Source organism: Rhipicephalus sanguineus, chromosome 8, assembly GCF_013339695.2.
Source record: "Rhipicephalus sanguineus isolate Rsan-2018 chromosome 8, BIME_Rsan_1.4, whole genome shotgun sequence".
Classification (NCBI taxonomy): domain Eukaryota; kingdom Metazoa; phylum Arthropoda; class Arachnida; order Ixodida; family Ixodidae; genus Rhipicephalus; species Rhipicephalus sanguineus.
This window is the reverse complement of record NC_051183.1, coordinates 15668199-15785199: the sequence shown is the minus strand read 5'-3', so window position 1 is coordinate 15785199 and position 117001 is coordinate 15668199. Positions and strand designations below refer to the sequence as shown.

Genomic DNA, 117001 nt, shown 5'->3' with positions numbered 1-117001 from the left:
CGAACAGAAGACCGAACGCCCGGTTTATTATGTACAGTGGAATATATACAATCGAAGTGTGCCCCCTGGGGGCAGCAGAACCGGTTCCGAAACGAAACCGAAACCACTACACCACATCATCCCCTCCCTTGAGAGAGGATGTCCGCATCGTCGCTGTCACATTTAAGTCCACGGCGCCGACGCCTGTACCGGTGCCATTTCCAAAAAAGTCGTCTGAACTGCAGCCGCCCACAGCAGTCCGGTGGAGCGAAAGAATCGGCCCGTGAACTCTCCCCCCCTTCAGGAGGAAGCTTCTTCCAGTGCACTGTAGGGGCCGGAACATGCACACGATGGCGAGGCTCAGATGGGGCATGGCTTGGCGCCACCAACGCAGAAACCGTGCACAAAACGGCAACGGGCACAGTCGGCGTCGACACGACCGGCGGATGCATCCCCGAAGCATGCAGAACAGGAACTGGCACAGGGAACACAGCTGGCACAATCAACGGATGCACCTCCGGTGCATGTAGAACAGTACCAGTCTCCCGGAAAGCACCAACAGTCGGCGGAAGCACAGCCGGAGCCTGTGCAGCAGCAGGTGGAATGGTAGTAGCAGGCACAACCGGAGCATGGGCTGCTGGGACGCAAGCAGGTGAAGTATGTGAAGTAAGCACATACTCTGACTGAGCAGGGATCGTCGTAGTACGGGAAGTCGAAGTATGGCCCTGAAGAACTGGCATGTTTTCCGCATAAGAACAGGTAATCCTTGTCCCATTGAAAACTGTGTGCACGGCAGCACTCACTTCATCTGCATCACTGTCCGGAACCGCCACCGAGGTTCCCGCTGTGCGGCACATCTCGCTGAAGTGTCCTTGCTTGCCACAGCTGTTGCAGGTACGACATCGCGCAGGACAGCTCGGAAAATTCGCCCAATGCTGAGGCGAACCGCAGCGGTAGCAGACACTCGGTGGGGCCGACGGTGCAGGAGGGGTGGATACACGTTGTTGCAGTCTAGGTCCAGAAGGACGAGCGCCGCGGCGTCCATGCTCGCGTCGCGTAGCAGCGTCCACTTGCAAAGCAGTCAGCTGCTGCAACGCGCGGTCGACGCGCTCCTCTTCCCTGGCGTGTTCCAACGCTAGCTGTATAGTAAAAGCGTCCCCCATCTGGATGAAAGTCCGAAGAATCTTAGGGTCGCGCACGCCTTGTAGAATCTGGTCGTGGAGCATCGTAGCTGCTGCGGTGCCGAAACTGCAGTTGTCGGCCAAACAACGCAGCGCTTGTATTAACTGGACGACACTTTCGTCCGGTTGTTGAACCCTCTGTCGGAATTGGGCGCGCACGCAAACAGCCTCTTCAGGCGGCACGAAGTATGCGTCCAGAACGGCTAAGGCCTGCTGGTACGCGTCGCGTGCTGCGCTGTTTCCGGTAGCCTGGTCGCCGTCAAGCTGCGTCTGTTCGTCAGCAGCCTTGTAGTAGGTATGCAATCCCTCCACGCCGAGCGCGTTGAGAAGCAGCACCTTCTTCCTTTCCGGCGTAGCGTCCGGGGCCGCCGCGTCGATGTACACTTGCAAGACGCGGCGCCACTTCTTCCACGGAATCGGAGGTACGCCAGGGCATTGCAGGAATGGAGGTGGTGGAATTGCGGGGTACATGTCGCCGAAGAGACCAAGCGCGACGGCAGAACAGCAGTAGAAGTGGAAGCGGAGGCAATGAACGTAGTGGCCGCAAACACGTGTAATGGCCCGCAGTCTTCTCAATGAGCCGAAATATCCGTGGGCAAGGGTATCTTGAAGGTGAGCCGTACAGCAGAAGCAAGCAGAAGGCAGGATGGCTCGCATTTCGGCAGGATTGATCCGGATTTTCCTCGTCGCCAATGTAGTATTGACGTGGGCGCCTAAGACGCCACGTCGAAGGAACGCCGGGTGCACGCCGGGACGGCGGCCCCGAAGCAGACGAAAGGCACGCAGCAGGGTGCCGAACAGAAGACCGAACGCCCGGTTTATTATGTACAGTGGAATATATACAATCGAAGTGTGCCCCCTGGGGGCAGCAGAACCGGTTCCGAAACGAAACCGAAACCACTACACCACAACTGGCATCTGGTGTCCTGCTTACCTCCGGACGTAGCCGACGACTTAGCTGATATTTTAGCGTCGCCGCACACGAGCCATCCCTACGACACGTTGAAGGCAGCTATCATTTCCCGCAAGTCTGAGTCCGAACACAGCAGACTCGGTGACCGTCGCCCATCACAGCTCCTGCGACGCATGCGCCAGCTCCTTGGCGGCCCGTCTGCCCCTCAAGAGGAGAAGCTGTTGCGTGAGTTGTTCCTCCATCGCTTACCGCAGAGCATGGTCCCGGTCCTCGTGGCTGCAGGAGATGTCCCAGTAGACACACTCGCTGAAATGGCTGACGGAGTGGCGGACTACTCGCGGGCACATAGCCTCAACACCGTTACCGCACCGCCACCGGCCACCGCTGCAGACCCGGCGCTCGCGAGCACCGAGAACCGTTTGGACGCCCTTGTCAGGCGCCTCGATGGCTTTGTACCTGCGCATCGTCGACCGTCATCCAGGTTCCAGATACACAGTCACTCGTCGACGCCCCCACGTTCTCCGGAACTTCGGTCAACCGATGCGCCGCGGGACGTCTCATCCTCAACCGTGTGCTGGTACCACCGCCGATTCGGTGCCTCTGCTCGCAAGTGCACTCGCCCGTGCTCCTGGTCGGGAAATGCGACGACCGGCCACTGACGGCGGCAAGTGGTACTGGTCAAAATTCATGCCGCCTTTTCTATGTTTCTGATAAGGTCACTGGCGCTTGCTTCCTAGTCGACACAGGAGCCCAGGTTAGCGTCATACCGGCCTCGTGTGCAGATCGCCGTCGCAACGAACAGACCTGCCCACTCCAAGCGATCAACAATTCCGCCATTCGCACATACGGTCAACGCTCTCTTACACTTGACCTTGGACTACGCCGTACGTTCCGCTGGATTTTCATCCTCGCTGATGTCTCGCAACGTGTTATTGGAGCTGACTTCCTCAGTTTTTTCAACCTTGCTGTGGACATGCATGCTCATCGCCTCATTGATCTCAACACCCGCCTCTCCATCAACGGTGTACTCTGTACTTCCTCGTCAACGGGACTGCGAGCTCTCACACCTGCTTCGCCGTATGCAAAAATACTCGCCGACTTTCCCAGCATCACGAAGCCGCACACCAGAGAGTCACCGGTGAAGCATTCCATCACTCACCACATTGTGACCACTGGACCTCCCGTTTTTACACGACCCCGTCGACTATCTGGAGAACGCCTCGCCATCGCCCGCCGTGAGTTTGAGCACATGCTTGAACTCGGCATTGTGCGGCCTTCCTCAAGCAACTGGGCGTCGCCACTCCACATGGTGCCGAAGAAAGATCCTGGCGACTGGAGACCATGTGGGGATTACCGCGCTCTCAATGCCCACACCTTACCAGACCGCTATCCACTTCCTCACATACAGGATTTCACATCAAATTTGGCTGGGTGCACAATCTTCTCTAAGACTGACTTAGTGAAGGCTTACCATCAGATTCCTGTAGAACCCGCCGACATTCCGAAGACGGCCATCACCACCCCATTCGGTCTGTTTGAATATGTGAGGATGCCTTTTGGATTGCGCAACTCGGCACAGACCTTTCAGCGCACTATCAACGAGGTCACGCGAGGTCTCGATTTCGTATTTGCCTACCTTGATGACCTCCTTGTAGCAAGCTCATCCGGCCCTGAGCATGAAGCCCACCTGCGCACCCTGTTCCACCGCCTGGATGATTACGGCCTCGTAATTAATCCCAATAAGTGCCTCTTCGGCGTCGCTACAATAGAGTTCCTAGGCCACCTTGTCACTCCACAGGGTATCCAACCACTCGCCAGCAAAGTGAAAGCTATTCAAGACTTTCCACCCCCGACTTCACTGAAGCGACTCCGAGAATTTCTGGGCCTACTAAACTTCCATCGCCGCTTTCTTCCAAAGTGTGCCACATTCCTAAAGCCCTTGACCGACCTATTGGCTAAAAAGAAAGACCCGGCTGCGCCACTGGAGTGGACCGAGGACGCTGCATCTGCCTTCGGCACTGCCAAGAAGGCTCTGGCAGACGCCACCATGCTCATACACCCGTCCCTGATGCCCCAATTCGTCTCATCACCGATGCATCAAGCGTGGCAGTTGGCGCCGTTCTCGAGCAGCACGTATCCGGTTGGCAGCCCCTTGGTTTTTTCTCGCAAAAACTAAAGCCACCGGAAGCAAAATACAGTACATTTGCCCGAGAACTCCTCGCGGTATACCTCGCCATCAAACATTTTCGTCATTTATTGGAGGGCCGGGACTTTTACGTCGTTACAGACCACAAGCCCCTGACGTTTGCCTTCCATCGCAATCACAGCAATTACACTGCACGGGAGATCCGTCAACTATGCTTCATTTCCGAGTTCACTGTGGATCTCAGACACGTCCATGGGCCGGAAAATGCTACTGCTGATGCACTATCCCGCATCGATGCCTTGTCGACCCAGCCACCACTAGACATGGAAGAGCTAGCAGCTGCCCAAAGCAACGATCCTGAGCTGCATCGTCTTCGTTCTTCATCCACGTCTCTATCGTTCACGGAGTGCCCGCTTCCATTTTCTACCTCATTAATAACGTGCGAAACGTCTACTGGTGTCCCTCGGCCCTTCGTGCCTTCAGCTTTTCGTCGTGCAATTTTTGATCAATTGCACAACATGAGCCATCCTGGTATTCGTGCGACCCAGAAGCTAGTCACATCTCGTTTCCTTTGGCCAAGCATCAATGCTGATGTCCGACGCTGGGCGCGAACCTGCCTTGAGTGCCAGCGGGTTAAAGTTCACCGTCACACTGTCACGGCAACATCCCCCTTTCGGCCTCCAGACGCAAGGTTTTCTCACGTCCATCTCGACATCGTCGGCCCTCTTCCGTCATCGCAAGGAGCCTGTTACCTGCTGACATGTGTGGATCGCTTCACCAGATGGCCGGAAGCGTTTCCCATTTCCGACATTACAGCACCAACAGTTGCTAAGGCTTTCACAAACGGCTGGGTGTCGCGCTTTGGATGCCCTTCTGTCGTCACCACTGACCGCGGTCGTCAATTTCAATCGGCCCTTTTCACCGCACTTGCCAATATCTTGGGCATTCGACACATCCACACAACTGCCTACCATCCTTCCGCCAATGGCATGGTCGAACGGCTTCATCGGCAATTGAAAGCTGCCCTCACTACTCACCAGCCAAGGGAACGTTGGCTCGACCACCTCCCCTTCGTACTTCTGGGTATCCGATCAGCATTGAAAGCGGATCTCGGCTGCTCATCAGCCGAACTAGTCTATGGCGTTTCCCTGCGTCTTCCAGGAGAATTCTTCGAGCCATCATCGCCACCTTCCACTCACGATGCCTCCACGTACATTCGAGAGCTGCGCACCACGTTTCGGGGCCTTGCTCCTGTGATTCCTGCCGACCGACACCCCCAGTCTGTCTTCGTCAGCCAGGATCTGCATGACTGCAGTCACGTCTTCGTTCGACGTGACCAAATACGGCCACCACTCACACCAACCTATGATGGCCCATTCCGCGTACTCCATCGTACACCTAAGACGTTCACGCTGGACATCAATGGCCGTGAAGACGTCGTGGCTGCCGATCGACTAAAACCTGCGTATATCGCCGCTCTCGCGTCCGCGGGGCTTCAATCTTCAGCCTGGATGCCCTCATCCAAGCATGTCCACTGGGCGACTCCTATGGCTCTCGTTCTACGGGGGGGAGCCCTGTAGCGCCTCAGAATGCGGCGCTCGGCAAAGAAGAAGAAGTTGGCATTCGGCCGCGCGTCGGGTGCAGCGCAATAATAAAAAATCAGTTCGAAAACTGAACGCTGTCAGGGCTGGATCTTTCTCGCGTTAGCTCCGACATATATATATATATACCGGGTGTCCCAGCTATCTTTAGCCAAGGGTTAAAAAATACAATATTGGAGGCAGGCGAGTAAAGTCAGTTGCAAATTGCTGAGAGCCACCTTGCACGCTACAGACAATTTTTTGTTTTGTAATTAACTAATTTGTTAATTAGGACGACTGAACTAATTTGCTAAATATTGACTTTAGGCAAGAAATCCTGCTTGCAAAGTTCGAGAGCGTCCTCAAAAACCCCAACTGCATTATTTGCGATAAAGAAAGTCTCACGTATACCTTTTTTCCAAGCTGCAAAGAAAGCCCGCGAAATACAAAAAGAACCACGTGACTAGCGCGCTCGCGCGCCGCGAGAATGCTGCCCTCAGCCGAGGTTTGAGCGAACGAAATCACCTGCGGCCGAGACTCGCCGGCTCCGTTGCAGCGGTAGGCCTATAAGTGGGCGGTGGTTTCTTGGCCCGTTGCCAGCCAGCTGCGCGCGTGACGGTGCAAGTTGTAGCGAGCGCGGGCCGAAACCACCTTTAACTTATCGGCCTACCGCTGCAACGGAGACGCCGAGTCGCGGCCGCAGCTGCTTTCGTTCGCTCAAACCACGGCTGAGGGCAGCATCCTCGCGGCGCGCGAGCGCGCTAGTCACGTGGTTCTTTTTGTATTTCGCGGGCTTTCTTTACAGCTTGGAAAAAATGGTATACGTGAGACTTCCTTTATCGCAAATAATGGAATTGTGGTTTTCGAGGAAGCTCTCGAACTTTGCAAGCAGGATTTCTTGCCTAAAGTCAATATTTAGCAAATTAGTTAAATCGTCCTAATTAACAAATTAGTTAATTACAAAACAAAAAATTGTCTGTAGCGCGCAAGGTGGCTCTCAGCAATTTGCAACTGATTTTACTCGCCTGCCTCTAATATTGTATTTTTTAACCCTTGGCTAAAGATAGCTGGGACACCCGGTATATATATATATATATATATATATATATATATATATATATATATATATATATATATATATATATATATATATATATATATATATATATATCTTAGACGGAGAGAGAAAGATGAAGCTCTGACTGCTGTATTTAGCTTACGGTTTATCTGAGATTCTTGCGCTGTTTGTGTCCGTTCATTTCTCGTGTCATACTTACAATAAATAACAGCTACAGTTCGAAGATTCATGATTATATATATATATATATATATATATATATATATATATATATATATATATATATATATATATATATATATATATATATATATATATATATATACATATATATATATATATATATATATATGTTATGAAGATCGATGGGTCCGTTACGATAGATGCATGACTGAAGAGGATGCACGTACGAAATGTAATGTAATAAACTTTAATAAAACTGTAATAAACTACATTTCGTACGTGAACCCTCCTCTATCTCAAACAGTGCAGCGCCTGTAGAATTGTGGCATTCTGCGTTTCCTTTTGGTTTTTTTTTTCATTTAGTGATTTCCTCTAATTTTCCTAAAGAAGAACATCTGAACGGTAGCAATACACAAAAGAAAATTCTGGATGTAGCATATATTCCGTAGCACTTGGCTTTTCTAGCACATACGCAACACGCTTCATTGGTTTTATAGCTGCCCAACAATAACAGCTAGCTCTCAGCGCTTCGTATGACTATACAGTCTAGCTGGTCTAGCCCTTGGGAACACGAACACACTGAGACATACAGGCACCGACTTTTCAGCGTTCGTTTGTGTTCGTCCGTTGTTCTTGCACTGTTTTCTTGCGATGATGAACAACCAACTAGCCCGAGTTACCGCCCTTGTGAAGACTATATCGCGTAAGAAAATATAGTAGGGGGGGGGGGCGCTGCGATGAACTTTTGCCCCCCCCCCCCTCCCCCCTGATGGGGAACCCTGCGCACGCCTATGCTGAGGCGTATAGACATCAGACTCTGGAGTTTCCAAGATGTGTGGCGCCACCTGTCGGAGAAGTATTGAGTAGTGCATAGACCGACTCTCTCGCATAGTTTGCTATGGGACCAGGTGCAACTAGCGAGTGCGAAACGACGATTGAGCTTAATATCACGTGTGTTTGCGCATTTAGCACTCAGAACGAGAGCTGTGAATTGCTCTCCGCTAGTCGGACGCGCCACCAAACCGTCGTGAAGTGCTTGCTGGATCACTCGCCTGAACGACGGCGAAAACAGCAGCAGACGAGAGCCCTCCGCACGCTACGAAGAAACTCCGCAAAAGACGCACTGTTGCGTTGTGAATTGCCACGGACGTAAAAGACTGAATAACAACATTAGTTTTACCGATTTCCATAGTTGTCGTACGAAGAAGAAAGGCGAGAGCGCTGGATACGAGCCGTTGCGAGCGTGTTCGGTAAGCGAAGTACCCGCGTTCTCCACAGCCGGTGGCATGAATGTGTGGCTCTGCTGTTGTTTTGCGTAGCCCTGATGCAAAACCGTGGTAACCTTGACTATGAAGCTCAGCAGAGGCTCTGACCGCGGTGCTTGTCGTGTAACACGAAGTGAGCAGCTAGAGGCAGACTGGAGACGCGTGATACGCACACCGCGACGAGTTGGTCGTCACAACACAGCATCGCAGACATATGTACGTTTTGAAGGCTCAGAGTTCTGGTTCTAACTAGCTGACACCACGTGCGTCATACAAGTAACTCGCAGAATGTTGGTCGTTCAGGTTTGTTTCGCCCGTGTCCTCCGCGGTTGCCGTAGCTATCTCGGAGGCCACGGTTTTGCCTTTGGTTGTACTCCGCGAAAGTGGACACGCACGTATCCCCATTTGCAGTATATACAAACGGAAGACGACCATCAAGAGACCATTTGAGGATGCGTAATAAAACACTCCAATGCACAGGAAGCGAGAGATGAATTAAGGGAGAATGCAACTGAAAAGGCGAAAATCGCCGGGGCCATTCGCCCCTGATGAACCGAGTTTTGTACCACTGATCGTAAGATGCATAGCTAAGTAAATTGATCGTGTATGTAGGTACTTTATCGCTGTGGCATACGTATATACCCGATTTTAACGCATTTAGGCTCTAGAGAACGGATGTCGGAGGGCTTGCCTCGAACTCGGTGTCGTGTGATGCTCGCTTGTACTTGCGAGTTGCAGCGCGCGGGAATAACTAAAACTTATTTTGTTGTACTCGCAGTTCGCTTTGATCAGCTTCCTTTGTTTCTGAAGCGTGGATTGGCGGAAGAAGCTTTCCAGGTCCTTGATTTTCAGGAAACCGCGCCTCAACACCAACGAAAGAGGAGGGTTATATTGCGGCCTATGCACATGCGCTTGCGGGCGGCTCTCTTTGCACTACCCAGTTAGGGCCAGGGCTACGATGAGGGCGCTGGTGGCGGTGTTTTTCGCAGCGCCGCCTGGGCAGAGTCTGACGTCTATAAGCAAACACATTTGAAATGCACATTTGCTCTTATAATAAAACAGCTTCATCGATCCGAATTATGCTTTGATGTCGGGCGAGTTGGTTTCCGTCGACTGAATGCATTTCAGCACAACAATGGAAACAAAAGAAATGAGAGGAAGGAACCGGTGCAGGAGGTGCGAGTGAATCGAATGGGATCTGTTGCTTCCTACGTTCGACCTACTCTCTCTTCGATTCTCCTGTTGCCTTTCCTCTTGCACTGATCGAGCAGTGCTCCCTTGTCGGCTGCAGGATCGAGATAACGCCACGCTTTATTTTTCCCAGCGATAATAACGTCCATCTCCTCGAGAACGCACGGCAATCCTTCTCAAACAGTTCTTTTTTTTTTTTTTAATCAGCTGGCGGTAGACAATGCGAAGTTACCACCGCCATCTTGCCAACAGTTCGTAACCGAAACAAACTTCAAACTTTGAATCTATGGAGTAACTGTGCCAAATGTTACAATAAACGATCAGGAGAATGAGAGTTCAACCAACCGTCGCGTGCAACATAGAATGGTATCCAATTATTTTTGTTCTTTTTTTTCTCGCCGACACACACACATTGCAGATGAGTAACGTGTGTGTTTAGGGGGGCGGCAACCAATCACACTATCAGCGTCGTGCCATTTTCTCAGAAAGGCTGTCTGGCAGAAGACAGTTCATCGCAGTGGCACTAGAACCTGACATCACACAACTTTGGTAAAACGCATAAGTTCTAGAGCTTTTACAGTGCCGAAAACTGGGCGGAAAGCTGGACTTCATAGCGTTTTATGCCGCGACCAGCCGCAAACGCTGCATCTCGTTTGAGATGCGTTTTGCGAACGCCTCACAGGTCACGGTGTTCAAACGCTAAAACGATCCCCAAACGAACGACAAAAACTCACGGTATGACGCTGTTTCAAATGCCCAGCTTGAGAATCGCGCGATCAGCTGGCACCGCGACCAATCGAAACGTTTAAGGGACCGACAACTGGCCAGAACGTGGTATTGGATCCTGGTAGAAATGAAAAGAACGTGAAATTTAGTGACAGATTTCAGCATCATTTTCGCATTGTGAGTGGGAGTTATATTTTTAAATCGTGTTTAAAAGTATCAAAAAACTGTTATGTCGCGAAGCCTAGCGGAAGAGCCTTGAAGTTGGATTATGAAGTCGATCACTTTGCTGTACGCATCAACGCTTTTGTAGTCATGTCTGATGCTGACATGCGCGCCATAATCAGCCCTCAAAGTGTGTATTTTATTATATATCCCCGCTTTATCATTTTCTGCTTACGATGTAAAAGAGAGCGCTGCCTTCGCGGCAGCCTGTGGACAATGTCGAGCCGCGGCGCATGCGCGGGGAGTGCACGCATACGCAGTAAACCTCCGCGCTCGAACACGAACCGCTCTCGCGCTAATTTCTTGCAGCATGTTTTTGCCACGTGTCTATACGTCTTCATATACGCCGCAGACCGAAAAATTTTGATTACAAATGTTTCACGGCTTTTTCCACGCTACCAATCTGTGAGTAGACACTCTGACCGGTAAGTTTTCCGTTCCTCTAAATAGGTACCATTAAAAATGGTTTTCGGTCCCTTTAAGACAAATGCAAGGAAAAGTGATTTTTGAAATAGAATATAGTAATTCTCGTGATACGAAGAAATTAAACTAAATAAATAAATGAGTAGAATTTTTTTATGAATGAAAAACTATTATTCCTAATACATGATTAATTTTCTTCAGGTTAGGGATCCCTTGGATCCAGACGCACCATTTTAAGCCAATTTAAGACAATCAGAGCTCACAAAATGGCGAACCCTACAATGTCTAAACATGGCCACATTTGAGAACATTGCATTTTTTTTCTGCGATTTGTAGTTTGTTTGGATGTCCAGCTGACAGTTTGAAAACATCTAGGTAAAAGACAACTTATGAAATAGTATCCACGCATTGAAGTAACAACATCCAGCCTTCAAGCCGTGTGGTGCTGCGGTTGTAGTTGAAAAAGTGGAAAAAGCAGCGCCACAACACAGGAGTCCGCCATGTAGGTAACATGGCAGCTATGATGTATCTTTCACTACTGCAGACACCAAAGGCCTTTGAGATTCGTGGCTTGTACTTGGAGAAAACTGTCGCCTGGGGTAGTTTGGACACCACCATCTCCAAGTAAACAGCTATATCTCTGTTTATGGCTGCTATTCGGTGAAGGGTTCGTTGATGAGCCTTGACGATGACATACAAACATGGAGGTATTTCCTTCTTGAACTGTTGCATTTGATTCATTCAGTCATTCTTTGGCTATCCAGCAAGAAGTAATCAGAAAAAGCTTGATGTGCAGAGATGTGATTTGAAAAGATGTGAGAGAAACAACACAAGTGACTGCAGATGTGCAAAAGACTTGCCCTGAAACCATGAGCCAAAGTGCATAATTAACAACAAAGCTTTTGTGACTGCAACAGCCTTTTTAGCGAAGCAGGCATGAAATTGCGAAATTGTTAATTACATGGAGACACAAAAGTCAGTCCCTGAAGGATTGAAGTCATCGAACATTCTTGAAAGTAAAAAGTGCTGGCTGATACATGCACAAATCACAGTGAAGTTCAAAAGAACATCACACATAATAATAGTCTCCAGAAGGCATCTCCAGACTTTTTAAGTTTTATCCGCCTGTAAATAGCATTACAGTGACATGGGGTGGTTCTACGCCTGACTTAGCAGAGTCAAAAAAGAAGGGTTCATGGATTTGCAAAAGTGACTTTATGTGACTGCTGGTGCAAGGCAGAGCTCCACAAATGCCTTGCTTAACACACTCAGCCACAACTTCCATTGCTTCCAGGTGGCAAAGTCATGGTGCAAGCTTCAAGGCAATGTGCATCCCATCCCTAAATAAGGTCTACCTTCAGATGTCCATCATACACTTTGCGTGACTGCAAACACACATGCAACAACAAAAAACCCTGAGATACAGTTTTACAAAAATGAAAAGTGCTTTATACAGAAAAGCTGCATAGCAAAACAAGACGTCCCCTCAATTGTCCAATAGTAATTTTAAAGTGTACAACACTCATCACTGAAAAGTAAATTAAAAAAAAAACGAAAACAAGGCATGTCCAGAAGTTACACTGTGAGAATATAATACATACATTTCTAAACACAGCTTAGCAGTAGTTACTTTCATACAGTTCAGTTTGAATTCCATTATTGATAAATGCCATTAGCACGTATAGTAATTATCAAGAACATATATAAGATGTACATAACTACAAGTAATTAATAATAAATATATACAAACCAACTCAAGCACTCCTACTTGGTAGGTGTGCTCTAGAACGCAGTATGTCACTAGAAGCAAATGCAATCGTCTAGGGTACATCATTGTGTGCAAACTTCTCTGGCTTATGTTAAAGGGGTACTGACAAAAAAATTTTGGCCTCGCGTTTTTTTGATGCAATGTGTTACTAGGGGCCTGCTAGTCATAACACGGCACATCGTTTGCTGCAGCACGTGACAGATAATTAATTACAGGCTCTTCATTACTGACCAGTGTCAGTTTCGGTTTCAAAAACGACAAGCATCCGGGTGCAACTATCACCACCTAGCGGGTGCAGCGCTCGACACGTCAGTACACAGAACTGTGACGCACTTTCGCGCGGTTTGCGAGCAGCCGCCCAGAGGTAGGCTGCTGGAGCGAACGCGGCAAAAACATGGCGGCTATGACGTCATCATAACTTGTTGCAGCGCGGTCACGTCAGGGAAGTAGGGGGTCACCTGGGGTCACCTTTGAGGGTGTCAATAGCCCGAGGGGCTCGATCACTCACGCAAACTTCAAAATTCATTTAAAATACCTTCCAAGCTATTCACTGTTGATATTTTGCAGATGATATAAGCATGTTCACGGGAATCGATCCCGCACACTATCTCGGCCGTGAAATTTTGTGTCAGTACCCCTTTAATCTAAACTGCGATGATCACCGCAAATAGCTCACAGCAAGAAATGTCTAAACATGGAGATTCAATTACTCAGTTTTAACATACAACTGCTGAAGCCCTTCAGTCACAACAGCAAATGTTTCAATAAGAGCCAAGTGACAGCATTTACAATAAACAAGTAGTAAGGGTAGGTGGTATCAACTATATGTCATTTTCCTAAAGATGTTAGTCCACGCAAAACAACTTGTCACAATCACCAAGTGCTTCCTATTTCTTTTACCACTGTAATAGAAACACCAAAATATCAAGAACTCCTCAGCAAAATCCACCAATTTACCACTGAAAGGCCTGGCACCTAGCACAAAAGCATTCAGACAAGTACACTAATGCCAAAAGCAGGTGTTCAGCCCAGTTAAGCAAGAGCTATTGTGGCTGACATCTTACAGCAGATGGGACTGGCATGCACAGGTCAGGACATCAGCAGAAAACAAGGACACTGACACATTTTCATGTCAACAAATACTTGCCAAAGATACAACATACTGCTGAAAGAACGGATGAATTTCAAGTTTAAAAGACTGTTTTGCCTGGCCCAACATATTTAAGTAAATGTGAACCTGCCAGAAAAGACATGACCACAGGACAGGTGCAGGAATTCGGTATGCTCTTGTCACCTGAGCACACTGAGAGCGCTTTCCAAAAATGTTTGAAAAAAATCTGTCTGTCACGTCTCTGCACTCCTTAAACTGAAGATGCTATCTTTCTTGTACACATGTGGCAACAAAATCCTCTCTACTGCTTCAGCTTGCCAAAAGCTTTAGAAGTATCACAACCTTCTTCTAAAAACGCGTCACGTGATCTTGTGGTGTGCCACTCAGCCCTGAATTCAACGCTGCATGCTGGTACCCATAAGGTGTTTGCCATGGCAGGCTCCTCAGAACCACCGTAAAATGCTGCCGATGGCCATGCAACACGAACACTCATCCCTGCTTGTCAGAAGCAGCACCACCTGCCTGGTACTAGGTACCAATTTCCCCACAAGGCGCAGCCATGACCAAGGTCAGCCCTAGTTCACAAAAGGAACAGTAGCTCTGCATTCTGTAGAGACTTAGACACTTGAGCCAGTTCGGAACTCGCACGTGATCAGACGCGCTGACTAATCGCACATATCACTAGCAAAATACGGTGGGGCTGGAGCACATGATGACTGAGAAAGAGCGGCATCTCACCAGGACACCCTCGATTGTCGTTACACGTCACTTCCGGTCAAGGATGCCAAGTGGATGCTGTCATTCATCTTCCCCTTTTGATTGGCGTCACCGCCTTCTGCCAGAACTCCCTCTGCGTCTCGTCGATGCGTGGGAACTCCGCGGCGCACGTTGTGCACTGGCCCCAGTCGAGCGTCACCCATGACATGTAGTTCTGAAAGAACAGCCGAAGGTCGTAGCTGTCGGTGGCTACGTACCGAAGGGCAGGCAGGGCCTTAATGAGGAAGCGCAGGTCATTTCCCGTCAGGATGAGCACCGGCAGGGGGTGCTTGGTGCCGAGCACGAGGCGCTCGAGCCGCGGCAGCGAGCCGAGCGAACTTCGGATCACGAACGACGTTACGAGGAGATCCCCATCGAGGCGGAGCGAAATTAGCCGCCTCGTCGCACCTAGCAGCGCCTCGAGCGTGCGGATTGCAATGTCCGATCCCAGTCGCAGATTGACCAGTCCCACAAACGATCCGGGGACGAGGTCATCGGCGTCATCTTCGATGACAGAGCATTCGGGGAGCGACAGGGTCTGCAGACGCGGCCAGTGCTTGGCGACGGCGGGAAGACTGACGTCCTTGATGAACTTGAGTGACAGGTGCTTGAGCGGGAGATCCTTGAGCGTGTCCTCGACGAGCCCTTGGAAGGAGCACAGCGTGCCTTGCGCAATGAACATCAATGAGACGTCAGTGAGCTGATCAAAGACGCCGATGGCGGCGATAGTCTGGCTGTGAGTTGTGGTCACCTGCATAAAAGCAATGTACTACGTTGAGCCTTCTTTCAGTAAAAATATAAAAAGGCTTAACTACTCAACTGTAGCCATTTTCATGGAAGTGAAGCAGAAATTGCGCAGCATTATATGGACCTGTCTTAATCTGCAGTCTACAGTGGTATTTATGAGGGGTCAAATTAAGACAAACAAAAAACGAAGGAGAAAGGACAAGCACCCGTCTTTATCACTTTTTGTGCTTGCCTTTTATAGTGGTACTGACACCTTTTTTCGAAGGCGAGTTTACTCTGCCATACAAATCTCTTCTTATGCAGAAACGGCTCTGAGCAACTGCGAAGCTCAGCAAATGCTGATAACATATTTTAATTTGATATTAAAGTCAATTTTTCCATGGCACACCTACTGACATTGACACTAGGTTGATGTCAAGCTACAGTACAAATTCTGGTGACTTCACGCAGCAGTCTGGCTAGTTGTGATGACGTTAGGTACCAAAACTTCCAAGATGGCCGCTTGTGCGTCATCAAAACTTCCAAAATGGCTGCTTGTGTGTCACCCACAGAGCCACGGTGCGGAGCGGCCGTGGAAACGTCACTATATATTGTGCGAGCACATGGCGAGAAGCTCATACCGTGTTGTGACGTCAGGGTACAGTTTGAACCAAATTTAGGTTTTAAAAACATACTGTAATTACTTTTTCAGGGCGCACTCGCGCTTAGCACTACCTTTTCTAGGCTCTTGAGGGCTTCACCTTTCATTTGATGCAAAAAAACTAGTACAACTGAAAATATTCGTGTCAGTATCCCTTTAATTCGCAACCCGCATTTTAGAGTCATGTTTCAACAACTCTCCCCAGAAGAAGCACTCTTGAGAATACAGTGGTACTGGCCTTGTGCACAGCTATAATGGCGGCATTGCGAACAGCTTTTTGGTGACATCAGCTGGAGGACTTAAAGGCCCCTAAATTACCCTAAGGCCAATATTTAGTTGCGGTATTGCAGTTGTGCACGAGTCTTCAAGAAACATGTAGCCATGAAAATTTTTGAAACGGCGCCATAATTGCGGAGTTATATGCATTTGATGATCCAAAAGCAGTCCCTGCTCACTTTGCTCTTTCTTTGCTACACTCCGTTCATCGGCTCTTCTCTCGTCCTAGCTATGTGCTCCTCCTCATCATGCAAGGAGGAAGAGCGGTGAGCGTGTGTACACAGGTTCTTTTCGTTGCTCACATGACCAGACGTGAGTGGTGACATCACGGGCAACACTGAAGATGCCAAAGGCCCGGAGAGGGTGAGGGATCGTTCTTTTTAGTTTACGGTGTGCCCACGGCTTGTAGCGCTGCCACGTTTGGCATTGTTGATCGTGACAGCATTTTAAACTCAATGCGTGCATTTACTTGAGATGTTAAAGAATTTTTACAGTTTAGGGGCCCTTTAACCTTCGGCAGAGAGCACAACAAAGACAGGGCAGACAGATAAGTGAGCAGAGCACTGCATACTGATGTCACACAGCGCTTTCTAATTAATGTCTATATACAGAAGGTGAACAAACAAGAAGCCGCACTGGAAACAGTGCTAGAAAGTTGTGAGGTTGGTACAAAACAGGGTTCTCCCCAGAAATTTTTTCATGGTGGACAACTTTAGAGAGGAGGGGAGAGGGCGAGATATTAAGTTTACGAAATTGAGGCTTTCAAACTTCTCATTTTCGACACAAATCCACATTTCATGCCTGGCTGCCCATTTCTGGCATTATATGATGCACATAGTAAAACGGAAGCAAGAGCGTTTGTGTTCTAGCATTGACACTGCAGTTGGCAGTCTGTGAAACCTCAAGAACCTGTTCAGACTCCTTTTTATATAACCAGGAGGCACAGATCACTGGCATTGCATGTGCACAGTAGCTATTTATTGTTTCCTCAGGCGCACATTTCAACTGGGTCAATCGTAGTGGTGGTCAGTGAACGAGAGTGGTGGGCAGTCAAGCGGAACATTGGGGAGAACACTCGCACCGAGTTGTTATCGAAGTATATTAGAGTTGTTATACAAAGTATGTTATCTAAACAACATAAAGAAACCTAAACAAAGATCAGAAATCATGGCAAGTCCCACCTCGATGCGTCGCAAGCTGCGGAAGAACATGTTCGCCTGGACCATGTGCCCTGGCGTGATGTCCCAGACAACACCCGTCGTGCCATCCAGCCGCTCCACGTCTGCCCCGAGTATAAGGCCCCAAGACGTGAGAAGGGCGGGTCGTGCTGCCAATAGCATGCTCACCAGTGGATTGGCTGGGCTAAGGATCTCGTGCATCGATGTCTGCAGCTCACACAGCTGCATGAACAAAAAGGAAGGAGGGCAAGCTTTGCCAACAGCTCACTTTATTTTCTTACACTGAAAATCGCAGAAGTCCATTCTTTCCTGCAGACTTCAAGATGGCTCAGAGCCGCAGGAGCAGCGTCGGCTGATCCAGCGGGCACGTTGCGTGGCGCGAGCCAATGGGGCCCTGAACTAAGGGCTCCACCCAACGAGGATAATCCTTGAGGCCTTCACAAATAAAGGTTTTCTCTCTCTTTCTCTCAAGATGGCATGTTTTGGAGTATGAAAGGCACAAAGGTTGCATAGATTGGCCAGCTCCTCTTTGTGCAGCTTCCTCCTCGGTGTCCCACAACACTGTTGCAAGTACAATTAAACTTGATATCCATCTCGATACTTCAAGGGGAGTGCATGATATGATTAAGATCATTATGACCAAAGAGATATGTTTCTTGCGTGGCGGAGAGCAGAACTCTTTTATCCTTGTAAATACAATACACGTGCCTTCGCATGATCCTGCCGGACATGTGGTATGGATGTACTTTAAATATGTGTAATGCTTTGCTTTTGTCCTTCATGCTACAGCAATTTTTTGTGTACCTTGCTTCTATTTATCTCATGCCTTCAACTGCCACACTGTGAGGCCCCTTTCAGTATATAATATCGAACTTTATCAGCTAGCCTGTTAAAAAAACTAAATTTCTAGCTTATAGACACTTCAGAGTAGTCCACAATTGCCAGCTACGTAACCTGAACCCTCGTAATGGTTACAAGTACCACTTCCCATGGTGGTAAACAGTAGTCTACTTCTTATTGTTGACAGTGGCACTCATAAATGCTTACTTCTGCGACAACCCAACTACTATCACTTCATGGCAAATACGAGGCATACAGGAAAAACCAGGACTGTCGATGAGAAGAGCTGTTGCAGTACTAGTACCTTCTTCTTCCTCTCCTCAATATTACAAGTTAAGTGAGACTCAATTTGACCATGGCGCTGTCCCTCTCACACCATGTTATAGAAGGCAGACAGCCCGACATGTGACATCTGTATGTGCAAGGAAGCCACTGCACCCCTCTTGTGCGCCTGTGCTCAGTTTGGCATCCAATGCCTCTCACTGTTGAAGGCAAGTTGGCAGTTGTTTCAGAGACTAATTACAACCCGCTGACAAGCAACGATTTTCCAAGGCAGTAGTACTGAGTCTGTGGGCACATCGTTCACTGCTGCACAATGTTGCCCGTGCAAAGGAAAGACTTATTATAGGAACTGTTAATAGCAGTCTTGAGAGCAACATAGTCTTGAGATAGTTAACGTGGGACCTAAGTGTCAGGGGCAGATCACGTGGGAAGTCGGAAACTGGCAATCGAGCATTGATTATGTCTCATGACAGAAGGAATATATCACAAACTTAGAGAGATGAGAATAGACGAGGAAGGCATTAACAGCTTGGGTAGTGATCATAAACGCATAATATTACAAATGGGATATAAAACTGATAATAAGAACATAGAATCAAAGTTTGGCAGCTTGTATTCTAAATGACAAACAAATAACAAATATAGCCGCAAGAGTCGAGGAAAAAGTAGACGAACTACCAGGTAAAGACTGGAAGTATAGTGAGCTGCTACATATAATCACAAAAGAAACGGAAAAAGAGAAGAAAACTATTTGTTGGAAAGGAAAGAGAAAGCCAAAAAGTTGGTGGAACAAAGAAATCCGGGAGGCGATCGAGAAGCGACGTGAGGCATCACGGGAGCACAGACAAGCAAAAAAGGAGAAGCGGCCACAGGACGAAGTCAACCAAATATGGGAAATATATTTAGAGCAAAAATCCATTGTGCAGAAATTAGTCGAGGCAAAAATTAAAGGTGAAAGTGAACGCTGGATGACAGAGATTCGCGAAAAGAAGAAGGCCGCGCCTAGGATATTTTGGAGCCACCTAAAAGCGCTGGGTAGGAAGTCTGTCACAATGCAACAACATATGGTAGATGAAGGAGGAAATCAATTGGAAGGGTATGAAGCGCTAGGTTACATCCGAAAGATAACAGCTGATTCGTTTAAAAAGGTCGCCCAGGGGATTCCCCCGGTGAGTAAAAGTGCGCAAAGGAGTGCAACCGACGAAGATGTAGTACTATAGAGAATTTCAATTGGAAGAAAGGCGAAGGAAAAATTCCTAAGCGCACTACACCGGGCTTAGATGGGGTTCCCGTCAGCCTCATTAACGAACTCGGACATAACACTAAAGAAGCACTGCTGAAAGCCGTAGAAAAGTGCTTACAGGAGAGGGAAATACCAGACAGTTGGCGAAAAAGTAGCATGAACTTAATCTATAAAGGCAGGGGAGAAAAGGATAACATTCGCTCGTATAGACCGCTAACCATTACATCGGTGCTATACAGGTCGGCGATGCAGGCAGTAAAATTAAAAATAGAAGCGTGGGTAGAACAAAATGATATTTTGGGAGAACTTCAGAATGGATTTCGAATCGACAGGCGGTTAGACGATAATCTGTTTGTTCTTACCCAGGGTATAGAAATATCGAAAATAGAAAACAGGCCCTTATACGTAGCTTATCTAGATATTACCGGGGCGTATGACAACGTTAATCAGGAAATTTTGTGGGATATACTGAAAGAAGTGGGCATAGGTGACGACTGTATACAGCTTTTGAGGGAAATATACCGAGAAAATACAGTTTGTATAGAATGGGAAGGAATAAGTAGCAAGGACAGCGTTGAAATTAGCAAGGGGCTGAGACAGGGATGTCCTTTGTCCCCGCTGTTATTCATGCTGTACATGGCGAGGATGGAAAAAGCGCTAGAAGGTAGCAACATTGGATTTAATTTGTCACACAAACGGGTCGGAGCGATGGTTGAGCAGAAGCTTCCAGGTCTATTTTATACTGATGATATTGTCTTATTTGCGGACAGTCAAGATGGTATACAGCGACTGCCAGATATACACGGAAGGGAATGTGAGGCTCTAGGACTAGGATTTAGTGCAACAAAATGTGGATTGATGGTATTCAATGATCACGAAGACCATGCGGTCTGTATACAGGGCCAAAAAATACCGAGGGTAAGGGAGTACAAGTACCTCGGAGTATGGGTAAATGAGGGGGATAGATATATGAAGGTACAAGAGAAAGCATCGGTAGCAAAGGGGAAGAGGAATGCTGCAATTATGAAGCACAGAGCTTTATGGGGATACAATAGGTACGAGGTGCTTCGAGGGCTGTGGAAGGGTGTGATGGTCCCGGGGCTTACATCTGAGAACTCAGTGGTGCGCATGAAGTCAGAGGTACAATCAGGAATGGATGTAAATCAAAGGACGGTGGGCCGCCTCGCGTTGGGCGCTCACGGGAAGACGACAAATGAGGCTGTAAAGGGTGATATGGGATGGACAGGCTTTGAAGTGCGGGAAGCTCAGAGCAAAATGAGATTCGAAGAGAGGCTGAGGAAAATGAAGAAGAGTAGATGGGCAGAGAAGGTTTTCAGGTATTTGTATAGAAAAAGCGTTGACACGCAGTGGAGAAAAAGAACTAGGAGGCTCACCAGTAAATATGCGGCTAGCAGTGCGGGCGATATGGCAACAAGGAGCATTAAGCGGAAGGTCAGAGAGACGGAGAGGACTTATTGGATGGCAGCGATGGAAAAGAAGCCGGCTCTGGGTAACTACCGAAAGGGAAAAAACGAAATAAGGAGGGAAAGGTTTTATGATAATTCAAGGGGAAGCGCTTTACTGTTTGAAGCAAGGTCGGGCTGCCTTAGAACGCGTAGTTATAAAGCGAGATTCAGTAACGAAGAAGAACAATGTACATGCTGCGGGGGAACTAAGGAAACGATGGAACATGTACAGATTGAATGTGGCGATATTCACCCAGGTATACGTGTGGGCACGAGTCTACATGAAGCCTTGGGTTTTAGGGACAACAATGGAAAGCTGAACAGGTCCGCGATAGAAATAAGTAAGAGACGGTTAGAGTATTGGTGGCAGAAAAGTAGAGATAAAGAGCAAAAATAAATAATGGGGGAAAAATAAGGTCATTCTGCCTTAAGAGGCAGAGAGATAGACCGTGAATTTATATTTTTTTGGTATAATAACATAGATTTAATCAATGTAGATAAGGTATTAGGCCAACATGAAACAAGGAATGTTTTTCTTTTTTCTTCGAGCCTGGTGGCAGACATGTCACCGCCCCGTTACAAAGGGGACGCTCATAGCATCCATCCATCCAGCATAGAGTGTTAGACATAGTACTTGCAGCTGTAGATAGCACAGATAACTACTACACACATTCACAACAGAGGGTATGAAAGACAAGAGCACACTCACACTGTTTATTCACTGGCAAGGGCTGCTAACTAAGTAGGAAAACATGGCACAAAAAGCACATGTGTGGACTGTGTCTCAAGGGAGTGTCTACAGAGCATCAAAAAAAAAAGCCTTCTCTCTATTGTAGAGGTTGATAGATGGATCACTATTGCACTTGCTTTTTATTGTATACCCTCATACACTCTCTTGCAAATGTGTCTACTTATTTGTGCCACCTAAGTTCCTACGTAGAGTAGCGTTTGTTCAAAAATTACACCATCTCCCGCTAAAGGGGACCATGAGCCGATGCGAAGCCGGAGCACTTGCACGATCGCGTTTCGTTGGCGTTCGTTGGGCATGCTACCGACCTCGCGTCGTGGAACGCAAAGAGGGACGCTACGCGCGTCGTATCTTCCATCTAGCCCGGCCGTTAATTCTCACAGGGCGAGCGGGGAACGCGTTCGACAGGCGGGCGAGAGGGGGGCAGCGTAGGAGAGGAGGGAGAAGGGGAGGGGACGCGCATGCGCTCGAGCTCATCGCGGCGTTGCGCAGGAGAGAATTTCGGCATGTCTAGCCCGCGTTTCAGTGGAAGAGTGGAAAGGGGGAGGGGAGAGGAGTATGGGAGAGGGAAAGTGGAGAGAGGAAGGGGAGAGGGAAAGTGGAGAGGGGAGGGAGGGGTGAGGGGGGAAGAGGGGGAGGGGAGAGGGAAAGTGAGGAGGTGAAGGGGAGAGGGTGAGTGGAGAGGAGGTGTGTGGAGAGGGTGTGCGCATGCGCAGTAAGGGTGGTCACGCCGCACACCACCACCACCACCACCACCACCGGATTGAGCTCCGCCTTAAGATACTTCGCATCTAATATGCCCTTTTGGGTGTAATACCCATGCCACATGGGCTGAAGAAATGACGTTAAGTAACTAAGGCCTTAAGTTCGTGAATGTCACTTTTCCTGGCGGAGCTGCCACATGCCTAAATTTGGTGGCATTTGACCTGATGATGTCGATAATGGTGACTTCAGAAAATAGCAATTTTAGGGCAATGAAAAATCAAGGTTAGTGAAGTAAGCATGTTATAGTGCCATTAGCTTGAGTTTGTTGCTGTCTTTTACAACATTCCAACCAACCACAGCATCTTCAACCACTACATATTGCATCTGAAGCCCAGAAGCAACATGTCACTTGTCATGTCAAAGCCGTTGCAATGCTGAATTGAATTTCGCCAAGTGCAAATAGGGAATAATACGAGATTTGTTAAAAGCCACATATAAAATATTTTTCACATGAGAGATACTAGTTCCATTAGGTTTGCCCACGTTGCACCATGCAAATGGCATTAAATTTTGACACATTAGAAAATTAATGCCATTTTCTATGCCTGTGTGGCACGAGTATAATTCCATGGCTACAGCAGCAACACAATAAAGTTAGGCAACAATAAAACTGCTTTTCATAACTGACAGTTGAACCACAATAGTGCAACTCACGTAGGGGCAGTCACCAAGCAGGCCACAGATAGTCGCCGCGCTAAGAAACAAGTTGTGCGCTCCCAACGCCGGTGTGCTGCCAATAAGCCGCTTGAGCTGCGGAAGAGCACCGCGAATGTCACCCCAGTCATCCTCGGGCATCTGCAGTCGCATGTCATGATGCAGGACGATCGTTTCCACAGAACGAAACAGATCGATCAGCGTGCGCACAAAGTCGCGGTTGTGGACGATCACGAGCGTCTGGACGTTGCACAGTACGCTGCGCGCAGCTGCGCCCAACGATCGGCACTCGTCGAATGAAGCACAGCCGGAAAACAGTGCGGCGACCACGCGGTGCTCGCTGAGGAAGCTGCGGTTCTCAACGAAAGCATCCGCGGTGGTGGTGATGAGGCGCCCTTCGTTGTTGAGAGACAGACCCTGTGGCAGTTTTGGCGTTGAAGATGAAGATGAAGAGGATGTCGAAGACGGCCAAGGCTTTTCAAGCTTGAGCACAACGTGGTCCTCGTGGCCACAAACCTTGTCGGGGTCTTCGCCCAGATCGCGAATGATGTCTGTAGCGATCATGTTGAAGAAACTGCAGCAGAATAGAGGGGCATAGAGGTGACGTCAAATGAAGCACCAGCTAAAGTTAGTCTCATAGCAGAAACTGTGGTGAGATAGAAAAGCGTGCATAATTTTGAATTCGCACTGGAAATGACTGAAGACACTCGCGTAGAAAGAACACAGGAGTCGTCTTGTGCCCTTCCTACAAGTGTTTCTTTTACCATATCCCACACTGATTCAAATGTACACATCCACTACAATTTGTCCACCTTTATATTTTAATTGGAAAGTATCTTTGTCATACTGAGCAAAGCTAAGTTGGTGGAGTACACACATAAAATATCAGACATGTTGCTTTCACTGAAATTACAAGCTCTATGTGCCAGAAAACAGTGCATCCATGAAAGGCCAGTAGTGATGCAGTCTTCAAATCTCCCATACACCTTTCTGCGGCAGTGAAAGTTACGGCAATGACTTAATGGGACGTGCCCAATGTTATCAAGATTTATTCATATAATAATTTGGAGTTTCACATGCCAAACATGACATGATTATGAGGCATGCTGTAGTGGTGGACTCTGGATTAACTTTGTCTGCCTGGGGTTCTTTAACGTGCATCTTAATTTAAGGACACGGGTCTTCTGGTCCTTATCAAGAACCACGCTGCAAGCGATAGTTTAGGACCGAATTTGTGGAATTTTGCAGTGAGCCCAAAGTGATTAGTGGGCAATATATTTTTCATTGCCTACCATCAGTGGCAAGTTGACTTCAAGCACACAAGCGGAGAAATTGCAGGCACTTTCAAAACTATACGCATATATGGCTTATATAAGGACGCAAATAAGAAGAGCAACAAATAACGTCAGTGAGGAAGAATTTATTGCTTTCCTACTATTTTCCATTTCTACATCTACAACCACTAGTTGTAATTTATGCGCTTTCATATATTTTAATGACTAAGTTACTACTAATGGCACATGCATTCTGGTGCAGCAGCTAACGAGCAAAATTAAGCAGGTGTAGAAGAAAACGATGACGAAAGAATGAACTTATAAGAACACGCTACACTGATTCGTAACATTCGTAGCGACACAAATCCAGGTACAGTAACATGCGAATCTTAACATTGTCCGGATTTGCAATAGTCGTGCTTCTTAAAGCGCTGTATTTCATCTTCTTCGTCTTCTGCGTTACTTCAGCAAGTTTTCTTGGGCAACAACAGCAACAATTTGCGGTGCTCTCTGCAACAAACACGACATGATAAGCAGGCCTAAGGCCGAACTTTAAAAATAAAATTGTAATAATAATCAAGCGGCTAAGCCAACTACGAAAACGCGACACTTCAGAACCCTTAAACTTGTCATTAAATGTTGTGAAAGCTCACACGTGTATCCGTAGGGCCAAGGGAGCACAGCGAAAGCAGCGAAAGGGCCTGGGCTACAACACCTCAACACTTTGAAGAGGGGAGCTCTTTTTCATTGGCACTGAGTGCACTAAGGAGACTTCCTTTATCAGATACAATAGCGTAACTTTGTGGCATCCCTTTTTGTTTTCCAATTATTTATACTTCATATGCAACTGTTCAACATAGGAATCGTCTTCCAAGAAGCACGGATCGCAACGCGCACAGCACCGACGGACACACGCCCGACAGACGATCGTCGCCATCGTCGCCGTCAGTTGCAGCTGCGGATTGGCTTGGATTCGACAGAGTGAAAAAGAAAAATCACATGATGATGATGAGAGCTTGCCTGCGGGCAGCGCGAAATTCGAAGTGTACTCGTGGTTGCCAAGTCAACCAAGTGGTAGGGAATCTACGTAAGACCACATGGCATTAGAACGGCATGGGGGAAGACCATCATGGAACTAAGTGCCACACGATTTCCTAGGCAATGCAACATTAGTTATCTGTGAAAAAATATCGAATATGTCCGTGCGTGTGTTTTTGCAAACTGCGCCTATCTGTCGTGTACTCCGGTGAACAATTTAGGCATTAAGTGAACAATGCGCATTTAATTAGGTTCTGGTGCGCAAGTATAAAAAAGAAACAATGTTATCCAGCAACAAACGAGGTTGCGAGCGTCCTTCTGAAGCGCGTCTGAGTAGGACATAGCTTGTCATCGGCCACGTATTTGTTACCTCGTCAGCAATCCTGGACATGGGTACACGGACCATATCAGCTTGAACATTTCAAAAGCGAAGCCAAAGTGTCCTCAAGCTCTACATATCGTCACAGCGAAGTGGCGTTAGTTCACCACAGAAATAGCGACGCAGTCATGCAAGTAAGTCGCTTGCCAAAACACTATGAACGGATTCATGCACCACAACTGGACAGTCTGAACACTGGCAGTCTCGTTGCATCAGCGCTGGCATTTAAAGACTGTTCATCAATCGCATCGCCTCGCAGCTGGTGGCCATCATGCGACGCGCGGTGCTATTCAAACTTTAAGACACTTGCGGCACTCGATGGCTTGATCGTCGACTAATTAGAAACGGTCTCTTGTCCAACGCGTCCCACATTGATGCGACGATGTCGTAGCACTAACAACCAAACACACGCATCTCATCTGTGGCTGCATCGCTCCGACGAGAGACTTTGTTTACACTCGCAGAGTCCTGCGCTGGATGACTTGACTGCAAACGTCGTTGATTCAGATGCGAGCCGCAACACAGTTTCCACTGCACGGCACTTGAAACAAAACGCTTCGGGACGCTGGATGGAGAGCTTGGGGCTGGCGAAACGCGTTTTAGGTACCTGGCCATTAACCAGGCCGCGTCCTGCCTCGGAGCCGCTGTATCAGGACGTTGGAGGTGTCGAAGAACAAGATGAACGCGGTAACAGTCATGGCCCACAGTATGACACCGATCACGACGCCGTAGAGGATGAGACGCGTCTTCATTGCGAGTCGATCAACAGCCGAGCTTGCTCGCGCTCTTCTTCTTCCTCGTTCGCATGCGTGAGCTGGTTGTGCATAGCACGCGGCGCATGCAAGACAAGATCGCAAATTAAAAGCAAGCATGACATGACATGACAAGAACTTTATTGGAGACCTGAGGAACTCGAATCTGGGGAGCCGGAGGCCCCCAGATCAAGTTGGTGGCTCCGCCCACGATGGGACTGGAAGTCCAAGTTCCGTCGCGATGTCGTGGGCCCTCTGGACGGCCTGGAGTTGGGTGTGGAGATCACTACTCTTCAGGGATTCCTCCCATTGATCCTTCGAGAATGGTGGAGAGGCAGTAAGGGTTGGGCACAGCCAGCGCATGTGGTCGAAAGAGCATGAGTCATGGCCGCATTTGGGGCACGACTGTAAGTGGTCGGGGTCTATCCTATTGTTTCACGGGAACAATACATCGACGTTTTCTAGCGTTAGTGGTGACACATTGTGCCCGGTTGATGTTTGCACTGCTGATGTGTGTTTGTGTGGCAAAATATTCAGTACTGAATTCGCCGTTATTCCTCGATCTACGCACGATATTATTTTAGGCATAGATTTCTTGCGGGAGTGTGGTGCAACTGTTGACTGTCGAAGTGGGGAGTTGTCGGTACACGACGAAGTTATGACCGGACTCATGGAGAGCTCGCCACACCGCCAAGGGAGTGCTTTTTGTGTAGCTGAGGATGTCGTCGTGCCCGCACAATGTACTGTCCGCGTCCCGGTCATTTGCTCTGGCACCGCTCCTGCAACATTTGACGCCGCAACGGAACCCCTTCACTCAGCCTGTATAAAGAAGAATGTTTTGGTGCCGCATTGCATAGTATCAGTAGTTGAAGGACGTTCCGGATTATGGACGATGAACTACACGGCCCAGCCCATACTCTACCTTCTGGCATGAAGCTCGCGCTCTTCAAGGAAGAAACACCGACTTTCCTGGCTGTACTCGAAGCTGCTGCAGACGAGCCCCTCCATTCCTGCCCTTCGGACTCGAAGCTACTTCAGATGGTGGACAAGTCACTCAGCACGAGCGAGCGCCACACGTTACTGGATGTTTTAACCAAGCACGCAGAAGTGTTCGACTTCTCGCAAGACGGTAAGACGTCCCCAATTCCGACCTCTCGAGTCCGCCATCGTATAAATACAGGGTCAGCGCACCCTATACGACAGAAGCCGTATCGCGTGGCACACGATGAACGTAAGATAATTGGTGAGCAAGTTGAAGAAATGCTGCAGAAGGGAGTAATTCAGGAGTCCGCGAGCCCTTGGGCTGCACCGGTTATTCTCGTCAAAAAGAAAGATGGCAGTTGGCGATTTTGTGTAGATTATCGGCGGCTGAACAGCATTACGAAGAAAGATGTCTACCCGCTTCCGCGTATAGACGATGCGTTGGACTGTCTTCATTCGGCTTCTTACTTTTCTTCTGTCGACCTGAGATCCGGTTATTGGCAAATACCGATGCATAACGAAGACAAAGAAAAAACAGCGTTCGTGACACCCGACGGACTTTTTGAATTCAACGTTATGCCATTCGGCTTGTGTAACGCCCCTGCCACCTTCGAACGCTTCATCGACACCAGGGGCGGCGCCAGGATTTTTTTACTGGAGGGGCACCCACGACAAGTGGGTTCCTTCAGGGGAGCAGAGAGGCTGGGAACATATGCATTGTATTTTGACTATGCTTGCTATTGGGGGGGCAAAAGGGGGGCAGGCGGAAATTTTGGGGGGGCTGGGGCCCCCCCAAACCCCCCACTGGCGCCGCCCCTGATCGACACCATTCTGCGAGGTTTAAAATGGGAGATATGCATGTGCTATCTCGACGATGTTATCATTTTTGGTCGTACCTTTGACGAGCACAACGCGCGTCTCGACACTGTCCTCAGCTGCATAAAGAAGGCTTGTCTTGTGCTTAACTCTAAAAAGTGCCATTTCGGTGAACGCCAAGCTTTGGTGTTGGGACATCTCGTAGATAAAGACGGCGTCAGGCCCGACCCTGCAAAAACGGGGACAGTTGAAGCATTTGAGCCACCTCAGTCTGTGAAAGAACTTCGCAGCTTCTTGGGGTTATGCTCCTACTTCAGGCGATTCATTCCTCGCTTTGCTGACGTCGCTTATCCCTTGACAAGCCTCCTGCACAAGAACGCCCCATTCGAGTGGACGCCCGAGTGCTCTGCTTCCTTTCGACAACTGAAGTGCTGACGTCGCAGCCGATACTCCGACACTTCAATCCCTCAGCGCCAACGGAGCTCCACACAGATGCGAGTGGTGTAGGTCTTGGTGCTGTTCTTGTTCAGCGCTTAGACAACAAAGAACATGTCATCGCCTACGCAAGTCGGTCTTTAAGCAAACCCGAGCGTAACTACACGGTTACTGAACAGGAATGCCTCGCTGTTATTTTTGCTGTGCAGCGGTTTCGGTCGTACCTTTACGGGAGAGAGTTTACGATCATCACCGACCATCACTCTCTTTGCTGGCTCGTCAGTCTTCGTGATCCGTCGGGACGCCTTGCACGATGGGCCCTGCGATTGCAAGAGCACAGCTTCACTGTCTCCTACAAGAGCGGGCGACGGCACGCTGATGCCGATTGCCTTTCCAGGATGCCTCTTCGTGCAACGGAATGTGACGCTGACAGTTTTGACCATTTAATTGCAACCGTACATCGAGATTTCCCAGATGTCGCAACCTTCGCAAAAGAACAGCGCGAAGATTCAAGTTTAGAGCCACTTTTCTCTGCCGCTAAACAGTCAACAGCGTGCCATTTTTGTGTTCGAGATGGGTTGCTGTATAAGAAGAATTTCTCCGCGACAGGTGCACAGTTTCTTCTCGTGGTGCCAGAAGCCCTCCGCTCTTCTGTTTTGCGCGTCGTGCACGATGACCCAACTTCAGGTCACCTAGGATCCACGCGAACACTCCATCGTGCCAAAGAAAGATTTTACTGGCCTCAAATGCGCAAGACAACGGAGACATACGTAGCCAGCTGTGCCGAGTGCCAAAGTCACAAGAGACCTACTGCTGCCCCAGCCGGTTACCTAAAGCCCGTGGAGCCACCCAGATCACCTTTTGAACAAGTAGGCATCGACCTGATAGGACCATTCCCACGTTCATCCAAAGGCAACCGTTGGATCATAGTATGCGCCGACTACCTGACTCGATTCTGCGAGACGGCGGCGCTACCCTCTGCAACTGCAAACGCAGTGTCACATTTTGTACTGCATTCGATAATACTTCGCCATGGCCCCCCTCGCGTGATCATTAGTGATCGTGGCCGTCAATTCACAGCTGATATTGTTGAAGAACTTCTACGTCTGTGTGCCTCAAACCTGCGACACTCAACGCCCTATCACCCTCAGACCAATGGCTTGACTGAGCGCACGAATAGAACTCTTGTGAACATGATGTCCATGTACGTGAGCTCGGACCACAAGAACTGGGACGAAGTGCTGCCGTTCGTCACGTACGCATATAATACCGCGCAGCATGAGACCACTGGATACAGCCCGTTTTTCCTCCTTTACGCTCGTTCACCGAGGTACACTTTGGACACTATCTTTGCTTTCTGCAGTCACAACGACGCTTGTATCGCGGAAACCCTCTGCCGCGCGGAGGAGGCTCGGCGCCTCGCCCGATTGCGTACTCTAGCTTCACAAGAGCACTATAAATCCTGGTATGATAGTCCTGGTGACCTAGTGTGGTTATGGACTCCGGTGCGGAAACGTGGACTGAGTCAAAAACTCCTCGCTGACTATGTTGGACCGTTTGTTGTGACAGAGCGCCTTGGTGAGTTGAATTATAGGATTGCACGCCTAACTGCCAGTGGAAGACGGTCATCCAAGACCGAAGTCACGCATATAGCACGCCTGAAGCCCTTTACTCAGCGACCCTCCAACTGACTTCTCGCCCGGAGGGCTTCGTCTGCAAGAGGAGCAATGTTAGTGGGTCTAATCTACAGCGAAGCAGCAGCAGCGACAACAACAACGGAGTAGAAAGGAAGAGAAGAACGACGTGCAGTACTGGCTGACACTCGCCTTCCAGTGCCTTACTGCCTTACGAATAAAGCTCTCTTACAAACTTCGTAACACTATTAAGGGACCGAGGAGTGGGATACGTACGGGTTTGCAGAAGTCTGAATGTGGTAGCCTTAGGCTTGTTCAGTTTTGGGTGGGGTAGTGGAAATTTTTTCCTGGCCAGGCGGTAGTTATATCCTTCTCGAGCGCCCTCGTGTCTGAACAGGCGAACAATATTGTGAGCAAAGCACTGCAACGAACGCGGGAGAACAGCGAAGGGGGGTACCACATCACGTGGTTCCCAGCTCATCTCGATGGCTTAGTTAACCCGCTCGGATGTAATCCTAACGAGCAGGCTCATCGGTTAGCGCGCGATTTCACGTACCGCGCTGCCACGGATAGCCAGGCTCGTAACGAGGTCGACGTCCATAAAGATTCACTATGTACTTTTCATAAAAGCAAGCAAGAATTATTTTAGTTGTTCAGCGAAAATATAACTTCACGTGCGAAAGCCCTTGGTATAGACGGCAGGCTCAAGGATCTCAAGCGCACCAACGTCGGTGAGAGCTAAGGTGAGGAAATTATGCCTCAAGAGTGAAGCCGTGCGTACCCACTGGCGGCCTCCATCTTGGTAGGGGCTGGAGAAAACGTTAGCGTTCAGCCAAGAAAAGGGAGTGTTTTCCTTCCACGCCTTACAAGTTTAATGCGGCAAAATGTTCCGGACAGATACTGCTCAATGTGTGTCTTTGTGACACTGGTTTCCTCCAGAAACCTCAAAGTCCTCCCAAATTTTACTGGAGATCAAGTCGCCAATGCTCATCTCGATATGTTACTTTCGTCGGGAACAACGATCTCTTATTTTAAAATTAAATTAACCTAGCGCTTACATTCACAGAGCGAAACAGCGTACGTTATCTCTAAGCGGGCACCACGTCCCTGTGTTTCCGAGATAAAGGTTGCGCGAGCGCTGACTTCCATGAGGCGACGCAAGAGCTTCCGCTCCAGCACTGCTTTTTAAGACCTTCTTTGGTTGGGAGCCCGCGGGCAGATCCAGAGGCGGGGGAGCATTCGAATGTCCTGATCAGTGGCGTAGCCATGCAGGGGTTGGCACACCGGGCCTGTGACCCACCTCCGAAAAAAGTTTTTCGCCATGGCCGGCATACAAGCACAAAATGACACTCGACCACATCAGCCTGGCCCCTCCCCTCCGCCCCACCAGTGGCGTAGCCAGGGGGTGGCACACCGGGCCCGTGCCCCCCTCAAAATTTTAACGCGATAGCGTTAAAGGGCCCTTCACCAGCCTCTGAAAATACAAGAAAAAAAAAACCAGCGCAATGTTCTCTCCTGGCGTTTCTCGTCTTTCTGGCGCACTTCCTCTCGGTTGGCCCATATACGCGAAATATCAGATGTGAATTGTCTGCCGCACTGCATTGCCATGCAGCCGCCCATCCGTTCTCCCTTGCCTCGCATGACTATCGTGCGCGATCAACTGATTTCACTTAATTTTCTATGTTTGCGACCGCGCAAACGGAGATAACAGCGCGTAGCCGACAAGCGCGATATCCTCATAGGCTCAACGCTTAGTGATGACATGGTACACGTTCTTTCAATAAATAAGAGGCGAGGGGGAGATATGGCCTGTAGGAAGGGTAGCGAAGGTGAGGAGGAAACCCCCTCGTCTTTGAACGCGTCCTCCCAAGGATTACATGCACAGAAATATAAAAACAGAAGTGGACGCCGAAGTGCATTCTGCCGTAGCTCAACTGGCAGAGCACAGGACGCATAAATCGAAGGTTGTGGGTTCGGAGATCCTACCGACAAAAAGGGCGATTTTTCGTACACTTTAATTCAATTGAGTGTGCGTCACAATTACTACACCGCTCAGCGAACTGGGAGCGCGGAAAAAACACAAACGACGAAGCGAGGAACCACACAAGACGAGCGTTGTGGTTCCTCGCTTCGTCGTTTGTGTTTTTTCCGCGCTCCCAGTTCGCTGAACGAAGAAAATGAATTACCAACTGGCCCACCTTTCGATCCTCCTGCAATGTATTACTACACCGCAGTTAAAGACAACCCCTGTGCTTTCCCTGGCCTAAATATTTGTTATATTCATTTGATATGACGTCATACCGACATTGAGGTGTGAAGTTTCGGCACAAAACTGAAAATGACTCTTTGACCACAATTCTCTTCTTTAACAATAAATTTGCAATGGCGAAATTGACGGACATAGTGTTCTTAAAAAGTAGTTCGCATTATCTGGGGTGTATTTTGTCACAGAACACTAAATGTTCTAGTTCACCTAGTCACTGTCTCTCACACTCACGGTGGGAAATTGGCCAAGAACTGGGTGGTTTTATCAATTTACATGAAAGAACAAAGTCATTTATAGAATAGAAACTTAGGTGCATGTTCCAAAGCAGAAACAAAAAATTTAGGAAACATTCATTACAAAAAAGAAAATTAATAGAAATAGCAACAAAATATTTTTTACATAGATATATGTGTACATAACAAAAAAGATGTTGGGTATCTTGTAATTCAGCATAACTGAGTTCACTTCCTCAAAAAACTGTGCACTTACTGAATTTCCTGTCAAGAATGCTATGCCACAAATAGTGCGCACGGCTTTCCTAACCTGGAAGTGCCAGGGATGCTGTGATAAAGCAAAGAAATGAAAGCAAGACACAAAACTCATCAAAAAATCTTTAATGTTATAATCAAAGCGAGCCTCTAACAAAAAATACCATTCAGTGAGACCAGCGCAAACAGTATGGCTTGCCAGCAGTTAGCCAGTGATAATGAGGCAACGATGGTGGCAAAGAAAAATATTTTTAAACGCCACATCGGACCGCAAGCGAAGAAATTGGTCAGCTCGCACATGTGGGCTGTCTTTTGGCAACGCCACATAGCATGAGCTTTGGTGGTAATCAAGAAGGTTAAAAAAAAATTCTGGAGTGGAAGCTCTCGCAACGCCTTTCCAGCCAAAGTGAAGCCAGCTTTTGCCCACCAAAGATCTTGAAAACATGGTCTTTTCTGGTGGTGCCTACTTAGAGATCAAATGGCTTTGATCTGTTAGTGTAAATACGTTAATTATAAAATAAAAGATCGTTGTTGCCGACGAAAGTAACCCATCAAGAGGAGTATTGGCTATTCTCCAATAAAATTTGCCATGACTTCGAGGCTTACTAATGAAAACTAGTAACACAAAGGCAACTTGGAGCAGTATATGACCCGTAAAATTTGACACACTAAACTCGTCTGACGTAAGAGGAAATTGCGCCCTTTCTTTCGCCAAACGGCGATTATCGTGCCCCTACTAAGATGGCAGCCGCAGCCGCCATCTTTTGGTGGGTACGGCTTCACCCTTGAGCAATAATTGCCACTCCAGCAATTTTTTTAACCTCCTTGGTGGTAATGTTGACGGTAATGCAGGAATGTTGTGCCAGAATTAGTACAGCAGAAACATCAGTCGAACATATCGCGATGGGATTTCACACGATAGTACATCCAAGATCAGGCATCACAGCATAAGCTGTCAAGCAGAAGCCTAGGCAAGATTTTGCCTTGGGAGGGCTCAGATTTTTCTATATGTACCGTCACATATGTATACATGTGTACAAATTCCAAACCTCCTTCCCTGGCTGTGTTTATGCTGTCAAGCAATGCAGCAATATTTCAGTCAGATGGGCAAAACAATAAGTGCGATAAGCCATAGAAAGTGCTGATTTGAACTGCAGTTTGACTCGACAGTACTGTTTGGAATATCCGCAAATTCATAACATATGCATTATATTAGTAAAATAGCAATAACGTGATCATTTGCACAGAGCAGTAACAAAATGCACCCTTGTAACCATCATTTGAGAAACTTGCCGAGAGCTTAGGATTGCTGAGAATCGTGATATGTTGGCAACTGAAACGTAATATCACTTCTACTGGCACGCCACACGAAATTCTGAACAAGAAAACTCCTGCAATGTCAAAGTACAGGCATGTTTAGAACAGCATCATGAACATATGGTCTGTTTCGCGACCCGTGGTCTGAGCTTTGAACATACATCTTACAGTGTGCACCTCCAGCAGTTTATGGCAAGGTTCCAATGTAAATGAACAGAGAGGCATTCATTATAGTTTACCGTAAGCGAACCGTGACATCATTTTTGTACTGCACCAAGAACCTGTGCACAATCGTGCAGGTGTTCCCACAATGGTCAGCAACGTTCCCATGATACTGTTGACTATCCACCTTTAAAGGTATTCTGAAATGGTTTTGAGAATCTTTACAGATCCACTGAGCTTGTACCATAACATGTTCTTCAGATCATTAACAGATCAATATAAATGCTTTGTGTAAGGCCTGTAATTTACAACAGGGTTTTAAACACGTGGATCACTACATGTCGCAGTGCTGCCGCCACACCGAGGTCCCAGCTGCCCATGAATTTGGGATCAGGCATGGTTTTGTGACATCGTTTATGCAACTGATCTAATTGGCTTCTTAGGTTCACTCTTAGGGACACTAAATAAAAACAATGAATCGGCTTAGATCGATAAATTGTGCTGTGTCGTTAATTTCGCCATCATAGGTTATTAATAGAGGAGAAAATAAAGTTCAGAGTTTCATTTTTAAATTTTGTGCCAAAATCTCCCCACGTGACGCCACGGATTTCAAAGTGTATTTATCGTATTTTGGCACCATTGGCTCAACAAAATTACCCCAAACTTGGTATGTTAAGTCTATGGCCCCCTCAGAGGACAATGTACTTCATTTTTACCGATTAGGAACTACGTAGTCCCTAGTAGGGGCCGTCAAAACATGTGACGTCACGGCGAATGGTGTGGAAACTCCACATTTTGTTTTTGCGCGTTTTCTTGCTTGCTAAGCGTCTTCTCGCAGCAAGCGTGGTGTTTTCGGCATCGTGAAAGAGTACTTTACTAATACAAGAAAAATCATTTTGCTCTTTAGTGTCCCTTTAAGTATCGATAGCTACCAGATTTTTAGTGGCACCTGCTGGAGTATAGATCAACTTGACAAACGTTAAGCGTGGCCTGTGCAACCTTCTGCGTGCAGGCAGACAATCTCAGAATATGAAGCTTTGGCCTCACCCCTCAGAAAAGTTGAAGAGGAAAAGCAGAGATGGAAAGATGGTAGCCTTCCATCACCAGCAGCTTACGTGATACAAGGTGCTAGGCTTGGATTACGGTATGAATCATTCGCTCTAGTTGTCGCCTAACAACCTGCACAATTTCAGAATATCAGATCAGGGACCATTTAGACACACACAGGCTGTTCACATGTCAGAAAGCTTCAGAGGGGCATTGCATGATATCCTCCTTGTTTGCTGTATGCTATCCGTAACATGGTTCTGCTCCAGAAGCTTACAGGGTTTGTCGGTAAAGTAATGGGACTGGGTCTGGTAAAAAAAAGTATTGATCTAATCAGCGCATATTGTTGAAATACTTCAAAGTAGTTCCATTGGATGTCAATACACCACTTCTAATGTGATTCCCTTGCTGCAAAGCCTCCCTGAAAGTCAGCTGTCATAACCTCTTTCAGGAAGATGTCTGCTGGGCTCATATCAAGGCTGATGCAGCACTGATAGAGCCTTTATGTGAGCACAGCAGACGTCTTCCTGTTCCCAAAGCTCAAGAGAAGCCTAAAAAGTTAACGTTTCAACGGTGTTCCCGCCATCTAATGGGCTGTTACAAGGTCTCTGAGAGAGGTTACGGCAACCAGCTTTTAGGAAGCCTTTGCAGCGTGAGAATCGTGTTGGAAGAGGTGTCGACCCCCAAGGAAACTATTTTGAAGAGCTTAAACGATAAGTACAGATTAGATCAACGCATCCTTTTTTACCAGGCCAAGTCTCATTACTTTATGGTCAAATCCTGTATGGACAAACCCTGAAGCTGTTTCTAGAATGATCAGCAGTGCTTCCGCGACGCTGTTGCTCGTCGACAGAAAGTATGTTTCGCTTGTCCTTGACGAAGAAGGTGCAAAGATGTTGTTGCAGCTATGTTTATTCACCCTATGCATCCTCGACATGCAGAACACGCCAGATCTCGTGCTGTGCAAAGTTCATCTTCGGGAACTCTGCTGTGCAGGTTGTGCACGAAGTCCACGTGAGCGTCACGTGCGGGTAGTAGTTCTCCACGCACAATCTGATGTCGTAGCTGTCCGTGCTCAGGCGCCTGAGCCTCGGCATCGATTCGATCAGCCTGCGAACTTCCTCGGGCACTATGGACAGTGCTGGGACCGAACAGTCTGTAACGATGGTGAGCTGCTCCATCGCTGGGTGGAATGGCCGTTGGTGCGCTGGGCTCGGCGGCCCACCGATGTACGCCGAGATGATCCACTCGCCGTCGAGGTAGAGATCAGTGAGGCCCTTGGCAGCGTTAAGGAGTGTGAAGAACGCTTCATCCATGATGGAGTCGCTCAGGGCGAGAGATCTCAGTTTCGCAAACGAGCCGGGTTGGATTGTCTCGTCATCGATGTTGCAGCCCAACAGAGAGAGGCATTCAATGTTTGGGCAGGTGCGTGCAATGGTAGACAGAAGCACGCCTTCGAAGAATTTTATCGTCAGGTGTGTCAGTGGCAGCATTCGCAGCAGATTGGAGAGGTAAGGGTTGAAGGGACACAATCCATTTTGGGCACCATACATTATGGAAAGACGCTTGAGCTGGGAGAACCCCGATATGCAGTTGAGGACCTTCCGGTTTGTCGTCGTCAACTGCGCCAGGGATTAAATAAAAATTGCATACTTTATTGTCTCCAAAGTGCATGGCGTGTTTAATGTCTCCAAAGTGCAGGGCTCTGAATTTATCTCGACCCCCTGATCTTCTTTAACTGACAACTGCTTCGTGGGATCGAATCTGGGCCGCAGTGGCCGCATTTCAAGGGAGGAAAAATGTGCACCGTGCACCTAGATTTAGGTGCACGTTCAAGGATCCCAGGCGGTCGAAACTTCCGGAGCCCTCCACTACGGCATCTCTCGTAATCATATCGTGGTTTTGGAACGTAAAACCCCAACAATTATCCTTATATTAACTGACAACTGCCAAGAATGCGTCCCAAACACTGGTGGAAATGGAAAGATCATCTCAGAATCGAACATTATTTTCTAAAATTTTCAGTTCTTTTTTTTTTTTGCATCAAATGAAAGGCCAAGCCCTTAAGAACCTAGAAAATGTAGCGGTAAACATGAGTGCACCCTGAAAATGTAATACAGTATGCTTTCAACAGCTATAGTCACATACAACTTTAGAAGTCCACAGCATTTCCTCCTCAAAGGCACACAAGCCTGCACCAAAGGGCGCGCACTCCAGACTAACATCATCATCTGGACGGCCGGTGACCCCGCCTTCAGAGAATGTTGCCGAGTACATGAGCGGAACTAGTATTTCTTTAGTCACAGAGGCAATCGGCTGCTGCACATCGGTCGTTTGGGCGGAGCCACTGCGGACTTCTTAAGTTGTATCAGACTATAGTTTCGGTTCCTACTATATACCCTGATGTCACAACACAGTGTGAGCTTCTCTTCATGTGCTCACGCAAGATATGATGACGTTTCCATGGCCGCTTTGTTCCTGGCTCCATTGGTGACGCATAAGCGGCCATTTTGAATGTTTTCATGCCTGATGTGATCACAACTAGCCATACTGGTGCGCATAGGTCGGCAAAAAAAAAAAATGGAGCTCACTCAGACTCACTCAAGAAATATATTTTGCTCTTAGGTCTTACTCGGACTCAGACTCATGAAAATATTCCTCAACTGGACTCCATCGGACTCAGACTAGCTAAACTTTTCTCAGCCGGACACACACAGACTCAAACTCATGAACATATTACTCAGCCAGACTCACTCAGACTCATGGCTGCACCTGAGCCTGAGTGAGCCGGCTCATGAGTCCATTGGCATAAAATGAGCTTTTTCAATCATGGTGTCAATCCTCTGTAACGCCAATATTTCCCATAATCAGTGCTCTATGATATGCCTTTTGATCTTGAACTTCAAATACAAGTTATCATCATATATCATACATCATCATCATATATAGGCCCAATAAGGACATTTTTATGAAAGACGCGACTCACAGGAGGTACTTTTATCAAGAACTTCCAATGAAAGAGTTTGCGGGGGGAGGTCAATGCACCGCTTCCCCTAAATCATGCCTCTGATCATTAAATATTGAGGTGGCGTTGAATGCGAGTGTGCTGAGATACGTGTGAATGGACGACTATATACGCAAGTCGATATAAGGCTGACAGTAATGCTGAAGATGAGTAGATAGGGCCATAAGTCGGCAACGAAAGGTGGACCTCACTCAGACTCACTCAAGAAATGTATTTTGCACCATGACATGCATGTCATGAACAGCATGATTTCCATTCCACGGCCTTGGGGCTCTTGTGGCCATTTCATTAATTTCATATAATACCAAAATTGGTATGGCGTGACAAGAGTTCATGACGAAGATAATGACATGCCCTAATGTACAAATCGTGCAGCATGATTTACATGACATGGTCTCAGGGCGCTCGCGGCCGTTGAAACGAATGGATATATATGAAAACTAGTATGACGAGACATTTCTGTATGACAAACACAATTGACACGTCAAATAACATGAAAATCACGTCATGAATATCATGTACGACATGATTTACATGCCACGTTCATGGTGCACTCTCGGCTGTTTTGCTAGATTGTGCGGGGGTGCTATCACCCCCTGTAAAGTCGTTTGCGCCTCATGGCGCATGTGCGTCTCTGCGTATTGGCCGCAGAGCGAGAGTCGCGCTGTGCTCGCGCGGGTTAGAGTTAGTGTGGTGGCGACAGCAGCGCCGCCTGCGGAAGAAGCTAGGCCGGCGGACAGGAAACAGGAGGGAGTCTCTTTGGGTTTGGCGGCGTGCGTGGATGGACGTCTCCCGTGGTGGGTCCGTGGGGGACGATACCGCGGCTCGTTTCCTGCGGGCCCCTCGTGGTGAGTCGAACGTCAATGACGTCGCATTTGCGGTGCATTGTATGTCTTATGTTGTCTTGAGTGTGTCTCATGTTTTCCGGGTATTAGCATTGTATAAGGTTATTTAGCAAGTTACTAGTTGTGTATCAGAGTGGCAGGCGAGCTCGCCGTATGTAAAGCAGAAGTTAATAAATATGAACACGTGCTGGTTTGCCCGATGGCGTCTACTGTGTCCCTGTTCCGAGAGCGGCGATGTCAGACCCCGATAAGTGATATACACCAAAACTGGTATTGTGCGATGTGACTGAAGAACATGAATAACAGGTGGTAACATGAAAACCATGACATGCATTTCATGTATGTCATGATTTACATGCCGCGCTCATGGTGCACTCGTGGCCGTTTCGCTCACTTCATATACACCAAAGTTGGTATTGCGCCATGTGACTGTGTGACCAACATAAATGACAGGTCCTAACATGTGAATCATGTTATGCATGTCATGGACAGTATGATTTAAATGACACTGTCATGGTGTGCTTCCGGCCATTTTGTTAACTAGATATACTATACCAAAATTGATATGGCATAACACGAATGCGTTATGAACATAGTAAATGACAGGTCATACATTTTATATACTAGAATATACATTTCGTTGGCATGGTATATACCAGATTGTGCATGCATGCGTGCATGGCAGACATGTGATGTATGCAGCTCTTTGCTGGCTGCTTCGCATTACATCGATTCCCACAGTGCGTGAGATCTGCTGGATTTTTTATGCAGATAAACGGAAGTTTCGCTAATGCACTTCCAAATACAGTCGAACTCGACTATATCGAACCCAATTACATAGAATTACCTTGTATATCGAACAACTTCTGAACACGGTATAGTTACAGTGAGAATATATAGCGAAAATTACGGTTACATTGAACAAGAATAGCAGCGACTCCCGATACATCGAATGTCAAGCGGGGCAAGGGTGCCCCCGGAAGTTGGCTTTCCCTTGTAGCGGCGAGGAAACTGGCATTTTTCCGCACCGCTCACTCCAAAAGTGGTTTAAGCTGGTGGCGCATGACCCACTCTCCCGGCCGTGACCACGCCCCGTCAGTCGAGCCGCCGTCACCCCCCTGCAAGAAATGATCCTGACCCGCCCGCAGCGCTTGCTGAGACAGCCAATCAGGGCCTCTTGTACTCTCGTCGTGAGAGCGCGCGGGTCGTGCGAGTTATCTCCCTGCATTTCTCGTTAGCTGTGCTTCGCACCAGGCGCCTGTGCCGTGATGGCTAGCAGGAAGCAGCAGAATTTGCCTTTCACCGTGAAGCTCGAAATTATAAATCGAGTCAAACGTGGTGAGAAGTCGGACGTTGCGGCAGCATGCAAGATTCTGAGGAGCACTCTCAGCACAATCTTGAAGAATAATGCGGAGATTAGGCATAAAGCGGACAAAAGATCCGGTGCCCGTGGCGCCCGACGCGTACGCACGGCCGTGTATGAAGACGTTGAGGCAGCCATGTACAAGTGGTTCGTCGACGTTCGGTCACGCAACCTCCCCGTGCCTGGCCCCATGATCGAACAAAAAGCAAAGAACATGGCTTTTCTCCTTGGCAGGGAGTATTTTCAAGGTGGCTCCGGTTGGCTACAGCTGTTCAAAGAAAGCCACGAGATTGTCGGCAAAGCGCTTACTGGCGAAAGCCGAGCTGTGGACTTCGACAGTGTGAACAATTGGATGCAAGAAAACTGGCTCGACATTACAGCACGACGTGAAGCCCGGGATATCTTCCATGCCGACGAGACCGCTCTGTTTTGGCAAATGCTTCCAAATAGGACACTTGTGTGTCGGGGTGACAAATCTCACGGCAGCAAAGTGAACAAGGCTCGTGTATCCGTGCTGTTGGCAACCAATTAAAAACTTCGGCCCCTAGGCAAAAGCAAGTCGCCGCGGTGCCTTTGGAATGCACTGTCACTTCCAGTGACCTACCAGTCAAACACAAAGGCGTGGATGACTGGGGAGCTTTTCAGCAAGTGGCTGTCATCATGGAACGATGATTTGATAAGCGAAGGTCGCAAAGTGTGCTTGCTTGTGGACAATTGTTTGTCGCACCGCTGCAGTGCGAGTTCCAGCAACATTGAGCTGCGCTTTTTGCCTCCAAATACCACATCAGTTCTGCAACCCCTAGACCAAGGCGTAATACGCTCGCTGAAAGCCGGCTGTCGGAAGCGCCTGGTAGAGAGACTGCTGCTAAACCTTCGTGTCAGCAGAGAGCTCAAGATTGACTTGCTCGGTGCCCTTTCTATGCTGAGTGGATCCTGGGCAGACGTTACGAATGAAACCATTCGAAAGTGCTTCAGTGCTTGGTGATGACTGAAAATTGTGATGAGTGCAACGAAGCCATTGCCGGTGTTGCCGAAGTACGGAGCGAGCTGTCCAAATTTCCGGAAGCTGTTGACGGATCAACGGTCGACGAGTTTCCGAGTGCAGATGATGATGTCGCAACCACGGGTGAGCTTGAAAACGAAGACTACATTGCCGACATCATGCCGAGCACAAGTGAAAGCGGGCACAATGACCAAAGCAACGACGATCCTTTGCCCAAATCCTCAGAGGTGATTGGTGCTCTCGCACTAGCCCGGCGCTTCTGCGCGAATGTGGAAGGTTGCGGCCTCGCCTGCTCCGACTCTTTAGACCATGTTGAGAAATGCGTGCTGTCGCGGGCAGCGAAGTTGCTCAAACAGAAAAAAATGGAAGGCTATTTCAAGCGCAACTAAGCTAGCTTCGTCAATAAAGTGCTTGTATGAATGGTATGTGAATTTATGATGTCCAATTCTTTAGCAGGCTTATATCGAATTATGCCCTATATCGAACTGACAGGCGTTCTTTTGTGAGTTCGATATATCCGGGTTTGACTGTACTGGAAGCATCTGTGATTTTGACGCTTGGTCCTGATAAAAAAAAAAAGGAGCTTGAATTTTTGGGCTAGATAAAGGACCTTTAAGATGGTGTGTGTGATACTGTCGCGAGTGCTTGCGTGCATGTGTGCTGCCAGATGTGCAAGTTTGATGTTTTCAATAAATCCAGTTGTTAGTCTGCAACCGTCCTGTCTGCTTCTTCTACTTGTGTCCCGTCTCCTGCGCAGTTTTATTTCAGTTTCAATGTCATACCAACTAGCCCCCAAATGAACATTACTTCGTAATAGTTTACCAGACAATTTGGTGTTTTCGTCAGCGGTTATATCAACATTGGCACCTGAAAGGGATGCTCTGAGTACAGGCTGCTCCAATTAGGTACGATTTACCTGCAGCTGCTCCAGGTTCGGATACCGTTCGAGCGCCTTCTTGATGCAAGGCAGGGTTGTGCTGCGCATCATGGTGGCATTGCGGCATCGCCGTCGAAGGTACGAGCCCAGTGTCAGCTCCCGACGGTCGCGGAACAGGGGTGGGAAATGTGGCGACCGCATACGAAACTCCTCCGCAACCCTCAACATCTCATCCAGCGGCGCTTGGACTTCAGAGAGCTGTGAAAATGAAGAGTATGGTGCAGGTAAACAATTATGAAAAAGCTTTAGCATACACACAGAAATAAAGGTAATGTACCGAATCTACATGATTGTAAGTCCCCAACTCGAATGTAGGTAGATCCCCTCTCCAAATCACACACTGAAAAAAAAAAGAAAAAGAAACTTTAGCCCATTTTATAACGGAAATTTATTTAAGCAGCTGATGAACTGACTACACATGCTCACTCGCTATCAACCCAGCCCTATTCATGAACTCTGATGCCCAGGCCCTACAGGCCTTGACCTGCGCCCTGAATATGGCTGTTCAGCCACTGTTCTTTGTCAAGAGCACTGCTGCTGATTGTTGGAACAGCAACCCTTCCATCATCGATGGACACTACCATAAGAGCCGTGCAGGCCATTTTCTTTAAGTATCAATCGTCGATGGAAGAGCCGCCCTTGCAATCAGCAGCGGCACTTCTGACGGCGAACGGAGGCTTTGTTAAAGTTGAAAAAGAAAATTTCTTCAATACAAGTGTGTGGAATAATTATATGCTATTGGTTGAGCTGGCAAGCAAGCATAACATTGTAACCATGCCATAGCACTCCTGATTTCTCATCCTTCTTGCCATAAATGGCGGTACTACTTTTGGTTTTGATAGGAAGTTGAACATCTAACTTCGGATTTTAAATTTAGACAAAACGGGTCGACCTAAAATCAGGTAAATATGGTATTTTCACTCTTTGCAGGCAATTCTACAGAAGCAAGTCATACATCTTGGAGTGCGGTCTTCTTATCTACGACATTCTGCAATAGCAAATTTTGGCTACACCATGTTAGCTGTCAGGTGTGGTTTGATAAGTGGATTGCCGAAATAATATTTCAACTTGTTTAACTATTGGACAAGTTGGGAAAAAATTGAACTGCCCTGTTACCATGCCATCAGGAGGCTAACTTCACTGCCAATGTGAATTCTCTTCCTGCTTTGGCTAGCTGTGTGCAAGCAAAGTACGTTCCCTGCCTTCTCTCGACTGCTGGAGAGGGGCAGCTGGTCACATTGATGTGACGAGCCTTGCCTCTTTGTCTCCCTTCTGCTTCTATAGTCAGTTAAAACCTAAGAAAAAGTGTAAGCTCCGCCCACAAAACTGTGGCGCACCTGCCCTTCACCTGTGAAAGGCAGTCGCACTAGCTAAAGCCCCTCTACCTTCAGAAAAGTACAGCTTCCTCTTGATCTACGCCGCTTCCTCCTCTCCACGCCTCCGATTTGGCGGCTGCGGTCACGTGGTAGCGCGCACCCTTTTTCTTGGTATTCTGTTTTTGTATCCGCCTCTCAGCGCCATGTTGGAAGCTTTTAACGTGCCATGTGCAGTGTGTTCGCCGCATGAAAAGTGCACAAAGTGTGAAGTGCACGAGTGCGTCTCGCTCGTTTTGTCGCGATGCCGGGTTGTAGTGTGTTTGGCTGCCATAACCGCGACACCAGAGGAAAAAAGCTTTTTGCCATTCCGCGCGGAAAAGAGAACGAAGGTCGTCGAAAGTCTGGCTCCACAAAATAGGTCGAGTCAACTTCGAGCCGAGAATGGCACGGCTTTGTCAGGGAAGTGCTCGTGCGTCTTTACTCTTGACCGGTGTCTTGCTTTGCCGTGCGACATATGTGGTGTACTACTTCCTCAAATAGTCAAGCGATATTTTGTGTAATTTGTCATGCACCAAGACAGCCACTTGCTCGGTAAGAAACTTTTGTGGTAGGAAGGGCCTCTCGCATTTCGCCTCCATCAAAATGGGACCGCTGTGGCCGGGACCGAACACGTGACCTTCAGGTCATCAGCCGGGCGCCGAAACCGCTACATCACCGAGGCCGAGGAGAAGCAACATATGTGAAATGTCGTGAAGTTTTGACTGAGTACCTTCATGGGCATTGCAGGCATTGTTGCAGTTATATACGACAGAGATAGTTCATATGCACAGCAACTATTCCTTCCCAAATAGTGTGGCTTGACACCACAGCTGCCATGTAAATATTTCTTATTGATGCAATAAATAGCATGCCGTGTTTACAGAACTTCATTCCAACCCTTTTTCAGTAAACCCAGTTACCGATATCTGCGCCAGGTACACAGGGATACACGACACTCCGAAAAGAAGCGTAAACGATGTGCAATTTGTTACGAACTGTACATGGCTTGCAGCAGCTCTTCTGGCGCGCTACATCATTAAAGGGCCCCTCACCAGGCCACATAGCAAATTTTAGATAGACGCTGGAAGTTGTTGTGTGCCGAATGAAGAGCAGTGTGTCGCAAGAATTTCTCAAATCGCTTCATTACAAGCTGAGAAAAACGATAATTTGTAGCGGCGCGAAACCGTGATGCGAGGAGGCGAGTTTCAAACCCTTGCCACTCGCCCCGTGTAGCCTTCGCATGCCAAATCCCTTCCCTGCCCTCTTCACTTGGCACATACGCACGAACACGTCATGCGCATGCATGGTCACATGCGCATGACGTGATCGAGCCAACCCGAGCACGCGAGCGGCGTTGCACGGCCGCTACCTTTTTTTTTTATGTAGCGGCCATGGGCGTTTTGTCGGCGTTCTCTGTGGTGTACTGCCTGTTTCTGCGGGACGGGCATGAAAGTTGAGACATTTGTACGGGCACGAGAGTGGCGGTATCATGAGCTAGTGCCGCATTAACGTTTACTTGGACGCGGTCGAATAAATGAGCATAATGAGTGCTTGAACGCGCCAGAACATTACTTTCGTTTCCAGGGCTGGCGTCTGCTCGATGCGCTAACCGCGGGGACACGAACGCATGGGAAAGGGAGGCACATTAGCCCCGCATCTCGCTGCAATTCATGAAAAAAAATGAAAAAGACGCACACATCCCCTTTGTGTGTCTCATTATTTCTTTTAAGTTTCATTAATCTACTCAAACAACAAATTACACAAACTACACATGTCGTGTCAAATAATTATCGCAGTGTCACGTGCTACTGTTGGCGACGTCAGAGCACAGTCGTCTACGTAGAGGAGCGACGTCACAGCACTACCATCTACGTAGGGCCATTTTCTCATGTACGTCATTCCCTCATTCTCTAAGGCGCGCGCCCGCGAGAGGAAGGGCAAGCAGCGTTCACCTTGAAATTTGACCCATTTCCGCGGCGCGTAGCGTTGCAAATTTTGGCAGACGTGATCGTGAACGCTCAGTGTATGCATTGCGCTCGTTAGCTCAAAATTGTCAAACCTGGTGAGGGGCCCTTTAAGGGAATCAGATGGTGCGCACACCGGCACCAACTGAGAGAATGAACGCAGAAACGAAGAGTGAATCATTACACGTAGCCGTATGTTAGACACGGCGTGCAACCAGCCTGAAAGCTTCACGCGTTCACGTGGTGCGTTCGAGGGGGCGCCGCTGTCACAAGCGAAAGATGCGCAGTAGAGGCGGCGGCGGAGGGAAGAGCAGATGGCAGTACTTTTACGAAGTGGAGGGGCTTTAGCGCTAGCTGGTTTCCACCCAAACTGTAAGTACATTTTCTCGGCTAATGTAAATGCTACGCCTACGCATGTTAAAGGACCCCTGACACCAAAACTGAAACCTCGAGATATTTGTGTTGTTTGACTGTCTCGTATACGTCGACATTTCTGGCCGATTACTAGTGGCAAATGTCACCCTTAAGGTATTTTAATTTGGTTTTAAAGTAGGCGTGAGTGCTTATCTGAGTTGGCAGCACCTCGCGACATCGCCACTAGTACGCAGGGGTGCAACAGCCGAAACAGGATTTGGAGCAATTTCTGGAGCAGCAAAATGTTGCTCTTGGAGCACAAAAATCCAAATTTGGAGCAGGTTACGAAAACAAAAACCTGAATTTTTTAGAACGAAATCCCAAATTTGGTGCAGTGTAACAAAGAAGGCTTACTTTTAGAAAATAAAACAAGAATACGGTAGAATTTTTCAAGACGTCAGCGATCATAGTAGTACACGTAATTACACGGCATGTGCATGTATGAGTAATTAAGGAACAAAATGAGCTGTGTCCCTGACAGCTAGTACTAAAAGTCCCTTCTAAATCTTGCTACGCTTTTCCGCAGGACAAAAGTGGCTTAAAAAGCGTTTCGCACTTAATAAAACAAGCATCAGGAAATTTGAGAACCACTGTCCTTTTTTATTGCGATAGTAATTATATGGACACTCTTGATGGGTTCCTGCCGTCATGTCCCGTATATAGTCCAAATTGATAACATCACCCCGCGCATCGTATGTTCTACCGCGGCTAAAAGCACGCGAGAGCGGAGGCAACGAACGCGGCTGAAGCAGAGATCAAACGAGCCAGCCCGTCTCCATTGCTCAGAGGGCGCACGCAATAACACCACTCCGCTCGAGAGGCCTGCCACCGAGGCAGAGAGGAAACACCCCACCCGTCTTGAACGAGCATGAAAAGATGCGAGAGGGGGGGTGCTGCTCAAGTAGCAACTTTGAAATTTGATTCTAAAGGTGCGGTCGCGATCGCTAGCGCGGCAGCAATCAGCGGGCAGCTCGTATATCCTGCTACGTGCTGCGCTCTCAATGCGAAGACAATGTGCAGAAAGTGCATCTTTCCCTGGAGCGGCCGTATTCTCTTACACCAACGTTTTGTAGAGTTACGCAAGATCAGATACAAAAGAGTTTGCTGCCAGCCTCACTTCGTATAACATTACAATTTGTTGTTATCGCATTCAATGCTTCACCCTTGCGGTGAAACTGTGACTTTTTCTTTTCTTTCGCGGGGGGGAGGGGGTTAGGGTCTGAGCGCCTGCATTGGATGATGATGTCCACACTGGAGATGACCAATGCGGCCTCCATTTCTCGCTAAAATTTGCGCAACTGAGAAAATTTTGAAGCTTTTTGGTGCAGCCTGGAGCAATTTCAACAAATTTCACGGTTTTGGCTCAGCTTGTCGCAAAAATAAGGAATTGTATCAAATTGGCGCAATTGGCGCAGCTGTTGCACCACTGAGTATGATGTAGACAAAGGCCCCGTGCGACGCTCCATAAGGAAAGCTAGTATTGTCGACGTCGTAGAAGATTCACGGGGCGCACACAATACCACGACTGGCACCCGATGAGGGCTATTGTTCCTCGCGCTTCTCGCTCTTTTGTCGGGCTGCTCTCGAGGTGGTTTAGGCTGCTTATGCCAGGAATGCTTTTCTTTTTCCTAAGGGGACACACTCTTAACAAGCTTAACCCATACCGGAGCATCCGCATCGTCTCATTGTTTACCGCGCACCCGGGGCCCTGATTTGAAAACTTCGCTGTCAACGTCACCAAAGCTTGAGTGCACGTGGTCTTGCGCGCTCCCCTGCTTGGGGCGCTAGTTTCTTACAATTTTGGGTGAGCGTTGCAAAGTGAGACTAAACTTGGTCACAATTAGCGATGCTAGCATTAATGATACGATTTCTTAAGAGCATTTACGATTCAATTTCGGCGTTACCAGATACAAGGCTAGAAATCACAGTAAGAAGTCACAAACAAAAATTTTGCTGTCGGAGGTCCTTTAATAATTAAATGTCAATTATTACTACCTAAAGCATTATGTTAAGCCGAGCAGCGATGTCAAAATCTCTAACGAAATTATCCAGGACATTCAAGTTTCCGACCTAAAAACCAGCAACACAAACGCGTGTCCGTATGGGAGAGTCAACTATCTCTGAAACCCTCGGAAAGCGCTTGACGTCACGAAAATGAGTAAGCGCTACTGGATGGAGCAGTTGTGCAAATTCTCTGTGGAAGGGGCAGTGATGGCTGTGGGCTGAGCTGACATTTTTTTTCTTAGGTTGTAACCGACTATAGTTTGATTCGTGGTGCACTTGTAGTGGTGGCAGAGCACGTTCCGCATTGGATGAAGATCTGAAGACTCGTGTCATAGTCAGTGGTGCTTCAAGCAAAGCCTTTCACGTAGGCATGCACGTATGCTACTCACTCACTCGAAGCGCGGCTTCTGAAAAGAGCTTTAAATTTTGACCGTTCTCACACCACACAGCTGTGTCATACTTTGAAGGCACAAATGCCATCAAGCGATCAACACGCCTCACTTATTTGCTAGCAATGCCTAAGCCTGGTGACGGGGCGTTTTAGTATATTACGTTAAGCTTGTGAATAAAATTTGTCAAGCCATGCACTTTAACAGCCGAACCTCGATATAACGAATTATCAGTTATAATGAAGTAAATGAAGAATTGTGCTGCCATTCGGACCGTCCTACAAATATATACCGTTATAAGGAATTTCCAGATATCACAAAGCCATTTTCATGTCAAATGCGACTTCGTTACAACGATGTTTTACTGTACACGAATCTTTATACGAACAACGTTATGTACCATGCAGGCACGTAGCCAGGATCTTTTTTCGGGGGGGGCCCAAGGCCTAATTATTCGAAAGAAAGTCTTTTCATGGCAAAAAGAAAGAAAAGTTGCCCGAGAACATAAAAGGCTGGACGAATTTCGGGGGGGGCCCGGGCCCCCCGGGCCCCCCCCTTGCCTACGTGCCTGGTACCATGCTTACATCACAAAAAGTGGGGCACTGCGACCGCTGAACACAGAAACATCACTTCGCTTGTTCAGCAGTTGACAGGTAGTCCTGCAACGTCTTCAAATTGACAATTACGCCATAATTTGCAGCTGCCTAAATGTATGCGGCTTTGTGCAACATTAAATTGGGTGAGATATACCTTTGCCGTAGACTATTTTTTGGGGGGTTTGTAAATGAAAGCAGTGATGGAAGTTTGTGCAGCATTCGCACAACTGCCTGTTGTAAAAAGAGGTACATAAACACAGCCTCTATATGCCTGACTATATATTCAATATGGTGTTATTCAACTTACAGTAGCTGCAATTTGTTTACGGATTTATTAGTTTTCTTTCTCAAGTGTTTTTTTTTTCTTTCATGTTCGGTTGTATAAGGTTGTATATGTATACGGGCGCATGCACAGTTCGAGTTTAGTCCTAATCTTGTATTTTTTGCATTGTTGTACTGTCTCAAGGCTTTGTTTCGTATGTACTAAGGGAGTCATTAAGATCATTTGTTTCTCTCAGTTTGAACTGTTCATTTTATTCTCTTTCACTCTTTATGTCTTATTAATACCTGCCAACCCAGGGACTTCCAAAATCGGGAGACTCACAGCGGTGTGGGGTGGGGAGGGAGGGAAGGAGTCAGTAAATGGTTTCGGGCGACACCTGTGATCGGTGCACAAAACTGAAAATTGTCCTTATCTCAAATGGTCACTTCAAGGGTTCCCACATCACTTTTTGATCATACAACAAAATTTGTGTTTATCTCAAATGGTCGCTTCCAAAGGGGCCCTGCAACACCTTTTGAACATACTCAAAATTCACTGCAGATCAGTAGTCAAGGCTCTTGTGAACATGTGAGACAAACAGAAGCACTGCACGGCGCATGAAATTAGCCCTTTCATTTCACGGACAGCCGAAAATAGCTTGCTCACCTCTCGGCAAACTGTGAAACGGACATGGCCAATGGCCAATTTCATGATCGCCTCCGTGAAGTTTATATTGGTAGTTTATAATTCAATAAACAACAGATATAAATTTTTCTCACTACGGAAACACCGAAGCAAGCCCTCCTAATACTTCCTGTTTCGATCAATGGTCTGATTGTTTTGTTTCTTTCCACGTTCATATGAGGTGCTACGCGGCTTAGGAAAGCCTGTGCTATTTTGAACTCTACGGACCCAAGTGGGTCGCTTGCCTCGCACTGAACACACTCTCACAGTAATTACCAATTCACATCGTCAGTTCCAAATCTACCAGCACTCTGGCCAGTGCACTCTTTCTCTTTTACGTGCCTCGCAAGCTAGACGACTGCAGACATCGTCGGTGCATAGCTAATTGAAACTGCCTCAAAATGTGCTACCTGGGTTTCGCTACTATCCGTCACTCAACCTGATGCAGTACAACATCGGTGAGCACCAGAAGTGCTTGTGTGCTGCATAGATACCGCGGGCACGACGGGATGCCACGGCAGTGGTCTCGCGATTCTACTGAAACTGTAGTGCTTTTTTTTTTTTTTTCAAAATTGAGTTGGGGCAGTTTATCGCGAGATTTATGGCCGCGATCATACAATCGGGAAGACAGGTCAGAAATCGGGAGTCTCCTGGGCAAATCTGGGGAGTTGGTAGGAATGTTTATTAGATTTGTCTATGTCACTAAGATGGTTTTGCTCAATTTGTGCATTTTTATTGTAATAAATATGTTGCCTATGCCGCCCATTAGTAAGGGGTCGTGGTCCTAGTCAAGCCCATTAGAAGCTTTTTGACCATGGCCCTCAGCATCGTGAACATTGGAAACTAAAAACTCACAGGGTCCCTTAAGTATTTGCCTAAGACGACTCGAAAGAGAAAGCCATCTTCTTCATTTTCTTGTCGAGTGATGTGGTAATCCTCCCCCCCGCCCCCCTCTGAAAGCTTTCTGCACCTAATGTGATTTTGCACTGCCTCCAGGATCAGAGGCATTGCAAGCTTTCTGCATCTCACCAGCTTTCGCACTGCCTCCGTGATCGCCACACGTTTGACGAAGCGACGATGTCATGTGATCACGTCATCATGTGACATAACGGTAACGTCACCACATGACGATGACTTTTTGAATCACTCGTGTAGACGCCGCCGACACGGGATGCAGGTGCCGGTGGCGGTCAATTTCCATGTTTGATGAGTCATCTAAGGCTTTTGCTTTAAAGGGACACTAAAGAGCAAAACGATTTTTCTCATATTAGTAAAGTACTCTTTCACGATACCAAAAACACCATACTTGCTGCGAGAAGACGTTTTGTAAGCGAGAAAACGCACAAAACCAAAATGTGAGTGGTGACGCCACCTTGAAGTTTCCGCACCATTCGCCATGACGTCACATGTTTTGACGGTGCCTACTAGGGTCTACGTAGTTCCTAATCGGTAAAAATGAAATACATTGTCCTCTGAGGGGGCCATAGACTTAACGTACCAAGTTTGGGGTAATTTTGTTGAGCCAATGGCGCCAAAATATGATAAATACACTTTGAAACCCATGACGTCACGCGGGGAGATTTCGGCACGAAATTTAAAAATGAAACTTTGGACTTGATTTTCTCTTCTATTAACAAACTTATGATGGCGAAATTAATGACATTAGAGTTCTCAGAGCACACTTTATCGATATAGGCCAATTCATTGTTTCTCTTTAATGTCCCTTTGAAGTGTTTCAAAGTTTCAAAGCTTCGATGCACCCAGATGGTTCATTGACAACACTGGGCTTGGGTGAACCAGCCTGTGTTTCGTAGAAAGCATCAATGCGAAAGGTTGCTCTTACCGCAGGACAATTTGTAAGCAGCGCGAGGAGCGTCAGGGGACAGAGGAAGAGCTCCTCGGTGCCGATGGCTGGCGTGGTGCCCCAGACTTGGCGGAGGTGCGACATATACGGCATCTCCTGCACAACTTCTGAGCTCTCCGTCTGCAGCATCAGGTCGTGGTACAGGATCAGTCTGGTTACCTTGGAGAACCAGAACACGAGGTCTGCCATCCGGTCCCTGCATGGCCACAGCCATTTTAAACACCGAGCAACAACACTAGGCTCGAGTCAGAGCTTGACTGGGGGCCAAATCCAGTCTTCCTCTCTTGGCGCATTCAAAATACTCACATGCTCTTGTTACACAGCCACTCAAAGTTACCTACTTAAATGACATTTGTAGCACTTAAACAGACACTAAAGTGAAACAATAAATTAGACTGAAAAATTATACTCTGGGAACTCTAGTGTTGCTAATTTCACCATCATAGGTTTAGTGATAGAGGAGAAAATCAGTACCAAACATTTCACTCTTAAATTTCCTGACAAAATCTCCGATGGTGACGTCAGAGATTTCGAAGTGTTTTTAACACGAAAGTGTTTCATGCCGGGGTCTGCCAAGACTTCACTGACGTATTTCCATCACGGATATCACGTTGTAAAATGTACACTAACAGATGACGAAGGAAAGCACTAAAAGAAGTTCCATCACTGGGAACCGAACCCAAGAACCCTCGCTCCACAGCACACTAACGGCGAGCTATTTATATACACCATTTACAGCTGGCGGTACTCAGAGCTCAGTGGCACTTCGACGTGTTCTCGTTATCACCACCGAGATGGTGCGAAGGGCATGCTTTAAAGGTCGTCGCTCTGCTCGTTGCGATGCGTGCATGCCTGTACTTTGCCCTACAGGGCGTGGTCGCCAGTGCACGCGTGCTTATCTCGTGATGGGGGCGGTCTGTACGTCTTGTGTGTTCACCGCAAAGGTTGCGTTGAAGTTACAGAGCGCACGAAGGTCACTTCGCTCACTGCAGCGGCCGCATTTGCGCAAGAAGCGCGCTGCTATAACCCAACAAAGCAACAACTGTGACCGCTGTTAGTGCGCGCTCGTCCTGAGTATACTTGTGCGGGCGTTTCTTGAGTCCTTTTTTGTGTTTGACGGCGCTATAGCTGACCAACACCAATAGACATTGCACAAGCTCTCATATATCAATGTGCAATAAATGTTCAACTACCTCTGTGAAGACACGTTTCACTTTCGTGTTATATTGATTCCTATGACGAAGGGATCAGCCATGTTTTTTTTTTCATATTTTGGCCACACTGACTCAACAAAATTTCCTGAAACTTGGTATACAAAGCCTCTGGCTCCCCCAAATGACAATGCACTTCACCTTTACTGATTAGGAACTACATAGGCCCAAGTAGATGCCACCAAAATCTATGACGTGACGGCGACGAGTGGGATAACTTCAAAGTGGCGTCACCACCTGCATATTATTTTTGTGTGTTTTCTCGCTTACCAAGCGTCTTCTCATGGCAAGCATGGTGTTATTGGTATCATGAAGAAGTAATTTACTAATATGAGAAAAATTGTTTTGCTCTATAGTGTCCTCTACAGAGACAAAGTTGAACTCTACACACAACAGACAGTTTTAAAGGGGCCATGACACCCAATTTTCGGTCATAATCTGTGTTAAGTGGGTTAATCCTCGTGCGTTCACAAACAAGCTGGCGAAACATGCCCATTTTGTCGAGCACTTAATTTATAATTGAATATTTTTATAAACACACAAGCGGCCTGAGAATCGGGCAACACTGACACACCAGCAAGCCGCGACGTAACAAGCTACTTGCTTTGAGAGCGCCTGCATTCCGGTGAACGATTTCATTCCGTGATCAGCTGCTCGTGCAGTTTACGCTCTCTTCAGCTTGGCATTGAAATTAAATGACTTGCGGCGGCTGAAACTTTGGTAGAAAATGAAGGCTCCGTTCCATGCAGAACATGACGTCACACACACCATGGCAATATGGCGGTCACCGGCAGTGGGCGGGGTTTATAGCCGGCAGCTTCTAGGGCTCATTTTGCACTTAAATATTCTTTTACGGCTCACTTTTCATATATTTACAGGCACAATAGACCCTCTACTTCTATTTTTTCACTGAAAACTGCAAATTGTTGGGTGACCACGTCATGGCCCCTTTAACGTGTCCAGGATATGCAATGGCATTAGTGTTACAGTTACTGAGTGCTGCTAGTGACATCTTTCCACACTTCATATAACTGCAATGTCTTATAGACATGTTCTTTAGCTCCGTGAGTGCTTCTAATAACAGGAGCTTTACAAAGGCAAGATGTTCATAGCTGCACCACAGCCCATAATCTCGACATCTACATGTTGCTGCTGAAAACAGCCACAGCCGGGGGGGGGGGGGGGGGGGGGGTTCACCCCCCCCCCTAAATTTTTCGATTTCGCATGTGTATATATACACGCACACATACAAACGCACGCACGAACATAAAAAGGATGGTTGAAGCCCCCCCCCCCCAAAAAAAAAGAAATTTCTGGCTACACTTCTGGTCACAGCACAAGGAACTGAAAAATTGCCAGTTGTCCACTGGCAGCTAGCCACAAGGTCAAAATGATGCCTGTTCATGGACACATGCAAACCCAGATGTTTCACCTGGTCTATCTGTTGGTTTGCCTGCATTTGCTGCTCTTTCTCCTTTGTCACGTGGTACTTGTACCCCTTCCAGTATGACTACTAAACCAAGATCGTAGCTAAAGTGTGAGTCCTGTCTTATCATCTTCTTTTCCTTGCGGTTTTGCACAATAAAAAGTAATTTCCCTGCCTGAAAGGACTTGACATCGAATGTTCAGTTTTCCCAGCACATGCAATCCTTTACTATGGCCACCTAAGAGATGGTCTCGTTCTGGCAGACTTGATGCCTTCAAGTAGTATGTGAGGGATTATTGGTCAGCTGCCAGCTCGTAAAAAGATCACATGCTACGTGACACCAACAGGCAGAAAAAGAGTGTTTCACACTCGCTGCCATGGTTGCGATTAGCGCTGACTAACACTGCTAAGTTGAAATGCACATATATACCCAATCAAAATGGACAGGAGGATGACTGCCGCCGTAGCTCAGTGGTAGAGCATTGAACGCGTTATTCAAGGTCACAGGTTCGGTCCCTGCCAGCGGCAAGTTATCTTTTCGTCCACTTTGCTTTCTTCACATTTATATCCTAATTACTACAAATGACATTCCCTAAACTCTCCTTGGCATTACTGTCAGTTAGTTCTCATTAATGTTGTAATAGGAGTGTCACATGGTGTACTGGTAATCCCGATCAAGTGCGATCGGGGTCAAATTTCTCAACAATGATTGGCTCCCTTCTGCAGTTTGCATAAAGGAGTCAATCACGATAAAGAAATTCGGTCAGGATCAGGCCTGATCGTGATGAAAAGTTCCTGTGTGACACCGATGTAAGAAGGCAGCCACAGTTGAGTGCAAGCTTACCTATTGTGCACGATAATCAGCTCCTGTGCCTTGAATACAACATCCCTTGCGGCAGCAAGGAATCCCTTCGTCGACTTCAACTCAGGTAAACCGGAGAAGAGTACCGTGGAATAGCACAGTTTGGCGAGAAAGCCTCGGCAGCTCGTAAAACCTTCCTGAGATGTCGTGAGCATTGATCGGCTAGCGTCGGCCGTCAGTGGCTGGGGAATAGAGCGGCCACTTGGCAGTGGCTCGTCCAGCTTCAAGATGATGAGGTCTTCGCCATTGGCAAGCTCGTCGAGGTCGCCGACCTTCCCGACAGCCTCAATCATGTCTTCCCAATAGCTCATGGCTGATAAGTCGGCTTCAATCCTTCGTTGAGGTGCAACTCCAGTTTTCTATCAGAAAAAAGAAAACATGTGTAACATTAAAGGGGTACTGGCACGTGACCCTTAAATGAGTAAGAATTATGCACACACTTCTTGTGAGACACAGTATATCACTTAGCAACGAACATGTATTCATATGGTGCTAAAGCTGGTCTATAGATGCTGTAGTCGACATTTCTCAGAACAGCAAGAAAGTTGCGGAAAATTAAGTCTCAAATTTAGAATTACGTGTTCATCATCTTACTGAAATGCCACGACTCCGTGCACCATTGGTGAAGCTGTAGTTTAATGTTGCTAGATCTATCTGTGTGGAATCACTTCAACAGCACAGATACTTCGTGGTTCAGTAGCCTAGTAATAGCATAAAAGTTCTATGTGTGCCAATCAACAGTAATAGACACGGTGGACATGGCGCTGCGCATGATTCTGTGTGGCTCGACACAGCGCGCAGCAATGCGTCGTGCATACGCATGCTGTGCATTCATTTTGGCCAAAATACACTACTGTGATGCTCTAAGCAATAGTCATTGGTGGCCAACGCTTGCAAAAGAGTAACTTGTGACTACGACCTCAGCCGTTAGAAGGTCTTTCCAACAACAGACAAAGAGACAAGCTGCACAATTAAAAAATTAGGAGCCTTTCCCCTATCGGGAAAATGGGGCGTAGGCGAAGCTTGGTGCATCCGTGCCTGACCTACTGTTCCTTTCTCTCTATCCTATTGCGCAATCATCATCATCATCAGCCTGTCTACGCCCACTGCAGGGCAAAGGCCTCTCCCATGTTCCGCCAATCAACCCGGTCCTGTGCTTTCTGCTGCCACGTTACACCTACAAACTTCTTAATCTCATCTACCCACCTAATTTTCTGTCTCCCCCTCAATTGCGCAATGTTCCCTCCTAACTCTTCCCTTCCTCCATGGCCGGACTTTGACCTTTACCCACGTGCTTAGCAGCTCAACACTTCTGCTGCTACAGGCAACAACGACGGTCATGCGTGAAACAATTAGATACAACAATGAAAGGCAACAATGAAATGACAAGTGATCTCGATAAAACGTCAGATTGTCATATCAGAAACGGCTGATCGGCGAGGAGCCCACTATCGAGAGAGCATCGGTTATTTGAAAACAGCGCGTGCAAATGCGCATGTGACTGGCGCACCTTCGAGGGCCTCGCTTGTGTACACCCACGTGTCTGTACTCTACGCCGCTGGGTTTTTCGCAAACTATGCCGCCGCCGCTGCCACCGAAATATGTAATTCATAAAAGCTTCGCTTAAAAAAGAACTCACTCAGTGCTGACACAAAGTATCAGCCTTGCAGTAGAACAGTGACAAGCGATGCTGGCTCCTCAAAGCCGCGTTGACGCTTTCCGTCGTACAGTGCAAAACTGCGGGTCACTTTCGTAGGCTTTCATTCTGTCTATGCCACACGAACAACGTTGTTCCTTAACGGACAAATTGCAATGGTTCTCCGTGCACCTACGCTCACACAGCGAAATCACACTTCTAACGCGCCATGCCAGGCCATGCTGTAGAGCGCGCGCGCGGAGATGCGGGCCACTAGAGGAGGTCGTGATGCGGGCGATTACAGTGCTCGTTCCGCGCGCGCTTTGGATTGATGATCGGCGTGGATCGCGGCCTCTGAGATCGGCCTCGACAGCTTTGCCCATGCCGGCAGCTACTATCGCGGAGGCCACGCTTGAATGCGCGAGATTCGTGGAATGGAGCCATCCACGTATGAAAGTCTACGGAGCCACCACAGCCGTAGAAATCTGAAAAATATTCGTTCAAAGAAACGACAAAACAAAAGTTCTATGTCAAATCAAGAAGTGTTCTAACAAAAACTATTAAATACCAGAATATTTCTAAGATAATTTCCAAACATATACCCATTCAAAGACGCTTCTGTAATGACAATTTTTCTTCGCAAATGCATCGTTTTGGGTTGCGGCTAGTTGTGGATGCAACTAACAGCGCAACTCGCGCAACTCACATGGTCATTATCGTCGCGCCCGATCCGGACCATAGAGTTAGTGTAGACTCGTCTGTACTAACTATGATCCCGACCAAAGTTCTTGATCGCGATTGGCTTCGCACAAGTTGCGGAAGAAAGCCAATCGCCGCCGAGAAAATTCGATCCAAACCGTGCATCGGAACACGCCAGTAGACGTTGCTATGGTAACCGCCGTGCCAGCAGCAGACGACGCGAGCACCTGGTGGCAAGTCGCGTCAACAGCCTCTCGTTGTCATAGGTGACGCATTTCATTGTTCCGCTGCATTAGTGCAGTTGGCTGAGGCTTGGCGAGTTTCAGAACATTTAAGGGATATGTGCCCAACTTGTTCGGTGATCGGCTGCAGTAATGTGCCTCCGATGCCCGGAATAAGCTTCCACTCGTTTCCTAAGGACCCCAGAAGGCGTCGGTTGTGGGTGATCGCCTTGAAGCGCGATCGCTGGGAGCCCAGAGGGAGCAACCAAGTCTGCTCGGCGCACTTCACGGTCGAGGACTACGTGCACGACCCCAGCATCGCCCTGCGAATGGGCATGAAGCCGTTTTCGCGACTGCTGAAGCGCGATGCTGTCCCGTCCGTGTTCGAGCACGATCGGAAAGCGAACAAGCTTCGAGGGCCTTTCGTAAAGCGCCGCCGAAAGGAGGTGGGTAAGATCGGTGGAGAGAAAGAGGCTGCTTAAACACCCTGTGTTGTAATCAAACGAACCTCACACAGACTCGCGAACATTACACACACACACGCATATATATATATATATATATATATATATATATATATATATATATATATATATATATATATATATATATATATATATCTTCTCATATGTACATACTCATCATCACTGCTTGGGTTTGGGTTGTGGGGCTCATACTCGACACAATAAAGAAGTGTCTTGAGCGTCCTAAACGTTGCCTCACAAGTGGTGGAGAGTGCTGTCCGGTCCCTGGATCCTCTCACGCTAACCGGCCATCTCCAGCTTCACCTAGAACACATCCCTGGAGCTCCGTTCGGGACGCCGCTTACACAACCTGCATTCGGCAATGTCGCAAGACGAGCAGCCCAGCACGGCAGCTACCCCAATGCTCACCCCAGCAGCAACCCCTTCTTGGATGGTCATGAGCTCTCAAAAGGACCCACCAATGTTCGCTGGGCTTCATGGTGAAGACGTTGAAGACTGGCTGGAGGAGTATGACCGCGTGAGTGCCATCAACCACTGGGATGAGCCTGCGAAACTCACCCACGTTGCGTTTTACCTAACAGGCGTTGCAAAGACATGGTTCTTCAACCATGCGACAGATTTCCCGAATTGGACCTCTTTTACGCTTCAGCTAGGCCAGATATTTGCCAACCCGTCGGTGCGCTCGGATATCGTGAAGAAGAGGCTTGCTGGGCGTGTTCAACACAAGGGAGAGTCATACACTTCTTACATAGAAGATGTACTCGCCCTCTGCCGTTGCGTCTACAGCTCAATGGTGGAGAACGACCGTGTCCGCCACTTGCTCAAAGGTATAGGGACTGTGGCTTTCAATGCGCTCGTAGTAAAGAACCCCACAACCGTAGCCGATATTGTCGCTACCTGTCAGCGCCTCGATGAGCTTCAGACCACACGCTTGCAACCTGACATGTCTGACCTGAGGCCAAGCAATGACATAGAGCTGCGTGCATTGATCCGCTCGATCATCCGAGAGGAACTTCACGCACAAGCTTCACCGTGCCATCTTGCGGTTCGTGCGACGCCACCTGGTGCCAATCTAAGTGACGTCGTGAGGGAGGAACTGGCTTCCATGACCGGCACGCAAGTTCCGAACCCGCATCCCGTGCCAACGCCAACTTATGCTCAGATTGCTGCTATGACACCACCGCCCCAGCAGACACCACTACAGGCACCTGGATTGCACGGTTCGCTCAACTCCCTCACACCACGGGCGCCGGTCCAGCCTTACAACGCCTGGCGCACTCGGCCGATTTGCTTCTATTGCGGCATCCACGGCCATATTTCAAGATTTTGCCGACGCCGTCAGCAAGACGAAAGACGAGGGTACGAAGACTTTGAAGGGGAAGAGTTTTACACCACTGGACCGCAATATCGTCGCCCATACCAGAACAGCCCACGTCGATCACAGTCTCCGCAGAACGTCGCCGCAGTTGGTAGTTCCCGATTCCCGCGTCGTCGCTCGCCTTCACCGATGCGACGCTCCTCTTCCCCACTTCGACCTGCTACTTCGACTCCTGATCATCGAATGGAAAACTAAATAGTGCAGCTTCGGGAGGGAAAGCTGCATCTTTCGCACTATATGAAACTCCTCCGGACCGCCCGTCAAATATAGTGTTGGTGTATGCTGAAGGTGTACGGACTGAGGCATTGGTGGACACAGGCACATCGCTTTCCGTCATTAGTGCAGACTTGTGTTCCCGCTTGAGAAAAGTGAAGACACCATACAATGGCTCTCCCCTTCGCTGCGCTGACGGCGTTCTTATTCGGCCTTCCAGTGTTTGTACAGTGTGAGTTTCCATTTATGGCATCCTTCATCATATTCAGTTTCTTCTGCTGCCCTCGTTCACTCACGCGCTCATCTTGGGATCGGACTTCCTTTCTTCAGCATCAGCTTTCATATCTTGTCGTCAGCGACTCATTCATATGACAGACACAGAGTATTCCTCCGATGTCGTTCCTCACAGCTTGCGTTTCGTCACCACCGCTGATTGTTGTATTTCGCCGGGAGACGAGAATATTATTACGCTGGCTTCTGATACCTTTGTTAATGGTGACGTATTCATTGCACCATCTGGTCGCTGCAAACCTACGGGGCTTACCATCGCACCTGGTCTTGTGCGGTTTAACGACAGTAAAGCGTTGGTCGCCGCACTTAACCCAACTTCGTCGCCAGTGATGCTGCCCCAGGGCACTGCTGTGAGTTGCTTTGCTGACACCGAGCCTTTTTCGCTGGTTTCCCTTCGCGCAGAACCACACCTTTGTCTGCCTCAAATGATCCTAAAGCTGCGAGCACTGCTTTAAATGCTACCATCAATCCCCACTTCACTGCTGAGCAAAAGAGAGACCTTTTAGACATTCTTCAGAAGCACAGCGTTTCGTTTGACGAAACGCTGTGCTTTGAGAAACGCTTTGAGATGGCATGACGCCTGGGACAATTCAACACTTCTGCCACGCAATTTTACATGTGTGTTAATGCGACTTCTTGCACTACATGAAACCTGCATAGCTTTTTTTTTTCTGAAATAGCACAAGCTCTTTAACGCTATTGCGTTAAAAGTGCACCTCGGGTGGAGCGTGCTTTGTGATCACTTTTAGTTTCCTTGATGCTAGGCAAAGGCTTTGCTTTAATTGCGGTGCGAATGGTTCACTCTGGCTGCAGCTCAAGTGCCTACATGTTTTCAGAAAATTGTTGCAGGAACCTTTTAAAATCAAAGCCTGAGCGAATTCAAATTGCAAAGCTGTTGTTTTAAATGTGGGTCAAACACAGAGAGAGGCTTTGGCCCAACAACAATTAGATCGATTTGAATTTGATGCATCTGAAACAGAAAGTAAAGTTTGAGAAACTGTAGCAAACAAAACTGATTTACGGCATAAACTTCTTTACATCGACGCTGTATCTCTCAATCTATCGGTATTGTATATTTCAGTTCTCTAAACTACATCCTTTTAAAGTAGACAAACTTATGCATTTATGGCTTACGTGAATTTATTGCATTAAACTTAATCGTTTCATGTCTAGCAAAGCCTTGGGAGAATCCATACAGCTATATGGAATGTGGACTGCATGTGAAATAAGTGTTCAAAACACGAAATACTTGAACATGTCTGCATGATGACATAATGGTAGAGAGAGTAAACACACAGATGTGTACCATTCAACTCGTTTCAGTAAAACAGCTTGCAGCACGTACCAAACCAGGACTGTCATCTTGTAGCGACGTAGCAACCAAATGCAGGGACAGCTGAAAATTAGGATCTGGCATTGCCATTGTCGTCAAAACTGTCTCAGAGTCCCATTAATATGGGCCTCCTTTTTCTTGCTGCGAAGATAAAAAAAAACTGCTCTAGCTACGACATCAGAGCGTGTGCATATCAGAATGTTTTCTATTTCAGGAATACTTATTATTTCTGTCTTAGGTGAATTGGTTGATAATTAACAGAGCAAATGTTTTTACTGTTCCTCCTTAGGTCATCGAAGAGGCCTTGGCGGCTTATGCGTCTCTGTCACCTGCAGCACGTCGACACAAATCACGGTTATGCGAGAAGCACAAGAAATGTATGTGTCACTCACTCTCATGTTTATTGGTCTAGTATTTACAAGGCCACTGAAGGCCCCAGCAAGGGGTATTTATAACAAAGCGAGCAAAGAATACAAACATTCATATGCACCTGAGAAAGAGGACAGATTTATGAAGAAGTACACTACAGTGCTCACAGATTGGAACACGACACCACACTTTTTTTAGTATAATGACTGGTATGCGCAGTTGCTCGAGATAACAGCATCACGTCGTGATGTATCTGGCCTCTAAAGGTACCGTTGGCTCCGATGCAAGTGTTTGATTTGAAACTGCACCAATGTGACACAAAATGAAGATGGCGGCAATAAAAGTATGTGCGTTACTTAGCTCTAAAGTGTCGTGCTTCATTCCACGAGAGCTTTACAAATGAAATACAATGGAAATTATTCATGAGTGAGTGAGTTGTTAGTTTTATGGCACCAGGGCAATGAAGGCCAAAAGGTACCAGGTGAAATTATTCATGTAAGCAATATTTCACAAGGAAGCTTATGTCACACGATAATTTACACAAGAAGTAGTCAGTCTGTGTTCATATCGCTTCTGGTAATGTGCAGCGATTAATTTACTTCGTGGGCTATAGAGGAGAGGTAGGATGCAGAATATATGTTGTTGTTAAGTGCCATAGAATTTCTCTCAGCTATGATTCAGTTCAAGTTATTTATGGTTACTAAGACGTTTCCGTGTGGACTGAAGATTACCACCTAATGATGTCATGTTCGGGTGACATCGTATTCTTTTAGTTTTTGTGTTGAATGGCATTAGCCTAATCTCTTGCAAATCAGTTCTGCGGAATCCCGCCAGGTGGCAGAATGGTTAAGAAAGGAAAATTGACCTTTCTTAAACCTTCTGCCACTTTGCGGGATTCGGCAGAACTGAATTGCAATGATATGTGTTCATGTGCTGCGTGTTGTCGACGAATTCGCTCTCACGCTGCCAGTTGCTAGCTTCCTGGTTAGCTCAATTGGTAGAGTGACCACCCCAGAAAGGCGTTGGTCTCGGGTTCGATCCCCGGACCGGGACGAATTTTTCGGCAACTAAGAAGTTTTCTTTCTGAGAAATCCGTACGGATTTCTTTGTGGCTTCATGCTACAAATGGGTGGTTGTCAATTTTCCTTTCTTAGCCCATGCTCTATTGAGCTGGCAGCTGCACATTACAACCAAAACAAGCAAGTTCGAGTTTCCCCACCTTCGTTTTGAAGGAACATTTGGGTCTCCTTTATGACGGAAAGGTTGACTTGCTTGGCAGTCCATGACAACTTGCATGACTCATGGTTGCTGTCAAATGTCAGTGTGCCCCATTAAAGGCAAATATAATATAAACAATAAATATTTCTTTGCATGAACCAGTGGCAACTACCTCATGTTCATGTCACGATTGTGGTGATGGTGCCAAATCGGGTCTGTTGAAGTAAGCTTAAATATATTAAATTTAAGTACTGTTCTGCTTTGCAACTTTTATGCTTTCTAAGTATCATTTTTTAGTGTGCAAAAATTGTGTACTAGTTTGTACAACCTTGAATATGTATCAGTACTCCTTGAAGTCATGAGATAGGAAGAGCTCTTGAATGTGGACATCCACAGTAGCTGTACTCACAGCATTGCTCTCCATAGCAAAGGTCTCCATCGGATCAAACACGTGCCACCTGACGCGCAACCAAGGACTGATGACGGAGAGGCCCCTGCTTCGCAACACAGGTAACCGTGGTCACCATTTCATGCCTTTGATTGCATCTAGCCTGAAGTGCCTCTCTCCACATTTCTTGCAGGCGTACAGACTCTGAAATAAGTCCTTCCATCATCAACGTTGTGGGACACGCCACAAACTGCATTCCCTCGCGGAGACCAGTCTTGGTGCGAAACCTTTATTACAGTATGCCACAGTGCAGATTGGGGGTTGGCGGATTACAGCTGCATGCATCGGTGTGGCCTCCTGGAATGTTAGCATAGCAAGACGTGACAACGGCTGACATGGCTGTGCCATCATTGCTATGTTAGTCTCAAAGCTGTTTAAAAGCTGCGATCGCTACTGTTGTGCTGTCTACAGCTCTTGCTGTAAGTATTGTACAAACCATCTGCATTTCCTCTTTGTCTATACTCCAAGTCCATATTCTTGTCAGCTCCTATCACCTAAAACCCAGGAGCAGAAGAAGCAGTTCCAACGGCACTACCATGATGACAGTGTTGTACACAACCTACAGTATTTAAACCATTGTCTCTGTAAATAAAGAGTATTGCCAGCAATGTGCTGTTCTTCTTTCACATGCTGTCCACCAGTCCGACTGCATGCAAAGTGGCTAGCAATGAAATTTTGCGAAAATTGATATCAACATCTGCCACGACTTGCGTAGTCTCATGTTAATGCAGCGCACATCATAGATGGATTAAATCTGTTGCAAGTTAAAATTATTGTCTGGCTATGGTAATGTCAGTCTGGTCTAACACTGCTGTGACCATGTCACGTGCAACAAGATGAGACTGTTACATCAACACACAGGTACCTGACTAGAAGTGTCTGTCACACTCTCTATGGAGGCATATATACAAGCATATTGTATTTAAAAGCATACATTCATTGCATCTCAATGTTGGAGAGAATATTTCTAGATCAAGTTCAGTACATATCATAATGCATTATGTCCATGTTCATTATATTAAGGTTTGACTGTATTATATAAACACTGGATAAAGCTGTCCATATTTTCAACACTTGTAGATACTGAGAAGATTATTGTTCTAGTAAAGCAATAACTTGCTGCTATGTCCGCTATGGAGGCACTTATCGGTGAAACCTGCAAGGCTTGTAGCTGCTGCCAGGCATGTGCGTGCTGGAATGAGCTCGACATGTATTCAATTTCACCGTGCGACGAGAGACCGCCATGTTGTACACTCTTCCTGCTGCTGTGGTTATACAATAAGGTACACCATGACCAGCGCATCTCAAGGCATTATGCTTGCCACGAAGTGCTTCCCTTTCGGATGTTGTTTCATGTGCCAGTACACAGCGTATGATGTTTGACGTGAGAACGGTGTGTGTATATGATGTGTAGAGAGTGCGTCAAAAAAAAAATGGCAGGAGTCGGCGGAAGATGGAAGCTAGCAGTGCAAAATGCGTAAACGGGGTTTGTGCGCTGGAGCCTTTCTTTTTTCTGTGATTTTTTCATGCTGGTCCATATTTTGTTGCAGTTGGACTTTAACAGAAAGGAAGTAGGTCAATATAGATTGGAAATGAGCACTTCCTTTCGTGCAATATTTGAATACCTTGTGTAAACCAGGCATGCATGCTCTCATATGGACACAAAACAAATGTGGTCTCATCTAGGTCAGTCAGGTATTGCCAAGGTGGTATTGTGAAATGCTGAACAAGTCAGCATGCCAATAAAACAAGGAACAAAAGGAAAGTAGCCTTAATATTTCCCGGACAATTCTGACTCGGGCCTTAAACCATTTTCTGTTCAAATACAGTGTATCTTTTTCGGATACAGTTTATTTTTCATTATTACAGAATGAAATGTATCTGTGACTAGCATTCCCTGCCGATGCTGGGAGAGGAATGATGAGAAAATGTGATCATTTTTATGGTGACAAAAAGTCATCCATTGTTAGTATTGCAGCGTTGGTCTGTCTGAGAAAAAGATTGCTCTCAACAAACTCTGCTGAGCCTTCACTTGAAGGAATATTGCTCATAAATACATATAAGCAATCTCCGACTGAATGAATTGAGACTTGCCCGTAACAACTTATGTGTAATTAATTACTCGCAATCAAATTTCTTGGCAGCTTTTAAATTGTCAATTAATTTTTGGTCATTATCACTCACTTAATTCGATTACTTTTTAGTAATCAGTTACTTGTAATTACGTTGTCAATGAGGAGGTATGTATAATGCAGCCTTGTCCCCTTAAATTTGGCAGGAACTACAGTAGAACAGCTGTGTCACTGTGCTTCATTGAACAGGCAAACCTATAGTCGGATACAGCTTTAGAAGTCTGCGGCATTTTCTCCTCAAAGGCAAATGCACACAAGCCTGCACCAATGAGTGTACTCCGCCTTCGGAGAATACTGCCGAGTGCATGAGCAGGACTATTTCTTTAATAGTCCTGCTCATGCACTCAAACCAGCACACAAACACCAGCACTGAACCCTGTTAACGAATTTTTTATTGTAGAGAGTGCATAGCCTGTGTGATCAGCTCCGGCAGAAATGCCCGAGCTGATCACACAGATACAGTAGCGCAGCTCATCGCAGAGGCCATGCAGAGAGCCATTTCTTTTTTACACTACCCGAAGTGGGGCACAGGTGACCCACTTCGGGTGGCGTTTGAAAAATTCGTGGTTTCTCTGTAGCTCGTAGCACTGCTACGTCCAGCAAAGACAATTGTAGCAGTATTCCATGCACAATGCAAATGTTTATTTAAATTGAACTGAACCGATTTTATTTTCAACTGGATTGCAAGGATGACCAGGCAATAAAAGCTGGAATTAACAGCTTGAGGTGAGCCTGGCCACCTCATACACAGGGCAAACGTGCTGAAAATCTCGAGAGGTGGTTCACGTGTCACTGAAGGATGTCTCTACATGCGAATTCAGGAATATCACTGAAATTGCACAAACAAAACAAAATACCTTGGCACGATAGACTTCGCTTGATGAAAGTTATTTTCATTTCACATTGACAAAGAATACTATGGACTGGTTGGTTAATGAAGGCATGTTGCGATATGACCATAGACTCGTGAGTTGGTTTGATCGCATGTTTGGATGGGGTGAGCACCTTTAATACTCTTAGCAATTTGTGCCTTCCTTATGCTCCAAGAACACTGGCGTAATCATGAGGTCACCAGTACTAACAGAAAAGACTGGACTAAGACAACGTCAGTGTTTCACTTGAATGCAAAGTCTTGTTGCTGATCTTAAGGGCAGATTCGAAAGACGCAAGCTTCTTCTTTTTTCGAAATTCCATATTTTTTTTACTTGGTTTGCCAAGTTTAGGTTCTCTACTTTCGTGACAAAAAAAAATCAAGGTTGTATTTAAACAGGAAATAGGTTGAAATCACTTTTAAAGGGCACAAGCTGGCTATTAAAACTGAAAAATGCTCATCGTCTAGAGTCGCCTAGAAAATGTCACCTGGCTGCTTGCTATTGCATTTTGCATGAGGAGTTCACCAAAGCCACATGCTCAAAATAACCATGATTCCCAAGCTCTCATGATGGAACAAATTTTAAAAACCAAACGAGCTTTCATTTGTACCTTTAAAATGCGTTTTTCTCAAGATGCAATTTTCAGCAACTCCTTGAGTTTGGACATCATGTTTTTGGTACTTCTGATGACCAGATCGGGACAAAATTTTTCACACGTATTCCTTAAAGGGACCCTTAAACGGTTTTTTGAAGTTTTGTCAACGTTTAGGCTACAGGATCATCAAATCATTCGCACTACAAATTAAGCGACGCACCATGTACCAAGGCCGCTACGAACAATACATCTATACCCTTCTCACCACTGCCTTGCCTCCTCAACTCACGAGACACACTGGCGATCACACTCATGAGCGCACAGGACGGTTTGAGCTTCGCCTAGTCATGACCTCCGAGATTGTGCACAACCTGTCGGCGCACAGTCTCGGAGACCATGGCCCAGTGCGCCTAGCAGCATGCCGTCTGGCAACAGAGACAAAGCTCGCGGAGTGGTTGATATCTGCTCCGACAAGTGCCACCACACTACCAGCTGATCTTAATTTATTCTCCTGTATGACGACTGCCTGCAAAGGTATGCAAACAAACAAAAAGAATTTGAGAATGATCACCGATAAGCGTAAACTCGGGCTTTTTGCCCGAGTTTACGTGTCTTCAGGGGTGAAGTTACAGCCGCAGACAAGTGGACCGTGGCGTTGACCAGAATAGCGAGAGGGCAACACTCACTGCAGCGATTCCGCTCGCCAGATGCCTCACAAACATTGCACGATGTCACAGCTTTACAAGTCACCAATTACTAGATATGTGGTACACAACACAACTAGGACAATTCATTGTGTCTAAGAAAAGAAACCTCAAGGTAAACACTGTCGCTCAGCTCACATCAACGCGGAGAACGTTGTAACACGTGCAGATGACACTCGCTGCCCACAGGAGGTTCCGTGACGTAGACGGGACATATCCAATCAGATCGGTCGCTAGGTGCTACGTGTATTGAAACAATTCTACGTGTAAAAGGCGCGAGAAGTTGAAAGCTCATTCGGCTGAGCCGCTGCGATCTGCGGCGATTCACATGTTTAAAGTCTTGTAATAAATTACACAGCTGACGCAGAGAGCTTAAACTAGTCTTCAAACGATTCTTAGGACTTGCTTTACCGGCTCAATGCGTTTAACAAAATCGTCAAAATTGTTTCAGGGTCCTTTTAACATATGAAGAGTGCAATTAGCTCCTTTAAAACTTGATGTGACATAATTATTACGAGCTTGAAGTAAGCAATTAGTGTGGGCTGAACGTTTTCAGACCTCTCATAATTTTTCTTGTTCAATAAAATGTCTTAAACACACTTTCTTGTAAGTTTTCTGCATTCTACAATTAATGTGAAGCAATATGAGCCTATAGAAGTTTAGTGACGGAAAAAGTGTGTTCCAAAAAGAGCTACCGTTTACACATTGTCGTGGTACGAAACTAAAACTATGCAACTTACTATAAAACTGATTACATATTTGAAATCAGCATAAAAAGCTATGTCAACAGCAAAAATTTCATTGCCCTAGGCTACAGGTTAAACAAACTTTTTTCGAGTAGCATCTCCCCTGTAAAATGCAGGCAACACCACTGAATGCTGGCAACACCACCGCCTTTCCAATGAGAAAAATCCTAGCATCGCTTTGCTACTGTTCTTCTGCTAAGAGTGTGGTCAGAAACACACCCTCAACCTGTGACTATTATTTCAATTTCAATGATTGCTTTAAATATTTTTCTTGTGCCATGATGGTAAGAATTGTTCAATGAAAAACAAAGGAATGCGTAACCAAAAAGAAAGTCACACAGTTTAATGAAACGAATGAAACATAAAAGGGATCACAATAAAACTTGGCTTCTGGAATTAAAAACTACAAAAAACAATAAATACAATAAACAATACAACAATATGTAACAAAAACATACCAATACGCTGGTACACCTTTCTTAAAGCTTGTATACATGACTATGGAGGAAACAGCAGACTGTCAGTCGTGCTGCGCAAAAGGCATAGTCACATATAAAAAAAAAAACATCACAATAACTCAGAGCAGGTCTGTGCATCACAAACATATTGATTATGTGATTGTCACATGACTAGTGTGCTTCCAGCACACACTCATACTTTTTTGTTCGCGTTAATGCTTGTTCCAAGTGTATGGCTGCCATATGTAAGCTTCGTGTCTTGCCATTAGTAGTCGGCTACTCATTAAAGTCAAATGAAATTCTTTACTATATATCAATCATGACTGTCCGCTAGACTAATACCCCTGTCCACACGGCCACCACCGAACTCCGTTTAGCTCCGTTCCGCATTGAACTCCTTAATGGAGCTTAACCAGAATGGAGTTGTGGCTGTGCTACACGGCTCGGTGCAAGCTTTTGACGGTTGCCGCATGGGGCACAAGCAGCGCTGCTGCGCTCGTTGAAACGTCCAACTTTTTGCCTGTGCAGTCGTCTTTAAAGCAACAAAAACGTGTTTTTGTGTGTTGATGAAGTGCTCGGAATCACCATTGCTGTCACAGTGCTTATGCGTGCGCCTCACACTTGCAGGAACAAATATGGCGCGACGCTTCACAGCGGCGGCTTGGCGAGGCTTGGTGTGGAGAGTACAAGCGCTGATGTCCGAAAAAATACAACTAAAACTTACACTACGGGGCGTGAAATGCGACGCAAAAAAAGAGCATAGTTCTTAAAATTATAATTGAGCTCATTAGGACGATTTTGCTAGTGTGGTTTTCAGCATAGCAGTAGCTGGCTGGGAACGAGAGTAGTACTCCTTCGAGCCGAAATGGTCATTACCGAACTCCCTCCACCAAAAGCTCCATTTAACTTCCTCAGCGAAATGGTGACCGTGTGACACGAACCCCATCTCCCTCGAGGAAAAGACGAGGGAGTTAAACGGAGTTCACGGGTTCCCGTGTGACAGGGGTATAAACATACAAGCAGAAATGGAAAATACTTGGCAATCTTTGCTATGCATGTAGTTAGCTGCAGTGTTGCATTTACATTTTCACTGCAGTTGGCAGCTTGAGAAATTTGTTCGCAATGGCAAATAAACACTGCATCTAATCGTCTTATAAGAACTTGCCTTAAATAAACATTAGTAAGGTGTCTCAGTTATTACATATTACTGTTATGCTTACTTCAAATAGGCAGTTACACATCTGACTTTCTTCTAGAGACCTGGTGTACCCTGTCCTGCTACAACACACAAAAGGATATGCTGCAACAGATAAAAAAGTTACAGGCGCCACTTGTGCTGCCCCTGTCCGACCAATCCACCCGCGCAAGACAAAGTTACGAACCACTGTCAGAGAACACAAAATACTTGACACATTGTACAAGTTCTTAAAAAAGAAAAGAAAACTTCTGCCACGTCTTGGGCATGTAAAATCTAATTCAACAGAATACCGCATTAGCTGCATGTACAGCCTGTCCTTATTACAAACACAAACATTTTTGTAACACGACATGCTCGTTACGAGCGTACTCTTGCAACACTCATGTGGCCGTTAAACCTGTTATATTTACGTCATTATATCCAATAATTAATTACATTAATGTTCGTGACACTGAGGTTTGATAACACTTAGGAGCGTGAAAATCTGACTAGCAGGCTATGTGCCTGTGCATCGCAGTAATTTTACTTTATCACAGATTGTTCACTCAAGTTACTGATGCTGATGGCGCTTTGTAAGCGTATTTTTTTCCATCTGCACCTTTGCCAGCCTTGGAATGAATTGGCTGGCAACCACAATGCTACCCCAGTGCACTCTTGTTTCTGTGCTTTTATCTAACTAGTGCTGCAACTGAAGAGCATTTTTGGACAGGTTTTAGCCAAAACCACTTTTGACTCTGTATACACACGTAGTGCAACAAATTCTTGTTCAAACCGAACAAGAAACCCCTGAAATGGTAAAAACATGGAATGTTCCCATGTGCACATTAAATAACGCCTCTATATACAGGCACAATCACAAAACCTGGAATACTGTCAGAGTTCGTGAGTCCAAAAATAAAATCTGCACATGTACAAAAGAAACAATAAATTAACATTGCACCGTCACACACAGGCAGTTCCTGCCACCTTTAGCATTGTCCAAAAACTTGTAATGTCCGTACACTTCCGACTTTGGCTTTTTGGGTCATGAGAGAAGTTCGCGCTATCGCATGTCGCAGAGCTGCTCCTACTTGGCCATTTTCTAACTTGCACTTGAACCAAAGCACGAGTTTAAGGCACTTCTCCAATGGCACACGTACAATGATGCTATGGTTTGGCGGTGCCACCTGTGGGGACCCAGACAACCGTGCAAAAAGTGGCACCCATGCCAGGCTCGTCTCCGTCTTGCAAGACTTCTTTTTTAAGAATGTACCTCCCTTGGGATGGATGAAAAAGATGGCCTGCAGCATAAGCCTTTGTCGATTCAGTATTCTCCGCTCCGACAGAGCTGCTCCTTCCAGGCATGTCCAAACGGCACCTACATGCGGGTTCTGAACCAGATGCACCGGGTTCTGTTGAAACCGTCGGCCGGCTGTACTTATTGATTGCGGCTTTTGCAATAGGTGTACTGACAGCGTGGCTCGAGATATGTCTGTCACCTTTTCGAGCACTGCTGCAGCTCTGTGGAGGAAAACTTGGCAGCCCTCTTTTGCAACTGCTGTCATGTTGGTTTTTCTTCATTGCACGGCTTTTGGAATTGGCAAGGCTACTGGGACTGTGCCTGAGAACAGTTGCACTGGACACTGTGACATCTCTTGGAAGCGGTGCCTCTGCTCGTACGTCTGATGCGGGTGGACTCTCTACAGCCGTACGGAACGTGCAGGTGGAAGCAGTTCTTATACGACTGCTAACACAATGAGGAGCTGGAGCATCTCTTTCAATGGCAACATTCGTTCCCTGTTTTACTCTTCTCTCAGTGGTGGTATCTGTTGGCTTATTTGTAGAATACACTTGTGCAGCTGGAGATGATATTGCAACATCCACTGTTGCTTGTGTCAGTGTCTGTAGGTCAAGTTCTGGTGATTTGTTAGGCATGGCATCTAACGTCCCCTTGCTGACCACTGAAACATCCATAGGATCCAGTGCTTCGTCAGGAATAGACATGACCTGTTTGCACAGGTCCCAATCAACATCAAAGTCACAGCTGCCTGCCAGTCCAGCACAAGTGCTAGCAGTGACCTCATCCGCATAATCAACAGTGCCGTGCATGGCAAAGTCACTAACCATCTCTTCCGCCTGTTCCTTCTGCTTGTCAAACACATCGGTGGCTGGCACAGGAGTAGATTTAGGAATGCACTTCTCTGAAGGGTTCTCTGCAGACAGATCTTCGCAAGTTGCAGTTTTGCTGCAATCTGTTTGACGAATGGGCTCTGCGATGACTGCAGAACAACATTCGGTTGCTTCTTCGAGACTCTCATTTTTAACTGGTGCCGGACTGGCGGGAACATCAGCTACATTCTGCTCTTCCACCTGCACATCTCCCTCCGAATTGGGAAAATGGACCCAAATTTTAGCTGTAGAGCTTGAGGTGCTGTCTACTGCCAACCCCGTTACAGAGCTGGTAGAATTTGTGCACTGCAATTCTGACGCCACACCAAAAGCAGCTTCAGTCTGCGATTCCTGCAATGTGTCAATAACAGACACAAGATCACATTTCTCTCTCTTTCCTATGCTTGTCATAGATCGAAACTCATGTTCACTGGCAACTACAACCGTTGACTCTAGTTCATGTTTCATGCCGACGGCTGCCATGAACTGCGATTCCTCTCCAGTCAAATGGTTAATTTGCTCTATCGTGGCAACGATCGTCTCGGATAGCCATTCATATCCCACAACTATGGCAGCTGCAACTTCAGGCTCTGGAGGAGGAGTGGCAACCAATACATCATACTGAGGCTCCTGCCCAATAGAATTGCTCATTAAATGTGGTTTTATAGCAGTGACTGTTGCAGGTTGCGGTTCTTGTGCTGCTTTGGGAGCAGTCTTGGACTGAGAGTCTCCACTGAGATCAGCAAAAGTCACAGGCTGCAACGCTTGCTCGATAGCCACAGCAGCTGTGGGCTTCAATTCCATACGAGCAACAGTTGTGGTGGGCGATTCCTGTGCCACTCGAGCGGCTGTTACAATCATAGACTCCGTAATGGCATCACTGACAGCCATAGAATCTGCCTGCTGCCCCATAGCTGTAGTAGCTGCGGGCTTCAATTCTACGCCAGCAACAGTTGTGGAGTGCGATTCTTGTGCCGGCCCAGCAGCTGACATGAACGTAGACTCGATAATGACATTACTGACAGTCATGCAATCTGGCTCCTGCACCATGGCAACAGAATTTGTGAAATCCAATTCACGTGCTTCTGGAGCAAGAGTTATGAACCGAGTTTCCGCTGCTACATCAGGCAATGCTAGAAAATGTGGCTGTTCCGTCATGGCAGACTGCGATGCTTGTGCTGCTCCAGTGGCTGTCACAGAGTCACACACCACACCACCATCAGCTACAATGATAGATTGTGACTCCTGCCCCATGGAAGTAGTAGTTGTGGACTGTAATGCTATGGCAGTTACAGCTGTGGGCTCCGATTCACATGCTTCTGGAGCAACAGTCATGCACTGAGTTTCTGCACCAACATCAGGTAGTGTTGACTGTGGTGCCTCCATCACGGCAGCATTAGTTGTAGAACGTAATCCGGTGACAGTGGAAGCAAAAGACGGCGCTTCTTGTGCTGCTGCAAGAGCTGTTACAGACTCGATTTCAGCTGCAATATTCACTAACGTAATAGACTGTGGCTCCTGAGCCATGGCAGCACTAGTTGCGGACTGCAATTCCTGTGCTGCTCCAGCTGCTGTCGCAGACTGACCCTCCACAGCGACATCAGCAAGGGTTGTGGACTCTGGCTTCTGTGCCATGGAAGAAGTAGTAGCAGGCTGCAATTCCATGGAAGTTATAGCTGTGGACTCTGATTCATGTGCTTCTGGAGCAGTGGTCAAGGACTGTGCTTCTGCTGCAAGATCAGGTAATGTCTTAGGCTGTGTCTCTTCTGTCACGGCAGTAGTTGTAGACTGAAACACTGAGACATTTGGACCCGTGGAATGCGATTGCTGTGCTGCTCCAGCCGACAATGCAGGGTGAGAATCCCCACTGACATCAGCATGAGTCATGGACTGTGGCTCCTGCTCCATGGAAGTCGTCGTGGACTGTGATCCCACAGTCGTGACAGCTGTGGAACCTGATTCACGTGCTTCTGGAGCAATGGTCAAGGACTGTGCTTCAGCTGCAAGATCAGGTAATGTCTTAGGCTGTGCCTCTTCTGTCACGGCAGTAGTTGTAGACTGAAACTCTGAGACATTTGGACCCGTGGACTGCAATTGCTGTGCTGCTCCAGCAGACAATACAGAGTGGGAATCCCCACTGACATCAGCATGAGTCATGGACTGTGGCTCCTGCTCCATTGAAGTCGTTGTGGACTGTGATCCCACAGTCGTGACAGCTGTGGAACCTGATTCACGTGCTTCTGGAGCAGTGGTCAAGGACTGTGCTTCTGCTGCAAGATCAGGTAATGTCTTAGGCTGTGTCTCTTCTGTCACGGCAGTAGTTTTAGACTGGAACTCTGAGACATTTGGACCCGTGGAATGCGATTGCTGTGCTGCTCCAGCCGACAATGCAGGGTGAGAATCCCCACTGACATCAGCATGAGTCATGGACTGTGGCTCCTGCTCCATGGAAGTCGTTGTGGACTGTGATCCCACAGTCGTGACAGCTGTGGAACCTGATTCATCTGCTTCTGGAGCAGTGGTCAAGGACTGTGCTTCAGCTGCAAGATCAGGTAATGTCTTAGGCTGTGCCTCTTCTGTCACGGCAGTAGTTGTAGACTGAAACTCTGAGACATTTGGACCCATGGACTGCAATTGCTGTGCTGCTCCAGCAGACAATGCAGAGTGGGAATCCCCACTGACATCAGCATGAGTCATGGACTGTGGCTCCTGCTCCATTGAAGTCGTTGTGGACTGTGATCCCACAGTCGTGACAGCTGTGGAACCTGATTCACGTGCTTCTGGAGCAGTGGTCAAGGACTGTGCTTCTGCTGCAAGATCAGGTAATGTCTTAGGCTGTGTCTCTTCTGTCACGGCAGTAGTTTTAGACTGAAACTCTGAGACATTTGGACCCGTGGACTGCAATTGCTGTGCTGCTCCAGCAGACAATACAGACTGAGAATCCCCACTGACATCAGCATGAGTCATGAACTGTGGCTCCTGCTCCATTGAAGTCGTTGTGGACTGTGATCCCACAGTCGAGACAGCTGTGGAACCTGATTCACGTGCTTCTGGAGCAGTGGTCAAGGACTGTGCTTCTGCTGCAAGGTCAGGTAATGTCTTCGACTGTGTCTCCTCTGTCATGGCAGCAGTTGTAGACTGAAACTCCATGACACTCGAAGCCATGTACTGCAATTGTTGTACTGCTCCAGCAGACAATACAGACCGAGACTCCTCACCGACATCAGCATGAATCATGGACTGTGGCTCCTGCTCCATGGAAGTTGTTGTGGAGTGCAATCCTACAGCATTGACAGCTGTTGAATCTGATTCATCTGCTTCTGGAGCAGTGGTTATCAACTGCGCTTCTGCCACAAAATCAGCCTTTGACTGTGGCTCCTCCGTTACAGCTGCAGTAGTTGTAGACTGTAACTCAGTGGCAGTGGAAGCTGTTAAATGCATAGCCTGTGCTGCTCCAGTAGCCGTTGTGCACTCTGTTTCCCCTGCAACATTTGCTAAAGCCATGGACTGTGACTCCAGTGCTGTTCCAGCAGCTGTCACAATGTGAGACTCCATACCACCATCAGTAAAAGTCAAAGACTCTGGTGCAGGTATCTTGGCAGCATTTGTGGACTGTGATTCCTGCACCACTCCAGCAGGTGTCACGAACTGAAACTCTGCACTGACATCTGCAGAAGTCATGGATGGCGACTTCTGGGCCATGGCAGTACGGTTGGACTGAAACTCCGTGGTAGTTGACTGCAAGTCTTGTGCCACTCCAGCCGCTATCACCGACTGAGACTGTGAACCAGTGTTGTCAGACATCAGTGACTGTGATTCCTGAACCCTGGCAGTAACTGTGGACTGCAACTCCATGACACCGGCAGCTCTTGACTCCGAATGCTGTGCCTCTCCAGTGGCTGTTGTGGACAGAAGATCTGCACCACCACTGGCAAAAGTCATGGAGTGTGACTCCTGCACCACATTAGCAGTAGCTGTGGACTGCCATTCCTGTGCTACTCCAGTAGCTGCCGTAGACCGAGTTTCTGCTGCGATAGTAGCTAATGTCATAGACTGTGTTTCCTGCACCATGGTGGTGGTTATAGTACACTGCAATTTCTGTGCTTTTCCATCAGCTGCCACAGGGTGAGACTCTGAACTGATATTGGCAAAAGTCGTGGACTGTGGCTCCTGCATCACGGCACTAGGTGTGGACTGCAACTCCATGGCCGCCACTGGCTCTAATTCATGCGCTGCTCCAGCAGCTGTTCCAGCATGACACTCCGTGTCAACATCGGCTGAAGTCATAGATTTTGTCTCCTGCACCATGACTGCAGCATGCGTGAGCTGCTGTTCCTGTTCTACTCCAGCTGTCGTGTACTGTGCTTCTGCTGCATCAGCCAAAGCCATAGATTGCGTCTCCTGCACCATGACTGCAGCATGCGTGAGCTGCTGTTCCGGTTCTACTCCAGCTGTCGTGTACTGAGCTTCTGCTGCATCAGCCAAAGCCATAGATTGCGGCTCCTGCACCATTGTAGCAGAAATAGTGGACTGCATTTTCTGCACTTCCTCAGCGGCCATCATGGATTGTGGCTTCTGTCCCACACTAGTTGTGGATGTGCAGACCCGCCCGAGGCCAGTGTCTGAAGCGTCCTGTGTAAGTTCAGTCGAACGACGGAATGCATCGGTGATCTTGTCCTTTTTCGGGGCTTCCAATGGCTGCAGCAACTGAGAGGGGACGGCGTCTGGCTTGAGTCCGAAAATGCGACTGCTCACTGACACAAAGTGCTTTCTTTTGTCAAAGTGCTTAAAGCACACACGTGGGCTTAGTGGCCTGTTGATATCTTCGTCGATGGGCAGGTGTTGCAGCCATTCAGAACGAAGTGACTCTTCAGCTTGTTCGCTGGGAAGTGGAAAGAGCCAGAAGCCGGCGGGGACCTCTTCCTTAGCATGCGGGCATCCCGTCACAGAGCACTTGTATGCAGTGTTCTTTGTTTTGGAGCTGCAGTGAAAGAAAAATGAGAAATGTGAGCGAGTTAAGTTTAGAATAACATAGAGCTGAGCTAGTTGGTAGGGAGTCATGTTAAAGGACGAGGTGTGCAAACACAGACACAAGAGACACAAGTCAGGACAAAAGAAATGCCGACTAACGACTGAATAGGAGCACAGCGACGGAGAGGACAGTAGTCAAAAACTTATCTGCGCATGCCCAGGCAAGAGACGATACCTATCAATCCAGCACGCGTAGCGGTCTACGTGAGAGATAACTGTCCAGGCATTTGATTTCTTCTTTATGCAAGGTGATGCAACTTGGATAAAGAAGAACTTGTCTGGGCATGTGCAGATAACTTCTTGTGCATACTTTCTTTTCAGCTGCTGTGTGCCTTTTCAATTGTTAGTTGGCATTTGTTTCGTCCTGACCTTTCTCTTGTGTCTATGTTTGCACGGCCTGTCCTTTAACACGAGACTTAGGCCTAAGTTTATGCATACATACACTACAAGTCCACTGTAAATGCAACCCTAAAGAGAAAAATGATTTTGCTTGTGTAAGTAAATTACCCTTTCACGACGCCAAAAGCACTACTCTTGCAATAAGATGACACAGGGTAAATTCGAAAACACACAATATGAACATAAAGATGGCGCTGCTAGCTTAGATTTTCTGCACCAACTCGCCATAATGTCTTAAATTTCGGCCAGGTATGCTAAAGCCCAGATAATTCTTTATTGATTAAAATGAATTGTTATTTTTTAAGGAAGCCAGAGACTTAACAAAGAAAATTTAAGAAAGTTGTATTAAGCTAATGTGACCAGAACACACACAAAAAGAACTTTTAAATCAGTGGCATCACATTGACATTCAGATGCTAGGTTTTCTGAGTTAAATTCAGAAAGTGAAACTGATTTTCATTTTCTTTTCAAGGAAAGAACCTCTCATCACGATATTAACAATAAAGAACCCAAAAAAGAATTCATCAGTCTAAAATTATAATTCAAAGTTTCACTTAAAGGGGTCATGAAGCACCTCTTGGGCTTGTTGAAAAAACACATCCTGCGGAAAGCTGACACGGCTATGAACTGCTCTGCCAAATATTACAGTCGTGCGCGCCGCGTAAAGGCCACAAGCAGAGCACGAAGTTGCCGTTTCCTCAGGCGCCCTCTTTTCAAACAGAGGCCGGTTCTCACTCTCGTCGGTGGGCGGGGCGCGTCTGCACGTTGACGTCTCGGATCTGCCAGTTTACGTCGCAAGAGACATAGCATGCTTATTGGCCGATAGCCGATGTAAATCGAGAGCGGCGTTCGGATCAGATGCGCTTGTTGCTGCGGTGTGCTGCCCACTTGCCGGTGCCGCACTCCTCAGTACACGGTAGCCGCACTCGCGCAAGCGAATCACAGCGGGAGAGCGATCGCGTTTCATGACGCGCGCTGACGTAACTTCTTTCCCCAGTGCCATCCCTCCCTATGTAGCTTCCAGTGTGCTCGTCGGCGCGAGAAAAGAGAGAAAGCGCTGGAAGCGTGCGCCAAACCCCCGTAACTCCGCTGATTCTTGACAGATTCGAGAAATTTTTGCGGCAATCGATTCGGGGGGCAGTAAACTGTGATACTGAGGTCATTAGATCATTACTTGGGAAAGTGGTTCATGACCCCTTTAAGGGTCCATGTAAAGGCAACATGAGTGTGGTGCACATCTTCTTGTGGGCTTCTCACTTGGGAAAGCAATAAACTTGTCTTGACACCTGCCAGCAGCTGTTCAATTCTTTAATCTTGAAAGAGAGATATTTGTGGGGCTCATTTCTTTGTTAGACACAATGAAATGAATCCAAGTCTCGTTCTGGCAGACATAGTGCCTTAGGTTAGCAACAGCGATTTCTGCGATTCTGGCTGCATGCAAGACGCAGAATTCGTGAACTCAGTGGAACTGTGTTGACACGTCGGAATAATGTCCATTGCGGTGGGGAAAATTTTAAAATCAAAGTAAGATATTTTATACGTGTTGTCCGACTCTAGTGTGTGGAAAGCGTTAACACTGCATACCAAGGAAACGTAAATCGTCACTTTTGCGATGTCTCAAAATCGTGTCAGTACTGCTTTATTCATTTCAAATTACGTCATAAATATTACACACAGTTAAAGACAACAATTAGAGTCTATGTTTTTCTTTGCCTAATTGTATGTTGGATTCATTTGATTGTACTTCAAGTTTGAAACTTTGGTCTCATGGCCACCTTCATTCAAAGGCCTGTGAGATGCCTCCAAGGTGCAAGTGGCAGCAGTATTATCTATTTGTTTCCACGCTTATGTGCGCTGTTGGACAGTTCCCCCGAACATGCCGTTATAGTGAAAGTCCAAACCATGTGTACACTTACATGGGTTTTCTGAACGGTGGTGCCAGGGAGTAGCAAGCACCTCCCGCTTGTCTCTTCGCTCGCTGGGCAAAGTCCGAGCCGCTGGTTTTTTTTGCCTTCGTCCTGCTGCTGTGGGCCACGTCGTGAACGTTGTCACTGGTGTCTTTAGAATGACCGTCCCCCGTTGCCTCGGGTATCTTCTGAGCGCAAGAACCATGAGAAGCTGGATGCTGCGGTCTTGGTACCTTCAGCTGACACCGTGGGCTTGAAGGCTGGGACGTGCCTCTCTGGCTGGAAAGATCTTCACGGCTCGGTGAATGGCTCTGAGTGCTGTTTGGCCGCTCCATCATGTCAGTCACACGCTGTGCTGTTTGTCTGGGCACCTTAACTGGAGGGAAGGAAGCATTCGAAATATGAGACGTGGGTTTGGTGATAAACAGAATGAAATATTAGAAGATTGCTTTAAAAGAAAAAGAGTAACAGTGCAAACACATGACAAAGGAAGGACACCTACTGGTTACACTCCACTAACTAACACACTGTTTAGTCTTGGTGTGCCTGTCATTTGCTCTATTGTTACCAAGAATAACCATTGTCACCCAGCCATTCGTAGTGTGAAGCTACAAGCAAAACCGCTACGATTTCTCAGGAAACCTCCCAGTTGGAGATGCCGCTGCCTTTTGAAGTTGCACCCAACTACAGCTTAAACTTTGATTTAACGAAGTGATGACCATGGTCGAATTATTTCATTTAATGAGAAAATTCGTAAAATTGAGAAAGGGATTCTTGGGTCCTTCGAAATCTAAAATTGCAACATAGCTAAACTCAAAAGCTACCATGGCTTTCTTTTTTGCATCAACCCACAGCTGCACATGTGAAAAGTCCCAAGGACGGCCAGGACATGGAGCCTCCCATATTGCCCGGACATAGAGGGCACCATGTCCAGATGATGCAGACCAGATTAATGGACTGTTACATGAAGCTGTGATAGGCTACCTATATGTGAAGAAGCAAAGAAACAATGTCGCGATTGTGTGAGCAAGCCAATCGAAAAAGTTGTGAGGAGCCATGCATTCAGTGCTATTTATCATAAAATAAAGAAAGCAATCACCGCCTTCCCTGGCATCATTCATCATTCAGTACGTAAGAGCACTACCGAATGCTGAGTGCATTGTTCCTTGCATGAGTGCGGCGTGCAGCCTCGTCAAAATGAAGCTAGGGTGGTTACTAGGGCACCTAGATGTTTTAACAAGATAGCATTAGAGGACACACTCAAAGAAAAACCCATCTCTGTCAAAATTACAACGAAGCCACCGAATTTTTAGTCAGTTATTTCAGGAAGTTTCATTAAATTGGATTTCGAACCAAGTGAGTTCGTTAATTCGGGTCGATGACAACAATGAACTCTGTGGGTATTCGCTAGGGAATGAAAATTTCTTTGTTAGATCGGGAACTTCGTAAAATCGGATGCCGTTAGATCAAGCTTTATCTGCATAGCTTATCCTTTTCTTCTTGACATTACTCATTATATTCCATTGGATGGTGCTTAGTGTCGTTCATTCTTATTGCTCTCATAGTTTCACCCCAAATGCGATAATACCAGCAGACTCCACCAATTGCACATTTAAGCTGCCATTAACCGCTTAGCAGCATTGTAAAAACCCCATACACCCATTTAGTTGAGGTTGTGCTTGTGTTTGTACTTGTACCCGTACATGCGCAAATACAAAATGTAAGAACATTTGGGGGGGGGGGGGCAATACCTGTTCTCCTATCAGCCGATTCGGGTAACATATTTTCGACTAGCGCTGCTTGGTACTAATTGGACGCAACAGCGCCGTCAATGCATCGGCTGTGTACGGCATACAACTTCATATCAGCACACACACACACACACACACATGAATAAAGGTCCAGCGAATAGAACACTGATGTTGCCTGCGAGAGAGACAGACCACTGCGTGCGAACAGTCATTGCTTCAGTGAGGAGAAACAGCGAACGATTCTTTTTTTAGTGTTTTTGTCGCAACTTTACATCGTAAAGATCAGGCATTTTCGTTTCACATTTAACAAAGTGAGAAAAACACTAAAGAAGATTGAAACTTCTGACATGGTCTGTCCCATTTTTAGTATCACGAAACCACCGACAGTAGGGATAACAGCGCGGTGAAAACATGCTGCACAGAATAGACCTAGTGCTTCTACCAACTGCGACTTTACAATCCAACTCTGCCCTCATTTTGTTGCACTAAACGAAGGTACTGTTGTTTTTACCTGAGCTGTCACGGGTCCATGGCGTACCGCTACTACTTTTGGCTGTCGAAAAACGCGCGAAACCCGCATCAATAGCGTTAATAGTCGTACTGGAGGGAGCAGAACACAGCAGAACAGGGCAGTCAAGCTATGGAGCGACATTGTCACCGCAAGGCTGAAGCGCTGAAGCAAGGGTAACGCCATCTTGCTAAAGGGCGGATAAAAAAAAATCACAGCATATCCACGTGGTGAATGATGATGAGGGGGCGAAGCTCCGGAGAGAATCATCGTGAATGTTCTGTGTAACGCCCCATCAATCATCATATGAAGAGTGAGAAACACTGTGTGTATATTACAAACCCTTCATTATCACGGTAATCATGGCTTTATGGTCCATGAAGTGAAGGGACAGCGGCGTCCCTCGGATGGTCTTCTTGCCGCCATAAAGTATTGTAGGAAACTCTATGCTTGCCGCAGCCTGCCGCAGCCGTGCAGCTTGTTGTCGAGCAGCTTCGGCCTCGCGGGCTCGAACGGCGGGGTCTTCTCGGCGCAGCCGTGCAGCTTGTCGAACAGCTTCGGCTTCGCGGGCTCGAACGGCGGAATCTGCTTCGCGGCGTCGACGTGCAGCTTCGGCCTCGCGGGCTCTCACCTCAGGATTCTGTCTGCGAGCGCGCGCTGCCGCCGCCTTCCGTGCCCTCCGTTCCGCAGCCTTGTCTTCCATCTGGCGACTCCGAGCTAAAGAGAAAGCGTGCCAAGAGGGAGCCTCATGGCGCGTTACTTCTGAAATGTTGTCTTCGGGTGTTGTTGAAAACACGAGACGTAGTAAAGATGAAAGAACGCCACACAGGCCAATACGCACGAGAGTCTCACTCGTCAACGTCGTCTTCTTCTACTGCATACCAGAACGCGCGCTTCTCACGAACTAGAGGTGGCTACTAAAACCTACAAACGGAGGATGAGCATTCGGCGGGCCACACCAAAGGGGGTAGATCGCGCGGCCGTGGCCATACTCACGATTTTAACGTGGGTACTCATTCTTTCCTGTCCAATCCCAAACACAGAACGTTCAAGGTTGCGTTTCAAAGGTTAAAAAAATGTTAAGATTGAACAAAGAATTAACACACCAGGTTAACATCTCATTATCGTTCATGTAACATTTTAACATCAATATTTAACAAAAATGTCGATATACCGAAGAATGTAACTAAATAAAAGTTTAATAACATTTTGCTGCACACATACACTTCAGGAAGCAAACAATCAGTCATCTACACAACACACAGAAAGCAAGTAATCACTTCATTTAGGAAATGCGATTGGTTTCTGCTGTTTAACAGACACCAAATTATGGTTAATTACAGGACAACGCATTGCGTTCCATGCTGCTACACAAATTAAAGTAAAACGCGGTTCTCACATGTCAAATGACAGGCGTGCGCAGGGTGCCCCATTTCGAGGGCGAACACTCAACACTTACGAAAACAAGCTTGCAAACTTCGCAGTGGATGCAAAAATAAAAAGGAAGTGATGAAGTGCTTCCCAAAATGAACTGCCTTTAGTACCCGGCTTTCCGGGGGTGAAAATGGGAAGTAAACAGCTCTTAGAATGCTAACGATAACGTTTAAAAGACTGAAAATCTGACTAGCAGGCTACATGCCCTTGCATCACAGTAACTTGACTTTATCACATACTCTTCACTTAAGCTACTGACACCGATGGCGCATTTGTAAGCGTAGCTTTTTTTGATCTGTGTCTTCGTCGGCCATCGATGAATTGGTTGACAACCAAAATGCTACCCCAGTGCACTCTTGTTTCTGTGCTTTTATCTAACTAGTGCTGCAACTGCAGTGCATTTTAGGCCAGTTTTTAGCCAAGGCCACCACATTGACCCTGCATACACGCATAAGGCAACAAATTCTTGTTCAAACCGAACAGGAAACCATTAAAATGGCAAAAACATGGAACGTTCCCAGGTGCAGTTCACAAAACGGCTCTATATACAGGCACAATCACAAAACCTGAACACTAAAGATGTTCATATGTCGAAAAATAAACGTGCATTTCAGTAAAGAAACAATAAATTAACATTGAAACGTCACACACAGGCACTCCGTGCCATCTTTAACAATGAACATGCAATGTCCGGATGCTGATGCTGATGGCGCATAGCTTTTTTCATCTGCAGTTTTGCCAGCCAGAGATGAATTGGTGGTAACCACAATGCTACCTCAGCGCACCCTTGGTCAGCTTTTAACCAAGACCACCATGTTGACTCGTATACACACATAAGGCAACAAATTCTTGCACAAACAGAACAAGAAACCTCTAAAATAGTAAAAACACAGAACATTCAAATGAGCAATTTATAAAATGCCTCTATATACAGGCACAATCACAAAACTGGGAATAGTGACAGCGTTCGTGTGTCCAAAAATTAAATAAGCACATGTATTAGGAAAACAATAAATTAACAATGAAACGTCACACACAGGCACTCCCTGCCGTCTTAAGAGCATCGTCTATGAACATGCAATGTCCGGATACTTCCGGATTTGGCTTTTTGGGCCACGAGAGAAGTTTACGTGCTATCGCATGTTACACTGCTGCTTGTACTTCGCCAACCAAGGCATGGGTTTAAGGCACTTGTCCAATGGCACACGTACAACGGTGCTATGGTTTGGCGGTGCCACCTGTGGGGACCCAGACAACTGTGCAAAAAGTGGCACCCGTGCCAAGCTCGTCTCCGTCTTGCAAGACTTCTTTCTTAAGAACGTACCTCCCTTGGGATGGATGAAAAAGATGGCCTGCAGCATAAGCCTTTGTCGATTCAGTATTCTCTGCTCCGACGGCGCTGCTCCTGCCAGGCAAGTCCGAATGGCGCATACGTGTGGGCTCTGAACCAGATGCACTGGGTTCTGTTGAAACCGCCGCCCAGCTGTTCTTACCGAATGCGGCTTTCGCAACAGGTGTACTGACAGCACAGCTTGAGACACGTAGGCCATGCTTTTGACCACTGCTACAGCTCTGTGGAGGAAAACTTGGCAGCCCTCTTTTGCAACTGCTGTCGTGTTGGTTTCTCTCCATTGCGCGGCTCTTAGAATTGGCAAGGTTACTGGGACTGTGACTGAGCACAGTTGCACTGGACACCGTGACCTTTCTTGGAAGCGGTGCCTGTGCTCGTACATCTGATGCGTGTGGACTCTCTACAGCTGTGCGGATTGCAAAGGTGGAAGCATTGCTCCTGGGATGAGGAGCTGGATCATCTCTTTCAATGGCAACATTCGTTCCCTGCTTTACTATTCTCTCAGTGTTGATATCCATAGGCTTATTTGTAGAATACACCTGTGTAGCTGGATATGACGTTACAGCATCCTCTGATGCTTGTGGCAGTGTCTGTAGGTCATGTTCTAGACATTTGTTATCTATGGCACCTGACACCTCTTTGTTAGCCATTGAAAGCTTTTGAGTCAAAGGAACCAATGGTTCATCAGGAACAGAGATGACCTGATTGCACAGGTCCCAGTCGACATTAGAGTCACAGCTGCCGGCACAGCTGCCTACACAAGTGATAACAGTGATCTCGTCCACATAATCAACACCACCATGAGTGGCCAAGCAACTAACAATCTCTTCCGCCTGTTCCGCCTGCTTGTCAGACATATTGGTGACCGGCACGGGAGCAGATTTAGGAATGCACTTCTCTGAGGGGCTGTCTGACGACAGATCTTCGCAAGTTTCAGTGTTTCTGTCATCTGTTTGACGAATGGGCTCTGTGATGACTACGGGACAGTATTCGGTTGCTTCCTCGGGACTCTCAGTTCTCATTGGTGCTGGACTAGCGGGAACATCAGCGACATTCTTCTCTTCCACCTGCAAATCTCCCTCCAAATCGGGAAGATGGAGCCAAAATTTAGCTATAGACTTTGAGGTGTTGTCTACTGCCAACCTCGTTACAGAGCTGATAGAATTTGCAGTCTGTGGTTCCTGCACTGTGTCAACAACAGATACAATCTCATATTTCTCTCCCTTTCCTATACTCGTCACAGATTGCAATTCGTGTTCGTGGTCAACTGCAGTCGTCGACTGTAGTTCTTGTCTCATGTCAATGGTTGTCGTGAACGGCAACTCTTGTCCAGTCAAATTATTAATTTCCTCTATCGTGGCAAGGATGGTTTTGGCCTGCAATTCGCATCCCACAACTATGCCAGTTGAAGGTTCAGACTCTGGAGGAATGATGACCAATAGCTCGCAGTGAGGCTCCTGCCTAAGGGAATCAGTGGTTACATGCTTCATAGCAGTGACTGCTGGACACTGTAGTTCTTGTGCTGCTTCAGCCGCAGTCTTGGACAGGGGGTCTGCATTGAGATTGACAAAACTCACGGGCTGCAACTCCTGCTCCATGGTCACAGTAGCTGTAAGCTTCAATTCTGCTTCAGCAGCTGTCACGATCTTGGACTCTGTAATGACATTACTGACAGTCATGGGATCTGGCTCTTGCACCATGACAGCAGCATTTGTGGAATCTGATTCATGTGCTTCTGGAGCAGAAGTTATGAACTGAGTTTCAGCTGCGACATCGGGTAATGCTTGGAACTGTGGCTCCTCCATCATAGTAGACTGCAACTCTTGTGCTTCCCCAGCTGCTATTGCCGACTGAGACTCCACACTGACATCAGCATGAGTCAAGGACTGTGGCTCCTGCTCCATGGAAATCGTTGTTGTGGACTGCAATTCATTGCAATTCAGTGCAAATCGTTGTTGTGGACTGCAATGTACTGCCATGGCAGTACATTCAGACTGACACTCCGTGGTAGTTGACTTCATTTTCTGAGAAGTAGGTGACTGTGTAGTTGACTGTGTTTTCTGAGAAATAGCACACTGCGTTTTCTGCACTTCCCCAACAGCTGTCATGGATTGTGGCTTCTGTGCCACAGCAGTTGTGGATGTGCAGACTTGCCTAAGGCCAGTGTCTGAAGTGTGCTGTGCAAGTTCGGTTGAACGGAATGCATTGGTGAGCTTGCCTTTTTCTGGTGTCTTCGATGGCTGTGGCAATTTGAAGGGGACAGCGTCTAGCTTCACTCCGGTAATGCGACGGCTCGCTATCACAAAGTGCTTTCCTGCGTCAAAGTGTTTAAAGCACACGCGTGGACTTAATGGCCTGTTGACATTGTTGTCGATGGGCACGCGTTGCAGCCACTCGGAGCGAAGTGACGCTTCAGCTTGTTCGTCGGGTAGTGGAAAGAGCCAGAGGCCGGCAGGCCTCCTTCCCTGAGCATGCGGGCATCCCGTCACAGAGCACTTGTACGCGATGTTCATATGGGAACTGCAGAGAAAGAAAAAATGAAAAATGGGGGAGAGTCAAGTCGTAAGTTCTTGCATACATACAATGCAGAGCACTGTTATTGCGGCCCTAAACAGAAAAAAACGCCAGACCTGCGCGGAAAGTGCAGCACAGTAACAGCGAAAAATGGAAGAGTGGCTCTTCTAGAGCCTGTCGTAAACTTTCCTGGGGCTGCTAATACTAATAGTACACTAGTACTAATACTAATAATAGTACTAATACTAATAATAGTACACTTGCAAGGAGCCCACTACACCATAAATAAAATTTTGTCAAGTTGGGAAGCACCCACTACACCCTTATTCATCATTCTGCAGAGAATCGAGGTAGCTGCTCCATATCTGCAAGGCATTATGTGCACTTTGTTGATGCAGTGGCTGATGACAATGAAGAATTATGGCTGAGCCCTTTGTAATGGGTTGGCAGATTTAAACGACCCATTACTTACGTAATTCGCATTGTGTGATGCGCGGTTGTTATTTTACTCTTACCACGCTATATTACATGTGTTAACATTAGAGAGAGAGAACTTCGTTGAAGTCCTGAGGAAACGGAGCATGGGGGAATTATGGGCTTCCATTGCAACTAATACGAGTGCACTTGCGAGGTCCCCACTACTCTATAAATCATCATGATTTTTGTGAAGTAGGGAATCATCCAATATGCCATTATTCGTCATTCTGGATGAAGTGTGGCACCTGCGACGCACCTGTAAGGCATTGTGTGCACTTTGTTGATGCTATGGGTGATGACGATGCAGAATCATGGCCGAGCCTTTTGTATTGGGTTGGAAGCATTCAACGGCCCACTAGTTATGCAATTCGCATTGTTTGACGCCTGGTTGTTATTTTACTCGTCTATCATGCTATATTACTTGTGTTAACATCGTTCCTTCTTGGCACGAAGCCTGTACAGGGTCCTTTTTGCGAAGGAGTTTCAAGCACTGGCATGGCTCTGTGGCAGAATAATGGGCTGCCACGGAGGGGGCGGAGGTTCGAACCCCGTTCCATCCCGGTTATTTTTTTTCTTATTTCGCACGACAGTCGTTACGGACAGCGGCGGACAGCTATGTCGCCATAAACGGCTATTGTTGTGATCTCATAACAGCTTTCGCTGTAAAATGATTTTCCTTGTGCTGGTAAATTGCTCTTTCACAACACCAAAACCACAGCTGTAGCAATGAGATAAAACATAGTAAATTAGAAAACGCACAAGAAGAACAAATTACACCATCTCCCGCTAAAGGGGACCATGAGGCGATGCGAAGCCGGAGCACTTGCACGATCGCATTCCGTTGGCGATCGTTGGGCATGCTACCGACCTCGCGTCGTGGAACGCGAAGAGGGACGCTACGCGCGTCGTATCTTCCATCTTGCCTGGCCGTTAATTCTCACAGGGCGAGCGGGGAACGCGGTCGACAGGCGGGCGAGAGGGGGGCAGCTTAGGAGAGAAGAGAGAAGGGGAGGGGACGCGCATGCGCTCGAGCTCACTGCGGCATTGCGCAGGAGAGAATTTCGGCATGTCTAGCCCGCGTTTCAGAGGAAGAGTGGAAAGGGTGAGGGGAGAGGGGTATGGGGGAGGGGAAGTGGAGAGGGAAAGTGGAGAGGGGAAGTGGTAAGTGCAGAGGAGGTGTGTGGAGAGGGTATGCGCATGCGCAGTAAGGCTGGTCACGCCGCACACCACCACCACCGGATTGAGCTCCGCCTTAAGATACTTCGCATCTAATATGCAGATGGCGTTCAAACCTTGAATTTTCTGCACCAACTCGCCACGATGCCATAAATATTGTCCAGGTCTGCTAAAGCCTGCATAATTCGTTATCGCATTGTGTTCTCATGAAGCCAGAGGTTCAAAGAAAAGAGATTTTGGGAATATTTATTGAGCCAAAGTGGCCAAAACACAAAAAAAGTGATATCAGTGACGTCACATTGACATTTGGATGCTGCGTTTTTGGCGTAAAATTCTGATAATGAAGCTGAATTTCGTTTTCTCTTCAGAAGAAGAGCCTACAATCAGAATATTAACACAAAGCTTTGAAAAACGAGTTTATAAGTCTAAATTTAATATTTTAATTCAGGGTGCCTGTAAAGGCAACGCGAGTGTGGTGCACAGCTTGAATTCTCGCTCTGGCAAGCAATAAACTTGTCATGCCATTTGCCAGCAGCTGTTCACATACGGTTCTTGCATGTTCTATTAAAAAAAATACCCGAGTCCAAGCCGGCATGGAACCTAGGCATTTTGCGTGGCAGTCAAATATTCTAATGCAGAGCCACACCAGTGCTTTAAACTTCCTCAGGAAATGTCATATATAGGCATTATGCCGAAGGACAGATTGCTCTACAATGTGTCCTTCGGTTATCAGCTGATGGTCACCATAAGAGTCTGTTCGTGTGTATGCCAGTCATACTTCTGTCAATGCTCCGTGCTGCTGCACGCTGCTGCACTCTTCAAGTGGGATCGCAAAAAAAAACGTCACAGTTTCGCCGCAACGGCGAAGCAATGAATGTGATAGCAACAAATTAGAATGTCACACGAAGAACAGCAAGCAGCTCAGTACTTGCAATGCGCCGCTCAAGCGCAAAGGACTGGCGAAAAGAACACACACAGGACGACCGCGAACTAACAACGTTCACAGCTCGACACTTGCAGCGCACTGCTCAAACACAAGGAAGGACACTCGAAAAGAACGCACAGTTACACACAGGACGAGCGCGAACTAACTGTTGCGGTTGTTACTTCTTCGTGTTTGAGCAGCGCGCTACAACCCAACACTCTTAGACTTCTTTTTCTTTAGAAATGCGGCGCGTGGAGTGACCCCTCCGCGTCTCCTGCCGCGTGGTGGCTTTAGACGCACTGTTTACTCGGCATTCCACATCGTCAGTGGCTACAGAAAGGGGCCACCTTTTAGTGCGCATCTGAAGAAAAATGTAGGAGCGTTGCTTTAAGCACGCCCTTCGGATCTCGCGGGTAATACTACACATACTGAAGCACCTCCGAGCTCTGCGTGCCGTTAGCGTTAAATGGTGTATATGAATAGCTCGCCGTTGTTATGCTAAACAGCTGGAGGCACGTGGCCGAGTTGTTTAAGGCAGCGCGCTGCGAGCGAGCGGTCGAAGGTTCGAATCCCGGTGGTGGGCTTCGGAATTGTTTTTTCTATTTATTTTTCTTTGTGGCTTTTATTTATATACACATACATATACATATCCGGGACATGACGGCGTCGACAGACGGCGACGGCAAAAACCAGCCGAGAGTGTCCATATAATTGCTATTGCAAGAAAATTAAAATACAAACTTGCTACCATATTTAACATACTCAGGTTTTACCAGTTTGCTCTGGGACGTGGATGCGTTAACATGCAATGCATACGTCAGTCTTAAACGAGAGAAGGGAATTTATTCAAGGGGCCAATTTCTTTGGTAGAACTAGCCAAATGAATCCAACTCTCGTTAATTCATAGCGAGGGCCTCGCCCCAGTAGACTTAATGCCTTAGGTTAGCATGCGAGGGTTTATTGATCAGTCGCCACTTTGTGCAAAGACCATGTGCCATGTGACACCCTTTGGCGAAAAAAGTTTTCCACACTCGCCGCCTTAGCTACAAGTGGCACTGGCTAACACTACCACTACATGTTCAGAAACACCCAACAACGTGGACAAGGAGGCGCCTTTCATCGTAGTTCAATTTGTAGAGCATCGGACATATAATTTGAAGGTTGTGGATTCGGATCCCACTGACAGAAAAAGGGTGTTTCTAATGCTGACTTTAATTCATTTTAATTTCTGTCATGCCTACTAAACTACAGTTTAAGACAACAATTAGTGTCTCCTATGCTTTTGTTAGCTCAAATGTCTGTGGGATTCATTTGGTTGTACTTCAAGCTTGAAACTTTGGTATCATGGCCGCCTTCATTCAAAGGCCTGCGAGATGACTGCGAGGTGCACGTAGCAGCAGTATGTGATATTTGTTTCCACGCTTATTTGTGCTGTTAGACAGCTGCCCCCAATATGCTGCAATAATGAAAGTCAAAACTGGGAGTAAACTTACTCAGGTTTTCTAAACGACGGTGCCAGGAAATAGCAGGTACTTTCCGCTTGCCTCTCTGCTTGCTGGGCGGTGTCCGATCCGTTGGTGACCGGATTGAAGGCTTCGCGATCTTTTACAGCCTGTGTCTTCCCTCCTCCGCTACCTTCACATTTCGCAAGGGTGCTGCGTGGCTTCTTCATGACATTTCCCTTAAGTCTGTTGGATCCTTTATGGTTCTTTTTCAGAGGCCGTCTTGACTGCATGTTGCGACCGGGCTTGCCATTCGACACGAGCTTGGCTTTTCGTGGCACCTTGTCGGGCGATTTCTGTAATTTCGCTTTCTTGCCCCACGTTGGGTCATCGTCAGAGTCGTCAGTGTCCGACTCGAGAATATGTTTACGCAGAATCTTGTCGCGTGATTTATGCCACTTCGCCTTCTTTTTGTGAACTGGGTCGTCGACATCGCTGGAGTCTTCGCTATCCGACTCGGGCACGAGTTTCTGTGGCACCCGATCAGCCCTTTTCCGCAATCTTGCCTTTTTGCTGCGGGATGCCGAATTCATATCGTCGGAGTCTTTGGCCTCCAACTGCAGCACAGGTTTCCTTCCGTAGTACCTTCTGAGTGCAAGAACCTCGAGAGGTTGGATGCAGTTGTCTTGGTACCTTCCACACACACTGCAGGCTTGAAGGCTCGGATGCACCTCCCAGGCTGGAAGGATCTCTGAAAATTAGAATTTCCTCGTTCGATTGGGAGCTTCGTAAAATTGGGTGTCATTAGATTGAGTTTCCATATATCCTTTACTTCTTGACGTTACTCATTATATTCCATTGCATGGTGCTTAGTGTCGTTCATTCTCATTGCTCTCATAGTTTCAACACAAACGCGATAATACCAGTGGACTCCAACCAATGCACAGTGAAGCTGCCATTAACTGCTTAGAAACGTAAAAACCCCTTGCACGCATTAATTCGTGGTCGTACGTGTGTTTGTACGTGTGCCCGTATATGCGCACATACAAAACGTAAAAACTTCGTAATTGGACGTAGGTGATACCTATACCACCCCCTTGGCTAAGCCACTTCAAAGTCCCCATTACCATGTTCTCTTATCAGCTAATATTATTCGACAAGCCCAGAACTGTTTGGTACTAATCTTCGATTTATATTGATTGGCATATACGTTAAAGTTTGTAGCTGAGCGCCGAAGTGCGACAAGTTGGACGCCACAGCTCTGTCAATGCTTCGGCTGAGTACTGTATAAAATTTCATATCAGCCCACACCAGGGGCGTAGCCAGAAATTATTTTCGGGGGGGGGGGGGTTCAACCATACTTTATATATGTTCGTGCGTGCGTTTGTATGTGTGCGTGTATATATACGCAAGCAAAATTGAAAAATTAAGAGGGGGGGCTTTGAACCCCCCTCCCTCCTTGGCTACACCCCTGGCCCACACACATTAATACATGTCTAGCGAATACAACACTGATATTGCCAGTGAGACAGATGCACCATTTCATGCGAAAAGTCATTGCTTCAGTGCGGAGAAACAGCGAACAATTCTTTTCTGCACTTTTCGTTCCTGTTAAACGAACACGTAACACAGAGAAAACGATGGTAGAAACGTTGTTAAAGACATGGTCGCAACTATACACCGTAAAGATCAGGCATTTACGTTGCACATTTATCAAAATGAGAAAAGCACTAAAGAAGATTGAAACGTCTGACTGTCTGTACGTCTCATTTTTAGTACCACGAAACCACCGACATAGCGAGGTGATCATAGCGAGGTGAAAACATGCTGCGCAGAACAGACGTAGCGCTTCTACCAACTGCGACTTTACCAGCCAACTCTGCGGTCATTTTGTTGCACTAAACGAAGGCACGGTTGTCTTTTTACCTGAGCTGTTACGGGTCCATGGCGTACCGAGGACACTGTAGCGTACCGTTACCACTTTTGGCGGTCGAAAAACGCGCGAAAGGCGAAACCGCGAAACCCGCGTTATTCTCGTACTGGAGAGAGGAGAACACACAGAACAGTGGCGCTATGGAGAGACATTGTCACCGCAAGGCTGAAGCAAGGGTAACGCCATCTTGCTAGAGGGCGGCGTAAAAAAAGAAAGGAAAAGATTGGAGACTAGACTTTAGGTACAAGCAGGTAGCGCTGGTATAATAGGACATGTTTACTAGCGAAAAATTGGCCGCGTATCTGCGTGCTTCGCTGCAAATGTCGTCTAAAGACGATAGAAGAGGCGCTGCGTGAGATATGGACGCCATCTGGCAATACGTCGGGAAACACGAGTGCTGTTTTGCGGGCTGGTAGTCCCGGCGCAGCGGCAGGCGAAGACCGGCGGTGACCAACGCGACCGGTGGGGACGCCGGCCAGCCCGAACACGCTGTTTGGCGCGATGCGCCGAAGGAGAAGAAACGTCCGCACTCAAGGAGTACTCTCCACAAACTCTCTTACTTACACGTCGCCTGGGTAAAACAGGAATTCAGGGCGGCGCCCCCTGTCATTCGTACAATGCAATACTGAACCGAAACCGAAACACAACATGAGCTTGTGCAGAGGGCACGGAGGAAGACAAGTTTCAGCGCAGTCGCATTTTCAGCGAAACTAGGGTTGTAACATTGTAGGCCGTGTAGGGCCAGAAGGACCGTCACGACGAAAACGTGCCTCCTCAGTCGTATTCGCCTGGAACGTTGGTGTGGCTTCGCGTTCCCTCCTCCGCTCCTGGCCTTTCCACAAAGCTACTGCCTAAGTACGAAGGCCCCTACCGCGTCCTACGTCAAGCATCCCCAGTTAACTATATGATTGAGCCTGTTCAATCATCTACGGACCGCCGTCGTCGCGGCCGCGAGACTGTTCACGTCGATCGACTGAAGCCGCATTATGACCCACCAGTTGTACCTGTTTCTTAGGTCGCCAGGATGGCTCCTTTTCCGCGGGGGAGTGATTTGTAACATGGTAGGGCGCAGACAAGAACGCCTGCGAAAGAAGAAGACGAAGACGGTTGTTGTTAGCGCTCGCGCTTGCTCGGCTTGGACCGCTGATCGCTTCAGCTGTGGCAATCTTTTAATAAACGCGTTACTGTCTCAACGTTAAACGCATACCATCAAGGTCTTTAAAATTGAGTATCTATGTATATTCTGTTAAAGGAACACACCGCCTAATACTTACCTAGTGATGTTGCGCCTCAGATATACGTAATGTTTGCTTTTTGATCAACAATGTACGCAAGTATGAACCTAACTAGCCAGCCGTTCACGATGGCTGGCCCTTGGGCAAGTGGTTCAACTTTGGCCGAGTGGCTGAATCGAGGGACGTGCTGACAAACAGAAAGACAGACAGAGGACAGACCAAAATTTCTGCGTTTAAGTTCCCCAAGAAAGACTATCGTCTTTAAAAGACGTGGACGAGAAGAAGAAATACAGGACAACGCTCGTCCACGTCTTTTTCGCTAGTAAACATGTCCTATGCTATTATTCCCGTTACCAACTAGCCCAACTTTCCGCCTTAAAAGGTAGCGCTGTACTAACGCGATTTTAACACGGGTACTCATTCTTTCCTGAAAACTGCTGAAAATCATTTAGTTGAAAAAATATAGCAATAAAGCTTATAAATCTGGAACCCGCGGCGGCCACGACTTCTTTCTTGCTCCACTTCTTCAAATGCCGTAACCTCATTATATTAAACGATTGAGCGCTGGGGTGCACAGAACACAGTGATTTCACCTACCAGCCTTTGTCCCGCCTGTAATAGAACACCTTACTGCAAAATAGAATGAATAGCAGTCTATGCAGGGTTACGACGCCTACACTCTAAGAAAAAATCGAGTATTTGGGGAGCATTTCTGCCACAGAACAATAATCGTCATCTGGCTGGCTCTTTTCTTGAAAACCCGGCTCTCGTCACATTCCTATCAAGAATGCTATGTCACGCTTAGAACGCACACGCCGTTCGTGACCGAGAAGTTCCGGGAACGCGGTGATAACACGAGGTGGATGACGATTATAGTTGCGTGGCAGAAATACTCCTCAAATACTCGATTTCTTTTTCTTAGAGTGTACACTCTAAGAAAAAAATCTAGTATTTGGGGAGTATTTCTGCCACACAACCACCTCGCGTAGTTTCCTCGCGTTATCCCAGCGGTCCCGGCACTTCCCGGTCACGAACGGCGCACGCATTATCAGCGTGACATATTATTCTTGAAAGGAAAGTTACGAGAGCCGGGTTTTCAAGAAAGGAAACGCGAGAAAGCCAGATGACGACTATTGTTGCGCGGCAGAAATACTCCCCAAATACTAGATTTTTTCTTAGAGGGCAGTTTAACCAAAAGGGCGAGAATAAAGGGGAATAATCTGGGCGAATTTCTAGGGGAATTTTTTCAGCGCATATATATTGTGTCGTCCTCTTTCTTGTTCTGGCGTCTTCGCGCTGGTAGTATGCTGTCATGAACTTCTAACAAGCCCAGGCTACCCTTGTAATCATAGGCCTGCGCAGGGTTCCCCTCCAGGGGGGGGGGGGGGCGAAGGTTCGTCGCAGCGCCCCCCCTCCTAATTATGTCAATGTATGGCGCTGACATTGCGCCCCCCCCCCCCCCTCTTAGGTGAATAGGCCGCCCTCCCCGTGCGCTTGTAATCCAGGGACTTCAGTGCCGCCCGTGGGCGCTGGTGGAAGCAATCTGTTGCGCAAAATACATGTAGATCTGTTGCGCTTCTAAGTCATGTGGCATAGTACGAGGGCGAGGGCGTTCCTGAATTAATGCTTCCGGCATGGAGGAAGGAAAAAAGAAGACTATACGACATATAGTCGCGTGATTCCGCTAACCTCGGTAAGCCTAAAGTCCCCCGACTTTTTTTTTCCTTCTGAAAAATCTAGGGACCTTAAGTAAACCAACCTCCTTGCCACGTACGTCGCATTCTCCGGGGCACAATTAAGAGGCACCGCACACTGGGCCTAGAAGAAAGATAAACGTGGCAAGGAGGTTGGTTTACCTAAAGTCTCTAGACTTTTCAGGAGCAAAAAAAAAAAAATCGAGTGACTTTAGGCTTACAGAGGCTAGCGGAATCACGCGAATATTCCTCCTAGGGCAAGCACATGGCGCTGAGCCATACTTCCAACTAGGGCTGCAGAAGTTGCGTCTTTTCCTCTCCTCTTGGGCAAGCCCCCTCAGCGTCGGCAGCAGACGCAACCTACCAAAATTAGGGCCTATTTGTCCCTTAATTTCTTTATGACTAGACTTCAGTATTACCACTTGACCTTCCTTCAAAGTGTTGCTTTCTCCATATGGGACTATGTACATCACTATCCACGGCACCCCCGAGGAAAGTACCTCCACCTTGCGGGTAAGAAAAGCGAAAAAATGTTCCAAAAGCCTCGAGAATTCCTCTTCAACGTTTTGGATCACTGGCTTTAATGGAATGAAAATAACAAAACATAGACGTTTCGCCACCTATGCGGGTGGCATCGTCAGTACACAAATGGCAACAGATATCATCCGGCAGGGGGCCACGATTATTACTGCATGCTAGTGTGCCTCGATGTGTGCCCTCGATGTGTGCGCCCCCCTTAGGGTGTTGCCATTCTTTGAAGGGGCTGATGCCGCCACGACGCCATTTTTTGCCCCGCGTCTCGTGCCTCTCAGCGCAGCTGCCGTAGAGGGGTGAGACGCCGGTAAGAAGCCGTGGGCTAAAATATGGCAGCCGCGCCGCAGTAGACGCCGCAGATGTCCTCACCCTGGACAAAACGCGCAACAAAACGCGCATCAAGGCACCCTACTGCATGCAGGTTCATTGCCATGGATAAACCACGATTCCACAAATTTTCTTGGGCCCCATCCTTGTTCCCGTGCCAGCGTCGTCACATCACCTAAATCAAACACGTCCTTTGTCCGACATTGATTGACCATCGATCGTGGACTTGTCGGCGATAAGCCGTTTCTTATATGGCAATCTTGACCCTTCATCAAGGTGACTTGCTATTCACGTCGCAGCACTTCATTGTTGCCTTAATATGGACGCATGGCATACCACTTGCTTGCCAATTGGTCTGTGGTTGGAAATACCATACCCAGTTGGATCCCATTTGGTTCATATTGGATTGGATTGGAACAAACTTTATTTGTGCCTGCCAGGGGCGTAGCCAGAAATTTTTTTCGGGGGGGGTTCAACCATACTTTATGTATGTTCGTGCGTGCGTTTGTATGTGTGCGTGCCTATATACGCAAGCAAAACTGAAAAATTTCGGGAGGGGTTTGAACCCCCCCAACCCCCCCCTTGGCTACGCCCCTGGTGCCTGCAGTTGGGCGCTCGCGCGCCCCGACGAGGGCCTACGTCGTCTTCGGGGTTGCCGTTACTCGGCGCGGGTCTCCGCTCGCCGTTGCCGGCTCGCTGGGTCCCTGCCTTTCGAGCGCCCCGAGGACCTGCTGGACGGCCCAGAGCTGTTGATCCAGGTCGTAGCTCTTCGCGGCTTCCTCGAGCCGCGACGAGCTGTTGATCCAGGTCGTAGCTCTTCGCGGCTTCCTCGAGCCGCGACGGGATCGTTCTTGATCTCGCTTTCTCTGGGTGTTTGATGCAGTCCCACAAGATGTGCGTGTGATCCGCCGTCTCCCTCCGGCAGACCTTGCACTTGTCGGTCGGGTATGTCTCGGGGTACATGCGATGCATCAGTCCCGGACTCGGTAGCGATCCGGTCTGGAGCTGTCTCAATAGTACCGCCTCCGCTCGACTCAACCGCGGGTGCGGGAGTGGGAAAGTCCTGCGAGCCATGCGGTAGGCTTTTGTGATGTCGTTATAGTCCGTCATGCGGTCCTTGGCTCCGAACCACGTCTGACGGTCTGTCGCCGGGGCGCGGTTAGTAAGCGCTCGCGCCGCTGCGTGTGCCGTCTCGTTGTGGTTGGTATTGCGTTCCGACGCGTCACCCGCGTGCGCCGGGAACCACATAATTCTTACTTTTCTGTCTTGCAGTTTGGCCGCACGCAATACTCGTTCGGCCTCTCTACATACTTGGCCTTTGGCGAAGTTTCGCACCGCCTGTCTCGAGTCACTTAGCACGGTGTGGCAGTCTGGGTCGATGATGGCCAAGGCGATGGCCACCTCCTCCGCTTGTTCCGCTCCAATGCTCTTCACGCTCGCTGCCGTCCTTGTTGCGCCGGTCGACGCCTCGATGACGACCGCTACGAAAGCGTTCTGTTGGTATTCGGCCGCGTCCACATATCGCGCGTGCTCGTCGTTGGCGTGCAGGTCGATGAGAGCCTTGGCCCTCGCCGCTCTTCTTCCCTTGTTGTAGTCGGGATTCATGTTCTTGGGTATGGGGTCGGTTCTGGTCTGGCGTCGGACCTCTTTGGGGACGGGGAGCTTCGTCTCCGCTTCGTTCGAGTGTCCTATTCCCAGGTCATCCAGTATTTTCCTCCCGGCATTGGTCGTGGACAGCCGCTCCAGTTGAGCGCTCCGTTGTGCTTCGGCTATTTCTTCGAGCGTGTTGTGTATCCCGAGTTGTAAGAGGCGGGTCGTGCTCGTGGACTCAAACAGGCCCAACGCCGTTTTGTACGCTCTTCTGATGATGGCATTGATTTTGTTGCGTTCGTGTTGCAGCCATCTGTGGTAGGCTGCGACGTAAGTGACGTGGCTGATGATAAAGGATTGTACGAGCCTGATTAGGCTCTCCTCTCTCATGCCTGCTTTCCGGGACGTGACTCGTTTGAGGAGTCGCGTCGCGTTGGCCGCCTTCGCCGTAAGACGGGCGATGATGTCGCCGTTTCTTCCGTGCTTCTCGATGACCATGCCTAGGATCCTGATTTTACCGACCTCGGGGGTAACGTTGCCGGATTTGGTTATGATTCGGATCTTTTCGTATTCGCGTTTTTTGGTCTTGCCTCTGACGTTGTTGGTAGGTGGGAGTATTAGGAGCTCCGATTTGCTCGGCGAACATATCAGTCCGGTGCCCTCCAACCGGTCTTCTATCGCGTCGACGGCGGTTTGCAGCGCGCACTCAATATGGGCGTCGCTGCCACCGGTCACCCACAGCGTGATATCGTCCGCGTAGATGGTGTGCCTGACGTGTTCGACATCCGCGAGCTTCTCTGCCACTCCGATCATTACCAGGTTGAACAGCATCGGCGAGATGACCGACCCCTGCGGTGTGCCAGTGCTCCCGAGCTTCTTCTCTTGCGTCTGTAGGTCGCCTGCTCGCAGCTCGGCGGTCCTGTCCGTGAGGAAGTCCTTAATGTAGTTGTAGGATCTCTCACCCATGTTGAGATTTGAGACTTGGGACAGGATCGCCGAGTGTTTCACCTTGTCGAAGGCGCTCTGCAGGTCGAGCCCCAGGATTGCCTTGTTGTCGCGTGCGCTGCCATCGCCGTCGATGATTTGGTATTTGAGCTGCAGCATCGCGTCCTGCGTGCTCAGGTGCTGTCTGAAGCCGATTACCGTGGCCGGGTACAGCCCTTCTCCTTCCAGGTAATCTTGCCACCTGTTGAGCAGGACGTGCACCAGCACCTTGCCCACGCAGGACGTGAGCGAGATGGGCCGGAGGTTATCCGTGTCCGGTGGCTTCCCCGGCTTGGGAATCAGAATGGTCTTGGCTGTCTTCCACTGCTTCGGCAGCTCGCCCGCTTTCCAGCACTTGTTGAAGTACTTTGCTAGGTTCTCAATGGAGCCGTCGTCGAGGTTCTTCAGCGCCTTGTTCGTGACGAGGTCCGGGCCGGCCGCCGACCGGCTGTTGAGGCCGTGCAGGGCCGCACGGACTTCCTCAACGTCAATATCGCGATCGAGGTTCGCGTTGGGTTGGCCGCCGTACGGCGCGTGTTGTTCGTTGGGTGTAGTTGGCAGGTATTTGTCGTTGATACGCCTCGCGACTTCATCGGCGCCGTGTACCGAGACCGCCCGATGTATGAGCTTGGCGAGTCTGTCCCTTTGGTGTGACTTGGTCTTGGTTTCGTCGAGCAGATGCCGCAGCAGGTTCCACGTCTTCCCGCTGTGCATCTGCCCGTCTGCTGCGTTGCAGATCTCGTTCCACTGTTGCGCGCATAGCACGCGGCAGTGATCTTCGATCGCTCGGTTGAGCTCCGCCACCTGCTTTCTGAGTCTGCGGTTGAGCCGTTGTTTCTTCCATCGATTGAGTATCGACTGTTTGGCCTCGATGAGATGCGCTAGCCGGCTGTCTACTTTGTCTATCTCCGCGTCCGTTTTAATTTCTTTCGTCGCGTCGCGTACGTTCTTGGTGATTTCGGCCGTCCACGAGTTGATGTCTTCGATCTCGTCGTCACCGTCTTCCCTCTGGTTTCTGGTGTGTCGGAAGGCATCCCAGTCTATCCATCTGTGTGTTCTGTTGCTGGTGTCGTTGTGTTCTGGCATGCCGATTTCCACGATGGTGTGGTCACTGCCAAGGTCGGCCCCCGTGTTTCTCCAGGTGATCGCGCCCCGGACGTCGTTCTTGACGAACGTGAGGTCTGGAGTGGTGTCGCGGGACACGGAGTTACCGATTCTCGTCGGATGCGTCGGGTCCGTGATGAGGGTTAACTCGAGTTCCGTGGCGTCTTGGTACAGGTCGCGGCCCTTTGCTGTGTACTTGTTGTAGCCCCAGGCTGGGTTCAGCGCGTTGAAGTCACCGCACGCGATCAGCGTGTTGCGGCCCGCCGCGGTGCTGGCTCTGTGCACTAGTGTCTTGAATCTCTCTTTTCTCTTCGATGGGTTGCTGTAGACGTTCAGCAGAAATATGCTTCCTTTTCTCTTCTTGCCCGGGATGATTTCGGTGAGTGTGTGCTCGATCTTGATAGTGTTGTGGAGCTCGTGTTCGACGAACGTGAGTCCCTTCCTGACCAGGGTGCACAGGCCTCTGCCGTCGGGTGGGCCCTTGTGCACTCTGTAGCCGGGGAGTGACGGTGCGTCGGTGAGTGTCTCTTGTAGTAGTATCACGTCCGGCTTGCGCGCGGCGCGTGCAATGTGCTGCTGGATGACTGCCTTCTTCCTTCCGAAGCCGCGACAGTTCCACTGCCACACTGTTACGCCTCTTGCTGCTGCTGCGTTGGCGGCCATAATTGCGTTGGCGCGTATGCGGTTCCTTGGTTGGGTGGATGTAGCGCGAAGATGGGCGCAAACGTCGGGTGGCTCACGATCGGCTGCAGGGTCCTTTCGATGTAGGCGAATCTGTTTATGTTCTCAGCTTGGTAGTTATCCACTGTTTGTTTCATTGCTGTCACTGCTGCGATGTTCGCCGTGAGTAGCTCTTCGAGTTTGGTGAATCTCGCTTCGAATTTGGCTTCGAGGTTCTCGTTGCGGTCGTTTTCTTTTTGCTTGCGCGGGGCCTCGATGGCTCGCTTCTTCTGTGCCGGTTCCTCTACGGCTGCCTCCTGGTACTTCGTGCTTGTTTCCTCTGTCTCTCTTGAGCTTGGCGTGGGCCTCTGTGGAGACTCGTTGTTGCATAGCAGCAGCTTACGGATCTCAGCAGTCTCTCTCGAGAGGTTGTTAATAGTTGTTCGCAGCGCCGCGTTTTCTTGCCTTAAGGTCTCGTTGGCTTCTCGCACCTTGTTCATATCGTCTTTCTTCGCGGCTTCCGTGATTTTCTGCGCGCTCCTTGTATTGTTCCCTTTCGCTGCGTCGACCCAGCCTACTCGTTCATGTGATGGTGACCTTTTCTTGCTGCTGTCTCTGGATTTTGGCGCGCGATTCTTCGATGGAGTCCTTGACTTTTGCACAGCTGACGGCTTGTCGAGTGGCGGGAAATCGCTTTCCGGCAGCAGCTGGAGTTCGGCCTGTCGCCGTACCCATTGTCGCTTGCGCACAACGTAAGGCATCTTGTATTTTGCCTTGCACGTTCGGTCTCCGGTCGAGTGTTCGCCCCCGCACAGCTTACATTTTGGGGTACAGCTATGGTCTTCCTTGGGGTTCGCGAGCCCGCAGGCCAGGCACGTCTTGATTGTGGGTGTCGGGCACACGTCCTTACGGTGTCCCACTCGGCCGCACTGGTGGCAAACGTCGATCTGTTTCCTGTAGAGGTGGCAAGGTATCAGGGTGACTCCGTATCGGACGAAGTTCGGTACCTTGGGTCCCTGGAACACCACGATCGCGGAGGTCGTGCTGCCGATCCTCTTTGCGCCTACTGCTAGTGGGTTCCTCTCGTTGACAATATTTCTATCGAGCTCTTCGGCGTTCGCGTCGGTGGGGATGCCTTTGATGACGCCTTTTACGGTGTCGTGAGGTGCCGTGCGATATGCGCTGACTTCGTAGAGTTTGCCTTGAATAGAGATTTCATGGATTGTAGCGTACCTTGCTGCGTTGTTTTCGTTCGGTGTACTGACGACCATAATATTCTGTTGCGTGTTGGGGCAGATGGTGTCCGCCGCGCTTTCCTCGCTCGTGTTCTTGGCCGCGGCGAGTATGGCCGTGGCGACGGTGGTGGTGCCGGTCTTGACGATGTCCAGTCCCCCTCTGGGTCTGACGACTATCTTGCTCTCTTCCAGCGGCATGGCTGGCATGCGTGCGGCCTTGATGACCGAGGCTCTCACGTTTTTGTTGAATTTCGATTTCGGGCTTGCTTGACTCCCGCCGGATCCGTCGGGCATGCCACTGGCGGGGGCCCGCCGGCGCAGCCTCGACATACGCTCCCCCGCGAGCGTCCATCCGGCCTCGTTGTGGTACTCCTCTGGTGTTATTTCTTCTCCTTGAACTTGAACGCTCATTTCGTTGTCCACGATCACTGTTGTCCGAGCGGACGCCTCCATCTCAGAGCTGACGAGCGGCCGCCACCGAGCAGTACGGCAGACGGCGACCGGCGCGACGGTGCCAGGCCTAGCGCCCGCGGAGCACGCCTAGGCCTAGCAGTCCTTCGCACGGCGGCGGTAGAAGAAGTCCCGAAATTTGACAAAAAAAGCGTACCTCAGGGGTCAGCTGGTATCAGTCGATGCCTCTCGTCATCACGGACACATTGGTGGAGGAAAAAATTTTGGTTCGAGGTACTTGGCACTGCGTAATTGGTCAGCAACGGCGGAGCCGATGCAAACACGTCTGCTCGCCTCGGCGATCGCAGCGCCCTCTTCTTTGGTTCATAAAAACTTCCAACTGGTACCATTTGCTTGCGAACTGCAGTTGGGAATACCACGCCCAGTTGGATCCCAACTGGAACCAGTTTATTTCCATTAGGCTACAACGGGGACCAGACCAATTGCTTCCCAGTCACCATCCCCCAGAGACCAATTGGATTTAAACTGGGACCAATTGTTTTTTGACTGGAACCACATCATTACCAGATGGAACCACATGAAACCAGTTATAACCACTTGAGTTCCCAGTCCAGGATTTTCACTAGGGCGTCATCGTTGCCAACTGAAGTGTTGCGTTGCTAAACACGTGGATGAAGGTTCAATTCTATGGGCGCGAGGACATACCGTGGCGCCGCCATGTGGAGGCATCCCTGTGACGTGCAAAGTTGGATTGCTCCGCCGGCCCTCTGCCGCTCAGCCCGTAGCCTGTTTCGCGTCTCCTTTATTGTTATTATTGTTGTACTTGACTTTAACAAAATCAGGAAAATACTGCTGTGGCTTTGTCACTGCATGCCTTTACAAAATGCTAAATAACAGTTCAGAAAAAAAAAAAACGTTACGTTCCTCATAATCCTTACACAACGCCGTGACTGCTGGCGTCGTCTGCTATGTCCACCGATATAGAAACCACGGGGCCCGAGCACGGTGCTTTTGTAAAAGGTAACGAATCATTTTGCGTCGAATTGAAACTAAGCATATCAAATGGGCTTTACGCGTGCTTGTTGCAAGGGAACATATTGTCGCCTTGCCCACCACTTCGGGATGGTAATTATGTCGTGTCCCCACTTCACGACGTCCTGCTGGAGCGCCAAATAGCTCTCCCTAGCTCCATCATTACGCTCACCAACAACCATGCGTGGCTTCCTCTCCTGAACTTTGGCTCGTCTCCACAAGCTCTCCCTGAGGGTGTGTCTCTCGCTGTGTTGTCCCCTTTGGAAGAGTCCAGCGTGTCTGCTCTCAGCTATGAACGACCATCTGAGTTCGCTCAACTTTCGGCTCCGACGATGCCATCTAACGACAAATTCGCCAGAATGATAGCTCCTGACCTACGACCTTCATACGCTGACGCCCTCCGCCGCGTTTTGATGTCCTACGAAGACATATTTGATTTCGACAATCGCCCTCTGGGTCGGACCGACATCGTCACCCATTCGATCCACACTGGTGACGCTCCGCCCATCCATAGGCGTCCCTATCGTGTGTCGGCGGCAGAACGTCACGTCATACAAACAGAGGTCGAGAAAATGCTCTCTAAGGACATTATTGAGCCTTCCTCCAGTCCGTGGGCATCCCCTGTCGTTTTAGTAAAAAAGAAGGACAATACTTGGAGGTTCTGCATAGATTATCGTCATCTGAACAAGATCACGAAAAAGGACGTTTACCCGCTTCCGCGTATCGATGACGCCCTGGACTGCTTACATGGTGCCAGTTATTTCTCCTCGATCGATTTACGTTCTGGCTACTGGCAAATCGCAGTCGATGACAGAGATCGCGAGAAGACGGCCTTCGTCACCCCAGATGGTCTCTACCAATTCAAAGTGATGCCTTTTGGACTCTGTAATGCTCCAGCCACATTCGAACGCATGATGGACTCTCTTCTACGTGGTTTTAAATGGTCCACATGCCTGTGTTACCTTGATGACGTTATTGTTTTTTCATCGACGTTTGACAGCCATCTCCACCGGCTCTCGGCCATCCTTGACGTCTTCCGTCGAGCAGGCCTGCAGCTCAATTCTGCGAAATGTCATTTCGGCCGTCGTCAATTACGAGTCCTCGGTCACCTGGTGGACGCTACTGGCATACAACCTGATCCCGACAAAGTACGCGCAGTCCGAGAGTTTCCACCTCCTCGTACCTCTGCTGATGTCCGAAGTTTCCTGGGGCTGTGTTCCTACTTCAGACGATTTATTGCGAACTTCGCCGACATCGCTCGTCCTCTCACCAATCTTCTCAAAAAGGACAGCCCATTCAGTTGGGGACCAGAGCAAGCTCAGGCATTTTCAACGCTTACGAGTCGCCTTGTAAATCCGCCCGTTCTGGGTCATTTTGATCCGTCTGCTTACACTGAAGTTCGTACGGATGCAAGTGGCCATGGCATTGGCGCTATTTTGTCCCAACGACAGCGGGAGATGAATCGTGTAATCGCTTACGCTAGCCGCCTTTTATCACCCTCAGAGCGCAATTACTCGATCACAGAACGTGAATGCCTCGCCCTTGTTTGGGCCATTGCCAAGTTTCGCCCATACTTGTTCGGACGACATTTCACCGTGGTAACAGACCATCATGCCTTATGTTGGCTCTCCTCACTCAAAGACCCTACGGGACGCCTCGGTCGCTGGGCTTTACGCCTCCAAGAATTCACATTTTCTGTGTCGTACAAATCTGGACGGCTACACAAGGACGCCGACTGCCTCTCCCGTTATCCCATCGACCCACCTGACACCGCCGAAACTGAGTCGGATGCCTGCGTTTTGTCGCTCAGCGACTTCCTTCACATCGCCGACGAGCAGCGTCGTGACCCGTATTTGCGATCTCTTATAGAACGCCTCACCTCAGAACAACGGAACGGCCTCCTCCGTATGTTTGTTCTGCACGACGGTACCCTATATCGACGCAATATGACACCACACGGTTCTGAACTGCTTCTCGTTGTTCCTCAGCATCTGCGACCATCTATCCTCTCGCAATTGCACGATGCTCCCACCGCTGGACATTTGGGTGTTTACCGAACCTACGATCGCGTGCGCAGGCGTTTCTTCTGGCCTGGCCTATACCGCTCTGTTCGCCGCTACGTCGCCTCCTGCGAGCTCTGCCAACGGCGCAAAAAGCCTCCTCTCCCACCCGCTGGGTACCTTCAGCCTATAGCTGTCCCCAGCGAACCATTCTTCCGTGTCGGCCTGGACCTCCTTGGCCCTTTCCCGACGTCGTCCGCGGGTAACAAATGGGTGGCCGTAGCGACAGATTATGCCACACGTTATGCCATCACGCGAGCCCTCCCTACCAGCTGTGCAACTGATGTCGCTGACTTCCTCCTCCATCAAGTCATCTTACACCATGGTGCTCCTCGTCAGCTGCTGACTGATCGAGGTCGCTGTTTCCTTTCGCAAGTTGTCGACGACCTTCTCCGCTCTTGTGCAACGTCCCACAAGTTCAGCACCGCTTACCATCCTCAGACAAACGGACTTACTGAGCGCTTGAACCGTACACTCACGGACATGTTATCCATGTACGTGTCTGAGGATCACCGAGATTGGGACTGCACCTTACCGTTCGTGACGTTTGCCTATAATTCGTCGCGTCACGACGTTACTGGCTATTCTCCGTTTTATCTGCTGTATGGCCGCGACCCCCTCTTGCCTCTCGACTCACTACTTCCTTCAGAGGCAAACTCAACCACATTCTACGCTCACGACGCCATCGTTCGCGCGGCGACGGCACGTCGCGTTGCCCGTGATCGACTCGTGGCGTCTCAGGCCGACCAAAAGCGCCTGTACGACAGCCACCACCGGGACGTGCGTTTCAGCCCTGGCTCCCTGGTCTTGCTCTGGCTGCCTTCCCGTCGCGTTGGCCTGAGTGAAAAACTGCTGCCGCGCTACGTTGGGCCTTACCGAGTTCTTCGCCAAGTAACCGAAGTCACATACGAGATCTCGCCACTGAACCGCAAGCCTTTGTCCCCCTCACCAGCTACTGAGACTGTGCATGTTTCCCGCCTAAAGCCCTACGTCACGAACACCGATCCGATGCACCGAGACGGTGCTTCTGCCGCCGGGAGTTTATGTCACATAGGTGTTTGTGCCACTGTGAACTAGAGGACACTACTAGCCGAAGACGAAGTTGAAGTGTATCGGGCGTTGATCGATGGTGTTGCACTTGATATAGTGCGTCAACGCTACACCCCTTACGTATTGTGAATATATATTGTAAATACCGTAACTCTACGCGTAACAATATTTTTGCTGCAAGAAATGCGTGCAACCGTGCAACTTCATTCATTGTAGGTTTGCATCTAAAAACAGGCCGCGGTTGACATGAAGAAAATTTTCTGACCAAAACTTCTGACCAGCTAACGAGAGACATTACTGAAGCAGCAGAGATTAAATATAGAGACGCTGTAAGTTTCCCTTCAATCTGTTTATCGGAAAAGGAAACGGCATTTCTGTCGCGTCAGCCGCCTGTTTGATTTGCTGGCTCGATAGCCTTGTGTACCCCCCCCCCCCCCCCCCCCCCAACCTCTCCTTTTCCTTTGCACGGTGTCGTGTGTATATATGCGAGCACGTGCAATAAACACTGAGTTGTTAGTTAGCGCTGTGTCCCGTCTTGATCTGTCGCCGTCCGTGTGCTTCTTTGCGCTACTGTTCAGAACTATGCACTATACCAACTAGCCCATCAGTCTGTCCTTTTGACATGGCAAGCATGGGCAAATTTACAATCCTGTTTAGTGCACATAGCCCTATGAAACATGACGAAAGCGGTTTCTCCACTTTGTGGGAAGCACTCCAACATGCTTAGAGGTTCACGCAGCCGCGACCTCTCTCATGTGATTGGAGAACCATGCACGAGAACGCACGAGAACCATGCATATATGTACGCGCGCGCCTCATTCAGTGTTGTTGCTAGATAATATTGCACATGAGTTTTGTCTGCGGCACGATTTTAATATCGATCTGTTGCTTCTCATTGCGCGAATTTTCTAAGGCTGTCACCAGTGTGTCGGAACGGAACGAAAACCAAAAACGAAAAACGGAAAAAACCCCCGATATTTTTGACCGGAACGAAACAGTAACCGAAACTTTATTTATTATTTCATTCTGGAGTGAAACCGAAAATTTTAAAATTGTTTTTGGGCTCACGAGAAAACTTGGCAATCCGGAACAACTGAGGTCATATATGCAACGTGAGCAATTGTGCATACCTCAGGGTACAGTATTAGCGTGTACCTCAGGCAGGAATTCCAAAGGAACGATATGTTGAAATTGTGCAAAAAATGAACAGTGGCAACCAGAGATGTTTATAATAACGCTAGTGGACTATTGCGCGGCTGTCACGCAGGCCAGCGTGGAGAGGGCATTGTCGGCGCTGGTTTGTTACAGCGAAAGCTGTTATGAGATCACAACATCCGATTTTGGCGCCATGGTGGTCCGCCGCCGCCTGTGTCCGTAACCGCTATCGCGTGAAACAACAAAAAATGAAATAAACAAATTTCTAGGATCGAATGGGATTTTAATGCACCCTGTGCGTGGCAGTCGAGTATCACACCACAGTGCCACGCCCGTGCTTGTAACTCCTTCGCAAAAATGCTCTATATAGGCGTCATATCGGACAAGGAATCATGTTAACATATGTAGTATAGCGTGGCAGAAAAGTAAAATAACAAACTGGCATCACACAATGCGAATTGCGCAACGAGTCGGTCGTTGAATGCTTCCAACCCGTTACAAAAGGCTCAGCCATAATTCTTCATCGTCATCAGCAGAGGCCGGATATTTAGGTATTAAAAAACTCCTTTTAGGCGCCAAAAACAGGCAGTAAAAACGAAGTTTTAGACTTCCAAAGTCTTAAATGTAGGCAAAATAAATTTTCACATAAATGCAAATAATTTCAAATGAAGACGCGCGCCACCTCTATCTACGACAGGAAAACATTTTATTGCTTAAGATGGCACAAAGGCGCCAACAGTCATAGGCGTGCGCAGAGGGGGGCACGCCCCCCCCCCCCCCCCCCAGTCACCTATGAAGAGGGGAGCGCAAAGTCTGCGCCATGCATTGACTTAATAGGGAGGGAGGGCACTGCGATGAACCTTCGCCACCCCCCCCCCCCTGAAGGTGAAACCTGCGCACGCCTATGACAACAGTTGAACATAGCCGTGCAATTGTGCTTTGTCCCTCACTGTTCGAGGAACACGGTCTCTCCCGTGTTCTGCACGGTGAGTCAAGTGTCTACTGTCGAATCAACGCACTCCTGAGTGTCTTCTCGGCATGACAGAGAAGGGCAGAGCAGGAGCAGGCAGCCAGATCGCTAAAAGACCAGCAGGGAGGGATTCCTCCTATTGGCCGGGTCGAATCGCGTAGAGCCAGTTGCACCCCTGGCAGGGAAACACTGGCGTAGCTAGAAAGAGGGAGGGTGAACCCCCCCCCCCCCCCCCCCCCCCCGCTTACGCAAAATATTTCTGACTACGCTAATGCAGTGAACACCTTACAAAGGAACAGGGTGGCTACTTGGGCTGGTTAGTATTGTTCATGCATCTTTGAAACGGGCGGCGCAAAAACAAGGACAAAAGAAAAATACGACGCACCTTCTTTGTCCTTGTTTTTGCGCTGCCCGTTTCAAAGATGCATAACCAATTCCAACTTGCCCAGACATGCAATTATTCTGGTTAGTATTGCATTCTAAAAGAAAAATACTTTCTTTGTGCGCTGGACGTTTGAGAAAAGAAGTCAGATAGGAGAGAGCGCTCTGTCCTATCTGACTTCATTTCTCAAAAATTCTGCACACAAAGAAAGTATTTCCCTTTTAGATTACAAAGTAAATCACAGAACAAAAAGCCTCATGCGCATCACATTTTTCTTTCTTTTTTCGCTCTACACTCTCCTTTCCTCTGACGGCTCTCCACGGTCTCGCATTCGCCAACCGCTCGCGCCATGTCTCTGCGGCGGCAGATGCTCGCCGGCGTGTCTCACGGCTGCTAACGGTTGTTTCCGGGGGTTTGTTAAACTAGAGGTCTAAGGTGAACCCCATTGTTCCGAACTGTCAATGTTGCGCGGTAACATGAATAATGATCTCAAACTGCTCCCGGGAGCGAAACTTGAGGCTAAATAGTGTTAGTACTGACACGATTTTGAGACATCGCAAAAGGGACATTTTCCGTTTCCTTGGTATGCAGTGTCAACGCTGTCCACACACCGGTGTCGGAGAACACGTATAAAATATTTTAATTTGACTTTGAAGTTCTCGTCGCTGAGCATCTGCAAGGCAGCCCCACTGCAATGGACATTATCCCGACGAGTCAAGACAGTTCCCCCGAGTTTGCGTGTTCTGCGTCCTGCATGCAGCCTAAATCTCAGAAATCACTGTCGGGGTCACTGGACGACAGTTCACTCACCGTTGTTTATGTGCACCATGAGCAGATGACGGATTTGCCGCTAGTACGTCGCGAGTTTCTGTATCCCCGTGACGTCATACTGACATATGAAACGTCACTGAGAAGCCGCCCCCTCGATATCGAAACCGAAAGTGTCTTTTTAAAGGGGTACTGCCACGAATATTTTCAGTTGTCGTTTTTTTGCGCCAAATGAAAGGTCAAGCCCTCAAGTACCTAGAAAAGGTAGCGCTAAGCGCGAGTGCGCCCTGAAAAAGTAATTACAGTATGTTTTTAAAAGCTAGTTTCGGTTTCTACTGTACCCTGACGTCAGAACACGGTATGAGCTTTTCGTCACGTGCTCGCACAATATGGAGTGACGTTTCCACGCACGAGCAACCATTTTGGAAGTTTTGATGACGTACAAGCGGCCATCTTGGAAGTTTCGGTACCTAACGTCATCACAACAAGCCAAACTGCTGCATGAAGTCACCAGAATTTGTACTGTAGCCTGACGTCAAGCTAGTGTCGATGTCAGTAGGTGCGCCATGGAAAAATTGACTTTAATATCAAATTAAAATATCTTATCAGCATTTGCTGAGCTTCACACTTGCTCAGAGCCATCTCTGCATAGAGGAGATATGTATGGCAGAGTAAACTCGCCTTTGAAAAAAGGTGTCAGTACCCCTTTAAGGTAGCGGTAATTAAAATATATACGATGCATTCCAAGGCACTACAATACTCGTTTTAGGTTTCTCGACACCAGTATTTTTATTTAGAGCAACAATCCGAAAATATTTAAAATTCGTGTGAGTACTCCTTTAATATAAGATCCAATATTGAAAATATGCATTTATGCACAAACTAAGCATTTAGGCACAAACTCCAATAATAAGCATTTATAGGCACTATAAAAACACGATAAAACTCTTCTTAACCTCAAATTTGTGCTCATATATAAAAGTGGCGCGACGGGAGCGCAAGGAACAAAATAGGCATTTGCCTAAAATCCGGTCTCTAGTCATCGTCCGCAGGACAAAATGCACATAATGCCTTCCAGATGTGTAGCGGGTACCACGATTCTCCGAAGAATGACGAAAAATGGCATAGTTGGTGCTTCGCTACTTCAGAAAAATTACGATGTTTTATGGCGTAGTGAGTATACCTTGCAGTCGCCCCAAGAGAGTCTACAACGGGCTCTAGAAGGCCGCTCTTCCACCTTTCACTGTGACTGTGCTGCGTGTTCCGCGCAGGCCTGGCAATTTGTTTATCAGAACAGCGGTCTCGCATATAAATGAGTACACTCAATGACGTGCTGTTTCTGAGATTGTGCTCACTCCCTTGGCACAAAACATCGAGCCCGCTAAAAAAATCGTAATTGACTTTTGAGAAACTAACTGCTATGACTTTGAAAGGTATACTGGTTTGTGGTGGTTAGTAGGAATTCGTGGTACAGTTACTTCCGCACCTCTGAAGAACGCGGAGGGCAAGCAACTACATCACAAATCCAATGTTTTTTATGATTACCTTAAACTCAAATTTTTTCATTAAGAAAACCGTTACGAACAGTTACGGAACATTTTTTTTTTCGTTTCGGAACACAAACGGAACGGAACTTTTTGCGGTGAAACGAAACTAAAACCGCAACGAAAAAGATTTCGTTCCGACACCCTGGTTGTCACACGGTGCATTTCCGATCGCCACCGAGCCACATCGGGATGAAAGTTTTCGACGATTGACTCCGTTATCTAGCTTGCACAAGGGGGTCAATCGCGATCGCAAAATACGGTCCCAATCGGGCTCGATTGCGATTACAAATGCACCGTGCGCCAGCCGGCCGTATTACTTTGCGCACTTGAATGACCACGCTGCAAGATGCAACTTACCGTTGTCTAAATGACAATTTCAGGTTTCAGTGAAAATACCAGCGTCCGGCATTCAGCTTCACTGATAAGCAGTAATGACACTTCGCGGCTGCTGTTAGAAGGTGAATCTGTGTTTGAAGCTGGCCACGTTTTCGCCCGTAGCGTAAAACAACATAGACGAACAAGTGACACTGGCTATGGGCTCATTCTACAGACATTATGTGTAATCAAGGGACCCCACGGGCTGAAGTCAAGAGTCGGACGGGAACCCGTGTGGTCGGGAAAAGCCATGAGAACAATTAAAATAGACACGGGAAGGGGGGGGGGGGAGCAGACTTTGGGGGAAATTACGTCGGCGAGACAGGTAACTTTTCAGTAAAGACTCAAGCAGCACATGTAACGTAAGAAAGGTTTCATCGATTCATCGAACGCGCTGGCCGAACGCGCAGAAGCAACTGGCCACGAAATAGACTGGGATAAGGCAAAGGTAACGGAAATAGAAAAGAACTGGACTCCTCGGATATCTTGAATCCCTGACAATCCAGACAACGGGGCACTCGCTCATAGGCGGCGAGTATAGGGGGGCTGGGGGGCTCGGGCCCCCCCGGACTGCTTCGTGGGGGGCACAGCCCCCCATGGCACCGGCCCAGAATATTTCTTAAGAGCTTGGCTTAGGTCCCCAACCACTGACCACGGACTTTTGGCCGTCCTGTCTGGCAGCTAATTCACAGGGGGCTGTTTATGCCCACTTTTTTTCCATTTCAGGCTTTTAAAATTCGGATCATGGTCCATTGACAAGACAAACATTCACTGCAAAATGCCCCTCAAACGAATTTGTATGCGCAGAATATGTTGTGTTGATGAATAACTGAAGCAATCATTTGAGCCATAAAACGTCTTGAATCGCGTAGCGACCGGTTTTTCTGACACAAAAATGCTAATAAGAATACAAGGCAATCCGGCACAATCAGTCAGTTAATGCTTTCGGACACACTTGCTCTCCAATAAAAAAAAGAGTAATTTCTTGGTCCTTACAAAGGGGTACCCTTCGACGTGCCTGCCTATAAAAGCGCCGAGGAAAGACGGTACGCATTTTTTATTTATCAGCAGAGGGTTTTACTACCAGATCGGTGACCGAAGAGCAGCTCAAATACTCGTCCAGAAAACAACCTTTGGCGGAAGAAGTTGTAACCCCAGCTTCGCACAAGGTGTAGTGGTAGCAAATGGTATCTGCTACCTTCTGAGAATTATTTTTGGTCAACTTAAATTGCATTCAATGGCATAGTTAAAGCATCCTGTACCAGCATTAGCCTACTCTCTCCTGTTTGGTGCATGTTTTAACAAAGTATAGCATGTCAATAAAAAAATTCGTGAGATCCCACGCATTGTGGGAATCGATATTATGCGATGCAGTCAGCGAGTAGCAGCCTATGCGGCCTTCTACGCTATGAGCCAAGCGTTACGAGGTCGATCGATGTTTTAAGTGTAAATTGAAAAATAAATCTGGAGTGACCGCTAGAGATCTTCATAATGACATCTCAGTGTCGGCACCTAAGCGACTAGTTATATTAAATTATTTAATTTGAAAGTCGATCTCTATCTTTATATATACCGGCTGTCCTAGCTAGCTGGGACCAAGATTAGAAAAAAAAAGGTAAACATGTGCTCTAGGAAAGTTCTACCTGTTGTATACTAGCGGTAGTAGTCTGTACATACAACCTGGGTTCTTTCATGACTATGCGCTAATAAATAATTGGGTTTAATTAGCCAACCTTTCTATTCTTGCTCGAATCGGTAAAATATTAACTTTACGTTGTGCCTAATCTCAAATAAGCCCAGAATCAAGCAATTATTTTTTGTTGAAATCTGCCTGGTTGATTTTTCCGAGAAAAAAAACTAAAGCGCGCGAAACACGCCAAATATGAAATACACGCACCCTCGAGCGGCAACACTCCAGCGCTTCCAAGCGTTCTTTAGTTGATACACGGCTGCATTCGTTCATCACCGCATTGTACAGGGCTTCACGCTCGATGATGGACGCGTGAGCAGCATGTCTTGATGCGCGTACATCAAATAGCGTGAAGCTCTGTACAATGAATATTATATATATATATATATATATATATATATATATATATATATATATATATATATATATATATATACACGCATGGGGAGAGTGAGAGAGAAATGTGGAAGAGCTAGCAACTCGGGCCCCAGCCCCCTCTGGGGAAATGAAAACGCTCCGCCTATGCACTCGCTTAAACGTCATTGCGACAACTTTCACTTTCCACATATGTCCGCACGTTTCCTGCGTGATACCTTAAAACTACTGTTTGCACATTCATGTTTCACTGTGAAGAAGGCTCCCGTGCGGGAGCCAGGACGTCTTGCTTTTATGTGAATATTTTATGTGAATATTTTATCACCATGAGCTTGAAATAACAATAATAAAAAAACATGGCTGATCCCTCTGTCATAGCAATCGGTATAACACGAAAGTGAAACGTGTCTTCACGGACGTAGCTGAGCGTTTGTTGTGCATTGTTTCCCCACATGGGCGAAAGAATGAATGCTATAGAAACAAACTGTAATGTCACGCGAAGAACGGCAAGCAGCTGGAAACTTGCTTCTATATTTTACAGCGCGCGACGCCGCAGAAAGGTAATACAAATATAAGTGTTACAGTATCTTACAGAATGTTACTTAATCACTGAGTTTTCAAAGACAGAATCAAATACTTTCGAGGCAAAGATTAAAGGAAAGAAAAAAAAAACATACAATACGAAATAGAGCACTATAATGTTCATAGTCATAATGACAAGCAGCTTCACACAGCTTTCGAAGCGCATATTATCATTCAGTATGAAGGAACACTCAATTTGTCTCCGCGAAAGACTACTTCTGTGTGCACTTCGCAGCTTATAGTGGAAATGAAATCCACAATTCGAGATAGTGCACATTGCGCACGCGCATACGCAGAGACTGGGAGGAATATATGCAATAAGAGCGGATTCTAATTTTGATACAGAACTGACGGGAGGACGAAACGACATGTGGTGCTTTTGAAGACAGGTAATAAAATTGACAAAACGTTTGACACGGCGAGCGCTGACGATTCATGTACTTCTGTGGAGGTAAATGATTAACACGAGCGAAAGATGGCCTCGGAGTGTCTAATCAGCGGCACGTGGCGTCCGTGACCTCCAGGAAGTGCGTAATATGTTGTCGAAGGCAGAGTCCATGTTTGAAAGCAGGAACGACGAGGGAAAGCAGCTGCCCACGATGACACCAACGTGTCGAAAGCTATACAGTCGCTATATCGCTACTCCAGTCACCTGTGGATCGCTGTGGGCTAATCCCTTTACGCTGGGGTTGTATAGTACTTGTTCCTTCCCATGTTGGTAGAATGCTTATCTGCAATTATGTGCGACCAACCTTCTAGACGTTCTGTTTGTCTCAGCATTAAGTCGCAACGCGGCCGCAACGCCAAAGGAAAAATACAGGAGGACATCGACACGAGACAATTATATATATATATAATTATCTTGTTTCGATGCCCTATATATGCTCCACAGCCTTGGTTTGCCTGCTTAAAGGTCCGCCCGAGACGGCTCTGCTGACACAACTTTGCCGACATGCAAGAATGACATGAGATATCCGTCCTGCAAAGCGTTTAGCTTGTTTTGCACCCGGGTAACGGACTGCTGAGCGGCCGATTTCACCGATAAAGCAAGAATAATGCGTTCAGCAAAGCAAACCTATATGCTCGAAACATTTC

At 47.8% G+C, this 117001-nt stretch overlaps 7 protein-coding genes across 9 annotated transcripts in view; 2 read left to right on the top strand and 5 right to left on the bottom strand.

Annotated features, from left to right (window-relative positions):
- Positions 1 to 11436: 11436 nt before the first annotated feature.
- LOC119401441 (uncharacterized) lies at positions 11437 to 25566 on the bottom strand. Its single transcript, XM_037668260.2, has 4 exons — positions 25289 to 25566; positions 23362 to 23935; positions 17367 to 17585; positions 11437 to 15273 (listed from the first exon to the last, which is right to left on the bottom strand). The coding sequence occupies exons 2-4, from the start codon at positions 23923 to 23925 to the stop codon at positions 14569 to 14571; spliced, it is 1488 nt and encodes a 495-aa protein (XP_037524188.1). The 5' UTR covers positions 23926 to 23935; positions 25289 to 25566; the 3' UTR covers positions 11437 to 14568.
- An 8695-nt stretch (positions 25567 to 34261) lies between these two features.
- On the bottom strand, positions 34262 to 58041 carry LOC119401439 (uncharacterized). Its single transcript, XM_037668259.2, has 5 exons — positions 57794 to 58041; positions 56137 to 56513; positions 52635 to 52851; positions 43103 to 43321; positions 34262 to 37572 (listed from the first exon to the last, which is right to left on the bottom strand). The coding sequence occupies exons 2-5, from the start codon at positions 56463 to 56465 to the stop codon at positions 36871 to 36873; spliced, it is 1467 nt and encodes a 488-aa protein (XP_037524187.1). The 5' UTR covers positions 56466 to 56513; positions 57794 to 58041; the 3' UTR covers positions 34262 to 36870.
- Positions 58042 to 58751: 710 nt separating this feature from the next.
- LOC119401438 (peroxynitrite isomerase THAP4) lies at positions 58752 to 65047 on the top strand. The gene is made up of 4 exons (XM_037668257.2): positions 58752 to 59156; positions 62700 to 62787; positions 64424 to 64507; positions 64579 to 65047. The coding sequence occupies exons 1-4, from the start codon at positions 58830 to 58832 to the stop codon at positions 64596 to 64598; spliced, it is 519 nt and encodes a 172-aa protein (XP_037524185.1). The 5' UTR covers positions 58752 to 58829; the 3' UTR covers positions 64599 to 65047.
- Positions 65048 to 71270: 6223 nt separating this feature from the next.
- On the bottom strand, positions 71271 to 80997 carry LOC119402561 (serine-rich adhesin for platelets-like). Its single transcript, XM_037669711.2, has 4 exons — positions 80645 to 80997; positions 73089 to 78279; positions 72221 to 72316; positions 71271 to 71336 (listed from the first exon to the last, which is right to left on the bottom strand). Exons 1-4 carry the CDS (start codon positions 80971 to 80973, stop codon positions 71271 to 71273), a joined length of 5682 nt encoding a protein of 1893 aa, XP_037525639.1. The 5' UTR covers positions 80974 to 80997.
- LOC119402560 (uncharacterized) lies at positions 71414 to 87060 on the bottom strand. The gene is made up of 2 exons (XM_049418770.1): positions 84932 to 87060; positions 71414 to 72051 (listed from the first exon to the last, which is right to left on the bottom strand). Exon 1 carries the CDS (start codon positions 86975 to 86977, stop codon positions 85547 to 85549), a length of 1431 nt encoding a protein of 476 aa, XP_049274727.1. The 5' UTR covers positions 86978 to 87060; the 3' UTR covers positions 71414 to 72051; positions 84932 to 85546.
- Positions 87061 to 102437: 15377 nt separating this feature from the next.
- Positions 102438 to 103923, bottom strand: LOC125759663 (uncharacterized). The gene is made up of 2 exons (XM_049418704.1): positions 102490 to 103923; positions 102438 to 102443 (listed from the first exon to the last, which is right to left on the bottom strand). Exons 1-2 carry the CDS (start codon positions 103918 to 103920, stop codon positions 102438 to 102440), a joined length of 1437 nt encoding a protein of 478 aa, XP_049274661.1. The 5' UTR covers positions 103921 to 103923.
- A 12722-nt stretch (positions 103924 to 116645) lies between these two features.
- LOC119401437 (juvenile hormone acid O-methyltransferase) overlaps positions 116646 to 117001 on the top strand; it is a 21980-nt gene continuing 21624 nt past the window's right edge. The window contains exon 1 of one of the 3 annotated variants that reach the window (XM_037668256.2): positions 116646 to 117001. This exon is cut by the window's right edge and continues 134 nt beyond it. The gene's annotated coding sequence lies outside the window, so the exon portion shown is untranslated. The other 2 variants (XM_037668255.2, XM_037668254.2) reach the window with 2 other exon arrangements.

What these genes read in the sequence shown, in the direction of transcription:
- LOC119402560 (XM_049418770.1), bottom strand. Translation starts at nt 86,977, where the DNA reads ATGAGACAAGAACTACAGTCGACGACTGCAGTTGACCACGAACACGAA.
- LOC119402561 (XM_037669711.2), bottom strand. Translation starts at nt 80,973, where the DNA reads ATGATGGAGCGGCCAAACAGCACTCAGAGCCATTCACCGAGCCGTGAA. An exon ending in CCACCGTTCAGAAAACCCAT is followed by an intron (nt 78,280 to 80,644) that starts GTAAGTGTACAC and finishes CTTTCACTGCAG; the next exon opens with CTCCAAAACAAAGAACACTG. An exon ending in GCAAGTTAGAAAATGGCCAA is followed by an intron (nt 71,337 to 72,220) that starts GTAGGAGCAGCT and finishes GTTCTCTGACAG; the next exon opens with TGGTTCGTAACTTTGTCTTG.
- LOC119401438 (XM_037668257.2), top strand. Translation starts at nt 58,830, where the DNA reads ATGTGCCCAACTTGTTCGGTGATCGGCTGCAGTAATGTGCCTCCGATG. An exon ending in TAAAGCGCCGCCGAAAGGAG is followed by an intron (nt 59,157 to 62,699) that starts GTGGGTAAGATC and finishes GTTCCTCCTTAG; the next exon opens with GTCATCGAAGAGGCCTTGGC. An exon ending in ATGCGAGAAGCACAAGAAAT is followed by an intron (nt 62,788 to 64,423) that starts GTATGTGTCACT and finishes TGCTCTCCATAG; the next exon opens with CAAAGGTCTCCATCGGATCA.
- LOC125759663 (XM_049418704.1), bottom strand. Translation starts at nt 103,920, where the DNA reads ATGAGCGTTCAAGTTCAAGGAGAAGAAATAACACCAGAGGAGTACCAC.
- LOC119401439 (XM_037668259.2), bottom strand. Translation starts at nt 56,465, where the DNA reads ATGAGCTATTGGGAAGACATGATTGAGGCTGTCGGGAAGGTCGGCGAC. An exon ending in CTGATTATCGTGCACAATAG is followed by an intron (nt 52,852 to 56,136) that starts GTAAGCTTGCAC and finishes GTGGCCATGCAG; the next exon opens with GGACCGGATGGCAGACCTCG. An exon ending in CGAACCTGGAGCAGCTGCAG is followed by an intron (nt 37,573 to 43,102) that starts GTAAATCGTACC and finishes TCCCTGGCGCAG; the next exon opens with TTGACGACGACAAACCGGAA.
- LOC119401441 (XM_037668260.2), bottom strand. Translation starts at nt 23,925, where the DNA reads ATGATCGCTACAGACATCATTCGCGATCTGGGCGAAGACCCCGACAAG. An exon ending in TGCTTGGTGACTGCCCCTAC is followed by an intron (nt 17,586 to 23,361) that starts GTGAGTTGCACT and finishes TTGTTCATGCAG; the next exon opens with CTGTGTGAGCTGCAGACATC. An exon ending in GCAGCTTGCGACGCATCGAG is followed by an intron (nt 15,274 to 17,366) that starts GTGGGACTTGCC and finishes GCTTTTATGCAG; the next exon opens with GTGACCACAACTCACAGCCA.